The sequence below is a fragment of the Hyperolius riggenbachi genome, chromosome 6, assembly GCF_040937935.1.
Source record: "Hyperolius riggenbachi isolate aHypRig1 chromosome 6, aHypRig1.pri, whole genome shotgun sequence".
Taxonomy (NCBI): Eukaryota; Metazoa; Chordata; class Amphibia; order Anura; family Hyperoliidae; genus Hyperolius; species Hyperolius riggenbachi.
In genome coordinates, this window is record NC_090651.1 from 363,024,758 (window position 1) to 363,167,527 (window position 142,770).

A 142,770-nucleotide genomic window follows, 5' to 3' on the forward strand; every position below is an offset into this window, starting at 1 on the left:
TCCCATTTACTTTAAAATGTCTGTCAATTTTATAGAGATTCTCCCATCCAAAATTGGGCGCCCAAACATCCTCACACCCCCTTTTCATGCACGCCTAGCTGCTGACTTGTGAGCTGGGAGACTACAGAATGGTTAACATTAAGGGCCCGTTTCCACTCGTGCCGCACGCATCAGTGAGACGTGCGCCGGCACTTCCGGGTGTGCGGGATCGCAGGCGAATCCCAGAAGCCTATGGGATTCGGAGCCTCCCGCGCAAAATCTGCGGGCAGTTTGGTCAGAATCACTAGCGCAAGCGATTCGGCCGGCGGCGCCACAGTTTCCTATGGCAGAGTTTCCCGAGTGATTTGCCTGCGGGGAAACTCTGCGGATTCGGAGCGGTTTCCACTCCAGTGGAACCGGGCCCTTATGCTGGGCATACACGGTACGTTTTCACCCGTGTAATCGAGCCGCTGGCTCAATTCCGGCGCGTCCCCGCGGGCACTTCTTATCTTTTCTTTGTTTATTCTTTTGTTCTGCACGCCGGTATCGAGCGTGGAATCGATCCGGCGGGTCATCGGACACGTCGGAAATTATCAATCGAGCCATTAGCGGCTCGATTACACGGGTGGAAACGTACCGTGTATGCCATCGAAAAAGGTTGTTCTGAGGCCCTTCCTGCTGGTCATCCCAGCCAGAAACTGACAAGCACCCTGTGTGGCCCTCATTAGATAAACTGTTATCCTAATTCAATAATCTATTCTCCCATTCAACCATCTTATCTACACACCATCTTCTCTGATCTGATTTAATCTGATCGGCAAGTGAAAAAAGTTAACACTAATAAAAGGTAGATAAGAGAAGTTAACGTGATGCTGGGTACACACGATGCCTTTTTTCGGTCGATTTTCCATTCGATTGATTTTCGATTCGATTTTCCGGTCGATTTCCCGCTCTATTCTCGTATCTTTTCTTATCAATTTCCATTCACTTCTATGAGATATCGACCAGAAAAACTATCAAAAATAATATCGGACATGATGGAAATCTATTGAACTATCTAATCGAACACAAAATTGTATGGTGTGTACCTAGCATAACTTCAGGACAATTTGTATTGGGTGCTTTATTGGGGGGCCAAAAACGAGTTTTATTGATAAGGTGTGAAAACATCTTCTGTTTCCTTCCGAGGAATCCCGAGTGCATGACCAATCACCGATGCGACCATTGGCCTGTGGTGTATGGGCAGGCAACAGATCTCTTTTCGATCAGATTCAAACTGATTCAAGAGATGTCTCTTGGTCGATCTGCCCATATATCTTCTGATGTATGGGCACAAAAACATGCCAGGAGCGGTATCCCCGAGCTGAACTCGTGGTAGCCATCTGGGAGGTCTATGCAGAGCAATACGCGCAGCGGGTGTTTTAACTCACCTCCCGAGGAATCCCGACTTTGGCCGCCATTCTTCTTCCGCTCCTCCGAGGCTCTGCTTCCCCCTGGTGAGATTGCTGTCTGTTGTCATGATGACAGCCGGGAATCTCACTATAGGGTTACAGCGCCACCCCGAGGATGGAGGGAAAACTGCAGTGCTGGATCCCAGGGAGGTGAGTGAGTACTGGGCTGCTGCAGAAATCCCTAGCTGCATGATTTTTTTCCAAGTTTTAGGCTGCTTACACACAGGGACGTTACAGGCGCACGTTAGTGCAGCCTGTAACGCTCCCCCAACGCACAGCAATGTAACACAAGTGGGCTGTTCACACTGCCCACGTTGCGTTACATGTAACGATGCACTTTGTAGTGAAAGTGCAGCATGCTACGGCGTTAGAGCGGCTTAAGCCGCGTTAGACTGTTTGCACATGCTCAGTCATATTGGGGAGGAGCGGAGAGTGGCCGGGCACATGGCTAATTAATATTCACTGCACGTTGTGACGTGCAGTGTTTACTTCCAGGTGCGGCCGCTCTGTGCGGTGATTGGCCGGCGGGACCACGTGATGCCGCATGCGTCCAAGAGTACGCATCACGGCATCACGGACGCCAGAGTGAGCTGCACAATGCGGCTCACTCTGACGTCCACATCGAAGAGCACCAGGCCTTCTGTTAGGTGCACGTTATGCGACCTTAAAGGGATACTGTAGGGGGGGTCGGGGGAAAATGAGTTGAACTTACCCGGGGCTTCTAATGGTTCCCCGCAGACATCCTGTGCCCGCGCAGTCACTCACCGATGCTCAGGCCCCGCCTCTAGTTCACTTCTGGAATTTCAGACTTTAAAGTCTGAAAACCACTGCGTCGGCATTGCCATGTCCTCAATCCCGCTGATGTCACCAGGAGCGTACTGCGCAGACACAGACCATACTGGGCCTGCGCAGTATGCTCCTGGTGACATCAGCTGGATCGAGGACACAGCAACGCAGGGGCAGTGGTTTCAGACTTTAAAGTCTGAAATTCCAGAAGTGGACCGGAGGCGGGGACAGAGCATCGGTGAGTGGCTGCGCGGGCACAGAATGTCTGCAGGGGACCATTGGAAGCCCCGGGTAAGTTCAACTCATTTTCCCCCAACCCCCCTACAGTGTCCCTTTAACGTAGCACCTAACTAAAGTAGCCTTAGGATCCAAAAGTATGCAAAAAAAAAAAAGTTTTTTGAGGAAGTGTATTTTAAAAATTCAAAAGAAAAGTGGTTTTTAAACTTGGTAAAAATTATTTTGCTGTGTTTAAAAAATATTTTTCCTTTTAAATTTTTAAAATCGACTTTCTCAAACACTATGAGGTCTTTTTGAAAAAAACACATTTTAATTTGTTCCATTATTCACTTTAACATATACTGCAATCATTTTCTTTTTCAAAAACTACAAGGTCTTTTTGATTTTTTTTACTTTTTCCCACTATTCCCCTTAACTTCCCTGGCATTATGATTATTTCCAGATTTTAGAGTTTGAAAGCGGTGCAATGTTTTTTTAAAAAAAGCTTTTAGACCCTAAAGATCATACCCTGAGCCAGTTTTAGACTTTTTGCTGCCTGAGGCAAACTTGTGTGCTCCCACCCCCCGATTTGAAATGATCGCACAGAACCCAACAATTTACTCTGCTTCATTTAATGTTCTCACATGACATGCTGCAGCTCAACACAATAGCACTCTGGCTGGCTGTGAGTCTGTGACAAACAAACTGCTCACCCTCAGCCAATCCATTCCTCCTAAGAAGTGTCACCTCCTCCCTAAAGGCCCATAGACACGTTGGATTTTTTAAACGACGGGTCGTTTGGATGTCCCGTCGTTCAGTCGTCTGGACGTCAAATCGGGCGTGTGTACAGTCTGTCGTTCAGCCCGATTTGACGTCCAGACGACTGAAGGACGGGACGTCCAAACGACCCGTCGTTTAAAAAAATCCGACGTGTGTATGGGCCTTTATGCTGTGCAAGTCAAATGAAACACTGCTGCTCTCCTGCCTCCCCCCTCCTCGCTCACTGTCAGACTCCTCACACAGCACAACAAGCTGCTTTTCCCCAATGATGACCTCCTGCCTCCCCCCTCCTCACTCACTGTCAGACTCCTCACACAGCACAACAGGCTGCTATTCCCCAATGATGACCTCCTGCCTCCCCCCTCCTCACTCACTGTCAGACTCCTCACACAGCACAACAAGCTGCTTTTCCTCAATGATGCTCTCCTGCCTCCCCCCCCCTCACTCACTGTCAGACTCCTCACACAGCACAAGCAGCTGATTTTCCCCAATGATGACCTGTTCACCTCCCTCTCCTCTTGCTTCTCCTCCTGCTCTGACTGCATGCTGTAAGGCCTTGTTCACATTTAAAGTCGAAATCGCTGACGCCAGCATTTCAAATCTTTGTGCGCGTCCTGCCGCTTACCTGCGCGCTGCAATTTTTTAGACAGATCTGCGTCAGCCCTGCACATTACACACCTCACTGGATCCAGCTCGGGGTTACCGTTCTGAGCTGCGGATTTCCAGCCCGAGCCTGACTCGGGATTACCGCTAAGGAGGTTACTATAACTAGCAATTTTGGTGATGATAGCATGTATGGGGCTTTGCTGTTAACCACTAAAGTTGTCATGAAATTATATAAAATTACACATAATTATGCAAAATTACGAATGGATTATGTGAAATCATTTGAATTCGCAAATCGTAATTACATATGGCTGTAATCGTGAAATTTTATGTGCAATTTCATGGAATCGTAATGAGCAGATAACGATCCTCACTAGTGTACATTTTAATGTGCACAGCGTGCGTTATAATATTATGCAACACACGCAGTGTGAACTATGACCAGTACACACACTTGAAGGAAAGATCAGATGTCATCCAAAAAGACATCATGTCATTTAAAGTGGACCTGAACTCGGAACTGCTCTCTCCTCTCTACTCTACAAGATAAGCAAAAGCATAATAACCTTTAAAGAAAAACATTTCTTTGTTACAGCTAACAATGCTTCTGAAATAAATCTGCAATGTACCTACTTCCTGCTTTCATGGAAGCAGAAAAAGGGTTAACATCCTGTGTTTATATATTAGCTGTCTGCTGAGACTGACAAATGTCTGTGTTGCCTCATTACAGATGAGGGGGAATTAGACAGGCTCTTCAATCTAAAAGCACACAGGGAGCATTTCTCTGTTTTCCTTGTGTCCTGAGCAAGAGTCCACTTTAATAAGCCTTTCATAAATCAGCTTGTGGTCCAGCATGCAAGCTCTGAGGCCAGGTGCACACATAACATAACGTGAAAAGCTGCGTTTTATGTCATGTTTTATGTTAATGTTGTGTGCGGTTTTCGTACGTTTTTGGTGTGTTTGCTTTAGTGTTTTATTACCGCAGATGCGTTTTTCATGCGTTTTCATTTTGCATTTTATGTAAATCACCAGGAAGACAACAGGAAGCAGAAATACATCACCCAAATTTTTTTTTAAGCTAAAACGCATCGAAAAACGCATGAAGAACGCATAGCATTGCGTTTCCATTGACTTTCATTATGTGCGTTTTTCAAGCATTTTTGAAGACAATGCAACAAAACCAGCGTTTTTCAAACCACACACATTAAAAACGCATATGTGTTTTTGAGATGCGTTTATTCCTGCTGTGCATAGACTTCCATTAGCAGCAAAAACGCAGCATTTTCTGCAACGCTAGCGTTCCTGCTAAGTGTGCACCTACAAAGCCTCTTGCCCGCAGGAAATACTGGTGCTGTAGAGACTTAACAGTGGACACACTCATTATTTCGATGTACAGATGACCACTCCACCCCAGCACAGAAGGGTAAAGGGGCACTGTATAGGCAATTAGGGTGCCATGGACATCTGATAAATATTGGCATTAGGTGGCCAGCTCTCGATAAATATCAGAGGAGAGGGAGTGTTTAGCGGTGAAGGCGGCGCTGATATTGGCAGATATTGTGGCGGGGGAAGGGGGTAGGTTAGTGTTAGGCATCGGTAGAGGGAGGGTTACTGTGAAAATAGGGTTATATTAGCGATAATACAGTATCGGTGAGGGCCCGTTTCCACTATCGCGAATCCGCATGCGTTCTCCGCATGCGGATTCGCATACCCAATACAAGTGGATGGCCTTGTTTCCACTTGTCAGTAATCCTGAGCGTTTTTCTGTGCGGGAGAAATCTGCACGGAAGAGCCGTCAGAATTTGCATCCCGCACACCGCTATGCGGAAATCGCATGCAATTTTGGCATGCGTATTTTACAGCGATTTCGCATAGAAACTAATGTTAAATCACACAGGCAGTGACATGGTTAAAATCGCCGAAATACTAACCTATGCGAAATCGCATGCGAAATCGTAGTAAAATATGCATGCGGAATCGCAGCCGCATGTGATTTCGCCAGCGGGGAATCAGCGGCGATTCCGCACCGCACAAGTGGAAACGGGCCCTGAGAAAATCACCTACATTTTACTATCGGAATTACTACTGCCCAATAGTCGATTATCAGTCATTTTATCGACATTCTACTAGTGGCTATCACTGGCGCCCAGATTACCGCGCAAATCCGCTACTTTTTTGTTTTTGATAAAAAATCCAGTTTGGCGGAAACATTTATTTCTGTGCAAAATCGTCTGACGGAAATCCAATCCCAGTAATATAATAATTGGGAATGTCTTTTTTGTCTATGAAGGAAAAAGACTAAAAAACCATCTGGTCCTTTTTGATGTGATCCACTTCACTTCAAACGACTCACTGTATTCATAGAAAGGACTATAGAGTATATAGCCAATTGATATTCTGCTGAATGCTTTAAGCCCTTACTAATTTTTGATATTTCTGTGATTATATGTGCAGATGAGGAACACCCTTTAGGGCTCGTTTCCACTATAGCGAATCCGCATGCGGGCACTGCATGCGGATTCGCATACTCAATGTTAGTGGATGGGACTGTTTCCACGTGTGCGGCGGCGGCGGCGTTTTTCGGTGCGGGAAAAATCTGCACGACAGGGTCGTCAGATTTCGCGTGCGGCAGGAATGCGGGCGAATCGCTGCTAATGCATTCAATAGGGAAATCGCATGCGGCTTTGTCATGCGGATTTCCCCGCGATTTCGCATGCGATTTCGCATGAAAGGCAATGGAACTTTACACAGGCAGTAACATGGTTAAATTCGCCTGGCTCCTTGCCATGCGAAATCGCATGCGAAATCGCGGGTAAATCCGCATGGGGAAACGCAGCCGCATGCGATTTCTTCAGCGGTGGAATCCAGGCGATTCCGCACCGCTACAGTGGAAACGAGCCCTCAGAGATCTTTTTCTCTTTTTTAACAAAAAGAATTTTGTACTTGTGTCAATAAAGATTTTTGGATATTTTTGTACCAGAAGATTTGTAGCAGTTTATGCTTTACATATACTCTATAGTCCTTTCTATGAATACAGGAAATCCAATCCCACTCCTATTGGGCATCCTGTGACCTCCAGTCCAAGCAGCTTTCTTCTGTTTGTTTATTTGCTGTGGCGGAGAAGGGGTTAAGTCCGCCTCCTGGGCTCCCCTCTGGCTGCAGCTGGATTTGGAGGCTCCTCTCTCTCTCTCCCTATCTCAGGGGTGGAGATATTTGGCTGAGGATCCAGAGAGGCTTGTTCTCACCTGTACAGAGCTGGGCGGGTACAGAGCGCTCTACAGAGCTGGTCTAGGCTGGACTCAGTTCATTCTGCCTCTGTCTCATCCAAACTGTGCAGCCTTCCTCTGCAGCCCTCCTCCTGTGTCTCTCTGCAAGGTAAGTGTCTGCACACTCCAGATCACACTGGAACTGTCCAACTTTCAAACTTTTTACTGATGAGTTTTGCCAGGGCAGGAAGTAATTGTAACTTTGTAACAACTCCCTTGTTGTGCTGCTGCTGTCAGTGTTTGTGGTGTTGGATGGAAGTGTCTGAATGTTGCTGTTATGCAATGTTTGCTATCAGCAATGACAGCAGAGGGCTGGAGGAGATATCATTTTATCAGGGTGGAATAAAAGTGCACATTTCCTGCAGCTGATTCCTCACATGTAGCGGCAGCGGATTTTAGTTTGTATATTTGGGGTAATTTTAGCATGCAAAAGTGCAGCGAGTCATGGGTGGAATTCTGGGTAAATCCTAAGGATGCCCATTTGTACATTACTCAATTTTCCTGTTCAATCGACCATTCAATTTGATCATTTTATTGGATGGGAGGAGGATCGATGATGTTCCATTCTGCTCGATCAATGGAAATTGGCTGATATCTGGTCAAATCGATGAGTTAATTTAATCGGGCAGGATGGAAAATATGGAAAATATCGTTGGATCGTAAAGGAATTGGCTACTGTTTACGATTTTGATCGACGCAAAATCGTTTTTTGATGTCGGAGCATGCAGGAACAACATCGTTCAGCTCGATTAGCGAGAAGAATCTCATAGGATTTTGCTTCTAGTGTGTGTTGTTGATCTCCCAGTAAGGGCCCATCCCACTGGGGATTGCAAAAACACTAACAAGTCAGGATTTTTTTCACGTTTTTGTGTATTTTTCACTGTCTCGCAATTTTTGAGCAATTGTGATATGCGTTTTTTAATATTGCAATCACGATCACTCTAAAATTGTGAAAAAGTGCTGCATGCAGCGTTTTTTCATTTTAAAAATGCATTAAAACGCAACACATTGCAATGCATTAAAACGCATTAAGTGTAAAAGGGCCTTTAGGGTCCTTTTCATACTGCATCTGTTGCATTCCATTGCAATGGACAATATAATTGCATCCCGAGGCACAATCAGCATACAATGCCCAGCCTCTGTGTCCTTATAGTGTGCCCCCCCCCCTGCGTTTTGCTGTCCCCCCCTTAGAAAAACCGCCACACTAGCGACACACAGATTGTCGCTAGCTGGCTGTTTACATTGATGCTGCCACTCATCGCTGCTCCCCACCTGCGTCCCTTCCCTCCCCGCCTCTGTAAGCCGATTGGAGGAAGCTTACAGAGGCGGGGAGGGAAGGGACGCAGGTGGGAAGTGGCGATATACAGGAGGCGGGGGAGAGGCTGTAATGACAGCTTAAATGTAAACAGCCAGCTATCAACAATCTGTGTGTCGCTAGCATGGCGGTTTTTCTAAGGGGGGACAGCAGAGCACGGGGGACACAGAGGTTGGGCATTGTATGCCAAATGTGCCTCTGTGTCCTAATATTAATGTCAGAAACCCACCTCTGGTTCTCTTTAGAGTTAAACCCCTTAGCCCATTTCCATTGGTGGCATAAGCTGGACTAGAAAGAGGGAGGAGGAGCAAGCATGTACTGTGCTATGAAGAGTATGGGGAGATAGTAGCATGTACTATCCTGTGGAGAGGTGATGGGGAGGGTAGCAATCGTAGCAAGTACTCATAGACAGATTTCAGGCAAGGCCACCAAGGCCTTAGCCTAGGGCGCCTGGAAGTGAGGGGCGGGCATCAGGCTGGCACACTAAGGCAGTTAAACTGCAACACATGTAAACTGCAGCAGTCACAACCCCAATCTGTAGCTCTCCTGCTTTCAAAGGGGTGAGCAGTGGAGCACTGGTCCTGTGATACCCCCATCCTGTGTTGTGCCCCCCCCAAGGGGCAGGGTTGGGGACAGTGGGCCTTGGGCGGTAAAATGTCCAAATCCGGCCCTGCATGTACTTCCATATGTAATGGGGGAGGGGGAACAGTATATGCTGCTATTCTGTTATCCCCCCTCCACCATCACCTCTACATGTGATGGTGGAGGGGGGATATCAGAATATACAAAAAAAAACAAAGACAAACACTTATATCGCGCTTTTCTCCTGGCGGACTCAAAGCGCCAGAGCTGCAGCCACTAGGACGCTCTCTATAGGCAGTAGCAGTGTTAGGGAGACTTGCCTAAGGCCTCCTACTGAATAGGTGCTGGCTTACTGAACAGGCAGAGCAGAGATTTGAACCCAGGTCTCCTGTGTCAGAGGCAGAGCCCTTAACCATTACACTATCCAGCCTGTGCAATGGAGAGGGAGTAACAGCATCCATCATACTGTGGAGGGAGAGGGGTGAGAGGTTCTCCTCCATGGGGGATTACAGATTGAAATTGGCCCAAAATATGTATTTGGCTGATTGCTGCTCCGTGCAGACAGAGCCGGGCTGGGCTGGCAGAATGGAGGATGATCCTTGTAGAATACAATTATGTAATGTCTGCATGTGGATTAACGTTAATATCCCATAATTTTAAACACGCCAACAGAAAACAATCCCTCTGTCATCACCGCTGCTTAGAGAGAGCTGAGGATTAACCTGCTCTCGTATCACACCGGCCCCGCGCTGCCCTGCTCTCCCCGCGCTGCCCTGCTCTCCCCAGGCGCCGTCCTGCTCCCGTATCTCACCAGCCTGCGCCGTCCTGCTCTCGTATCACACCGGCCCTGCTCTCCCCGCGCTGCCCTGCTCTCCCCAGGCCCGCGCCGTCCTGCTCCCGTATCTCACCAGCCTGCGCCGTCTTGCTCTCGTATCACACCGGCCCCGCGCTGCCCTGCTCTCCCCGCGCTGCCCTGCTCTCCCCAGGCCCGCGCCGTCCTGCTCCCGTATCTCACCAGCCTGCGCCGTCCTGCTCTTGTATCACACCGGCCCTGCTCTCCCCGCGCTGCCCTGCTCTCCCCAGGCCCGCGCCGTCCTGCTCCCGTATCTCACCAGCCTGCGCCGTCCTGCTCTCGTATCACACCGGCCCCGCGCTGCCCTGCTCTCCCCGCGCTGCCCTGCTCTCCCCAGGCCTGCGCCGTCCTGCTCCCGTATCTCACCAGCCTGCGCCGTCCTGCTCTCGTATCACACCGGCCCTGCTCTCCCCGCGCTGCCCTGCTCTCCCCAGGCCCGCGCCGTCCTGCTCCCGTATCTCACCAGCCTGCGCCGTCCTGCTCTCGTATCACACTGGCCCCGCGCTGCCCTGCTCTCCCCAGGCCCGCGCTGTCCTGCTCCCATATCTGACCAGCCCTGCATTGTCCTCCTCTCATATCTCACCAGCCCGCGCTGTTCTGCTCCCATATCTGACCAGCTCGCCACTGACCTGCTCTCCCTGCACCATCCTGCTTTTGTATCACACCGTCCTGCTCCCATATCACACCAGTCATGTACTGTCCTGCTCACCCTGCGCCATCCTGCTCCCGTATCACATCGTCCTGCTCCCATATCACACCAGTCCAGCGCTGTCCTGCTCATCCTGCGCCGTCCTCCTGTATCACACCAGCCTGCGCCATCCTGCTCCTGTATCACACCAGCCTGCGCCATACTGCTCCTGCATCACACCAGCTCGGCACTGACCTGCTCTTCCTGTGTCGTCCTGCTCCCGTATCACACCAGTCCTGCGCTGTCCTGCTCACCCTGCGCCGTCCTCCTCCCGTATCACACCAGCTCGGCACTGACCTGCTCTTCCTGTGTCGTCCTGCTCCCGTATCACACCAGTCCTGCGCTGTCCTGCTCACCCTGCGCCGTCCTCCTCCCGTATCACACCAGCTCGGCGCTGACCTGCTCTTCCTGTGTCGTCCTGCTCCCGTATAACACCAGCCCTGCGTCGTCCTGCTCTCACCAGTCCCCCCAGCTGACAGATCTCTTCCTAAAGGTGGCCAGTAACCGTCCAATCTTTTTCATCCAAACTTACCATTTCTATGTAATATAAGGGGCTGCCTATAGTATCCATTCAATATAGTCACTCAGTTTACTCTTTTACTACATAGATTTAGTAAGATTGGATGAAAAGGATTGGATCATTAGTGGCTCCCTTAATCAGATTCAATCAGAGAGAGTTCTATCTCTTGGTCAAACCTGCCCATTATCACCTCATGTATGGTTTCCTCTACAGGCATAAGGACCGGACCTAGACACAATGGGGCAAAAATTACACTGGGCCCACCTAACCCCCCCCCCCCAACATTAGGTGTCATTCCTTCACCACTCTCCGCCCCCCCCTTTCCTCCTGAACCAAATAGCAGACCCCTTCCCCCGCCCCCCCCACCCCACCCCCCAGCTCTCCCATAGAGAAGAGGTGGCTAGGGGGTGAAGGCAGATGCACACATACTGATGCCGGAGCGCTTTGGCCGGACAGGTGAGTTCACTCTACTTCTAATACTTTGCAGGGGTCCCGGAGTCCTGGGGACCACTATTCACTAGGGGAGGGGGGAAAGAGACCTGAGGGATGTATCGGCTATTTGCATTCTGAATCTGCTCCCTCCCGCTCTACGAATGCTAAATGAGATCTGAAGTCCCCCAAAACAGCCTGAAAGTTTTCTCTACTATAAACAAAGGGCCATAGTAACATTTGGCTGTCTTGGGCACAGCTTGCCCAATAGAATCCTTATTTTTGTTTGTCTCCTGGTCAGAGCCGGGACAAGGCCCTCCAGCACCCAAGGCTGAGACACCAAAGTGCGCCCCTCCATCCCTCCCACCCCAGCCGTCACACACTGATTGCTATTAGACTAATGCTGGGCATACACGGAGCAATAGTTCCTTATCAATCGAGCCGCTGATGGCTCGATTGATAATATCCGACAGGTCCGATGACCGCGTGGATCGATTCCCCACTCGATACCCGCGGGCAGACAATAGCGGGGAATCGAGCAGAAGATAAGGAAGCGCCCGCGGGGACGAGCGGGAATCGATCCGGCGGCTAATCGAGCCGCCGGATCGCTCCGTGTATTCCCAGCATAAGAGGCACCACTGGACCCCAGCATCTTAATCTCTAGTTATCTGACTTGCAGTCACTGCTATGTATCCCCTTTTCCTTTTTTTCTCTGCTTCAAGCCCAATAGGGAATAATAGCTGAAGGAAGTTGTGTGCCCCTCCTACACTGCGCCCTGAGGCTGGAGCCTCTATCGCCTCGGCACGGCCCTTCTCCTGGTGAGCGGTTGGCAGTGTGTACCCAGCCTATACACCCCCTGCCCCCCTTCAGTATGTGCAGACCCTACTGGCAGTGTGTACCCAGCCTATACACCCCCTGCCCCCCTTCAGTATGTGCAGACCCTGCTGGCAGTGTGTACCCAGCCTATACACCCCCTGCCCCCCTTCAGTATGTGCAGACCCTGCTGGCAGTGTGTACCCAGCCCATACACCCCCTGCCCCCTCCAGTATGTGCAGACCCTGCTGGCAGTGTGTACCCAGCCTATACACCCCCCTCCAGTATGAGCAGACCCTGCTGGCAGTGTGTACCCAGCCTATACACCCCCCTCCAGTATGAGCAGACCCGGCTGGCAGTGTGTACCCAACCTATACACCCCCCTCCAGTATGAGCAGACCAGGCTGGCAGTGTGTACCCAACCTATACACCCCTATCCAGTATGAGCAGACCCTGCTGGCAGTGTGTACCCAGCCTATACACCCCCCTCCAGTATGAGCAGACCCGGCTGGCAGTGTGTACCCAGCCTATACACCCCTATCCAGTATGAGCAGACCCTGCTGGCAGTGTGTACCCAGCCTATACACCCCCCTCCAGTATGAGCAGACCCGGCTGGCAATGTGTACCCAACCTATACACCTCCCTCCAGTATGAGCAGACCCGGCTGGCAGTGTGTACCCAGCCTATACACCCCCCTCTTGTATGTGCAGACCCTGCTGGCAGTGTGTACCAAACCTATACACCCCTATCCAGTATGAGCAGACGCTGCTGGCAGTGTGTACCCAGCCTATACACCCCCCTCCAATATGTGCAGACCCTGCTGGCAGTGTGTACCCAACCTATACACCCCTATCCAGTATGAGCAGACGCTGCTGGCAGTGTGTACCCAGCCTATACACCCCCCTCCAGTATGTGCAGACCCTGCTGGCAGTGTGTACCCAACCTATACACCCCTATCCAGTATGAGCAGACCCTGCTGGCAGTGTGTACCCAACCTATACACCCCTATCCAGTATGAGCAGACCCGGCTGGCAGTGTGTACCCAGCCTATACACCCCTATCCAGTATGAGCAGACCCTGCTGGCAGTGTGTACCCAACCTATACACCCCTATCCAGTATGAGCAGACGCTGCTGGCAGTGTGTACCCAGCCTATACACCCCCCTCCAGTATGAGCAGACCCGGCTGGCAATGTGTACCCAGCCTATACACCCCCCTCCAGTATGAGCAGACCCGGCTGGCAATGTGTACCCAGCCTATACACCCCCCTCCAGTATGAGCAGACCCTGCTGGCAGTGTGTACCCAGCCTATACACCCCCCTCCAGTATGAGCAGACCCGGCTGGCAGTGTGTACCCAACCTATACACCCCTATCCAGTATGAGCAGACGCTGCTGGCAGTGTGTACCCAGCCTATACACCCCCCTCCAGTATGAGCAGACCCTGCTGGCAATGTGTACCCAGCCTATACACCTCCCTCCAGTATGAGCAGACCCTGCTTGCAGTGTGTACCCAGCCTATACACCCCTATCCAGTATGAGCAGACCCGGCTGGCAGTGTGTACCCAGCCTATACACCCCCCTCCAGTATGAGCAGACCTGGCTGGCAATGTGTACCCAGCCTATACACCCCCCTCCAGTATGAGCAGACCCGGCTGGCAGTGTGTACCCAACCTATACACCCCTATCCAGTATGAGCAGACCCGGCTGGCAGTGTGTACCCAGCCTATACACCCCCCTCCAGTATGAGCAGACCCGGCTGGCAGTGTGTACCCAGCCTATACACCCCCCCTCCAGTATGAACAGACCCGGCTGGCAGTGTGTACCCAGCCTATACACCCCCCTCCAGTATGAGCAGACGCTGCTGGCAGTGTGTACCCAGCCTATACACCCCCCTCCAGTATGAACAGACCAGGCAGGCAGTGTGTACCCAACCTATACACCCCCCTCCAGTATGAGCAGACCCGGCTGGCAGTGTGTACCCAGCCTATACACCCGCCTCCAGTGTGCACAGACTGATGACTCAGGGATATGTGTGGCTGCTCAGGGAGTGCTCTGTGTCCTCATGACTTGGCCTTTTTATGATTTGTTAGTCTTTTGATAAACTTTAGTAGATTAAACCAGTTACCACAAGTTTATTCAATAGCTATTTGTCCTGCTTGTTCCTGGCCCTGCTTGTTTAGTCTGTTCCCTATCTAAAGGTTTATTATTCCATAATGACACAGTCGTGTGTTGGGGATGTTTTATTGCCATAGGCTCTACTAAAGGCTCATACCCACTACGCAAATTTCCTGGCACTTTTTCTGATGACCAGTGTTTTTGTTGTTTTTTGTTTTGTTTTTTCTTTTTGGCACAACGAGTGACTGTTTCCGTGATTTGGTGATGTGGGTACAGGCATGCAATCTCACAAACGACATTTAGCGACTGCGGCGATATCGACCATCACAGCGGATCTCTAAGATTACTAACAATCCCTAAGCTCCTCTGTGCAAAGTACTTTACTTGCTTGACTTCCCGTTCACACCCATCGTAGAAAGTCACACATAACTGCCGGCAGGAAAATGGTTCAGGGAATGCTTGTCGTTGAGGGACATCACTAGATCCATCTTCCGCCATCGCTACAGTGAGCATTCAGCTTAACCTTTTCCGGGCCGCTGTAGGTAAATCCTGCGCCGCCTCTGTGCCAAGCATGTATTGGACCCATAGCTGTGTGATACTCCGATTGTCTAATGCCTGATGAAGCGGGGTTGTGCCCGTGAAACACGTTGCAGTTTTATCTTGGAGTATGTGAATAAATTATCTTTACCTAAAGTGACAGCTGCATCGTGTCTATTTTGGAGAGGCTGGTCCCCCACTGCCACCCGAATATTTTAAACCTTTTAGCATATTTATCCTTCTGGCGCCTCTGTACATCTAAATTATTCCTGATCTCTGCGCTCCCAATATATTACAGTGCACTGTGAACAGATGATGATTGATACCTGCAGGGGGGCTGGCAGAGTCTGGGGATGGCCTGTGTGCTGTGCAGATCCTGTGTGTTCTTCAGGGACTGTCCAGAATGTCTGTTCTGTGAAACCGATCCGGTCCTAAGAATGCAAAGCTATGCGAACTCTCCGGCCTTCATCTACTCGTCAAGATACCGCAAATACTTCTCATTACTCACTCCGGTGTCGTCTGCCCTGATCCAGTCTGCCGGCCGGCGCTGCAGGTGTCCCACCCGACCCGCTCAGTGCTGGAGGAAGAGAGAATTCTACAGAGGACCCAGATATGGGGCAAAGCAGAACCACCACCACAGGGGACTTCAAAGAAGTAAACCATGATGCCTTCACTGTGGTTTCTTGTTTATAACAGAATTTTGACATATTTGTCCCTGTGCCTCTATAGCAACAAGATGTGTTCCCCAATCCTGTCCTCAAGGCCCACCAACAGAGCATGTTTTGTATAAATCCACAGAGGATCCGAGGTGAAATTTTGCTCATTGCATAATTGTGTTCCTTTCCTATTGTTTATAGGGCATTCCTCAAGTCAAATACTTTTTTTGTTTTAATACTCTGATTCCCTATAAACTAAATAAGCCACGCCCACATGTTTTCAGAGAGCCTTGGCAGTTGCAAGAGCTCATGGGAGCTCAGTCTGGGCAGGGGGAGGTTTTACTAGCCAGAGATTTCAGAGGCAGAGGGGAGGAGGGGGGGTTAGGTTTTTTTGCTCAGGATGCAGATAAGCCTGCCTCTGTGTAATGTTTACAAACAACATGGCTGCTGTCATTGTATCACAGGAAGAAATAATCATATTCTACTAAAGCTGTTTGCAGCTAGATTTGCTGTGTAAACTGCGTAAATCTAAACTTTAGATAAGCTATATAGACAAGTTACTTGTTAGTTCGTTTTTCATCTCCGATCCGCTTTAATCAGCTCTACTGATACACTAATTACCTCACTTGTGCATGTTTGTGGTTTCCTGCAAAACATGCACTATTGGTGGGCCTTGAGGACAGGGTTGGGGAACTCTGCTCTAGCCCACGGGCTAGCGATTTGTTTGTAATGGTTTAGCCCTGCATCGCTGCCCGTAGGATAAAGTCCCTGCCAGGCAACAGTCCTTGCATGTGTGTATGAGGCTTAAGGCTAGGGCCACACTAGCTCCGGGTGCAGGACGCATCCGCAGTCCGGGCTCCGATTTTCAAAAACCGGAACGCAACCGGATTCGTGCTGCCTTTTTTGGAGCACACGTTCTGGATCCGTTTGCGTGTTTTTTTGTTTTGTTTTTTTGCTAGAGGGGGTAGCAGCCAGGACGGGGGGGCTGCGGGGAAAGCGGCGGCCAGGGGGGTCACACCCCCCCCCCCCTTGCTCACCTGGGTGCCCCCCGTCCCCCTCCAGCTCGCACATAATGTAATAAATTGTACCTGAAGTTCGGCGAGCCGGGCACTTCCGCCCACACCGCTCGAGTCACTTCCTGCAATGCCGCCCTCTGTATTTCAGTGGGCGGCATCGCAGGAAGTGACTCGAGCGGTGTGGGCGGAAGTGCCCGACTCGCCGAACTTCCTCCTTACTAGGTACAATTTATTACATTATGGGCGAGGGGGAGCGGGGACGGGGGGCACCCAGGTCGCATCCTTCGCCAAGGGACACTGGAAACTGATCCGTTTCCAGTGTCCCAAAATGTCAGTGAAGAGGGAGGCCCGTTTCTCCATTGATTTTCACTACCCGTACGTGTATACGGGTCCGTGAAAAATGCTGCAAGTCCGGACTCTGCGTTCCGGGTTTAAAAACGTATTCCGCGGATCGCACACGCATACGTTTTTAAATTGAGTGTGTACTGTTCCTATTTTTAACATTGGTATCCGTGGCTCAGTTTTTTGTCCGGGACAAAAAACGTAGCTACGGATACGTTTTTAAAGCAAGTGTGAACTAGCCCTAACCCAAACTGCTCTCGCTGTGGCACACACGAATGATTGACACAATCTGTGGTAACTTTCCTTTATGGGACTGTTTTGATATTGTCCCGAGGTGAGCTATGCAAATGAGCTCTGCTTATCTCCTGACTTGTTCAAACAGTGAGTCAGCCTGAGAGAGTGTCCTAATAACTTCTACAGCTGATAACGTCTACATAAAGCGGACCAGAACTCAGAACTTCCTCTCTGCTCTAAAAGCTAAGCAACAGCATAATAACCTTTAAAGAAAAACATTTCTTTGTTACAGCTGACACAAATCCTGCCATAAATCTGCAGTGTGTCAACTTCCTGCTTTCATGGTGGCAGACATAGTTTAACACACTCCAGTGAAGAAACGACACTTGGCACACAGCTGGTTACGTGGGGGGTACAGCTAGCTCCAATATACCTGCATTAAGCATCACCCATTCAGCAGCACCCAACAGTTAGCTCACAGTCCAAACATTGGGAAGTGCAGCAAGCTTTGGGGTAGTGCAGAGCACAAATTCAAATGCAAAGTACACACAGAGAACGCTGTGCACCTTCCTTCAGTATGTTTATTATTTCCGTTTCACAGCCAACAGCCAGCATGGATGACATTTGGAAAAAAGGAATTGCCAAACCTGGATCGATGAGGGTGCCGGGGTGAGCAGGGAAGAGGTGACCGGGGGATGTGTGGACGGCACTACAGCCGTTTCACGCCGTCTGGCGCTTGTTCACGTGCGTGTGTCCGATAATGGGGCAGAGCTGAACGGCTTCCTACATACTGTCATCAAGCCGCGCCCCCAGCGCTGCCCCATTGGTGTGAGTTGCGTGATGGTGGGGGTCGGAGGTGAGGGGGCGGAGACTCTCCGCTCTGCGGAGAGATTTGGCCATGCGTCATGCGTGATCGTGCTGGGCTGCGTTATGCAGCCAATAGAAAAGTGACCTATGTAAACAAACCATATACGTGCAATACATTTAGTGCATTATTAAACAGGAATTGTTGTAAACATCACTCATCTCTGTGCTTCACATAACATTTAAAGTGCATGAAACTAAAAGTGCATTAGTGCATTGTTGGAGGCATACATTAACGCCAGCATGATGGCTTGACCATCCGGAATCCTACAGTTTTGTATGTTTAAAACTCACCCTTTATTAATACAAGCTAAAAAGGGGTGATAAATACCCCATCCGACCTACCCCAAAGGGGAGTCCCACTAAAACAGATCAGGGGGTGAAGCGCACTAGAAAGAGACCTAAAGGGGCGCATTCACCTTTGGGAATACACCCATACTCCTATTTGGTTTAATTCCATCCTCTGGGAGTAAGAGTATACGGAGGACTGCCCACCCCATACCTGGATGCCCCGAGGGCATCCCACCTGTATGCTCAAGAACAGGTGCTGGTCATTTCTACAATGAAAATGCTTGGGGGTACCAGAACTCCGGACCTCCAGGCCAGGTAGACACCAGGTCAGGTGCCTGTTGCTAACAGGTGTATGTTTGAGCACGGGGAAAAGGGGGAGAAAAAGAGAAAGGAGAGGGATCTATGGGGAGGGGAGCACCACGTGGGGACAGACCTGGATCATTCCAGGCAGGCTGGGATAGTGGGGCCCAGAGGAAAGCCAAGGCGTCATAGAGCCCATCACCCAGAAAATGCCCAGAGACCGGGCCGAATGTCAGGCCCAACCCCTCTAGACCGAGGTACAAAACCCCCAAAACCCCTCTCCCAGGGGGGAGAGGAGGAAGGGGAAGAGGGTCGGGTCCCGGACGCTGGGTCACAGAACCGGCTCAATCTTCTATTTTTTGGCCGCAAACTACAATTGTTCTCGGTCAAAACGGTGGGGAGCCTGGTCTCTTATTGAGAACCTGGCAGTGCAGTCTGCACCTCCCCAGCCCGACACTACATCGTGGTTGGGCAATTGGTCCGTCTTGGGTGCGCCTCACATGCCGGCAAGAAAGACTCCAAAAAAGGGGGAGTGCTCAGGGTAATCCCAGAGGGGCAGAGATGAATTGATTGGTCCCAAATACCAGGAGGTGGGAGGCCAGACATGGGAAGAAGTGCACTGTAAGTGAGAAAAGCACCATGAATGAGGGGGTAGGAACCAGCCAGGGGGAAGAAGGGAAAAGGGAAGGAAAGAAACAAGAGTCCTTAGGGGTCCAAGAAGCATGATAGCTCCAACCTATCATTCAAGCCCAAAGGGCCCATGGCCTCTGCACGTAAGATGACTCGCGATTCTCGTCTGGTCAATTCCCGATCGCGGTCGCCCCCTCTACCCGAAGGGGAAACGTGCAGAAGGCCTGCGAATCTCAGACACCTGGCCCTACCCCCATGAGCCTCCCTCACATGTTCAATCAACCTCGGGCTGCCCTTCCCCGATTTGATCGACTTAAAATGTTCCCCTATTCTTTCTTTTAGGGGGCGGGTAGTTTTGCCCACATAGTAAAAGAGGCAGGGGCAGAAGATCACATACGAAACAAATTTGGTCTGGCATGTGATGAAGGCTCTCACTTCCCACTGTAGGCCACCTAACCGGTAATTCGTGCCCTCCCACATGTTCCTGCAAAAGCCACAGTTACCACACCTATAATTCCCCTTGGGGCGTCTACTGGAAAGCCAGTTCTGAATAGGGGGTGAGCGATATTCACTCCGAGTCAAAGTGTCCCCCAAGGTCGGTGCTCTCCTGTATGCTACTCTGGGGGGATCCGGAAAAATCTTACAAAGGGTAGGGTCTCTCACTATTATTCCCCAGTTCTTCTTGATAATTTGTGTCAATTTTTTGGACATTGGGGTGTAATCGAAAGTGAACGTGAAGGTTCCTCTCTCTTGGTTTTTGGGGTCCCTAGTGCAGTGTTGCCAACTCATCCCTTTAATTACTGACACATCTAAGTTATACAGGTTCTGGGGCTTCTTATACATAATCAGTGCCTTAACTGCATCTACCTGGCCACGAAACCTGTATAATTCATATGTGTCAGTAATTAAAGGGATGAGTTGGCAACACTGCCCTAGTGAGGAGGGAGTTCCTATCCGCTTTTCTTGCTCTATCATGAGCTACCTCAAGGGAGCGCCTGTCATACCCTCTTGCCTCCAGTCGCCCAGTCAGTTCCTGTGCCTGCTGTTCAAAAGTATCTAAACTTGAATTGTTGCGTCTTATTCGCAAGTACTGGCCGTAAGGCAGGGAGGCTGTGACATGCTTAGGATGGAAACTATTCCTGTGTAGCAGGGAGTTAACAGCTGTGGTCTTCCTGAAGCCCTCACATACCAATTTCGTGCCATGTGGCTTTATCTTAAGGTCTAGGAAACTGGTGGAAACATCATTTATTTCTGACGTGAAACGCATATTCACGCGATTATCGTTAAGATAATCCATGAAGGCCTCGAAAGCTTCTGTACCTCCCTGCCACACGACCAGCACATCGTCCACATATCGGGCCCATTTCTTGATGTTATACCTATAAGGGTTGTTGGGGCCCCACACGCAATCCTCCTCCCACGCCCCCAGGAAGAGGCCAGCATAGGTACATGCCACAGAGGTCCCCATGGCCGTCCCGGATGTCTGGTGGTACCACCTTCCATCAAACATAAAGGCATTGTGTGTTAGGATAAACCTCAAACAATCACAGATGAAGTCTTTGTACCCTTCATCTTTATTCGTCCTGTCCAGGAACCTCCGAACCGCTCCCAGTCCCTCCTCGTGGGGTATCCTGCTATACAGACTCTCCACGTCAATGGTGGCCAGTCTGTAACCAGGTTCCCATATGATATTTTCGACCATATTGATCGTATCAAGTGTGTCGGCCAAATAGGCCGGAACCCCCACGAGTAAGGGACGCAGCAGGTGATCAAGGAACCTGGACAGGCGCTCCGTCAGAGAGCCACACCCTGAGACAATCGGTCTTCCCGGGGGGCTCTCCGCGGACTTATGCAGTTTGGGAAGGTGATACCACACAGGGTACCGGGGGGACACGGGGAGTAGATCAACCGCCAGCCTCTGCGACATGTACCCATTTTCAACTCCCCGCCTTAGCAAAGTGCGGAGAGTTGACTGGTACCTGCATGTTGGATTACTCCCCAACCTCTGGTAAAATTCAGTATTATTCAGTTGCCTGTAGGCCTCCTTTGTATAGAACTCGCTCGACATGATCACCACATTCCCCCCTTTGTCCGCCTGCTTGATCACCAGGTCACGATGCCGCTCGAACCATTTGATGGCGACTTTGTCGGTTTTGGACAAATTGTCCGGGACCCGGTTGTAGCATATTGCTTTCATGTCCATAGCGACCTGGTGAAGAAACTGGTCAATCGGGGAACCGGGGGGAATGGGTATGGGTCGGGTCGACCTACAGGCCCGAAAAGCCCCGGGGTCACCCAAGGATAGGGCCTGCGGGGATGCGTGGACCTCCTCCATATCACAAGAACCTCCCTCCTCCCACAGCTCCTCCAGCATCCGGAGTGCCTCCATTTCGGCGTCGTCCCAATTCACTCCAGGACTAAAGCCCAGGGTAGAAAAGGGATCCACAGCCGAGGTTGGGCCTCCATCATTCCATCCTTGGAGCCCCATCCTTGGAGTCCACACATCCCCCGGTCACCTCTTCCCTGCTCACCCCGGCACCCTCATCGATCCAGGTTTGGCAATTCCTTTTTTCCAAATGTCATCCATGCTGGCTGTTGGCTGTGAAACGGAAATAATAAACATACTGAAGGAAGGTGCACAGCGTTCTCTGTGTGTACTAGACATAGTTTAACGTCCTGTGTTTGCAAATTAGCTGCTCTGCTGAGGCAGCAGAGATTCCTGGGCTGACACAGCTAGGAGATCAAATTACAACTTGTGATTAGTCACAGATGAGGGGGAATTAGACAGGCTGAGGCTAGTCTCTCTAAATACATACAGGGTGCATTCCTCTGTTTTCCTTCTGTCCTGTGTAAGAGTTCAGGTCCACTTTAAAGAGGCACTGTAGTGTATCATAATAGAATGCAGTAATAATTATTCAGGATACTATTATGGTAATTCAGCATCGAAGACACTTCCTCTATCTATATATAGATGTATATTGCTATGCAGTCCCGCCCTCCCTGTGATGCTTAGCCTAGGCTGATTAGCTATGTGGAATTATAAAGCAGTCTAGGAGACCAGGTATATATTGGTATATTTTGTACTGGCTTCCAAACAAACATTCCACAGAGATGACTTGACGGTTGGCGGGAATAAGAATGTTGCCACCTGTGATACTTTTCAGAATGTAAATTGGGGGGGGGGGGGAGACTGTTCTACAATGCGCAAACACTGACTAAATAAAGCAGTTATTTAGTAGTAGTATTATTGTCATTATTATTTAGTACTTATTTAGTGCTGACCTCTTCCGCAGCGCTGTACAGAGTAAATAGTCTTGTCCCTTAAAGGGAACCTAAACTGAGGCCTGGTGCACACCAAAACCCGCTAGCAGATCCGCAAAATGCTAGCAGATTTTGAAACGCTTTTTCTTATTTTTCTGTAGCGTTTCAGCTAGCATTTTGCGGTTTTGGTGTAGTAGATTTCATATATTGTTACAGTAAAGCTGTTACTGAACAGCTTCTGTAACAAAAACGCCTGCAAAACCGCTCTGAAGTGCCGTTTTTCAAAACGGTTTGCATTTTTTCTATACTTTACAATGGAGGCAGAAACGCCTCCGCAATCCAAAAAATGCCTCACCCCTGGAGTATGCGTTTCAGCAAAACGCCTCCCGCTCTGGTGTGCACCAGCCCATTGAGATACATTGACCAAGCGTATCCGCAGCCGCAAGCGGCTGCAAAAACGCCAAAAAACCCGCTCAGTGTGCACCAGCCCTGAGAAGGACATGTATTTTTTCTTTTAAAATAATGCCAGTTGCCTGGCTCTCCTGCTGATTCTGTGTCTCTAATACTTTTAGCCACAGCCCCTGAACAAGCATGCAGATCAGATGCTCTGACTGAAGTCAGACTGGATTAGCTGCATGCCTGTTTCAGGTCTGTGATTCAGCCACTACTGCAGCAAAGAGATCAGCAGGACAGCCAGGCAACTGGTATTGTTTAAAAGGAAACATCCATCTCTCTCTCAGTTAAGGTTTCCTTTAACTGTCTCTCAGAGGAGCTCACAATCTAATCCCTGCCATAGTCATATGTCTGTATGTATCATGTAGTGTATGTATTGTAGTCTTGGGCCAATTTAGGGAGGAGCCAATTAACTTACTTGTATGTTTTTGGGATGTGAGAGGAAACCGGAGTGCCCGAAGGAAACCCACACAGACACGGGGAGAACATACAAACTCCATGAACTTAGTGCCCTGGCTGGGATTCCAACCAGGGCCCCAGCGCTGCAAGCGAGAGCGCTAACCACTACACCACCTTGCTTACTGATTACGTTATTTTCACAGTTCCTCTTTAAAAAGTTATAAATTACAAATATTGTTCCTACTGATCCAATGTGACTTTTGGGATTTTTCCACGCTGTAAGAACGACCGAAAGCGGAAAACAAATAATGCTGTAAGGAAAGTATCTGAAGTCAGCGGTTGGCCGAGGTCACCAAGTCGCTGTTTGTGTAAGCCAGAATACGCAGTCTCTCCTTTGATGGAACATCTGGGAAATGGCCGGCCGCTGTTGGGGGGCTGTTTGTGTTCCCAGCCGCGGTGGGGTTGATGTTCTCTGTTCAGCTGTGTCTGGATGTGAGGCTCACAGTGTGTAGCGGAGGCAGTGAGGTATCCTGTGGCCTCCTGGAGGCACCTGTGCCTGGTGGCCCTTTGGCCTAATGGATCTGCACGCAGGGACGCCTCCGCTATCAGTGCGGCCATGTCTGCTTACTTTGGCTGAGCCAATGTCCTTAGAGTAACATAGATCTCTGCCCTCCCTCTGATCATCAAGGCTGCCAGTGTAACCTCATTGTTATCAAATCTGCCCTCTGATTAATATACAAACATCAACACCAGCCGGCCACAATATTAAAGGGAGCTTGAAGTGAGAGGGATATGGAGGCTGCCATATTTGTTTTTTCTTTTAAACCATGCATATTGCCTGGCTGTCCTCAGGACCGGATTTGAAATTTTTGCCACCCAAGGCCCACTATGAACAGCTGCCCCAGGACCAACATTATCTTACCCCCCCCCCCCCCCCCAACATGGCATTGATCACTTTGTAGGCTCCTCTGAGGACAGTTAGTCACATAACGGCAGAGACTGGATTGTAAACTCCTTGGAGGGTGGCACGTTCGGTGAGTGACAGGCAGCTCAGAGATCACTGTAGTGTCTGTTTGCTGCCCCTTCATCCCCCGAGTGCAAGATCCGGCTGTTGGTAGATGCCCACCGCTGTGTGTAAACTCTGTGTTACAGGAAAAATGCTTGGCAGGCTAACTGCTACTTCCACCCTGCTAACCGTAGCCCGCCCCTTGCTTTCTTGCTGCCCTAGGCCATGGCCTGTGTGGCCTTGCCAGAAATCCAGCCATGGCTGTCCTGCTGAACCTCTGCTTGCAATCACTTTTAGCCATAGACCCTGAACAAGCACCTTTTGTGACAAAACTCTGAAAAAATAGCTGTTTGTTTCAGATCAGGTGTGTGATTCAGACACTGCTGCAGCTAAATAGATCAGCAGGACTGCCAGGCAACTGGTATGGTTTAAAGGACGAATGAAGTGAGAAGTATATGAAGGCTGCCATATGTATTTCCTTTTAAACAATACCAGGTGCCTGGCAATCCGGCTAATCTATTTGGCTGCAGTAGTGTCTGAATCACACCAGAAACAAGCATGCAGCTAATCTTGTCAGATGATCTGCTGCATGCTTGTTCAGGGTCTATGGCTTAAGGCACATGGCGTACAAATGTCTGTACAGACATGTGTCGCGCGACAATTCATTAGTGTGTATGCTGTGAGCGACAACGACAGTCTGCCGACAAGGTCTAGTCAGAGCAATTAAACTGTTCAGTGGTTCACGACTTTTGTGCCACAAACCATCGCGTAGATGTTGTTCTGCTGTGTGTACAAAAATCTTCTACAGACTGCAGAGTCGCTACCAACAGATATCAGAGGTCGTGGAGAGTCGTCTCCACGTAGTCCGTGGCAGACAGGTTCTGCCGTGTCTTCACCTTGTTTGTTGCGTGTGTACAATCTGCGCGAGCTTGAATTGTCGCTTCTAAATGTTCGCTGTTGTCTCTTGTCTGTTGCTGCAGACAAATGTATGCCGTGTGTATTTGCCTTTTAAAGGATATCCAAAGTGACATGATGAGATAGACATTGGTATGTACAGTGCCTAGCACACTAATTACTATGCTGTGTTCCTTTTTTTCTGTCTGTGCCTGAAATAGTTAAATATCAGGTATGTAAGTGGCTGACTCAGTCCTGACTCAAACAGGAAGTGACTACAGCGTGACCCTCCCTGATAAGAAATTCCAACTATAAAACACTCTCCTAGCAGAACATTCCAACTATAAAAACTTTCCTGCTCTGAAGCCATTTTCCTAGCAGATCATAGATTTTGGCTCTGGCATACTTCAATGAGCAAAAACAATAAAACAGTTAAAACTTAAAAAGTAGATTTAAACATAAAATAAAACTGTGGAATATCTTAAAAAGTCATTTTTAGAAGAAGGAAGATAGATACAATCGTTTATTTCATTATTTTAGTTCCGCTTCGGGTGTCCTTTTAAAGGGAAATCCTCCCTCCATACCATTGAGAAGTTGGATGTATTGGGAAACGAGTCATCAGTCAGGTCTTGAAGGTGATGTATTGGAATTAGGAAAAATGGGCGATCGTAAGGCCTGCTGACGAGCCAAATTGTGAATGCTAGATGGCTGGGTCAGAGGTCATGTAGGTCATTCCTGGTCTCCATGGACTCTTCTAGTGGGTGAGGCCATGAGTAAAGGTTGCCCATACATCTAGCAATGTATGGGCAGATCGACCAGGGGACAGATCTCTCTCTGATCAAATCTGATCACATAGGCTCCTCACTGCCACAGCCGGGCCTCAGTGACCTGTGATGATTGAGATTTTGCTGTATGGTATAGGTGGTATTTATGGCGGTTATAAACCGATAGCTGTCATCTCCATCTGTTCCTCAGTAGCAGAGTAGAAACTCAGAACCTGTCAGTGTCTGGATTACGGTAACAACTGTCAAGTAATAAAAAGAAAGTAAAGTAAACAAAATAATTAAACTTGAACACCTAACCTAGAGGTAGATTTAATGTTACTGATAACTGATCTACAGTAACCTACAACCTACGTGATCATTTTTCTCTTCAGCATCACATGATGAACAGTTGACTTCAAAACCAACTATTACGGTAACTTATGCATTTGGTATATGCATGAAATTCCATTGTGTACAGTGATATGTGGAAACCAATTGCCTGACGCACGTTTCGCTGCATGAAAAGTGGCTTCCTCGGAGGCCCATTGGGAAACTCGTGAAAATAAGCTTTACATATAGCAGGGAGTATGCTAGGATCTGCACACTGTTCCCCTGACTGTGCTCTATTCCTGCACACCGTCCCACTGTCTGTGTGCTCTATTCCTGCACACTGTTCCCCTGTCTGTGTGCTCTATTCCTGCACACTGTTCCCCTGTCTGTGCTCTATTCCTGCACACTGTCCCACTGTCTGTGTGCTCTACTACTGCACACTGTCTGTGTGCTCTATTCCTGCACACTGTCCCCCAGTCTGTGGGCTCTATCCCTGCACACTGTCCCCTGTCTGTGTGCTCTATTCCTGCACACCGTTCCCCTGTCTGTGGGCTCTATTCCTGCACACTGTCCCCTGCCTGTGGGCTCTATTCCCGCACACTGTCCCCCTGTCTGTGGGCTCTATTCCCGCACACTGTCCCCTGCCTGTGGGCTCTATTCCCGCACACTGTCCCCTGTCTGTGGGCTCTATTCCTGAACACTGTTCCCGTGTCTGTGTGCTCTAATCCTGCACACTGTCCCCCCTATTTGTGTGCTCTGTCCTTGTATATTGTTCCCAGGCCTGGACAGAAATATTCCATTTCAGGTATGACTATCTGCAGTACATGGTGCCATGTGATATAATCTGTTATATTTGGCGCTATGTAAATACTAAATAATAATGTGACTTGAATTGTGTTTCCCAAGGCTCTGAAATGACTGTGAATCTTATTAAGCCATCTCTGGGCACGTCCCGTCATTGCCAGCGCTGCAGACTTGTCTGTTCTGGTCTGCTAACCAGTCCTGATTATCACACGGTGTTCTGGCGTGATCTGACAATTCCTTTGGAACGCATTGTCTTGCCTATTGCAACATTGTATCAGTCCTTCCTCTGTAAGATTCTATCTGCACAGCACATGGCAACCTGCAAAGCATTCAGTGTGCTCTTTGGCTTCAGGGATCGCCTGTAGCTGAGTTACTGAACTGGCAGGCGCATATCAATAACTTTATTGTGTCCCCAAACCAAACACGTCACACTGAGCAGTATTCCTGCAGAGGCCAGATAGCACATGGCTGCTGCCCAAATGTGAAGCTGCAAAGGCAAGAGGAGGCTGTATATTGAATAGGGAGTACGTGACGGGGCTGCTGTACATAGAGGTTATACATGGAAGAGGAGGCTGCAAATTGAATAGGGGGGGGAGCTGCAGCCCAAGAGAGCTGTACATAACAGGCTGCTGTACATGGATGTTACACATGGAAGAGGGGGATGCACATGGAATGGAAGGGGCTGCTACTACATGGATGTTACACATGGAAGAGGGGGATGCACATGGAATGGAAGGGGCTGCTGTACATGGACGTTACACATGGAAGAGGGGGATGCACATGGAATGGAAGGGGCTGCTGTACATGGATGTAACACATGGAAGAGGGGGCAGCACGTGGAATGGGAGGGGCTGCAGTACATGGATGATACACATGAAAGAGGGGGCTGCACATGGGAGGGGGCTGCTGTACATGGATGTTACACATGGAGGATGGGCTGCACATGGAATGGGAGGGGCTGCTGCCAATGGAGGATATGTATGAATTACTATACATTATGCTGATAGCAGTGTCTTTCTCTGCCATGTGCTAATCAGGTGACATGAGCCTCCTTCAGTGGCCTCCTCAGCTCCCCTCGGCCTGGGCACAGCTTAGCTGTAGGGAACCCCGGTGCAGAAATACTCTGTAAATGGCAGCAGACAGATGGCAGGCAGACCTACTACCCATATTCATGTGTACCAGGCAGCCGTCTAACCCTGGTGGTATCCGGTTACTCTGCAGGGATATAGAGTGTCATTGTACAGGAGACGCCCGGCCCTGCTGGGAACACTTACCATTTGCTAGTACTGGAGAAGGCTGTATATACTGTTTTCTTAAAGCAAATCTGAAAAAAAAGTATATATACGTTTGATACTCACCTACATAGAATGATCTGATAAAGCCTTCTCAGTCTTCCCTCCATCCCCCTGTTCCACCGCTGTCCCCTTTTTAAATTCCGCACCTTTGGGACTTCTTGGAAGGCTTTGGAAGTAGAGATGTCGCGAACATCAAATTTTCTATTCGCGAACAGCAAACACAAACTTCTGTAAATGTTCGCGAACAGGCGAACCACCATAGACTTCAATGGCCAGGTGTATTTTAAAACCTACAAAGCCGGTTTCTGGCAACAAACGTGATGGAAAAGTTGTTTCAAGGGGTCTAACGCCTGGACCGTGGCATGCAGGAGGGGGATCCATGGCAAAATGTCCCACCAAAAATTAGAGTTGACACAGAGTCATGTTTTAGCCCCTAAAGGGCAAAAATCACATTACATGCAGAACACAGCCAAGCACTCCCCAGTACTCCCGTTGCTGTTCAGTTGGGTGCCGGATGAGCCAAAATGCATCTCTCCCTGCTCCCGCTGAAACTCTAGGAAAACGTCAAATACCATTTCCTGTCCACGTTGTAACAGCTGGGGGGAGGCCTGTAATATAGGGTCTGGCTGTTGCCAGTGCAATGACGGCTTTTGCTGCCGTCAGGTTCTGCTGCTACGTCAGCACGTTTTGTTTTATGCGCATGTGCAGCAGGACCCCTTTCTCTCCTCCTGCCTACATCACTGCCCTGTGCGTCGTCACGCGCATGCGCAATGTATTCTCCATTACAGTGCAGCCTAGATTCTTAAAATTGTAGGCCTCTTACACACCCTACAAATCCCCAATCTACCACCGTGGAAATTTGCAGCCCACAAGCCCTGCTGGTACCCGAGATATGGCATACAAACCTATCCTGTGAACCGGCAGGGCTCGGGGGGCTGCAAATTTGCACAGAGGTAGATCAGGAGGTCCCCTCCATAACCTTAAAATGTGTGGTGTGTAGGGAGGCATGCAATTTACAGGCTGGCCGGATAAGCACCGGTTATTGCCTAAGGTTGGGAGCTTTTTCTTAAAGAGAACCCGAGGTGTGTTTAAAGAATGTTATACAGAGGCTGGATCTGCCTATACAGCCCAGCCTCTGTTGCTATCCCAAACCCCACTAAGGTCCCCCTGCACTCTGCAATCCCTCATAAATCACAGCCATGCTGTGAGGCTGTGTTTACATCTGTAGTGTCAGTCTCAGCTGCTCTCCCGCCTCCTGCATAGCTCGGGTCCCTGCCCCCATCCCTTCCCTCCTATCAGCAGGGAGGGAAGGGATGCAGGCGGGGACCGGAGTTCTGCAGGAGGCGGGGAGAGCAGCAGACTGACACTATAGAGATAAACACAGCCAGCTCTGACAAGCTGTTTGTCAGCAGCGTGGCTGTGATTTATGAGGGATTGCAGCGTGCAGGGGGACCTTAGGGGGGTTTGGGATAGCAACAGAGGCTGGGCTGTATAGGCAGATCCAGCCTCTGTATGCAGATAATGTTCTTCAAACCCACCTCGTGTTCTCTTTAATTGGCTGCTATATGAAGTGGGATGGCAAACAGCTGGTTGGGACCTGAGAAAAGCCTCTGGATCTTATGGCCCATACTCACGGGCTACAATTGTCGCCGCAACACGCGGCGCGCGCATGTTGCGGCGACAGGTCGCCCGTGAGTATGAGGCGTTGCACGGGCGCGCACCCTGAACCGTCGCTCGTCGCTGATGTCGCCAGATGATTGGCGCGGTCAATCACCTGGCGACAGTTGCCGCCGCAACTTTGCCGCATCTGTCGCTAGTCCGCGTGAGTATGCGGACTAGCGACAGCAACCTCAATAAAGAACATCGAGCTTCCGGCGGGGGGAGGAGGAACGTCGGCGACAGCTTCCATCACACCGCTGGTCCCTCTTCCGCGTGTGTAGGCGGAGGGACCTGGCGACGAGCTGTCGCCGGCCTGTCGCGCTCACGTGTGCTGGCGACAGGCCACTTTTGTAGCCCGTGAGTATGGGCCATTAGTGAGGAGGTCACAGCACTCAAGAGAGCTGTATGCAGCAACAAACTGTATTGGAGCAAATGGATACACACACTACATGTTTTGGGCGGAGCCCTTCCTCAGGTGTCAGGAACCTAATTTTTTTTTTTTTTTTTAAACACACAAATGACGCATTTCTGAAGCAAAAATTCAAAGGCGAAAACTGCGATCGCAGAGTGACACAAGTGTGCGCCTAAACTGCTAACAAAACGAATCTGACAATCCTCTCCCTCATTCTGTAAAACTTTCTCCAGTATCTCTATATTGTTAGTTATAAAGTTTCCCAGCGCTTCTCTGTGCCGACTTGCCAAATTCCTTCCTCACTATCTGTGCCAGCCGGGTAGGAGGGGCTGTGGTGTTGCAATAAAGATGTGTTTGTGCAGGAGGATGCTATTGTTTGTCAGGTTTCTTCACCTTTGTGTCCTTGCTTGAGATGAAGGTCGCTGATAGACCAACTTCTGTCTCCTTCCCACCCTAACGTGGTGTCAAACGACATGACGGAAATAAACGACCTGATAGTAAATCTTCCAGAAAATCCTAAGTGTGTGCCTAGCATAGCGTTGAGGTGCGTACACACATGCGACTATAGTCGTTTGAAACGATCGTTCCCCGATCGTTTCAAACAACGATCGTTTAAAAAAAAAAGCAACCAACGATCATTAAGTCTAACGACGGACGAGCTAGATCGTTAAAAACGAACGATCTAGCTTGGCGGATTTTTACCAACGACGATCATTTGCAAAAGTAGTACATCGTTGGAAACGGTCGTTCGTACTAGGCTTGACATGCGCATTTCACTATTTCTCCATGAAACTTTTCATTTTTATGCGCAAGCGCAATAGTTGCTTTACGTGATGTAACGTTCGTTCTAACGATCAGATCGTTACACACATTTTAAAACTAACTTTACTCAGGTCGTTCTTTCATCAATTAAAAGTTCGTTCGTCGTTCTCAATGAACGATCGTTGTCACATGTGTGTACGTAGCATTAGGGTGCATACAACTAGTGTTGGGCGAACAGTGTTCGCCACTGTTCGGGTTCTGCAGAACATCACCCTGTTCGGGTGATGTTCGAGTTCGGCCGAACACCTGACGGTGCTCGGCCAAACCGTTCGGCCATATGGCCGAACTAAGAGCGCATGGCCGAACGTTCCCCGAACGTTCGGCTAGCGCTGTGATTGGCCGAACGGGTCACGTGGTTCGGACCCGAACGCGCTCTGATTGGCCGAACTGTCACGTGGTTCGGGTAAATAAATACCCGAACCACGTCATATCTCCGCCATTTGTCTGTGGGTTTAGCTTTGGGTAGGCAGGCAGGGTAGTTCGCGCTCCAGCCACGCTAGCCAGGGTCCCCCCCAGTCATTGTGTGTCGCTGCTGGGAATAGTAGTACACCGCTCGCTCAGCATTCTGTTTACTGCCACTCTGTGTACCTCGCTCAGCCACACTATATAGCATTCTGTTTACTGCCACTCTGTGTCTGCTGGGAATAGTAGTACACCGCTTGCTCAGCCACACTATATAGCATTCTGTTTACTGCCACTCTGTGTACCTCGCTCAGCCACACTATATAGCATTCTGTTTACTGCCACTCTGTGTCTGCTGGGAATAGTGGTACACCGCTCGCTCAGCCACACTATATAGCATTCTGTTCACTGTTCTGTGTCTGCTTGGAATAGTGGTACACCGCTCGTTCAGCCACACTATATAGCATTCTGTGTACTGTTCTGTGTCTGCTGGGAACAGTAGTACACCGCTCGTTCAGCCACACTATATAGCATTCTGTGTACTGTTCTGTGTCTGCTGGGAACAGTAGTACACCGCTCGCTCAGCCACACTATATAGCATTCTGTTCACTGTTCTGTGTCTGCTGGGAATAGTGGTACACCGCTCGCTCAGCCACACTATATAGCATTCTGTTCACTGTTCTGTGTCTGCTGGGAATAGTGGTACACCGCTCGCTCAGCCACACTATATAGCATTCTGTTTACTGTTCTGTGTCTGCTGGGAATAGTGGTACACCGCTCGCTCATCCACACTATATAGCATTCTGTTCACTGTTCTGTGTCTGCTGGGAATAGTGGTACACCGCTCGCTCAGCCACACTATATAGCATTCTGTTCACTGTTCTGTGTCTGCTGGGAATAGTGGTACACCGCTCGCTCAGCCACACTATATAGCATTCTGTTCACTGTTCTGTGTCTGCTGGGAATAGTGGTACACCGCTCGCTCAGCCACACTATATAGCATTCTGTTTACTGTTCTGTGTCTGCTGGGAACAGTAGTACACCGCTCGCTCAGCCAGAGTATATAGCATTGTGTTTACTGCCACTCTGTGTACACCGCTCAGCCAGACTATATACCATTGTTTACTGACACTCTGTGTACACCACTCAGCCACACTATATACCATTGTTTACTGACACTCTGTGTACACCGCTCAGCCAGACTATATACCATTGTTTACTGCCACTCTGATTCTGCTGGGAACAGTAGTACACCGCTCGCTCAGCCAGACTATATACCATTGTTTACTGACACTCTGTGTACACCGCTCAGCCAGACTATATACCATTGTTTACTGACACTCTGTGTACACCACTCAGCCACACTATATACCATTGTTTACTGACACTCTGTGTACACCGCTCAGCCAGACTATATACCATTGTTTACTGCCACTCTGATTCTGCTGGGAACAGTAGTACACCGCTCGCTCAGCCAGACTATATACCATTGTTTACTGACACTCTGTGTACACCGCTCAGCCAGACTATATACCATTGTTTACTGACACTCTGTGTACACCACTCAGCCACACTATATACCATTGTTTACTGACACTCTGTGTACACCGCTCAGCCAGACTATATACCATTGTTTACTGCCACTCTGATTCTGCTGGGAACAGTAGTACACCGCTCGCTCAGCCAGACTATATACCATTGTTTACTGACACTATATAGCAGACTATATAGCATTGTGTGTACACCGCTCAGCCAGACTATATGCCATTGTTTACTGACACTCTGTGTACACCGCTCAGCCAGACTATATACCATTGTTTACTGACACTCTGTGTACACCGCTCAGCCAGACTATATACCATTGTTTACTGCCACTCTGATTCTGCTGGGAACAGTAGTACACCGCTCGCTCAGCCAGACTATATACCATTGTTTACTGACACTCTGTGTACACCGCTCAGCCAGACTATATACCATTGTTTACTGCCACTCTGATTCTGCTGGGAACAGTAGTACACCGCTCGCTCAGCCAGACTATATACCATTGTTTACTGACACTATATAGCAGACTATATAGCATTGTGTGTACACCGCTCAGCCAGACTATATACCATTGTTTACTGACACTCTGTGTACACCGCTCAGCCAGACTATATACCATTGTTTACTGCCACTCTGATTCTGCTGGGAACAGTAGTACACCGCTCGCTCAGCCAGACTATATAGCATTGTGTTTACTGCCACTCTGTGTACACCGCTCAGCCACACTATATAGCATTGCGTACTCTGCCAGTCAGTGTGTATATTGCTGGGATCAGTAATACTCCACTCACCGTCAACCACTATATGAGCTCAACATGAGTTCCCCAGAGACCTCCGCTGTGAGCAGCACTCCCAACAACAGCAACAGCCAACGCCCCACGCAAGCTATAACATCCACCCCAGCAGCCAGTGGTCAGCAGCAGCCCTCCCCGGAGGAGAACGTTGTGTCCATCAGTCCGTCGCCAGAGCGATTAATGAGGGCTGCCATTGAGGAGATGATGGGGCCTGATGTGGAGGAGGAGGTCTGGCTCAGGCCAGCATCCCAAGTTAATGTTGAGGACGATGAGGGGTCTGTGTCTGGGGATGTTGGGGTGGCAGAGGTGGTGGGTGGGTCAGACTCAGGAGAAGAGTTGTATGATGAGGATGATGATCGGGACCATCTGTATGTGCCTCAGAGTCCGACCCCGGAAAACATGTTGTATCGTGTGTTTAGGTACTAAAATCTGCGTTCCCTCCCAGTAGTGTTGGGCGAACAGTGTTTGCCACTGTTTGGGTTCTGCAGAACATCACCCTGTTCGGGGTGACTATATAGCAGACTATATAGCATTGTGTTTAATGCCACTCTGTGTACACGGCTCAGCCACACTATATAGCATTGTGTTTACTTCCACTCTGTGTCTGCTGGGAACAGTAGTACACCGCTCACCCGCCACTGTATAGCATTGTGCTCTGTGTCACTGCTGACAATAGTGGTACACCGCTCACCCACCACTGTATAGCATTTCTGTACTGCCACTGTACTGCTGCCAGTCAGCGTGTACTTTAAGGATAAGTGAAATGAGGAAGAAATCCGGTGAAAGAGGGAGGGGCAAGGGAAGAGGTGTTTCCCCTGACGGTTCACGTACAGGCCACAGGGGAGCACCCAAGAAAACCCACTCAATACTGCCCATGTTGTCCAGGACAACAACCCTCACAGATCCAAAAGAACAGGACCAGATAATTACTTGGATGACCTCTCAAGCGTCCAGCAGTGGGTTAAGCAGCACCAGCACATCACGCACGAGGTCCGAGTCCTCAGCCAGTTAAAGTCTGGGCTTTCTTTGAAGACTGCACTGAGGATGTTACCATGGCGATTTGCAAGGTGTGCAAGACCCGCCTGAGCAGGGGGAAAAGTATTAACAACCTCTCCACCACCAGCATGAGCCGCCACATTCTATCCAAACATCCCACTCTGTGGGCAAACGCGGCAGGACAGGGTACCACCAGCAACACTGCCTCCCTTGGGTTCACCAGACTCACCACCAGACCCGCCTCAGCAGCAGCAGTAGCCCAGCCATTGCGTGGTTCACAACATTCACAAACATCAGACGATGCTGACACTGTCACTTTCCGGACTAGTGCTCTTGAGGTCTCCCAGTGTTCATCAAACACAACAACCAACAGCCCTTCGGTGTGCAGCGCTACGGTTGAGTTGTCTGTTTCTGAGATGTTTGAGCACAAGAGGAAATTGCCAGCAAATGACCCCCGGGCCGTGGCAGTAACAGCCAGCCAGCATAGCCAAGCTTCTGGCCTGCGAAATGCTGCCATATCGAGTGGTGGAGACAAACAGCTTCAAGGGCATGATGTCAGTGGCCATCCCACGTTACGTGGTTCCCAGCCGCTACCACTTTGCGCGCTCTGCAGTGCCTGAGTTGCATGAGCACGTGGTCAGCTAAATAACCCGAAGCTTGAAGAATGCCGTTGCCTGCAAGGTTCACCTCACCACTGACACCTGGACGAGTGCGTTCGGCCAGGGTCGATACATCTCCCTTACCGCGCACTGGGTGAACCTTGTGGAGCCTGGCAGCGATTCCTCACCTGCTACGGCGCGGGTGTTGCCCACGCCGCAAACAGCTGGATAACAACAGCAGCACCTACCTCTCTGACTCCTTCTCCTCCAACGCATCTCAAAGCTGTACCTCATCCGGAAATGCTAACCCAGCACCAGCAGCAGTAGGATCGTGGAAGCAGTGCAGCACAGCTGTTGGCATGCGTCAGCAAGCGTTGCTGAAGCTGATCTGCCTTGGGGATAAGCAGCACACAGGGGAGGAAATTTGGAGGGGAATAAAGGAACAGACGGATTTGTGGCTGGCACCGCTGGACCTGAAACCGGGCATGAAGCTAGACACCTGGCACGAACTGGCAATGTACGCAATAGAGGTGCTGGCTTGCCCGGCAGCCAGCGTTATGTCGGAACGCTGTTTCAGTGCTGCCGGAGGCATCATCACAGATCGGCGTATCCGCCTCTCCACAGAAAATGCAGACCGTCTGACTCAAATTAAAATGAATCAATCCTGGATTGGAAACGACTACGCAACACTCCTGGACCCCAACCAAGTAACATGACCGATGAACATCTGGGATGGTTTAGCGTTTCCGGTCCCTGTTTATTGAACCTCTCATCTGTATTACATTTATGACTGCATGGCGGCAAAAAGCATTGCTGCTATATCCGCACGCTTTTTGTCCTCATGCAAGGCCTGGGTTGTTGTGTCTCACAAAGCGTGGCCTTCTCCTCCTGCGCCTCCTCCTGTTCCATCACGTGTGCTGCTGCTGCTGCTGGGTTACCGTTGCCGCGTGGTCCCTGTTTATTGAACCTCTTATCTTTATTACATTTATGACTACATGGCGGTACAAAGCATGCTATCCGCACGCTTTTTGTCCTCATGCAAGGCCTGGGTTGTTGTGTCTCACAAAGCGTGGCCTTCTCCTCCTGCGCCTCCTCCTGTTCCATCACGTGTGCTGCTGCTGGGTTAGCGTTGCCGCGTGGTCCCTGTTTATTGAACCACTTATCTTTATTACATTTATGACTGCATGGTGGTACAAAGCATGCTATCCGCACGCTTCTTGTCCTCATGCAAGGCCTGGGTTGTTGTGTCTCAAAGCGTGGCCTTCTCCTCCTGCGCCACCCTCCTCCTGTTCCATCACGTGTGCTGCTGCTGGGTTAGCATTACCGGTCCCTTTTCCTGGAACCTCTTATATGTATTACATTTATGACTGCATGCCGACAAAAAGCATGTTACCTGTGCAAAGAAAACAGACATTTCCCGCATTTAAAAGACAGTTTTCCCTTTGAAACTTTAAAATCGATTTTCTCAAAAACTATAAGCTCTTTTTGCTAAATTTTTTTTTCCTCTTGTACCCACTCCCAAGGTGCACATACCCTGTAAATTTGGGGTATGTAGCATATAAGGAGGCTTTACAAAGCACAAAAGTTCGGGTCCCCATTGACTTCCATTATGTTCGGAGTTCGGGTCGAACACCCGAACATCGCGGCCATGTTCGGCCTGTTCGGCCCGAACCCGAACATCTAGATGTTCGCCCAACACTACATACAATGCAATTTTTTTTAATTGGCCAATCACTGACACCATAGCTCCCAACTGTACCTCTTTGGGAGCCCTGTCCCTCTTTCCTCCTAATTTGTCCCTCTTTCAGGACTTTGTCCCTCTTTCTATGTAAATATATCTATTTCTCTACAAAAATCTGTTTGACTCTAAACTTTATTCCCATCCTTTAAATTGATATATTACTCATTTTAAAATGTTAATATGAAGGAAAATGAACCAGGATGGAAAGGACCAGTGTGGTTTGAATAATAAAACCTATTTTTCTTATGAAATCTTTATGGTATGCGTGATTAAAGGTGTGACGGAGGTGTGATCAGCGATGTGGTCGGGGCGTGGCTTAAGTGTCCCTCTTTCTCAGCTCAAAAAATTGGGAGGTATGCTGACACCTCCATGTAGTTTGGGGACCAACGGATGTTGAATACTGTGAACAGATTGAGGTAAGGTCTCTTGGTACATGCCGGTGGTAAAATTGGCCAATCAATGTTGGATCTGTGTATGGTACACTTTAGCTCTAGCTGAAGACAGATCTGAACTCAGAACTTCTTCTCTGCCCTAAAAGACGAGCGACAGCATAACCTTTAAAGAGTAACTGTCGGGCATAAAATCAAAAATCCATTCTTTATTTTTATCTGGTAAACAAGTAATAAGGATGCTAACCAGGCAATCCAAACGTTAAAATCACTATTACTTTTCTTGTATATAAATGATCATTCCCCAGTTTACCTGACTCGTATTTGGTACGTTGCCGCACAAAGGAAGTTGCAGGGCATGCTGGGTTGTCTTTTTTTGCTTCTTTATTTCCCCTCAGACTTAACTAATGTACAGAAGCAAAAAAGGACAACCCAGCATGCACTGCAACTTCCTTTGTGCGGCAACGTACCAAATAAGAGTCAGGTAAACTGGGGAATGATCATTTATAAACAAGACAAGTAATAGTGATTTTAACTTTTGGATAAATAAAGAAGTGATTTTTTATTTTATGCCCGACCGTTACACTTTAAAGAAAAACAATTTCTTTGTTACAGCCGATACAAATCCTGCAATAAATCTACATTGGGTCTACTTCCTGCTTTTCATGGAAGTAGACAAATGGTTAACATCCTGTGCTCACAAATTAGCTGCTCTGCTGAGGCAACCAGCGAACACAGCCGAGAGATCAAATTACAACTTGTCACAGATGAGAGGGAATTAGACATAGACATGCTAAACTCTCTAAATATATACAGGGTGCATTTATCTAGATTGTCCACCTGTCTTCTGCAAGAGTTCAGGTCCACTTTCCTCCAATGCAGACAGTCCCTCTTATTGCCTTGATACTCTCAGAGAATCCCCCCTCCCCTCCCGTGTTGTCGCTGTGTATGAAGTGTCTGCCTAGTTGGAAAAGTGATTAATCTGGATCATTGTGCCCAGTCAGCGATTCTTCCCCACTTCCTATTACCTCTTCCATGTTACATAATCCCGGCCTTGTCCACAGAGCCTCTCTCTGTCCCCGGCCATTGTCACAGCCGCTGGTCATTGTGGGGGACCTTTCCTGAACTTCAGAAAGGTTACCCCGGCAACCCCATCCCCTGCATTCATGGAGCCTTGTTTTCCTATCGCCATGGCGATTTCCCCTTTCTACTGCCAGTTTAGAACATCCTGTCCCCTCAGCCTGATTCAGGGGAACTCCGACAACAGCAGAAGAGAACTCAAAGTTCCCCCTTAACTCTTATTCGCTGCGGCTAAACTTTCTAAGACGGACCGGTTACTCTTCTGTGGTTAAAAGTGAACTAAACCTGCTGGATTTATATCTGTACGCAATCCTTGAAAACAACTTAGTGGCCCTGGGGGGCAGGACTGGTGGGGGGGATAAAAGGTCCTCTGAATTACTGGAATGCGGTTTTTCTGGATGTAATCTAGAAGGAAATGTCTAGTTACAGAATTCCTCTCACTGTAAAGTCGTAGAGCGCGACTGATTACAGATACAGGCATTTTAAAAGTGAACCTCAAAATAAGCAAAAAAGAGATAAAGGCCCCTATCCAAAAAGTTTTTTCTCCTAGGTGACATTTGCACATCTTATCAATAAAATGACTTGGGAAACTCTTGCACAGGACAGAAGGAAAACAGAGAAATGCACCCTGTATGTATTTAGAGAGTTTAGTCCTGTCTTAATTCCCCCTCATCTAATACTAATCACCACTGTAATTTGACCTCTCAGCTGTGTCAGCTGGCTGCCTCGACAGAGCAGCTCATTTGTAAGCACAGGATTTTAACCCTATGCCTGCTTCCATGAAAGCAGGAAGGAGACAGCACCGATTTATTGCAGGATTTGTATCCGCTGTAACGAATAAATGTTTTTTTTCTTTAAAGGTTGTTATGCTGTTGCTTATCTTTTAGAGCATGGAGGAAGTTCTGAGTTCAGGTCCGCTTTAATAAGGGATATTGTATCTAGTAGTATTATTATAAAGGAAGGCCCTGCCCAGTATTAGTATAGTGTTTCAGTTGTAAACATTGCAAGTGTTGAATGAGTGTATAGTGTGTAATATAAACATAGTAAATATTCTTTGTTCCTGGTAATCCTGAGAGTTTAGGAGTTATTAGTCAGTGTATGTTGGCACAGTGGGCAGATCTCCGCCCTCCGCTGTAATATAACCCCATGCCATGACAATAGCGCAGATTATGTGCTGTCATTGCTCTGTACCGCATATTGCACTGCTGCTGTGTTCACACGGGAGTTTCTGCTGGCTCATCTATTGTGCTGATTGTGTGCTGTCACTACACGGTGCCGCGCAGGGGCGTAGCAATAGGGGTTGTAGAGGTAGCGACCGCATCGGGGCCCTTGGGTCAGAGGGGCCCTGAGGGGCCCACCCTCAAGCACAATATTAGTTCTCTATTGGTCTATGCTGGTAATAATCACTTCTATAGATGCTTTAAATAGTGGTAATCATTAACAAACTGTTCCCCACCTCCTTCTTGTACCTCTGACACTGTGGAAATCTCTGGCAGGCTTTGGTGCGCCGTATCAATTGTTATATATAGAGTGCTAGGGGGCCCCCATGTAAAACTTGCACTGGGGCCCATAGCTCCTTAGCTACGCCACTGGTGCCGCGTATTCCCCTGCTCCGCCACTGCTGTGTTCACACGAGTTTCTGCTGGCTTATCTATTGTGCTGATTGTGTGCTGTCACTGCTTGGCGCCGTGTATTCCTCCGCTCCGCCACTGCTGTGTTCACACGAGAGTTTCTGCTGGCTCCTCTATTGTGCTGATGATTGTGTGCTGCCACTACTTGGTGCCGTGTATTCCTCCGCTCCACCACCGCTGCTGTGTTCACACGAGAGCTTCTGCTGGCTCATTTGTTGTGCTCATTATGTGCTGTCACTACTTGGTGCCATGTATTCCTCCATTTCACCGCTGCTGTGTTCACACGAGATTTTCTCATTTGTTGTGCTCATTATGTACTGTCACTGCTTTGTGCTGTGTATTCCTCCGCTCCGCTGCCGCTGCGTTCACACGAGATTTTCTGCTGGCTCATCTGTTGTGCTGATTATGTGCTGTCATTCCTTAGACAATCCGTGCTGTTTATTCCTCCACCCCACCGTGTTCACACGAGAGTTTCTGCTGGCCAGGGGCGTCTGAGTCACTAGGCAACTCTAAATTTTTGCCTATAGCGCCATTGGTGGAAGTGGGCGCCCTCCCGACAAGTCACCGCTCTGTTCGTGTTTATTTTATTTCTTTTTTTCAGCCAGGTCGGCGCCGGCTGTGACAGGCAGCTCAGCCTGTGCCCGGCGCCGCCTACTGGTCCGCCCCCTTCCTCTCCTCTTTTCCGAGCGAGCAGCAGCAGCACGCACATTAGTTTATGTGGGAGTGCTGTGCCGCCGCCTACTGGTTCGCCCCCTCTCCCCGCCCCCTCTCTCCCTCTCTGTTTAGAGCGTGCGGCCGCCGCACGCTAGTTTGTTTACACGCCGCGCCGGCGCCGCCCCTAACTCCGCCCCCCGCCTGTCACACGTGCTTGAAGGCACCGTGTGGCCCGCCATCAGGGGGGGACATCCGTGACTCCCGTCACGGGCCCCGGGCCTGTAGGGGGGCCCCATCCCCGCCGCGGACCTGGCGGGTGCCGCCCGGCCGCCGCTCAACCCCCGCCTGGCCGCTGCTCCTTCCCTCCATCCCTCTAGCCGCTGCCTCCGCCGCTGCCTCCGCCGCGTCAGACCCCGATCAGGCGGCGACAATAGTGCGGGCGCTAGGACCCAGCGCCCGCACTGATATGCGGAAGTGACGTAACTTCCGCATATAGAGCGGGTGCGTCCAGCGCCCGCTCTGGTCGGGTCGCCGCTGATCTTGAGGTCTGACGCTGGCAAGGTAGGGAAAGCGGCGGCGGCTGAGGGGGCGCTCCCTGTCACTCGCTCACTAGCTAAAGGGCCTCCCTGTCACTCACTCACTAAAGGGCCTCCCTGTCACTCACTCACTAAAGGGCCTCCCTGTCACTCACTCACTCACTAAAGGGCCTCCCTGTCACTCACTCACTAGCTAAAGGGGCTCCCTGGCACTCAATCACTCCCTAAAGGGCCTCCCTGTCACTCACTCACTCCCTAAAGGGGCTCCCTGTCACTCACTCACTCCCTAAAGGGCCTCCCTGTCACTCACTCACTCCCTAAAGGGGCTCCCTGTCACTCACTCACTCCCTAAAGGGCCTCCCTGTCACTCACTCACTCCCTAAAGGGGCTCCCTGTCACTCACTCACTCCCTAAAGGGCCTCCCTGTCACTCACTCACTAGCTAAAGGGGCTCCCTGTCACTCACTCACTCACTGCCTAAAGGGGCTCCCTGTCACTCACACACTACCTAAAGGGGCTCCCTGGCACTCGCTCACTACCCAAAGGGGCTCCCTGGCACTCACTCACTACCTAAAGGGCCTCACTGTCACTCACTCACTCCCTAAAGGGGCTCCCTGTCACTCACACACTGCCTAAAGGGGCTCCCTGTCACTCACACACTACCTAAAGGGGCTCACTGGCACTCGCTCACTACCCAAAGGGGCTCCCTGGCACTCACTCACTCCCTAAAGGGCCTCCCTGTCACTCACTCCCTAAAGGGGCTCCCTGTCACTCACTCACTGCCTAAAGGGGCTCCCTGTCACTCACACACTACCTAAAGGGGCTCCCTGGCACTCGCTCACTACCCAAAGGGGCTCCCTGGCACTCACTCACTCCCTAAAGGGCCTCACTGTCACTCACTCACTCCCTAAAGGGGCTCCCTGTCACTCACTCACTGCCTAAAGGGGCTCCCTGTCACTCACACACTACCTAAAGGGGCTCCCTGGCACTCGCTCACTACCCAAAGGGGCTCCCTGGCACTCACTCACTCCCTAAAGGGCCTCCCTGTCACTCACTCCCTAAAGGGGCTCCCTGTCACTCACTCACTGCCTAAAGGGGCTCCCTGTCACTCACACACTACCTAAAGGGGCTCCCTGGCACTCGCTCACTACCCAAAGGGGCTCCCTGGCACTCACTCACTACCTAAAGGGCCTCACTGTCACTCACTCACTCCCTAAAGGGGCTCCCTGTCACTCACTCACTCCCTAAAGGGGCTCCCTGTCACTCACTCACTCCCTAAAGGGGTTCCCTGTCACTTACTCACTACTTAAAGGGCCTCCCTGTCACTCACTCACTAGCTAAAGGGGCTCCCTGTCACTCACTCACTACTTAAAGGGCCTCCCTGTCACTCACTCACTCCCTAAAGGGCCTCCCTGTCACTCAGTCACTCCCTAAAGGGGCTCCCTGTCACTCACTCACTAGCTAAAGGGGCTCCCTGTCACTCACTCACTAGCTAAAGGGGCTCCCTGGCACTCACTCACTGCCTAAAGGGGCTCCCTGTCACTCACACACTACCTAAAGGGGCTCCCTGGCACTCACTCCCTAAAGGGGCTCCCTGTCACTCACTCACTACCTAAAGGGGCTCCCTGTCACTCACTCACTACCTAAAAGGGCTCCATGTCACTCACTACCTAACCTGGGGGTCCCTGTCAGAATCCAGGTGAGAGGTGTCTACCATAATAAGGGGGCATTCTGCCTATTTATGTGAAATGCTGTCTGTCTATGTGCCTCATGACTGCTGAATTTGTCTTGTTGGGGGCCTAATGATTGAATGTTTACTTGTTGGGGGCCTCATGATTTGTTGGGGGCCTCATGATTGCTGAAATTGTCTTGTTGGGGGTCTCACGATTGCTGAATTTGTCTTGTTGGGGGCCTCATGATTGCTGAATTTGTCTGGTTGGGGGCCTCATGATGGCTGAATTTGTCTTGTTGGGGGCCTCATGGTTTGTTGGGGGCCTCATGATTGCTGAATTTGTCTTGTTGGGGGTCACATGATTGCTAACTGCGAGACTATGGGAAAAGCTGAATCATTACCATATGAGACAATAGCATTAAACCTACTTTTTTAGCTTTTTCAAACAGAAAATAAAACTGGGAGGTTCTAAAAAAATGATGGAGCACTTTCTCCTTCCGGCTTGAAGGAGGAAGTGCTCGATATTGAGGCTTGCAACGCGTCCATTCGGACACTTGCACCTCGTTGGGGGGGGCCCGGACTGATGATTTGTGAGGGGCCCCAAAATTTCTGATGGCGGCCCTGTGTGTGACGCCAGACGGAGGGACCAGTGCTACCGCCGGCTGACACCTGACCTGAGTCAGTGTGCACACAGCGCACAAACTAGCAGAGCCTGAGAGACGACACACACACAGACAGTGAGTGCCAATCCTCAGATCTGACTGCTGCTCTTGATAATTTTTTTATATGCATCCTGGCTGGCTGGCCGGCCCTGATTCCGCCCCCCCCCCCCGCTCGCCCATATCCCCCCCGCTCGCCCAGTGGCTCCTGGGAATGAATATTAAACACAGGCATATATAGCATCATGCCTGCTGCTGTGTGGGTCTGGGCAGGACTCGGAGGGAGGGAGACACACTTGCTGCGCAGTGTACAGAGCAGCAGAGGGGACACCCTCATAGTGAGTGGCGTGACCCCTCTTGATATTATATGCCCCACTCTCCCCTGGCTGGCCCTGAGATTTGAGTGGGGGGGGGGGGGGGGCGCCACAGGTTTTCTTGCCTGGAGTGACAAAGTGGCTAGAAACACCCCTGCTGCTGGCTCATCTGTTGTGCTGATTATGTGCAGTCATTCCTCGCTGCTTTCCTCCGCTCCGCCACTGCTGTGTTCACACGAGATTTTCTGCTGGCTCATCTGTTGTGCTGTCATATCTCGCTGCTTTCCTCCGCTCCGCCGCTGCTGTGTTCACACGAGAGTTTCTGCTGGCTCATCTGTTGTGCTCGGGCCAGAGACTTTCAGTGACAGCAGAGATGGTATCGCTGTGTTCCCAGGGGGAGGCGGCCCTGCTGTTGCTACAGCACAGATAGCAAGTCCTACGTCAAATATGTCCCCACACTGAAGCCATCGCTGCGGAACACATCAGGGCTTCTGTGCACTCTAAAGTTATTTATAGCAAGCAGAGGCGATAAGCACCAATTTATCATCATCTTAATTTCACAGCGTAAATCGCAATTACGATCAAAATCGTAATGTGAAATTTTGGGAAAAATCTTCATTTTGTTATTGTAATGAGGAACTGTAATTTTGCAACTTCCTATAATTCTGTGCTGACTTTTTAGTAGTTAATAGCAAAGCCCCCATATATGCTATCATCACCAAAATTACTACATATACAAGAGTTTGAACAAAGGCATGTAGTTTTTTAAGAAAATCTATTTTAAAAAATGCAAAGGAAAATGTTATTTTTTGAATAAAAAAAATGTAAAAATCTTTTTTCCTTTTGCATTTTTAAAATTAATTTTCTCAAACTATAAAGTATTTTTTTTTTTTTTTTTTTTTTTTTACTTCTTCCCACTATTCTCCTTAAAGAGGAGCTGTCAGCCATACTATCTTAGGAAAAAAAAACCAAATATATAAGTAGATAAATACTTGCTCTACTTGCATAACACATGTATTGTACTGTCCATGTTTATAATTCCTGTAAATTTTATAAAGGAAAAGTAGAGATTAGAGAATCCTATTCTAGACAGTTTCCATATTTACTGTGGCTATTTTGAAGCCAGTCGTGATGTAATATCCGCCCTTAGTCTCCTCTGCCTGATTTGCCCGCCCTTTACTATAGAAAGTGCATTGTTTCAGCTTGAGACATTTTGACCAATCAGAGAGGAACAGAGGTGTGGGAGGGGAAAACAGGAGGGAAAGAGGCTTCAGCCAATCAGGCTGCATTAGTTAAGTCTGAGGGGAAGTAGAGGAGCAAAAAAAGTCAACCCAGCATGCCCTGCAACTTCCTTTGTGTACCAAATTTTCTGTGTATCAAATAAGAGTCATGTAAACTGGGGAATGATAATTTATCAACAAGAAAAGTAATAGTGATTTTAACGCTTGGATTGCCTGATTAGCATGCTTATTACTTGTTTACCAGATAAAAATAAAGAATTGACTTTTGATTTTATGCACGACCGTTACACTTTAATGGACTCACAAGGTGAAAAAGGTTAGCGGTTGTTACTTAGGCCCAGGGCACACCAAAACCGCTAGCAGATCGTCAAAACGCTAGTGGTTTTGGGAGCAGAGAGCCGATATTTGCTGAGTGCACATCGAGCGGATTTTGTATGTGATCCGCCGGCCGCATCAGCATCCGCGTGGCTAATGTATCTCTATGGGCTGGTGCACACCGGCGGTTTGAGGTTTTAAGCAAATCGCAAACGTGCAGCATGAGGCACGTTTACAGCTTGCTAAAAACCTCAAACCGCCGGTGTGCACCAGCCCATAGAGATACATTAGCCACGCGGATTTTCAAGCGGATGCGGCCGGCGGATCCGCCCAGTGTGCACTGGGCCTTACCTGGGGTTTCTTCCAGCCCCTAGATGTCTTCTGAGTCCCTCTCCGCAGCTCTGGTGCTCCCCCCTCTGTCCCGCGGGCCGTCCTTGAACCTCGGCTCTCCTGAGCATGCGTGGGCCAGACGTGCGGCCCCATCATCTGGAGCGGCCTGCGCAGTTTGTCTGTGGCTGGCCACATGCGCAGAAGCTTCAAGAACGGCGAGGGGGACAGCGGGGAGCACCGGAGAGGGACTCTGAAGACATCTAGGGCCTGGAAGAAGCCCCAGCTAAGTAACGACAGATAACCTTTTTTCACCTCGAGTCCTGGCTTTAACATACTTAGCTATTAACCCTTTAAAGTGGGGACAACTTGGCAAAAATCACTAATGGAGCCCACAAAATCAATTGAATGTCCCAATCGTAATTACTAATTGCATATGGCTGTAATTGTGAAAATGTATGCAAAATTTTGCGCAATCCTAATTAGCAGATGATGATTATCACTAGTAAGCAGCCCGTGTGTGGTTGTTATTGTAATAACAAGAATTCAAGTGAAGCTAAGGCAAGCCTCGGGCACACAACAAAAATACTTGCCTAAGAGCCTCTGGATCCTATAGAGGCTTCCCACGTTGTCTTCTGGTCTTACTGAGCGTGGACCCTCGAGTCCTGCAGGAACCTCAGGCTCCGCTTCAGGCATGAGAGCGGCCATGCTGCACCTGCAGAATCATAGTGTTACTGCATAGCCACAGCCATGCTCATGCCAGAAGAGGAGTGCGGCCCCGATGTTAAGGAGGGTCCCGGGCAGCGGTGGAGGACATCGAGGGAAGACTCTGGAGGATCCAGAGGCTTTTCTCCTTCTTTTCTTAATTCCTTTTTGCCTTGGGTTTTCTGTTAATGGAAACCTGAGATGGCGAGGGAGAGAAAATGTATACATACCTGGGGCTTCCTCCAGCCCCCTCACCATCCTCCTCCGGGATCTTCTGCAGACTGTTCCGGTAAGTCCGCAGGTCTGGGGCCAACTGCGCATGTGTGGGGTGGCCATGCATGCTCCCCCATCGTGCTCCTGTCACTGGGAGCGCTCGGTGCCTGCGCCGTACTGCTGAGCAGGTGCAGAACGCTCCCGGCTACGGGAGGGCTCAGGGGTACGCACGTGACAGTATTTTGACAGTATGCTTCCGTGCACTTCTGCATACCCCGAAGCAGGAAGTGACCGTAAGCGGGTGTCACTTCCTGCTTGGCTGCTGGCCAGACGGAGCGCAGCCTACTGACGCGGTGTTCCCTGACGACCTGTCTTTGGCGGTGCGGCTTACAGTGTTAAACCGGCCTAATGATGATCATTTTTAAATTCTTCTCAATATAAAAATACTAAATATGTTATCCAGGGGAGGGCCTATCCTCATCGTGAGCTGGATAGGTGGACAGAGAAGGAAATTTGGCAAATATTTGGCCATTGTGGAGTCCTGGGTAGTCCAGGAGTCTCCTCTGTCCTCCACAGGTCCTCTTTTAAGGGGCCCATACACCTAACGATTTTCCCGCCAATATACAGAAGATTCGATCACTTTGATCGAATCTGCTGTGAAATCGTTGCGCAAACGCTTGATTTCCGTCAGAAATCAATCGTTCCCGTCGAGCCGTCTGTGCAGAAGATTTTGCTTGATCGCCGGCGGGTCGGGAGTGCGTCGGTAGCGGCATTCGAATACCCGATGACCGACGCTGGCGGCGATACATTACCTGCTCTGGCCAGCGCAAGTCCCAGCTGTCACCGCTGTCTTTTTCTGGATTCCGGACCGGCTGGCTACTTCCTGTCCCGACAGGAAGTTTAAACAGTAGAGCGCCCTCTACTGTTTAAACTTTCCCGGACAGAAAGAAGTGAAGCCAGCCGGTCCGGAACCCAGCGAAGAAGAAGTCAGCGGAGACCGGGGGACTGTGCCGGCCGGAGCAGGTAATGTATGAGGGAGGGGGGGGGGGGGGGGGGGTAGTGTCAGCGACAGTACCACCACAGATTGTGATGGGTTTCATGCTGAAATCGGTTCACAATCTGTTTGCAGTAAAGGCAGCCATACAGTCCCTCTATGATCAGATTTGATCAGAAAGGGATCTATCTGTTGGTCGAATCTGATGGTAAATCGACCAGTGTATGGCCACCTTTATCCCCACCAAGCAGGTCAGGGAGGAGATGGTGGTCATAGCAGCTCTTCATATCTTCGGGCTTGTTAATCATACACTCCAGATAAAGAGGCACCAGTCTGGTTATTCCAGTTTCCTCCAGATCTGATTGTGTCATTTTTGATAACGTTTATCTTATTAGACCAAATGGGATGGTTTAGACTGGAAGAAACAGGATGGAGTTTTAAAACTGAGCTCCAAGCAAATATTTTTCCAATAAATCACAGTTTACTCTCTGTGAATATACTTGGCATGACTCCCTCCCCCACCTTCTGCTGCTGCCCTGCCAGCCACTTCGATTCTGCTGCCATGGCGCCTTGCTAAAGATACAAAGGCCTATGCCATGTACAGATGTCTTTGGACTGGTTCAGAAGAACGGCTGCCGGCCAGAGATGGATTAAAGGGAACCTGAAGAGAGAAGTATATGGAGGCTGCCATATTTCTTTCCTTATAAACAGTACCAGTTGCCTGGCAGCCCTGCTGATCTATTTGGCTGCAGTAGTGTCTGAATCACACCAGAAACAAGCATGCAGCTAATCTTGTCAGATCTGACAGTAATGTCAGAAACACCTGATCTGCTGCATGCTTGTTCAGGGGCTTTGGCTAAAAGTATATGAGGAAGAGGGTCAGCAGGGCTGCCAGGCAACTGGTATTGCTTAAAAATAAATATGGCCACCAATAAGGACCACTATCTAAAAAATAGGCAGTTAAAATCTGACAGAACCGACAGTCCATCTCCTCATGGGGCATTCTCAGGGTTTTCTTTGTTTTCAACAGCATTTCCAGAACAGAAGTTGCAAAGTCTGACAAAATAGTGTGCAAGTAAGTACGGAGGCTGGCTGGTATCTTACTATTTTGGCAGTTAAACTCCTGTTCAGGAAATGCTGTTGAATACAAAGAAAACCCTGAGAATCCCCCATGAGAAAATGGACTGGCCCAAAACTTGTCGGTTCTGTCATATTTTAACTGCCTACTTTTTTCGCGATAGTGGTCATTTAAGATGTAATGGGGACTAGGCAAGGTAGTAGATTAGGGCCCCCCTTGTGGTACTTTTTGTCAGCTGAAGTGGAGAGAAGTCAGAGAAGGTGGCTGGTGGGCCCCTTGACACCTACTAGGCCCCAAGCACCTGCCTAGGTTGCTTGGTGGATGATCCTGTTCTGCTGTTGGCGTCCGCCATCGTTGTTTATCACCGCCTCACTCACTGTGATGAATGGAAGCCTTAATTTCAATGCGTTTACTATTGATTGCACAAGCGCCGCTGTCAATCCAGTTTTCCGAGGTGCTGCATGTAGTGTCTAGCCATTAGCGGCGTTTGTGGTTCCGTATTTCCCATGGGGCTCAAACATGCAATGTGATGATTATATGATGGAAACCAATGCCAAATGCTTTTATTTTAGCAGAACCCGCTGGCCGTGTGAAGCAGCCCTTTGAAAGTACCAATTGACTCGTGATCACGAATAGAAACTGATATCCGACTCGAGTGCAGTTTTGAGTCGAATAACCGCATGTAATCACGAGTAGTGATTCGTGATTAAAAACTCGCCGACTTTAGCGGTTATTAGCAAAGTCCCCTTACATGCCAGAAACACCAAAGTTGCAGGACATCTTAGGAAGAACAGTGGGAACAAGAGGAAAAAAAAAACCAAAAAGACCTTATAGTTTGTGATAAAATCAATTTTGAAGTTTCAAAGGAAAAAAAGTATACAATTAAATGCGGTAAATGACAGTTAATGTAGCGAACCTAACGGTAGTGAAAATTTGCATATATCAAAAGAAAGAGCAATGACCCCCCCTGGAAACCCCTCCCCACTTAGAGAGCCCGAGGTGGGTTCAAAAAATAATAATAATAATTAAAAAAAAAGTAAGTTACCTGATCTGCAGGGCTGAGTAAACTAGGTAGCCGCAAAAACCACTCCCTGCCACTGCCGAGGGCTGCAATAGCCCACTTTCACTTGCGTGACCCCCTGGGTCACTCTCACACAGTGGAGGAAGGTGGGGAGTGGCAGGAGGTGTAGCCAGAGGAAAGAGCTGCCCAATGGCAGCTCAGGAAACCCTGTAGGAACGCCCCTTACAGGCGTTTTAAACAGGGAATTCCTCTCCCCTGTGTACCTCCAAGTTGGCGACAAATCGCTAAACTCGCTGGGGGCAGAGTGCGGAGGTTGGTGGACACAGAACCATGTCATTAGGCAGAGAACATTGCTCTGTGTACCACCTGCCCCCCATATCCCCACCTCTGGTTCTCTTTAAGATTCACTTTAAGATGTGTACATACGCTTAACGATTGTCACCCACTCTCAGTGGGTGGACAATGGACTCAGTCTCTTGGACGACAGTTTGCAGCTGAGGTCTATACAGACATGTCAATAGGCAACAGTCTAGCGACATGTTCTTTTTACTATGGAAGGAGGAGGGACAATGGGCAGAATCTAGCATGCACATTGCAGCCCCTGATCTAATTCCCCTGAGTTGGCAAGAGATCTGGACTGCTGGATCATCTCATCCGGGCACTGGCTGAGACTTTTCCATAGCATCCGAATGCGTCACTAGCCCGTCTGTACAGAGCTCTGCCCCAAACTGTTGCTTGAGGGATCAAGTCCTGATCACTGTGGATGACAGTAATTGTACGTACACAAACACTTTACTATGACAAGGACATATGACTATAGTAGAGATTAGACTGTGATCTCCTCTGAGGACAGTCAGTGACATGACTATGTACTCTGTAATGTGCTGCAGAAGATGTCAGTACTATATAGATACATAATAATAATATGGTAAGACATAAGACTATGATTATGGCAGGATTAGAGTGTGAGCTCCTCTGAGGACAGTCAGTGACATGACTGTACTCTGTAATGTGCTGCAGAAGATGTCAGTGCTATATAAATACATGATGATGATAATAATAATAATAATAATAATAATATGGTAGGACATTAGACTATGACTATGGTAGGATTAGATTGTGAGCTACTCTGAGGACAGTCTGTGACAAGACTATGTACTCTGTAATGTGCTGCAGAAGATGTCAGTGCTATATAAAAACATAATAATAATACAGTAGGACATTAGACTATGACACTGGTACTTCTTGCTGCCTGAAGCAAATTTGTGAGTATGCGCCACCCCCGATTTGGAATGATCTCACAGCATCTGAAAATTTGCTCTGCTTCATTTAATGTTTTCACATGACATGCTGCAGCTCGACACAATAGTACACTGGCTGGCTGTAAGTCTGTGACAAAAAAAACTACTCAAACAAACTGCCCTTAGCCAGTCGACCATCCTCCCTTCCTCCTCAGTCAGGACAGCAGTGCCACCTCCTCCTTCCTGTTGTGCAAGTCAAATGAAACACTGCTGCTCTCAGTGGCTTGGCAATAGGGGGTGCAGAGGTTGCGACCGCACCAGGGCCCTTGGGCCAGAGGGGCCCCGAGAAGCCATCCCTCAACCACAGTTTTAGCTCTATATTAGTTCTGTGCTGGTAACTAATAATCACTTCTATAGATGCTTAGAATAGTAGTAATCATTAACAAACTGTTCCCCATTCCCTTCTTGCACCTCTGACACTGTGGCTGTCCTTGGCAGGTTTTGAGTGCCTTATCTATTGTTATGTATAGAGGGCTTGCACTGGGGTCCATAGTTCCTTAGCTACGCCACTGGCTGCTCTCCTGCCTCCCCCCTCATCACTCACTGTCAGACTCCTCACACAGCACAAGCAGCTGCTTTTCCCCAATGATGACTTCTTCACCTCGCTCTCCTCTCGCTTCTCCTCCTGCTCTGACTGCATGCTGTTATTGTATACACACAGTACAAACATGCCACCCCTGTGCTCTGTGTGGTTAGTGATGCCGCAGGGATAGCTGTATAGAACCTCTCTCATCACTGTCTCTCCTTTTGGCTCCTGCAGCAAAACAAACCGGTTCTGTGATGGGTTTTGAGTAAGTTGCTGGAGGTAAAATGTGTTGCAACACCTGCAGCTAATATATGGGAACTTCCATGCAGTAGAAACGCCGGCAGTACTGTCTGTCCCTGTCAGGGCGGGCCGGTTCCAGCCAAAATGGGGCCGTGGGCAAAAATGACATGGGGGCCTCTGATCAACACCCTGCCCCACAATGTAATACAGCATTAGGTGCCAAAGCCCCCTCCATACCAAGAAAGCATTAGATAACCCCCCCTCCCCATAATAGTATTAGGCCCCCAGGGTCCCAGAGTTGGCTGATGAACCAGATCTCCCCCAAATTGAATGGTGGTACCCTAGCCCCCCAGTCGGCGGTGGGCCCCTGAACACGAATGCAATTTTGGGCAATCGTGGTCCTCAATTTTTTTTTTTTATTTATTTTTTTTTTTTACTCCAGATTCGCAGAAAAGTGCTGCATGCACCGCATTTCCAATTTCTGCAAATCACACATTTCTTGCTATCACTGCGGTGGGATCACTGCCCTATACAGCACTATACATTATAAGAGCGCTTTTCAAAGCATTAGCGATTGTCAGCGATTCAGATTGCTGCAGAAATTGCTCTGAAAGCTCGCCAGTGTGAATGCGTCCTTACTGGTTACTGCCATTTCGAATACAATAGGAATATTACCTGATTTGTGGATGCTGCCTTTTTTGAATTCCAAGCGACCAATAGGAGTCTGAGGAGGAGTGGCCTATAACAGCCATCTCTAGTTAGTTCCCTATTAGGTCCGCTATTTTACATATCCAGCCATGATTGGCTGGCTAGGTTCCTGGGTGCGCTATATAAGGAACTAAGCGGCATGTAACATTGTGCTGTGTGGGGTGGACAAGAGATAAGGAGGCTCGAAACAGTGACCTGTTGTCACTATGCAGCATTTTTTTTATGTAATCATGATTGCCCATGTGCTTTGATTGCCCGTTTGCATGCGCAATAAATCTGATAAAAGAGCTGTGCTGGGTTTGAAGCAAAAAATATTGACTTGCATGCAAATTGCATACAGCTTGGCCAATCAAAATCTACAGGAAGTTAATTTAATTGGCCCAATTTCACCATGCATAAAATTAACACAGATAAGTGAGTAGAGTTTCTGAAAAAGCAAAACTACCCTTTTATGCTTGAGGAGGAGCAGCCATGGCAGAGAGGGATAAATTACCTCAAGTCAGTGAATAATGGCGCACAGTGCCTATGCATAAAAATGGCGCTGCATTAAAAAGATACGCTTATCGCTATTTATCGTTAGTACTGCATAATAATGGCGCACAGGGAAAAAAGAAGAAAAACAGCACACAGTAATGTTATTTATCAATAGCTAACCTACATAAGCCAAACTGCAGAAGTTATTTAACTGCAAAACGGTGAATGGATTTAATGTAACACTGTCAAGGTTAGGGTTAGGCACCACCAGGGGAGATTTAGGGTTAGGCACCACCAGGGGAGATTTAGGGTTAGGCACCACCAGGGGAGATTTAGGGTTAGGCACCACCAGGGGAGATTTAGGGTTAGGCACCACCAGGGGAGATTTAGGGTTAGGCACCACCAGGGAGGTCTTGGGGATAGGCACCACCAGGGGTGGTTAGGGTTAGGCACCACTGGGGGGGGGTGCTTAGGGTTAGGCACCACCAGGGGGGTGGTTAGGGTTAGGCACCACCAGTGGGGTGGTTAGGGTTAGGCACCACCAGTGGGGTGGTTAGGGTTAGGCACCACCAGTGGGGTGGTTAGGGTTAGGCACCACCAGGGGGGTGGTTAGGGTTAGGCACCACCAGGGGTGGTTAGGGTTAGGCACCACCGGGGGGGGGGGGGGGGTGTTAACCCTAAATAACGATAAAGCTTTAACACTAAATAAGGCTTTAATGTTAAATAGCGATAAGCGACAAACTGATTAGCGGCAACACAGTGTGCCATTATTCGCAGGCGCCATTTTCAGATGGATCCAAATTACCTGGATTACCGCTCCTTGCCACAATGCTTCATCCTCCCGTCACTTCCTGTTTCACAGCCGGAAAGCACGCAGTGAAGAAGGGAGTGTCAGAAGGATGGAGAAGCATCATGGAGCACTGCAGGAATGTAAGTAGCTCAACCCTTTCTGCCATGGCTCCCTCCTGAACAGATAAGGAATAAGAAAAATTGGGGCCTTTTGCAAGATATCAGTTTTTGCCCTCCCCTGATGGTCACCTGGCTTTTTTTTTTAGTTATATTTGGTGGGGGTGGCATCCACCAGGCCCCTTAACTCTCTCTAGGCCCTAGGCATCTGCCTAGAATTGCCTTGATGATCCGGCTTTGCTTCTGAATCGCACACAAGTACAGCTTCGCTTCTCGTAAAACTGCTTGCTTATCCCTATATTAGCATGAAAGTCAAAATGATCAGTATTTCACTGTAGCGTTGTGGGATGATCCTGTGTGTTGTGGCATCACAAGTCTCCAATTCACGCTCTGCTTTTGCCTCCATTAGGTTAGAACTTGCGGCTGATCTCAAGATGCAAGACTTCTTCATCGCCGTGTTCCTCATGCTGGCAGGTACGTGATCATCTCCCACCTTCCCGAAAACATGGCTGACCATTTGGATGCCATGAGTCCACCTCTTCAAACCTCTACGCCCGTAGATTATTCACTGGCCAAAAAGCAGTTACGGTCATTTCAATGGATAGTCTACTGTGTGCAAAGATGTTCCTCCAAAAGTGGATCCAAATCTCTTCTTTCGGTAGACAAATCTTGGCAGGGTTTCTAATCGATGATCTCATTGAAGGAACGTGAAAAGCAGATTATTTGGTTGTGTCCTGTATGTCCAGGGGCTTAGCAATAGGGGGTGCAGAGGTAGCGACCGCATTGGGGCCCTTGGGCCAGAGGGGCCCCGAAGGGCCCTCCCTCAACTACAGTATTAGCTCTCTATTGGTCCTGTGCTCATAACAATAACTTCTATAGATACTTTGAATAGTGGTAATAATTAACAAGCTGGCCCCTGTCCCCTTCTTGGACCTCTGACACTGTATTTGCCATTGACAGGTTTCGGCGCGCTGTATCATTTGTTATTTATACAGTGCTTGGGGGGGCCCCATTGTAAAACTTGCATCGGGGCCCACAGCTCCTTAGCTACGCCACTGTGTATGTCCACCTTAACAAAGAGCTAGAGGTGGCCTTGGATGTGTGTTGTCTATCCTGATGGACAAAACCAAAAAGGAAGGACTTGGGGTGATGCACTGCAGAGTGGTTTTTGGACAGTTTTCATTTTTGAAAACGCGCTCCTATTCAGTTGATTAAAATCCTGGTGAAATTGCAGCCACTGTTACCGGAACTGTAATGCAAGTTAATGAGAGCATGTTTTTAAAACCAAAAACGAATCAAAAAGCGCTCTGCAGTGTGTCTCTGCCCCTAGAGATTAGTTATGGTGGGCGAAGGCCAACTAGAAGTCAACACTTTAGTGCAGGGGTCAGGAACCTTTTTGACTGAGAGAGCCATAAACGCCACATATTTTAAAATGTATTTCCATGAGAGCCATACCATATGATTCAAACTAGGACAGTGCACATGCGCAGCAGAGGGCTCACGTCCCTGTTGCCATGGTGATGTGTACACAGTTGATCCTCTGGGCAGCGGAAGTGTCAGACACGTCTTCAGCTTCTCTTGGGTTTCAGCAACACCAGTAATTTCCCCTTGAGCCACACAGGAGAAATACAGACTAACAGCTTGTACAATTAGCTGACTTGGGGGTTGATTCACTTTGTAGGACGAGATCTCTGCACTTTGGCCCAATAGGTTGCTTGTCAAGTGACAGGCAGCTTATTGGGCCAATCAAAGTGCGGGGATCTCGTCCTACAAAGTCACTGGACCTGACAGGATCCAGAGTGGGACAATTGGAGCAGCCGTTCGTTTTGGGGTAGTGAGAGTAAGTTAGTAGTACATACTACAGCAGTAGCGTACTGCTTACTTTGAAAATGTTACTTGAGCTGCCACACTAAGCTGTGCTGCTTGAGCAGTGTAGCTTAGTGTATCAACACCCACTGATTTGTCTGTGAGCCAGATGTAGCCATTAAAAGAGCCACATCTGGCTCCCAAGCCATAGGTTCCCTACCCCTGCTTTAGTGTAACGATCAGCGCTTGCATATCGAGGAGAGACATCTACTGGCCGACAGCGGAAGTACATGCAATGTCCAGAAGTGCTGCCACCAACAGGAACTCAAAGGCGTAATTGGTGACAGAATAATCCATTGCAGTTGTTGAGGGAGGAGGAAGAGGGTTGGAGGGGAGAAGTTCAGTAGTTGTTACATTGTTGTTATAAGCACAACTCCTCCAGATGGCAGAGAAACATTACTGATGATGATGATGGTGATGATGCAGATGGCTTTCCAGTTGAGGTGGCAATGGGCCCCTCAATCTCCTCCAGGCCCCAGGCACCTGCCTAGTAGTGATAGACAAAGAGATGTTAATATTCCCAGGTTGATGTATTAGACTGTGACATGTCCAAGCATCATAGGTGTGCATACAATATCCCCGAACTTCTGAAATGTTAGCATTGCTAATATGACTATTGCCCTTCCCTACTGCCTAGTTTGCCTAGTAGGTGATACTGCTCAGGACTCGTTCATGGTCAATATCCAGTCCTCACAGCTCCTATGAGGTTGCAGGAGGGTCAGCTCATATAGAACGGTGTTAGAGATTTTCACTAACCTAACAAAGTCTCTCTTCTCTGTTGCAGCCATTCCTTCTCTCCGTGCGGAGACGCCAGGTCAGTATACAGCCCTATCTGTCTGCTCTGGGGTGTGTGTGTGTGTGTGTGTGTACGTGTGTGTCTGTATATAGTGTGTGTGGTGTGTGTGTGTGGTGTGTGTGTGTGGTGTGTGTGTGTGTGGTGTGTGTGTGGTGTGTGTGTGTGTGTGGTGTGTGTGTGTGGTGTGTGTGTGGTGTGTGTGTGTGGTGTGTGTGTGTGTGTGTGTGTGTGTGTACGTGTGTGTCTGTATATAGTGTGTGTGGTGTGTGTGTGTGTGTGTGGTGTGTGTGTGGTGTGTGTGTGTGGTGTGTGTGTGGTGTGTGTGTGTGTGTGGTGTGTGTGTGTGGTGTGTGTGTGTGTGTGTGTGGTGTGTGTGTGGTGTGTGTGTGTGTGTGTGTGTGTGGTGTGTGTGTGTGTGTGTGTGTGGTGTGTGTGTGTGGTGTGTGTGTGTGTGGTGTGTGTGTGTGTGTGTGTGTATGTATGTATGGTGTGTGTGTGTGGTGTGTGTGTGTGTGTGGTGTGGTGTGTGTGTGTGTGTGGTGTGGTGTGTGTGTGTGTGTGGTGTGTGTGGTGTGTGTGGTGTGTGCGTGCGTGCGTGCGTGTGGGGTGTGTGTGTGCGTGCGTGCGTGTGGGGTGTGTGTGTGCGTGTGTGTGTGCGTGTGTGGTGGAGGGTCACTACTGAACTCAGAACTTCCTCTCTGCTCTAAAACATATGCCACAGCATGACAACCTTTAAAGGACAACTGTATATGGAGGCTGCCATATTTATTTCCTTCTAAGCAATACTAGTTGCCTGGTTATCCTGCTGATCCTCTGCCTTTTAATACTTTTAGCCATAGGCCCTGAACAAGCATGCAGCAGATCAGGTGCTTCTGGCATTATTGGCAGGTCTGACAAGATTAGCTGCATGCTTGTTTCTGGTGTGATTCAGACACTACTGCAGCCAAATAGACCAGCAGGACTGCCAGGCAACCGGTACTTTTTACAAGGAAATAAATATGGCAGCCTCCATATTCTGCTTGCTTCAGTTGTCCTTTAACTACTTCCGTACCAGCAGTCTCTGCCCCCTTAAGAACCAGAGCACGGTAAAATAGAGCTTACCGATGAATCGCCGCTATGATCCACCACTCCCGCCTTTCAGCTCTGCTGTCACATAGACGGCATGGCAAGTGATCTGCGCAGGGAGACAGCGACGCGATTGGTGGGACCGCATGGCGATGAGTGTTGAAATCTGCCCTGTCAGAGCCGCGCAGCCACATGCAGGACGTAGATTTCAACTGTGTCGGTCCGGAACCGGTTCAAGAAAAACATTTCTTTGTTGCAGCTGATACCAATCCTGCAATAAATCTGCAGTGTGTCTTTTTCCTGCTTTTATGGAAGCAGACATAGGGCTCGATTCACAAAGCGGTGCTAACCCAGTTAGAGACTTTAGGCGTGATAACCATTTTTATCATGCCTAAACTAAGTTTAGGCATGATAAGTTTAGGCATGCTAAGTTTAGATAAGTTTAGATCGCACGCAAAGCAGCGCCATTAAACTCTATGCAAAGTGCACCAGACTTTGCTAGCGCAAAACTTTTGATCAGCTGTGCACTGCGGTGCTAACCCAGTTGGTGCTTAAACTTATCACGCCTAAAAACTTATCACACCTAAACTTATCATGCCTAAACTTATCACACCTAAACTTATCACACCTAAACTTATCATGCCTAAACAGAGTTTAGGCGTGATAAAGGGTTTTTCACCAGCGTGCTAACACTTTGCACCGCTTTGTGAATCATGCCCTTATTGTTAACATCCTGTGTTTATAGATTAGCTGCTCTGCCGTGGCAGATGAGATTCCTGAGCTGACACCGCTGAGAGATCAAATTACAACTAGTGATTATCATTAGAAACAGATGAGGAGGGATTATACATGCTAAACTCTCTAAATACATACAAGGTGCATTTCTATGTTCTTTCTGTCCTTTGCAAGAGTTCAGGTCCACTTTAAACAGTGAAGTATTGCCGATAGTTGAATATTGGTTGAGCTCACCTGTCCCGCCCAGGGCTGGATTTGTACTCTTCACCGCCCAAGGCCACAATCACCAGCCACCCCCCCCCCCTTCAGTATAGGTAGCCAGAAGACACCCTCCCCCCTTCCCTATAGTATAGGTAGCCTGATACCACCAGTATAGGGAGCTAGATGACTCCTCCCCATTTCTCTCCAGTATAGGTAGCCAGAAGACCCCTCCCCTTCCATCTAGTATATGTAGCCAGATGACCCCTCCCCTTCCATCTAGTATATGTAGCCAGATGACTCCTCCCCCCTTTCCCTCCAGTATAGGTAGCCAGATGACTCCCTTAATCCCTCCTTTTCCCAACCACCTTTCAGTATAGGTAGCCAGCTCGCCTTCACACCGCAGCAGCCATTAGTGTCACTCATTTCTCCACTCGAGACGAGTGGCCAGAGGCTATAGACTTGGGCAGCATTGTAGATGGAAAGAAAGAGGAAGCTTCTACACTGGAGACCAGTACAGAAGCTTCCTCTTTCTTTCCATCTACAATGCTGCCCAAGTCCATAGCTGCCCGCCACAATGCAAACATGTACAGAGAGCAATGTGGCTGCTGCACAGGCGGCTATCAGCAGAGTACCCCGGTCAGGGGCTCGCCTGATCTCCCTGCATTACAGTATTCACAAGCTTGCGCCAGTTTAGCCTGCTGCTTTGTTGCCCTTGCTCCTATGGTGACCTAAGCCATGGCCTGGGCGGCCTTGGCCTAAATCTGGCCCTGGTCCCGCCGCTGCTTAGTCCGTCTATATTCAGCCTGGAGGCCGGTAGCAGCATGGGGCTCTCCAAAGGCCAATTCTCCCTTGCAAAAGGGAGAATTTTCATTGGTCCACCCTGAACCAATGAGAATTCTTCCTGTTACGGAGGATTCTTACTGGTCTTTTGCAGTCCATTGAAGATCCCCCATGCTTCTGCCGGCCACCGGGTTGTGTAAGAGGGACTGAGCAGCGGCGCTCAGCTGCCATGGGAGGCGGGACTTGTGAGTATCACATCATGGTGGCGATAGAAACAGGTGAAGCGAACATGGCAATTAGCTTAGTAAGAATGGACACTGTCCTTTCTCATAGGATTTCATTGCATACATTTTCCAGCCTTGTGGAAAGTTTGGACTCTGCGTCCTGCTTAGCGCAACACAGCAAGTGGATCTGTTGTTTTTTTTTTTTTTAACAGGTGGAGGCGGATCCTATTTTTAACATTAGGATCCTCTTCCTACGCTAGGCGGAGCTTAACCACTTCCCGACCGCCCAACGCACAGAGGCGGCCGGGAAGTGGACCTCGCAAGGACCGCCGCATGCACAGAGGCGGCGGTCCTTTTACAGGCATGGGCGGCGCGATCGCGTCATTCATGACGCGATCAGCCGCCGGGGACTGGCTCCGCCCCCCTCGCGCTGTAACCCGCCGGCCGTTCGGAAGCGCCGGCGGGTTACTAGCACCCGGATCGCCGCATACAAAGTGTATAATACACTTTGTAATGTTTACAAAGTGTATTATACAGGCTGCCTCCTGCCCTGGGGATCCCAGTGTCCGAGGGACCACCAGGGCAGGCTGCAGCCACCCTAGTCTGCACCCAAGCACACTGATTCCCCCCCCTGCCCCCTGATCGCCCACAGCACCCCTCAGACACCCCCCAGACCCCTGTTTGCACCCAATCACCCCCCTAATTACCCATCAATCACTCCCTGTCACTATCTGTCAACGCTATTTTTTTTATTAGGTCCCTAACTGCACCCTGGGGACTCCTGATCACCCCCCCCACCCCTCCGATTCTATCCAGACCCCCCCCCCCCCCCCTGTGTACTGTATGCATCTATCCCCCTGATTACCTGTCAATCACCCATCAATCACCCCCTGTCACTGCCACCCATCAATCACCCCCTGTCACTGTCACCCATCAATCAGCCCCTAACCTGCCCCTTGCGGGCAATCTGATCACCCACCCACACCAATAGATCGCCCGCAGATCCGACGTCAGATCACCTCCCAAGTGCATTGTTTACATGTGTTCTTTACCCTAAACGCTCACTAATTACCCATCAATCACCCCCTGTCACTGCTACCCATCAGATTAGACCCCTATCTGCCCCTAGGGCACTCAATCACCTGCCCACACCCTCAGACCCCAGCCCTGATCACCTCGCCAGTGCATTGCTTGCATCTATTCCCCCCTCTAATCACACCTTGAGACACCCATCAATCACCTCCTGTCACCCCCTAGCACACCTACCCATCAGATCAGGCCCTAATTTGCCCCGTGTGGGCTCCCGATGACTCGGCCAAACCCTCAGATCCCCCTCAGACCCCCTTCTGATCACCTCCCCCTAGCACTCCTATCCATCAGATCATGCCCAATACAACCTGTCATCTAAAAGGCCACCCTGCTTATGACCGGTTCCACAAAATTCGCCCCCTCATAGACCACCTGTCATCAAAATTTTCAGATGCTTATACCCCTGAACAGTCATTTTGAGACATTTGGTTTCCAGACTACTCATGGTTTTGGGCCCGTAAAATGCCAGGGCGGTATAGGAACCCCACAAGTGACCCCATTTTAGAAAAAAGACACCCCAAGGTAGTCTGTTAGGTGTATGACGAGTTCATAGAAGATTTTATTTTTTGTCAAAAGTTAGCGGAAATTGATTTTTATTGTTTTTTTTTTAACAAAGTGTCATTTTTCACTAACTTGTGACTAAAAAAAAAATCTTCTATGAACTCGCCATACACCTAACGGAATACCTTGGGGTGTCTTCTTTCTAAAATGGGGTCACTTGTGGGGTTCCTATACTGACCTGGCATTTTAGGGGCCCTTAACCGTGAGGAGTAGTCTAGAAAACAAATGCCTCAAAATGACCTGTGAATAGGACGTTGGGCCCCTTAGCGCACCTAGGGTGCAAAAAAGTGTCACACATGTGGTACCGCCGTACTCAGGAAAAGTAGTATGATGTGTTTTGGGGTGTATTTTTACACATACCCATGCTGGGTGGGAGAAATCTCTCTGTAAATGGACAATTGTGTGTAAAAAAAATCAAACAATTGTCATTTACAGAGATATTTCTCCCACTCAGCATGGGTATGTGTAAAAATACACCCCAAAACACATTATACTACTTCTCCTGAGTACGGCGGTACCACATGTGTGGCACTTTTTTACACCCCAAGTACGCTAAGGGGCCCAAAGTCCAATGAGTACCTTTAGGATTTCACAGGTCATTTTGCGACATTTGGTTTCAAGACTACTCCTCACGGTTTAGGGCCCCTAAAATGCCAGGGCAGTATAGGAACCCCACAAATGACCCCATTCTAGAAAGAAGACACCCAAAGGTATTCTGTTAGGAGTATGGTGAGTTCATAGAAGATTTTATTTTTTGTCACAAGTTAGCGGAAAATGACACTTTGTGAAAAAAAAACCAATTAAAATCAATTTCCGCTAACTTGTGCCAAAAAAATAAAAACTTCTATGAACTCACCATACTCCTAATGGAATACCTTGGGGTGTCTTCTTTCTAAAATGGGGTCATTAGTGGGGTTCCTATACGGCCCTGGCATTTTAGGGGCCCTAAACCGTGAGGAGTAGTCTTGAAACAAAAATGACCTGTGAAATCCCAAAGGTACTCATTGGACTTTGGGCCCCTTAGCGCAGTTAGGGTGCAAAAAAGTGCCACACATGTGGTATCGCCGTACTCAGGAGAAGTAGTAGAATGTGTTTTGGGGTGTATTTTTACACATACCCATGCTGAGTGGGAGAAATCTCTCTGTAAATGGACAATTGTGTGTAAAAAAAATCAAACAATTGTCATTTACAGAGATATTTCTCCCACCCAGCATGGGTATGTGTAAAAATACACCCCAAAACACATTCTACTACTTCTCCTGAGTACGGCAATACCACATGTGTGGCACTTTTTTGCAGCCTAACTGCGCTAAGGGGCCCAAAGTCCAATGAGCACCTTTAGGCTTTACAGGGGTGCTTACAATTTAGCACCCCCAAAATGTCAGGACAGTAAACACACCCCACAAATGACCCCATTTTGGAAAGTAGACACTTCAAGGTATTCGGAGAGGGGCATGGTGAGTCCGTGGCAGATTTCATTTTTTTTTGTCGCAAGTTAGAAGAAATGGAAACTTTTTTTTTTTTTGTCACAAAGTGTCATTTGCCGCTTACTTGTGACAAAAAATAAAATCTTCTATGAACTCACCATGCCTCTCAGTGAATACTTTGGGATGTCTTCTTTCCAAAATGGGGTCATTTGGGGGGGTATTCATACTATCCTGGAATTTTAGCCCCTCATGAAACATGACAGGGGGTCAGAAAAGTCATAGATGCTTGAAAATGGGAAAATTCACTTTTGGCACCATAGTTTGTAAACGCTATAACTTTTACCCAAACCAATAAATATACACTGAATGGGTTTTTTTTTAATCAAAAACATGTTTGTCCACATTTTTCATGCTGCATGTATACAGAAATTTTACTTTATTTGAAAAATGTCAGCGCAGAAAATAAAAAAAAACATTTTTTTGCCAAAATTCATGTCTTTTTTGATGAATATAATAAAAAGTAAAACTCGCAGCAGCAATCAAATGGCACCAAAAGAAAGCTTTATTAGTGACAAGAAAAGGAGCCAAAATTCCTTTAGGTGGTAGGTTGTATGAGCGAGCAATAAACCGTGAAAGCTGCAGTGGTCTGAATGGAAAAAAAAGTGCCTGGTCCTTAAGGGGGGTAAAGCCCACGGTCCTCAAGTGGTTAAAAAATGTCCCCAGAACTTTTTTCTGTGAGGGGGTAGGGGGTGGGGGTGGAAAACCTGTACTCTATTTTCATAAAATCCACACCTTTTAAAACCTGCTGGGCAGTAGATTTGCACAGACTTGTCACTTTTGACCTGTAGTTGTCTCGTTGCATGAATAACCCATTCTTGTTTATATTTTCTGTTCTTTAGAAAGAAATCCTTTTGTATATGGTGAGTAAGAATTTGATTTCCTCTTCTTTTGTTTCTATACGTTTCTTTTATGTTGTTGTTCCTGATTGTAGATGCATGCAAACCAGACGTGAACATAAACAAATAAGATTAACAGTTCCATGAGATACTTTCCCGTAGTCCCATATTCTTCTTTTGGGTTCAAAGAGTACTTAAAGAGGAACTCCAGTGAAAATAATGTAATAAAAAAGTGCTTCAATTTTACAATAATTATGTATAAATGATTTAGTCAGTGTTTGCCCATTGTAAAATCTTTCCTCTCCCTGATTTACATTCTGACATTTATTACATGGTGACATTTTTACTGTGGGCAGGTGATGTAGCTGCTGCATGCTGTTTTGGCTGTTAGAGACAGCTGTAAACAGCTATTTCCCACACTGCAGCAATGTTCACAGACAGGAAACTGCCAGGAGTACCACGGTCCTCAGAGGTTCTTGTAGGAGGGGTTTCACCACAATATCAGTCATACAGCGCCCCCTGATGGTCTGTTTGTGAAAAGCATTATATTTCTCATGTAAAAGGGGGTATCAGCTACTGATTAGCCCTCCAGGCTGATCGCTCCCTCCTTGTCCTCCGCAATTCGGCCCAGAAAGACCTTCAGTCGGGGGCCAGTTGGCGCAGTCCGGCCGCGTGCACTCCTGGGAGCATTCTTATGCACAGTACACCCCAGACCAGAGGACTCGAAGGGCAGAGGCACAGAGCAGGGAAAGGACATCAAGCAGCATCTGGAGGCTCCGGAGGAGTTCACACCTCCCCCCCCCCCCCCCACACACACACAATTCAGGGGTACTTTAAATAGAGATGGATGTGGGGATCGCTATTATTATTTAGTGTTTATATAGTGCTGACATCTTCTGCAGCGCTGTACGGAGTATATTGTCTTTTCACTTAACTGACCCTCAGAGGGGCTCACAATTTGTCACCTCGGGCTCTCCCCTCTGCCCACCCCTCCAGCGTTGAAAAGTGCGTATGCAGGCGACGGGCAGCGGCAGATCCACATACCTTCCTTGCGTTCCACGGATGTTCCTCTCTCTAGCTTCTGACACGACTTCCTGTATAAACAGGAAGTAGCGTCAGACACTAGAGGGAGAAACATCAGCTCTGGAACGCAAGGAAGGTATGTATCTGCCGCTGCCCCGCCGCCTGCATACGCACTATTCAGTGCTGGAGGGGAGCGCCTGAGGTGCTACCAAGCTCTCCCCTCATGCTGCGACCCCTCCAGCCCCCAAAAACGGCCCTGAGCGCCCCCCCCCCCCCCCCGCGAGAGCAGGGGCTGCATCCCCTATTGTTACGCCCATGCGTCTGGGGTTTGAACCAGGGATCCAGTGTTGCAAGGAGAGAGCGCTAACCACTAGGCCACCGTGCTGTCCATAGCTATCATTAACTACTTAAGTACCGGCGGTCTCTGCCCCCTTAAGGATGAGAGACTGCTGGTACAGAAACCGTGGAAATCCTGATGATCGCCGCACATACCCGCCGCAACTGCCGTCACTTTCGCACGTCAGGAACCTGGGCCACCCACTCTGCCGTCTCTATGACGGCAGAGTTCCTGTGAGCCAATCAGGAGCTGCTTTAATTGGCTCCTGGCCGTGTCTATCAATGTAAGCCAATGGGAGCGGCTCCTAACTGGCTCACAGGGCTCTGCCGTCATAGAGACAGGCAGAGCCAGTGAGCTGCAGCGAGAGTGAGTTAAAATCTACGGCCTGGCTACCAGACAGCTGTCAAAACGGCATAGATTTCAACTACCAAGGTCCTTAAGCAGGGCCGGTTTAAGCAACAATGGGGCCCCAGGGCAAAATAAACCTGGGGGGCCCCCCCAACATATATCCCAGAACAAAAATCGGCATTTGGGGACCTTTTTTGCAGCTGGTATAGTCAGGGTGTGAAGTCCCAATCGGTCAGAGCTCCACATTCTGGCTACCCCAGCCTGCATGGGGGACAAGGGGTTAAAAAGGTTCAGGAGGGGGGACCACACAAATTTTTTTTTTTTTTAAATTCCCACACTCTAAACATAAAAAAAATTTGGGAAAATAGGAAAAAATGCCAGGAATCTTCATACAGCCATATTGCGGCTGTATAGCGATCCCTGGCCAAAGCGCTGCGGCTGCGTATGGGCCCCCTGGAAACCCCGTCAGGAAATTTATTGCTCTTTCGTTTGATGCATGTAAAATTACACTACCGTTAGGTTTGCTACTAAAAGTGACATTTACCGCATTTAAAACTATACTTTTTTCCTTCTAAACTTTAAAATCGATTTTCTCAAAAACTATAAGGTCTTTTTGAAAAATAGTTTTTTCCTCTTATTCCTAATGATCTCCTTAACATATCCTGCAAATTTAGGGTTTCTAGCATTTAAGGTGGATTTGCTATTAACCATTAGAGTCGGCAGGTTTTTAAATGTTTTTTTTTTCCTTTGAAACTTTAAAATCGATTTTCTCAAAAACTATAAGGCCGATTTGAAATTTTTTTTTTCCTCTTGTAGCCACTGGGGGCCCCTACAAGCTCTGGGGCCCTGGGGCAGCTGCCTCCTTTGCCTTAATGGTAGCGCCGGCCCTGTCCTTAAGTAGTTAAAGACGTTATGTCTGAAACACATCAGCTGCCATTTCTGTCTTCTCGAACGGTACAATAAAGAAAGTGTAGATTTTATCGCCTCTCGATGTGCTTCTCTCATGTTCTGGTATTGTGAAGGAATTGCCAAGCATCTGCAGTGTGTGAGGGGGGGGGTTGAAGCGGAAACAGTAAATTCGGGCGCCTGAGGCTAGTGGACAAATCGGGCGCCGCCATTCACTCCTATAATAAATATCGTTTAATGGGCGCCCGATAGGAAAAAAGGGCGCCGGAGAAAACTAACGTTTTAAAAGCGGCGCCCGGAGACTTAATGTTTTATTACTGTTTCTCATGATTACACATTATTTAATGATTTATACATTTTTAAATATTATTTTTAAACGAAAAACAGTACAATATTTTTTTCCAAACATTATTTTTAAACGAAAAACAGTACTTTTTTTTTTTTTTTTTACATTATTTTTAAACGAAAAAACCAACAGGGGGGTCTTAGGTTTAAGCACCAACAGGGGGGTCTTAGGTTTAGGCACCAACAGGGGGGTCTTAGGTTTAGGCACCAACAGGGGGGTCTTAGGTTTAGGCACCAACAGGGGGGTCTTAGGTTTAGGCACCAACAGGGGGGTCTTAGGTTTAGGCACCAACAGGGGGGTCTTAGGTTTAGGCACCAACAGGGGGGTCTTAGGTTTAGGCACCAACAGGGGGGTCTTAGGTTTAGGCACCAACAGGGGGGTCTTAGGTTTAGGCACTAACAGGGGGGTCTAGGGGTTAGGGGTAGGTACAGGGAGGGTTACTTAGGCACCAACAGGGGGGGTCTTAGGTTTAGGCATCAACAGGGGGGTCTAGGGGTTAGGGGTAGGTACAGGGAGGGTTACTTAGTAATTTTTTTTTAAACGTTATTATGCGTTTCATTATTTAAACGAAAGATTAACGTTTTTACAATTGCCGATTTAATGCACATTATTTAATGATTTATAACGTTAAAAAACATTAATTTTAAACGAAATACAGTACAATACATTTTTAAACGTTATCCATGCTTATCGTTAAAAACCCGGCGCCCTTTTTTCCCAGCGCCCCTTTTTAACGTACGCGGTTGAAGCCGTCTGCCTGTTTGCCTACTCTTGAATGTGGGGATAGATGCCCTCCTGTGGCCATATGTGGTAATGCAGCTGTGCATTCATTGCTGTCAAACAGCACAAACAATTCCTATAGGCAATTAACGTGCCGGCTGGCAGCTGCGCTACTTGGCCAGAGTACGGAGCCATCCAGCGGGGAACAGGAGCAGCCTGGGGAGATGGTAAGTGGTCTAGTGGCCTCAAGTGGGTTGGAGGAAGCCCCAGGTAGCTATAAAACTAGAGACTTATTTCATCTCGGGTTTCCTTTAACTGGGGCTTCTTCCAGCCTCTAGAAGTCTCTCTGGTCCCTCGTTGGAGTTCCATCTTCCTCCAGGATCCCACTGTCAGCCCTGGAGGCTTGTGCACATGCACAGGAAGCGTAACTCTGGAGGAAGACTGAACTGCAGCGGGGGGCTAGAGGGACATCTAGGTGGGGCTGGAAGAAACCCCAGGTAAGTATAGCTTTATATGCTTATATCATTACATGTACCCTTTAACCACTTCAGCCTTTAGTGTTTTTTCCTCTTATGCATCCGAGCAATTTTCACCTCCCATTCATTCACCAATAACTTTATCACTAATCATCACAATGAAATAATCTATATCTTGTTTTTTCCGCCATCAATCAGGCTCTCTTTTGGTGGTACATTTTGCTAAGAAATATTTTATTCTAGATGCATTTTAACGGGAATATTAAGAGAAAAATTTAAATTCATGATTTGCCAGTTTTCGGCCGTTATAGCTTTAAAATAATATGTGCTAACATAATTAAAACCCATGCATTTTATTTGCCCATTTGTCCCGATTATTACACAATTTAAATTATGTCCCTATCACATTGTATGGCGCCAATATTTTATTTGGAAATAAAGGTGCATTTTTTCAGTTTTGCATCCATCACTATTTACAAGCTTATAATTAAAAAAATATTAATAATTTAACCTCTTGACATGCATATTAAAAAGGTTCAGACCCTTAGTTAACTATGTATTATTATTTTTTTATTGTAATTTTTTCTAAATCAAATTTTTATTTAAATATTTTTGGGTGTGTGGGAGGTAAACAGTTAATTTTAAATGTAAAAATGTATATTAATTTTGATAAAAATGTATGTAGATATAGTTTTACTATTTGGCCACAAGATGGCCACAGTAAAAAAAAAAAATTTTGGCTTCCTGTAAGCGTACTTACAGGAAATGAAGAGGGGATGTGTAACAGAACATCCGCGGCTTCTCCATCAAAGCCAGCAATCGTTTTAAGGGACTTAGATCAATGAAGGGGAACTGCTTTCCCATTCATTGATCTCCGTGCTAACGGGCAGCCTGCGCACCCCGGCGGTTTCGGCCCTGCGAATCCCAGCGGCTCCGTTTTCTCATGGATAAAGCTTCTACATCCAGCATGCATATTTGGAAGTAGGAGCTACGTCCTGAAGGCTAAAGTGGTTAATAACTCAACCCAATGTGTTGTGTAGTGATGATGTGTTTATTTAATTTTACTAAAGAGGAGTTGCCCCTTAATGGGAAGTGGGTGTGGCATTCCGCATTGCCCCTCCCCCCACTCCTTGTATTCCTAGTATTGGCTGTCACTGCTGATGTCATGTGAGTAATGAGTGTTTTGCTCCTCCCCCTCTGGTTAGATTACGAATCGCTGAAGGTGGCGGGGCTGACGATGGCCGGCATCCTGTGTGCGTTGGGAATCATTATCTTACTGAGTGAGTATCGCCCAGGTGCCTTGTGGGAAAAATATGGCTGCAGCGCGAATATCTGCTTTTATCAAGACCATGGCAAGAATTATCACCAGGCACACTAGGCACGTGCTGAAAGCTACTGAACGCCATCCAACTGCCCCTAAGCGGTCACTTGTACTTTGTATAGAAGTTGACAACTACAGTAGAGTTGGCCAATGATGAGGTGCAATTATTTCTGACTTTTCCAGCAACCCCCCCCCCCCCCCCCCCCTTCCTTCCCCAGCCAACTTCCACATTACCAATAATTGTAGTCTGGGGGCAAGCTCGATATTGTACAATCATACTGCAAATACATTTAAAGTATAAGTGTACTTTTCCCATAAATCCGGCCAATCTCTGATTCCCCTTCTGATCATTGTAATGATAATGCATTAGTGATTTTGTAATGTCTGGGCGGTTTTCTAATTTTTTGTTTATTGAATATTTTACATTATTTCAGGTGGAAAGTGCAGATGCAAATTTAACCAGAAGGAGTAAGTTCCCCAGGACTGTCCGTGTGTCTGTCTGTGTATTTCTGCACGTGTCTCTGTCTGCATGTGTGTGCCTGTCTCTGTCTGCATGTGTCTCTGTCTGCATGTGTGTGCCTGTCTCTGTCTGCATGTGTGTGCCTGTCTCTGTCTGCATGTGTGTGCCTGTCTCTGTCTGCATATGTGTATGTGTTTGCCTGCATGTGTCTCTCTACCTGCCTGCCTACACGTGTGTGTGTGTGTGTGTGTGTGTGTATCTGTCTGCCTAAGTGTTTGTGTATTTATATATGTGTGTGTGTCTTTAGCTGCCTGCCTACATCTTTGTTTGTGTGCCTGCCTACATCTGTGTTTGTCTGTCTGTATCTGCCTGCCTACATCTGTGTGTGTGTGTCTGTCTGTATCTGCCTGCCTACATCTGTGTGTGTGTGTCTGTCTGTATCTGCCTGCCTACATCTGTGTGTGTTTGTATGTGCCGACCTACATCTGTGTTTGTCTGTCTGTATCTGCCTGCCTACATCTGTGTTTGTCTGTCTGTGTATCTGCCTGCTTACATCTGTGTTTGTCTGTCTGTATCTGCCTGCCTACATCTGTGTTTGTCTGTCTGTATCTGCCTGCCTACATCTGTGTTTGTCTGTCTGTGTATCTGCCTGCTTACATCTGTGTTTGTCTGTCTGTATCTGCCTGCCTACATCTGTGTTTGTCTGTCTGTATCTGCCTGCCTACATCTGTGTGTGTGTCTGTCTGTATCTGCCTGCCTACATCTGTGTGTGTTTGTATGTGCCGACCTACATCTGTGTGTGTCTGTCTGTATCTGCCTGCCTACATCTGTGTTTGTCTGTCTGTGTATCTGCCTGCTTACATCTGTCTGCCTGCCTACATCTGTATGTCTTTATCTGCCCGCCTGTGTGTGTGTTTGATTTTCGTTCTGCTAAAAGTCTTTGCATGTGTGTCTATTTTCCTGTCTGTGTTTATCTGTGGGTATGTCTATGTGTGTGGTCACTGTGGTGTCTGTCTGCCTCTCCTCTGCGTATGTGTAGTGCGTGTGAACATATCCCGTATACGGTGGTCACTCCTCTTTTTCTCTCCTCAGCCAAAGACACAGAGCACAGGAGCAGCAGCTCATCACTCCAGGTACCACAGTACTGCCCTTACCTCTTATGTCCCCCGCATGCACTGCCCCGCCCTGCTGGCTACACACAGCCGCCTATATTGCCTATAGACAGAGCCAGACACACCCATGTCAGAGCATGTCAGTCCTCTGCTTACTAGATCCGGCTGTCAGCTGCTGATTTGCAGGCAATAAGCAAGGCGGTTGTAATATGTAGCCTATTTATAATGATGACAATCTGCTTTATCAATCGCCATGTTTATTAGGTGACCACTAACGGTACAATATTTTCTTCAGATGCGATCAATCATTCAGATTTGTGGGATTGTACTAAAAACTGCACTGTCATATCTAGCTAGCTTTGTAAACACATGTGAGCACAAATCGATTTCAGCAGCTTCTCCCTTCTCAACCTCAAGTTACACTCAGTATTGTGTCACACTGAACTGTTGACTCGAACAAGCCTCTTTCTCATTGGCGATGTACCAAATAGAGACAGTCTGACTGAGATAAGATTCATTACAGCAGCTTTCTGATATTGGAATGTTTGCAATGCAGGGTCAGGTTGTAGACTGTATAATAAACAAAAAGCAGTGGGTAAATGGAATTTGATTTTATGGCTGACAATTCAGCTTTAACTATGTGCAGTGAGGAGTCAGAGCTTGCAACCTCTGCCTGAGTCATATTAGAACATAGTGGGGTTACTGAGAGGTTAGTAAACTATCTCCGTGCAGCATCAGCAGTGATGTGTTTTTAATAGTTCTAGGCTTTCTTGGATACGCTATGGATGACCCCTGGCTGTTGCAGTAACATGTAGTACTATAGCAAAAATAACCACACACACACACCATACACACACCACACACACACCACACCACACACCACACCACACACCATACACACACCATACACACACCATACACACCACACACACACCACACACACACCACACCACACCACACACCACACCATACACACACCATACACACACCATACACACACCATACACACACCACACACACACACCACACACACACACCACACACACACACACACACACACCACACACACCACACACACCACACACCACACACACCCTTCTTACCAATCACCACTACTAGAAAATTGTGTCTTAAAGGAGTTATCAGGCTTTTTAAATGAAACTAAGTGCTACTTACCCGGGGCTTCGTCCAGCCCCAATCTCCCAGAATGTCCCTCGCCACAGCTCTGCAGACAGCAGTTCGCCTCCGCTGCCTTCTGGTCGCCGGTGATGGCGTCAGGCCGACCATGACGTCATCGCCGGGGACTGGGAGGCAGCTGCGGCGAACTGCTGTCTGCAGAGCTGTGGCGAGGGACATTCTGGGAGATTGGGGCTGGACGAAGCCCCGGGTAAGTAGCACTTATTTTCATTTATAAAGCCTGATAACTCCTTTAAGTTCCTGCACTGCCAGTCTAGCAGTGATGCTCCTCAGTAGGGATGGTCAGAAATGCAGATTTCCGATTCCGATGGATTTTCGCTTTCCAATAAGTGTCTTTCCAATTTCCGAAGAATTTTTTTTTCGTTTTGATTTTGTTTGTGTTTTTGTTTTTTGTCAAAGATAGTCAAAGGTAAAAATGTAAAAATATATATTTATTTTGCAGAAACTATTTTTTTTGCAGACGTATGCTATTATGCCTTTCGGCACCCGCAGTAAACTAATGCATTCCCTGATCGACCCAATACTTCTGAGTTTTCTGATTGGCCTAAAATTTCTGCGGTAATCCGATTTGCGTGACACACTACTGAGCCTCTGCTAGGTCCAATGCTTCTGAGTCTTGGGATTGGCCCAAAATATTCAAAGTTTTGGTAATGAGGAATTTTGATTCCCACATACCGATTTCTGCTCTGAAAAGCTGATTTCCGTTTGGAAACTTTGAAATTGGAAATCCGCGGAATTCGGAAGCTGCTCCCTATTTCTCACTGGCCCTGCCTTGAGGCCAGGCCAGCCATCTGTACACTCGTCACAGGTGCTCTGTCTGTACAGGAAGTGTGATGTCAGGCCACACCCCCAGGTGCCAGATCTCTGACATGACATATCCTGTGTTCTGGCCCTATATAGGAAGTGTGTACAGGAAGTGTGATGTCGTGCCACACCCCCAGGTGCCCAGATCTGACATGACCTATCCTGTGTCCTGGCTCTATATAGGGAGTGTGTACAGGAAATGTGACATCGTGCCACACCCCCAGGTGCCAGATCTCTGACATGACCTATCCTTTCTGTGTCCTGGCCCTATACAGGAAGTGTGATGTCATGCCACACCTCCAGGTGCCAGATCTCTGACATGACCTATCCTGTGCCCTGGCTCTGTACAAATGAATAAATTGTAGAATATAATTGTGAACGTGAAGATTTTTATTTTATGTCTGTATTGTGTTTTAATATTCTCTCTCTCTCTCTCTTTGTCTCCATTACAGGGACAGCTAGTGGCTGCTGAATTTGTCACCTCTTTAAATATTTTTGTTTTTAAATGTTTTGTTTTTTTATGTTGTATTTTTAATGACGTTACACTTTATAGCCACCTGTGTGCAGCTCCATGACACGCCCTCCTTATCATCCCCCTCCCCCACTTTGTTATATAAACTGGTTTCTGTAACATTTTTGCCCACTAATTCAATAAAAAAAAGTTTTTACACAGTAAGTTTTTTGTGTAGAGCAGTTGGAGTTTTTTCCCTTTACCTTGTAATTTTTTTTTTCACTTTGGTTTGGAGAGGACAGTAGTGTAATAGGAATGTTTGTGGGCAGATTAAGAATTTTTTGTTTTTGCATCTAGAAAATTGTTATAGACAAAGTAAAACTACAAACTTTTTTATTTTTTTATTTACCTTAATGGACTACTGTACATTCATGTTTAAATAAATAAATAAATAGACTATATAAATGAGTATGTCGGTACACACATTAGCCTTTTTAAGCCACCAGCAATGATCGCTTTGGGTGACTGTTTGACATACATAGAATCTGCTGAGGTGGAGCTCTCTTGCACGTCTGTATGTTTGAGGGTCTGTGGAACAATATCTCCTGCAGCAATCCCTAAATATTATTCCAAGCCTCAGAAATCTACAATGTGTACAGGGTTCCTCATGTTACGAACGTATAAAGTCTGGGAATCTGAAAGAAAATAAATCCACCATTAGGTTCCATTGCATTGATTTGTTTTAAAATTGCATGAGTTAAAGTTAAAATTGGGCATAATTTCAGTGTTTGCCATAGGCGCTATATTACTCAGATACGCCCCTGGAGAGATTCACAGAGGTTTGTTGCTGTACAGAGTCACTGAGATTTGGTGTCCTACAGAGAGACACTGAGATTTGGTGCTTTACAGAGGGTCACTGAGATCTGGTACCCTACAGAAATTCCCCAAGATGTGGTGCTCTACAGAGATTCACTGAGCTTTGATGATTTACAGAGGGTCACTGAGATTTGGCACCCTACAGAAATTCGCTGAGATCTGGTGTTTTATGGAGATTCACTAAGATTTTGTGCTCCACAGAAATAAACTTCTATTTGGCCTTCTATGGTGATTTGATGAAATTTGTATCCCTTAAAGAGACTAACAACATTTTCATCCTTTCTTCTATCCTGTAAGTTCCTATACCTGTTCTAATGTGGTCTGGCTTACTGCAGCCTTTCCTATTTGCACAGTGGCTGTGTTATCTCTGTTATATGATCTAATCTTCTCTCCTCTGTCGGCTGTCAGACTCAGGCAGTCTGGCTGGAATGTGCCATGCTGCTTGTGGTTGGATAGAAGCTATACACACCCTCTCCAGGCCCCCTGCAAGCTCTGTGTGACTCGCACACTCTGCTTACTTGAGCCTATCACAAGCTTTTATCAGCCATGTCTTTTGTTTGTAAACACTGCCTAAAATTGATAATTACAAGCAAGGTTTGCAGCAGAGAGTGGCAGAAACAGCACAGAGGGGCCCAGGAGAACATAATGAATAGAATAGTATGCTTTTTATTGTAAGAATTTTAGAGTACAGATTCTCTTTAAGTATTGCTTAAGGTTAGGTCCTATGGAGTAATTCCTTGAGATTTGGTCCTGTACAGAGATTCCTTGAGGTTTGTTGCTCTACAGAGATTCCCTGAGATTTAGCCCTGTACAGAGATTCCTTGAGGTTTGTTGCGCTACAGTGATTCCCTGAGATTTAGTCCTGTACAGAGATTCCTTGATGTTTATTGTCCTACAGAGATTCCCTGAGAATTAGTCCTGTAAAAAGATTCCACGAGGTCTGTTGCTCTAGAGAGATTCCCTGAGATTTAATTCTGTACAGAGATTCCTCAAGGTTTGTTGTCCTACAGAGATTCCCTGAGATTTAGCCCTGTGCAGAGATTCCTTGAGGTTTGTTACTCTACAGAGATTCCCTGAGATTTAGTCCTGTACAGAGATTCCTCGGTTTCTTGCCCTACAGTGATTCACTGAGATTTAGCACACTCCACAGATATGACATATGGTTGGCAGGATCATCACATTGCTTTTCCATATAAGTGACCTGAGCTACTGTAACCACATCTCATCATTCACTTGGATGTAGGATGTGACTGATAACCTTTCATTGGCAATTATAGGAATTTTGTGTTTTATTAGTGCAATATTGACATTTGAAGTTTGTTTTGAGAACATAGACCTGGGTTAATGTGAAAGCAGCCAGAACTGTATTGAAAGCCTCCTCCTTCCAGTTGTCCTGACTAAGATGTTAAAGTGAACCTTAAGCCAGAAAAAAAAATGACTTTTACTCACCTGGGGCTTCTACCAGCCCCCTGCAGCAGTCCTGTGCCTTCGCAGCCACTCACTAATCCTCTGGTTCCCCGCTGCCAGCTAGTTTCGTTTTTGCCGACAGGCCCGTCAGGACTGGCCACGCGTAGCTTTTTCCGCATTCCCGACTGTAATTAGCGCTATTGCGGGCCGCAACGCATACAAAAATAGGCGTTGTCGCGTATCAATGCGTGCGTAATACAACAACGTGTATTTTTGAACGCGTTGCGGCCCGCAATAGCGCTAATTACAGTCGGGATTGCGGAAAAAGCTACGCGTGGCCAGTCCTGTCGGCAAAAACGAAACTAGCTGGCAGCGGGGGACCAGAGGATTAGTGAGTGGCTGCGAGGGCACAGGACTGCTGCAGGGGGCTGGTAGAAGCCCCAGGTGAGTAAAACTCTTTTTTCCTGGCTTAAGTGTCTCTTTAAAAAGGGGAACTGAAGTGAGAATAATATGGAAGCTGCCATATTTATTTCCTTTTAACCAATACCAGTTGCCTGGCAGCCCCGCTGGTCTATTTGGCTACAGTAGTGTCTGAATCACACTAGAAACAAGCATGCAGCTAATCCTGTCAGATCTGACAATAATGTCAGAAACCCCTGATCTGCTGCATGCTTGTTCTGGGGCTGTGGCTAAAAGTATTAGCGGCCGAGGATCAGCAGGCCAGCCAGGCAAGTGGTATAGCTTAAAGAGAACCAGAGATGAAGCACTGTCTTGTATTTTACCTTATAAATCAGTGGGAACATGACAGTAAACACCTAATCTGCTCTTTGTTTCATTGTTCTCTGTTTAATCCTACTGTTATCACCTCTGATAAGAATCCCCGACTGAGCACTCAGTCTAGCTTTGCTACGGAAAGATTATAGCTGAGTCTGTCTTCTCTGGTGTCTTTTCAAGACCAAGCCTGCCCCCTTGTGGCTCTGCTATAATGACTCAGCTATAATTATTCCCGGCAAAGCCAGACTGAATGCTCAGTCCAGGATTCTTATCACAGCTGATAACAGACACTTTTAGCAGTGAGAATGAAACAGAGAGCAGGGTAGGTGTTTTCTCTAATGTTCTTACTGATATATATGGTAAAATACACAAGGGTGCTTCCTCTCTGGTTCCCTTTAAAAGGAAATGGACATGGCAGCCTCCATATCACTCTCACTTCATTTGTCCTTCAAAGGGGGCTCAGCTATGGCAATCATTGGGATGGTCAATGCAGAACCATTGTTTCATTTATGTCAAATCAATATTCTTTCCAATTCTCTTGGACTTGTTTGAAAACCACCTTCCATGTTCTCAGCTTTAAAGTGGACCTGAACTCTGGCACAGGACAGAAGGAAAACATAGAAATGCATCCTGTATGCATTTAGAGAGTTTAGCCTGTCTAATTCCCCCTCATTGGTGAATAATCACAAGTGTAATTTGATCTCTCAGCTGTGTCAGCTGGTTTGGTTACCACCGCAGAGCAGCTGACTGTTAAACACAGGATGCTAACCCTATGTCTATTTCCATGAAAGTAGGAAGTAGACACACTGCAGATTATTACAGTATTTGTTTCAGTTGTCACAAATGTTTTTTTTTCTTTAAAGGTGGTTATGCTGTTGCTAATCTTAGAGCAGAGAGGAGGTTCTGAGTTCAGGTCTGCCTTAAAAATAAGATAAGGTAAATTGTAGTTTGGCATTGTGCCTAAATCGCTTCCTATCAATTTCTGGCTGGTTCAGGTCCAAGTTGTATATAATTTGCATTATATAAGCATGCAAGCCGAAATTGTTAGCTTCTCGCAGACCATCTCTTATTCACAGCCTTTTACTGCCTGATAAGATGCACTTTAATAACTCCGGTCCCGGTAGCAGTGTTCCCAACTCATCCCTTTAATTTCTGACACATCTAAGTTATACAGGTTCTGGGGCTATTTGCACATAATCAGTGCCTTAACTGCATCTACCTAGCCAAAAAGCCTGTATAATTCATATGTGTCGGTAATTAAAGGGATGAGTTGTCAACTCTGCCCGGGAGCTGTCATCAATCGGTGTTCCTGAAAGTCTTGCTTTGGCCAGAAAGCTGAAATAACCTGTTCTGTATGAAAACTTAAGCAAGCAAAATGTATTTTTAACTCTTAATAAAGATCTTACTCCAGAATCCTCTGCTGTATCTTGTCTTCATTACCAGGGATATAAGGAGTTCTGTGGAGGGTTTAACCACCCTGGTATTCTATTAAAATCGCCAGGGTGGCGGCACAGCCTAGCGCTAGCTACACGATAGCTGCTGTGCAGCGGCATCCCCCCACCCCTTCCGATCGCATCTGGCGATCAGAGCAAACAGGAAATCCCGTTCAGAACGAGATTTCCTGTTTGGCTTCCCCCGTCGCCATGCTGACGATCGGGATGACGTCATCCACGTCATGGCGTCGAAGGGAGTCCCGATCCAACCAATAGCGCAGCCTGGTGGTGATTGGCCAGGCTGCGCAAGGGGTCTCGGGGGAGGGGCCTGTAACGCGGCGGGTAGTGGCGCATCGGCGACGATCGATCACAACACGCAGCTAGCAAAGTGCTAGCTTCGTGTTTTTAAAAAAATTGGGAAAATCGTCCCACCAGGGCCTGAGCAATCCACCGCGGCGGTCATGGACGAGCTGAGCTCGTCATTACCGCCAAGGTGGTTAAAGGACCTCTGTCACGAAAATTTTAAAATGTAATATATATGTAAACATATACAATTAAGAAGTATGTTTCTTTAGAGTAAAATGAGCCATAAATTACTTTTCTCCTATGTTGCTGTCACTTACATTAGGTAGTAGAAATCTGACAGAACCGACAGGGTTTGGACTAGCCAATCTCCTCATGGGGGGGTTCACAGGGATTTCTTTATTTTCAAAATGCACTTAGTGAATGGCTGTTGCTCCGTCCAACTGCCAAAAAAAAAAGTGTAAGGTGAGCAGGGAGGCTGGCCAGCATCTTTGTATAAATCTTTTTCAGGGAATGTCTTTATAAAGATTCAAGGCCATGCTGAGAATCCCCTGTGGAGAGATGGACTAACCCAAAACCTGTCGGTAATGTCAGATTTATACTACTTGCTGTAAATGCCAGCAACATAGGAGAAAAGTAAGTTATGGCCCAATTTACTCAGGAAGAAACCTACTTCCTTTTTGTATGGGTTTTAAATTTTAAGATTTTCGTGACAGTTCCTCTTTAAAAAAAAACAAAAAACTGACAGTTACCTGGGGCTTCTATTGTCCCCCTGCAGCTGTCATGTCCCGCGCCGTCCTCCTCCGATCCTCCATTCCCTGCCGCTAATTATTCGTCTTAACTACACGAATAGTGCTCGCTTCTGCTCGCGTCTCTGGGAGCTTACTGCACAGGCGCAGTATGAGAAAACATTGTACAGCGTCTGCGCAGTAAGCTCCCGGAGACGCGAGCACGCGCTCGGCCGTGCAGCCACAGTATTATTAGACGATTAATTAGACCGGGACCGGTGGCGGGGAATGGAGAATCGTAGAGGACGGCACAGGGGACATGACAGCTGGAGGGGGCCGATTGCAGCCCCAGGTAAGTGTCAGTTTTTTTTTTTTTTTTAAACCCTCCACAGAACCCCTTTAAAGTAAACCTGAAAAACAGCGCTCGAAAACTTCTCTCTCTACTACTTCCTCCCTTGCGATGCAGAGCGGGGGCAGGGTAGTGTGGAAGAGGCATTGTATGTCGATGGCAGCCCCTCCAATTGGCTCAACGAAGGAAAGAGGCGCCCTGGCATCTAAAATCAGCTTAAAAACGATAGGTAATATGAGGTAGCTGACCTCAATGACTAAATCTCTGTAATGAATACAAAAGATTTTTTATTATTCGCACAGGCAACGCGTTTCGCAGGTCTCAGCCCGCTTCACCAGGCCAATAGCAGTGCCAAATAGAAAAAATCATCTAGCATAGGGAGGCTCCCTAACAGACCTCGTCCGAGGGGTGGTGACAGACCACTAGTTGAGTCCCCACAGTGGACCCTGTCCACCATTTTCCACTAACAGAGCGACCATCTTTCTGATCCTGGCTAGTACCACCCCGAGTGGAGTCGGGTTTGATGTCTCCACCTGCTTCCTGTGGTTGGTTGCCGTTTCGCGTCTATGTGACGCTTGGTCACGCGAACCACTGTGACAGTGGTTCGCGTGACCAAGCGTCGCATAAACGCGAAACGGCCGTCGCTCCAGCACTCCTTACCAGACACCCACCTCCAGCACCAGCTACCCTGCTATCACTGGTCACGTAAGCCATGTTTGGCCATTTTGCTACTGTACGCATATAAATGTGTGACATGTAACCATTGCTTGCACTGCTATTTAGATTGTCTGTTGTGCCATTAAACCACTACTTTGGACGGAAGGTGCACGCTATCTGCTTCTCTTATGTACTGGACATAGTTACGAATTTCTTCTGTTTTTGCAGTGCACACGCCAGGTTAGCACTCTCGGACATTTGCAAGCTATAATAGCAGGGTACTGTTTGATTTTGCCAAATGTCACTTTTCGGTCACTCAAGCCGCAAATTGTTGGGTTGTGCCACACACTCACATTTTTCTTTTCTTTGAAGTGCCCTCAGCAACCTCCCTTTGTGAGTATTGCCTTTTAATTTATTTTTTCCATTGCGATTGCTGACGTATTGCACTACTGGGCTCCCGTCTTTTGTCTCCTGTGCCTTTTTCTACAGGATGCTAAACCACCCCTACCACAAATGCCTCCAACTGGCTGCCATCTGTGTCTTTGTGTCATCTGTACCTAGGGCCAAGTTTCTGAAAAGGCTCCAAAGGCCCAGGTCTTGGGCGGCTGCAATGCAAGGGGGCACCTGAACATGTTAGAGGGGTTGTTACAGGCTGAAAATGGGGAGCAACACATGAAAAAAAGGGAAATGGATGCCCAAGGGAGCTGTGTTACAGTACATGGATAATGCACATGAAAGATGAGGCTGCATATGAAAGGGGAGCCCCAACATACTTGGCCTAGGGGCACAAAAAGCGGACCTAAGCCCATAACTTCCTCTCTGCTTTAAAAGCTAAGCAACCGCATAATAACCTTTAAAGAAAAACATTTATTTGTTACAGCTTACAGAACTCCTACAATACATCTGCAGTGTCTACTTCCTGGTTTCATGGGAGCACAGAAAGGGTTAACCACCAGTGTTTACATATTAGTATGTAACTCTGCACACCTGCTGCACAGAGCTGACATCTCAATTTTCACTTGTGATTCATTGCTGAGGATGGAGAATTAGACAGGCTGTTCTCTATAAACACACACACGGTGGATTTCACTGTTTTTCTTTCCCCCCTGTCCTGTCTCTAACCCCTCATGCCGCTATACTGTAGATTCCTCCCTTTCTTTACCACCCAGTACAGCTGGTCCAAATAATTCCAGCTTGCATGCAGATTGATTTAATGCAAATTGTGCAGCGTGGAACTGGACGGGCCACTCGAATGGACTTCCTGTTGATTTGATTGGCTCAACTCCCAACTACTTGCAGGCAGAAATTATTAGCATCCTATTGACCATGCCTACTGTCCAACCTGTTATCTGGGCCTGTTATCATGACTACTCGTGGCCAGCATGATCGGAATTCCCCTTTAACACACGGAAGAACAGAGGTAAACCAGTTGTATACACAAGAGCCAGATTATCACAAACAAATTGCACAGCTGGAGTCTGAGCTTCAAAAGATTCACCCAGATGCTCTGACACCTGGAATACTCACCCTAGCTGGAGTTGGAACATCTGTGACTCAGGTGATAACCATTTTTATATATTGTTATTTATGAAGTGTAAAATGAATCAAAATACCGAAGTGTTTAGTTCTAACTAATGCGGGAGATGAACTACTGTATGTCTTCTTATGGGAGTGGAACAAGATATGATATTATTGTTAGGTATCTGCAGGTGCAGAAATGTGAGGAAGACATTATTCTACTCAAATAAAGGTGATAAATCTGCTTCAGTGTGAATGCATATTTCATGAAAATGTCTCTCAATATTGAAGCTTGCAGGTCTCCACCCCAGCTCAAGGGTTGTGACCGACCCCTTCTACTTGGACACTGCAGGAGTCCTAGAAGTGTCATTTACAGTTACAGTAGGACTCCATGTTCCAGCAGACCTTAGTTAAATGGATTCTGTGGAGTCCTTCAATAAACAAAAACAGACACTTACCTGGGGCTTCTATCAGTCCCCTGTAGCTGTCATGTCCTGCACCGTCCTCCTCCGATCACCCGTTCTCCGACCACCGGCACCGGGCAATTATTCGTCTAACAAGACGAATAATGCTCGCTCACGCTCGAGTCTCTAGGAGCTTACTGTGCAGGCGCAGTACCAGGTTTTCTTGTACTGCTCCTGCGCAGTAAGCTCCCGGAGATGCGAGCAGGAGCTAAGGCATACGCGTGACGCGTAATTCGACCGGGACCAGCAGCGGGGAACCGGTGATTGGAGGAGGACGGCGCGGGACATGACAGCTACAGGGGGCTGATACAAGCCCCAGGTAAGTGCCTGTTTTTGTTTTTTAAAGGGCTCCACAGAACCAAAAGCAGTTCCACTGTAAAGCTCGATACACATGATCACCAGCGGTCTTTTATGCAGCACAATTTTTGAACAACTTTTGTTGTGAAACAAGTTGAAACAGCTAAAAAAAAGGCTTTTGCTATTGTTAAAAAAGCTGATAAGACTGATAAGAAGTCAATCCACAAGTTAGATCATCCAGCTCTGAGTAGTGAGACCCACCTCTGAACGTTACCATAGAGATGATTCCGATCACTCTTTCTCCCAGGAGATATTTAATTCATCTTCAAATTAACATAACTTAACAGCACTCTCCAGTTAAAGTACCGAAAAGTAAGTGAAAAGTATTGTTAAAATTATTCTGAGTATTCTCTTGCTTTGTGCTACCTCAAAAAGCATTTTATTAATAGGATGTGAAATTATCACTTAGGAGTCATCAGGGGGATATGAGGACAATAAGTGCTGCTTACCCGGGGCTTCGTTCAGCTCCCAGCATGTCCATCTCTGCAGCTCCGCGGTGGGCCTTTCGCCTGTGAAGTTTCCCGGTACCCGGCAATGACGTCAGGCTGACCTGGAGGTCGGCCTGTACTGCGCCTGCATGTTGTCAATCACCGCCACGTGGACCGGAGCGTACTGCGCAGACGCAGAACTACAGCGACTGTACAGTACGCTCCGAACCACGTGGCGGTGATTGACAGATCGGATAATCCAGAAAAGTGCTGGATTATTTTAAATAGAAGATGAAAAAATTTCTCCTAGGAAACTCAGGAGAAAACGTGAATTCTGTACGGGCCAAATTGTTCTATGGAGAGCAAAGGGCAAAGCAAAGGTTGTTTTGTATAACTGAAGGACTACTCCTGCCCTTGCTGATATTTTCTGCCCCGATGTAAAGAGAAGAGGGATGTACCCCTTCAAGATGGAACCTCTTGAGATGCCACCAAATAATGTTCTGCTAAACTTTCCAGCTCAAACTCCGCATATAGGCCGACAAATCCTGACCAGCCATCATCCCCCATGTTCTGCTGTTGTTCAGTGTCAGATCTCGTCCGGACAGACCCGTAAAAAAGCTGTCGGACCCGTTTAGATGCTTCTGTGCAGCATTCTGGTGTGTTCTTCCAATGATACAATTGCACCATTGTCCCCGAAGGTTCCGCCATTCCCTGTGGCTATTGTTGGTGTGACAGAGGGGACCTTCTCTCTCCTGCCTATCAGACCCGGACTGCTGCCAGTCCCAGCTCACCGATTCTAAGGGTAAATTCCTGCCTTGTTGTCAGTAAATCTTGTTCCATCCTGAATCTGTTTTCAGTCAATACAAGGAAGCCTATATAGGGGGTAGCGGGCAGCATCTCCCTGTACTCTGCGGATGGGCCGGGCTCGCAATGTCCTGTAAGGTACTGATCCGTTCTGCTGCTAAATAGAAACCAGCAAAGGGGTATTTGGAAGATTTTCTTTTAAAAAAAAAAAAACTGTCTGCTTGCCAGGTGATTGTGCTGATCCTCTGTCCAATGCTCAATTCCCTGAGCCAGAGCGAGTCTACACATCAGGTGTTCCAACGCCACTGACCAAAGGTTTGTTCTTGTTGTGACTCCGCTGGCTACATGCTTGTTCCAGGCGGGACTCACTGGCTGCATGCTTGTTCCAGGCGGGACTCACTGGCTGCATGCTTGTTCCAGGCGGGACTTGCTAGCTGCATGCTTGCTCCAGGCGGAAGTCACTGGCTGCATGCTTGTTCCTGGCGGGACTCGCTGGCTGTATGCTTGTTCCAGGTGTGACTCCGCTGGCTGCATGCTTGCTCCAGGTGTGACTCCGCTGGCTGAATTCTTGTTCCAGACGTGTCTCCGCTGGCTCCATGTTTGTACCAGGTGTGGCTCGCTGGATGCATGCTTGTTCCAGGTGTGACTCCGCTGGCTGCATGCTTGTTCTAGATGGAACTCACTGTCTGCATTCTTGTTCCAGGTGTTACTCCGCTGGCTGCATGCTTGTTCCAGGTGTGACTCCACTGGCTGCATGCTTGTTCCAGGTGTGACTCCACTGGCTGCATGCTTGTTCCACGTGTGACTCCACTGGCTGCATGCTTGTTCCAGGTGTGACTCCACTGGCTGCATGCTTGTTCGAGGTGTGACTCTGCTGGCTGCATGTTTGTCTAGGTGTGACACCGCTGGCTGCATGCTTGTTCCAGGTGTGACTCAGCTGGCTGCATGTTTGTTCCAGGTGTGACTCCGCTGGCTGCATGCTTGTTCCAGGTGTGACTCCGCTGGCTGCATGCTTGTTCCATGTGTGACTCCGCTGGCTGCATGCTTGTTCCAGGTGTGACTCCGCTGGCTGCATGCTTGTTTCAGGTGTGACTCCACTGGCTGCATGCTTGTTCCAGGTGTGACTCCGCTGGCAGCATGCTTGTTCCAGGTGTGACTCCATAGGCTGCATACTTGTTCCAGGTGTGACCCCACTGTCTGCATGCTTGTTCCAGGTGTGACTCCACTGTCTGCAGGCTTGTTCCAGGTGTGACTCCACTGGCTGCATGCTTGTTCCAGGTGTGACTCTGCTGGCTGCATGCTTGTTCCAGGTGTGACTCCATAGGCTGCATACTTGTTCCAGGTGTGACCCCACTGTCTGCATGCTTGTTCCAGGTGTGAATCCCCTGGCTGCATGCTTGTTTCAGGTGTGACTCCACTGGCTGCATGCTTGTTCCAGGTGTGACTCCGCTGGCAGCATGCTTGTTCCAGGTGTGACTCCATAGGCTGCATACTTGTTCCAGGTGTGACCCCACTTTCTGCATGCTTGTTCCAGGTGTGAATCCCCTGGCTGCATGCTTGTTCCAGGTGTGACTCCACTGGCTGCATGCTTGTTCCAGGTGTGACTCTGTTGTCTGCATGCTTGTTCCAGGTGTGAATCCGCTGGCTGCATGCTTGTTCCAGGTGTGACTCTGCTGCCTGCATGCTGGTTCCAGGTGTGAATCCCCTGGCTGCATGCTTGTTCCAGGTGTGACTCCACTGGCTGCATGCTTGTTCCAGGTGTTACTCCGCTGGCTGCATGCTTGTTCCAGGTGTGACTCCGCCGGCTGCATGCTTGTTCCAGGTGTGACTCTGCTGGCTGCATGCTTGTTCCAGGTGTGACTCTGCTGCCTGCATGCTTGTTCCAGGTGTGAATCCCCTGGCTGCATGCTTGTTCAAGGTGTGACTCTGCTGGCTGCATGCTTGTTCCAGGTGTGACTCCACTGGCTGCATGCTTGTTCCAGGTGTGACTCCGCTGGCTGCATGCTTGTTCCAGGTGTGACTCCGCTGGCTGCATGCTTGTTCCAGGTGTGACTGCACTGTCTGCATGCTTGTTCCAGGTGTGACTCCACTGGCTGCATGCTTGTTCCAGGTGTGACTCCGCTGGCTGCATGCTTGTTCCAGGTGTGACTCCACTGGCTGCATGCTTGTTCCAGGTGTGACTCCGCTGGCTGCATGCTTGTTCCAGGTGTGACTCTGCTGGCTGCATGCTTGTTCCAGGTGTGACTCCATAGGCTGCATACTTGTTCCAGGTGTGACCCCACTGTCTGCATGCTTGTTCCAGGTGTGACTCCACTGTCTGCAGGCTTGTTCCAGGTGTGACTCCGCTGGCTGCATGCTTGTTCCAGGTGTGACTCTGCTGCCTGCATGTTGTTCCAGGTGTGAATCCCCTGGCTGCATGCTTGTTCCAGGTGTGACCCCACTGTCTGCATGCTTGTTCCAGGTGTGACTCCACTGTCTGCAGGCTTGTTCCAGGTGTGACTCCGCTGGCTGCCTGCTTGTTCCAGGTGTGACTCTGCTGCCTGCATGCTTGTTCCCGGTGTGAATCCCCTGGCTGCATGCTGGTTCCAGGTGTGACTCAACTGGCTGCATGCTGGTTCCAGGTGTGAATCCGCTGGCTGCATGCTTGTTCCAGGTGTGACTCTGCTGCCTGCATGCTTGTTCCAGGTGTGAATCCCCTGGCTGCATGCTGGTTCCAGGTGTGACTCTACTGGCTGCATGCTGGTTCCAGGTGTGACTCCACTGGCTGCATGCTGGTTCCAGGCGTGACTCCACTGGCTGCATGCTTGTCCCAGGTGTGACTCCGCTGGCTGCATTCTTGTTCCAGGTGTGACTCTGCTGCCTGCATGCTTGTTCCAGGTGTGAATCCGCTGGCTGCAAGCTTGTCCCAGGTGTGACTCCGCTGGCTGCATTCTTGTTCCAGCTGTGACTCTGCTGCCTGCATGCTTGTTCCAGGTGTGACTCCACTGGCTGCATGCTTGTTCCAGGTGTGACTCTGCTGCCTGCATGCTTGTTCCAGGTGTGACTCCACTGGCTGCATGCTGGTTCCAGGTGTGACTCCACTGGCTGCATGCTGGTTCCAGGTGTGACTCCACTGGCTGCATGCTTGTCCCAGGTGTGACTCCGCTGGCTGCATTTTTGTTCCAGGTGTGACTCCGCTGGCTGCATTCTTGTTCCAGGTGTGACTCCGCTGGCTGCATCCTTGTTCCAGGTGTGACTCCGCTGTCTGCATGCTTGTTCCAGGTGTGACTCCGCTGGCTGCATGCTTGTTTCAGGTGTGACTCCGCTGGCTGCATGCTGGTTCCAGGTGTGACTCCGCTGGCTGCATGCTTGTTCCAGGTGTGACTCCGCTGGCTGCATGCTTGTTCCAGGTGTGACTCCGCTGTCTGCATGCTTGTTCCAGGTGTGACTCCGCTGGCTGCATTCTTGTTCCAGGTGTGACTCTGCTGGCTGCATGCTTGTTCCAGGTGTGACTCCACTGGCTGCATTCTTGTTCCAGGTGTGACTCCGCTGGCTGCATGCTTGTTCCTGGTATGACTCCGCAGGCTGCATGCTTGTTCCAGGTGTGACTCTGCTGGCTGCATGCTTGTTCCAGGTGTGACTCCGCTGTCTGCATGCTTGTTCCAGGTGTGACTCCGCTGGCTGCATTCTTGTTCCAGGTGTGACTCCGCTGGCTGCATGCTTGTTCCAGGTGTGACTCCACTGGCTGCATTCTTGTTCCAGGTGTGACTCCGCTGGCTGCATGCTTGTTCCTGGTGTGACTCCGCAGGCTGCATGCTTGTTCCAGGTGTGACTCCACTGGCTGCATGCTAGTTCCAGGTGTGACTCCGCTGGCTGCATGCTTGTTCCAGGTGTGACTCCACTGGCTGCATGCTAGTTCCAGGTGTGACTCCACTGGCTGCATGCTAGTTCCAGGTGTGACTCCGCTGTCTGCATGCTTGTTCCAGGTGTGACTCCGCTGGCTGCATTCTTGTTCCAGGTGTGACTCTGCTGGCTGCATGCTTGTTCCAGGTGTGACTCCACTGGCTGCATTCTTGTTCCAGGTGTGACCCCGCTGGCTGCATGCTTGTTCCTGGTGTGACTCTGCAGGCTGCATGCTTGTTCCAGGTGTGACTCTGCTGGCTGCATGCTTGTTCCAGGTGTGACTCCGCTGGCTGCATGCTTGTTCCAGGTGTGACTCTGCTGGCTGCATGCTTGTTCCAGGTGTGACTCCGCTGGCTGCATGCTTGTTCCAGGTGTGACTCCGCTGGCTGCATACTTGTTCCAGGTGTGACTCCACTGGCTGCATGCTTGTTCCAGGTGTGACTCTGCTGCCTGCATGCTTGTTCCAGGTGTGACTCCACTGGCTGCATGCTGGTTCCAGGTGTGACTCCACTGGCTGCATGCTGGTTCCAGGTGTGACTCCACTGGCTGCATGCTTGTCCCAGGTGTGACTCCGCTGGCTGCATGCTTGTTCCAGGTGTGACTCCGCTGGCTGCATGCTTGTTCCAGGTGTGACTCCGCTGGCTGCATGCTTGTTCCAGGTGTGACTCCACTGGCTGCATGCTTGTTCCAGGTGTGACTCCGCTGGCTGCATGCTTGTTCCTGGTGTGACTCCGCAGGCTGCATGCTTGTTCCAGGTGTGACTCCACTGGCTGCATTCTTGTTCCAGGTGTGACTCCGCTGGCTGCATGCTTGTTCCAGGTGTGACTCTGTTGTCTGCATGCTTGTTCCAGGTGTGAATCCCCTGGCTGCATGCTTGTTCCAGGTGTGACTCCACTGGCTGCATGCTTGTTCCAGGTGTGACTCTGTTGTCTGCATGCTTGTTCCAGGTGTGACTCCACTGGCTGCATGCTTGTTCCAGGTGTTACTCCGCTGGCTGCATGCTTGTTCCAGGTGTGACTCCGCCGGCTGCATGCTTGTTCCAGGTGTGACTCTGCTGGCTGCATGCTTGTTCCAGGTGTGACTATGCTGCCTGCATGCTTGTTCCAGGTGTGAATCCCCTGGCTGCATGCTTGTTCCAGGTGTGACTCCGCTGGCTGCATGCTTGTTCCAGGTGTGACTCCACTGGCTGCATGCTTGTTACAGGTGTGACTCTGCTGGCTGCATGCTTGTTCCAGGTGTGACTCCGCTGGCTGCATGTTTGTTCCAGGTGTGACTGCACTGTCTGCATGCTTGTTCCTGGTGTGACTCCGCAGGCTGCATGCTTGTTCCAGGTGTTACTCCGCTGGCTGCATGCTTGTTCCAGGTGTGACTCCGCCGGCTGCATGCTTGTTCCAGGTGTGACTCTGCTGGCTGCATGCTTGTTCCAGGTGTGACTCTGCTGCCTGCATGCTAGTTCCAGGTGTGAATCCCCTGGCTGCATGCTTGTTCCAGGTGTGACTCCGCTGGCTGCATGCTTGTTCCAGGTGTGACTCCACTGGCTGCATGCTTGTTCCAGGTGTGACTCTGCTGGCTGCATGCTTGTTCCAGGTGTGACTCCGCTGGCTGCATTCTTGTTCCAGGTGTGACTCCGCTGGCTGCATGCTTGTTCCTGGTGTGACTCCGCAGGCTGCATGCTTGTTCCAGGTGTGACTCCACTGGCTGCATTCTTGTTCCAGGTGTGACTCCGCTGGCTGCATGCTTGTTCCTGGTGTGACTCCGCAGGCTGCATGCTTGTTCCAGGTGTGACTCTGTTGTCTGCATGCTTGTTCCAGGTGTGAATCCCCTGGCTGCATGCTTGTTCCAGGTGTGACTCCACTGGCTGCATGCTTGTTCCAGGTGTGACTCTGTTGTCTGCATGCTTGTTCCAGGTGTCAATCCGCTGGCTGCATGCTTGTGCCAGATGTGACTCTGCTGCCTGCATGCTTGTTCCAGGTGTGAATCCCCTGGCTGCATGCTTGTTCCAGGTGTGACTCTGCTGTCTGCATGCTTGTTCCAGGTGTGACTCTGCTGTCTGCATGCTTGTTCCAGGTGTGACTCCACTGGCTGCATGCTTGTTCCAGGTGTTACTCCGCTGGCTGCATGCTTGTTCCAGGTTTGACTCCGCCGGCTGCATGCTTGTTCGAGGTGTGACTCTGCTGGCTGCATGCTTGTTCCAGGTGTGACTCTGCTGGCTGCATGCTTGTTCCAGGTGTGAATCCCCTGGCTGCATGCTTGTTCCAGGTGTGACTCCGCTGGCTGCATGCTTGTTCCAGGTGTGACTCCACTGGCTGCATGCTTGTTCCAGGTGTGACTCCGCTGGCTGCATGTTTGTTCCAGGTGTGACTGCACTGTCTGCATGCTTGTTCCAGGTGTGACTCCACTGGCTGCATGCTTGTTCCAGGTGTGACTCCGCTGGCTGCATGCTTGTTCCAGGTGTGACTCCGCTGGCTGCATGCTTGTTCCAGGTGTGACTCCACTGGCTGCATGCTTGTTCCAGGTGTGACTCCGCTGGCTGCATGCTTGTTCCAGGTGTGACTCCGCTGGCTGCATGCTTGTTCCAGGTGTGACTCCATAGGCTGCATACTTGTTCCAGGTGTGACCCCACTGTCTGCATGCTGGTTCCAGGTGTGACTCCACTGGCTGCATGCTTGTCCCAGGTGTGACTCCGCTGGCTGCATGCTTGTTCCAGGTGTGACTCAGCTGGCTGCATGCTTGTTCCAGGTGTGACTCCGCTGGCTGCATGCTTGTTCCAGGTGTGACTCCACTGGCTGCATGCTAGTTCCAGGTGTGACTCCGCTGTCTGCATGCTTGTTCCAGGTGTGACTCCGCTGGCTGCATTCTTGTTCCAGGTGTGACTCTGCTGGCTGCATGCTTGTTCCAGGTGTGACTCCGCTGGCTGCATTCTTGTTCCAGGTGTGACTCCGCTGGCTGCATGCTTGTTCCTGGTGTGACTCCGCAGGCTGCATGCTTGTACCAGGTGTGACTCTGCTGGCTGCATGCTTGTTCCAGGTGTGACTCCGCTGGCTGCATTCTTGTTCCAGGTGTGACTCTGCTGGCTGCATGCTTGTTCCAGGTGTGACTCCGCTGGCTGCATGCTTGTTCCTGGTGTGACTCCGCAGGCTGCATGCTTGTTCCAGGTGTGACTCTGCTGGCTGCATGCTTGTTCCAGGTGTGACTCCGCTGGCTGCATGCTTGTTCCAGGTGTGACTCTGCTGGCTGCATGCTAGTTCCAGGTGTGACTCCACTGGCTGCATGCTAGTTCCAGGTGTGACTCCACTGGCTGCATGCTAGTTCCAGGTGTGACTCCGCTGTTTGCATGCTTGTTCCAGGTGTGACTCCGCTGGCTGCATTCTTGTTCCAGGTGTGACTCTGCTGGCTGCATGCTTGTTCCAGGTGTGACTCCACTGGCTGCATTCTTGTTCCAGGTGTGACTCCGCTGGCTGCATGCTTGTTCCTGGTGTGACTCCGCAGGCTGCATGCTTGTTCCAGGTGTGACTCTGCTGGCTGCATGCTTGTTCCAGGTGTGACTCCGCTGTCTGCATGCTTGTTCCAGGTGTGACTCCGCTGGCTGCATTCTTATTCCAGGTGTGACTCCGCTGGCTGCATGCTTGTTCCTGGTGTGACTCCGCAGGCTGCATGCTTGTTCCTGGTGTGACTCCGCAGGCTGCATGCTTGTTCCAGGTGTGACTCTGTTGTCTGCATGCTTGTTCCAGGTGTCAATCCGCTGGCTGCATGCTTGTTCCAGGTGTGACTCCACTGGCTGCATGCTTGTTCCAGGTGTGACTCTGCTGTCTGCATGCTTGTTCCAGGTGTGACTCCACTGGCTGCATGCTTGTTCCAGGTGTTACTCCGCTGGCTGCATGCTTGTTCCAGGTGTGACTCCACTGGCTGCATTCTTGTTCCAAGTGTGACTCCGCTGGCTGCATGCTTGTTCCTGGTGTGACTCCGCAGGCTGCATGCTTGTTCCAGGTGTGACTCTGTTGTCTGCATGCTTGTTCCAGGTGTGAATCCCCTGGCTGCATGCTTGTTCCAGGTGTGACTCCACTGGCTGCATGCTTGTTCCAGATGTGACTCTGCTGCCTGCATGCTTGTTCCAGGTGTGAATCCCCTGGCTGCATGCTTGTTCCAGGTGTGACTCCACTGGCTGCATGCTTGTTCCAGGTGTGACTCTGCTGTCTGCATGCTTGTTCCAGGTGTGACTCCACTGGCTGCATGCTTGTTCCAGGTGTTACTCCGCTGGCTGCATGCTTGTTCCAGGTGTGACTCCACCGGCTGCATGCTTGTTCCAGGTGTGACTCTGCTGGCTGCATGCTTGTTCCAGGTGTGACTCTGCTGCCTGCATGCTTGTTCCAGGTGTGAATCCCCTGGCTGCATGCTTGTTCCAGGTGTGACTCCGCTGGCTGCATGCTTGTTCCAGGTGTGACTCCACTGGCTGCATGCTTGTTACAGGTGTGACTCCGCTGGCTGCATGCTTGTTCCAAGTGTGACTCCGCTGGCTGCATGTTTGTTCCAGGGTGTGACTGCACTGTCTGCATGCTTGTTCCTGGTGTGACTCCGCAGGCTGCATGCTTGTTCCAGGTGTTACTCCGCTGGCTGCATGCTTGTTCCAGGTGTGACTCCGCCGGCTGCATGCTTGTTCCAGGTGTGACTCTGCTGGCTGCTTGCTTGTTCCAGGTGTGACTCTGCTGCCTGCATGCTTGTTCCAGGTGTGAATCCCCTGGCTGCATGCTTGTTCCAGGTGTGACTCTGCTGGCTGCATGCTTGTTCCAGGTGTGACTCCACTGGCTGCCTGCTTGTTCCAGGTGTGACTGCTGGCTGCATGCTTGTTCCAGGTGTGACTCCACTGGCTGCATTCTTGTTCCAGGTGTGACTCCGCTGGCTGCATGCTTGTTCCTGGTGTGACTCCGCAGGCTGCATGCTTGTTCCAGGTGTGACTCTGCTGGCTGCATGCTTGTTCCAGGTGTGACTCCGCTGTCTGCATGCTTGTTCCAGGTGTGACTCCGCTGGCTGCATTCTTGTTCCAGGTGTGACTCCGCTGGCTGCATGCTTGTTCCTGGTGTGACTCCGCAGGCTGCATGCTTGTTCCAGGTGTGACTCCACTGGCTGCATTCTTGTTCCAGGTGTGACTCCGCAGGCTGCATGCTTGTTCCAGGTGTGACTCTGTTGTCTGCATGCTTGTTCCAGGTGTGAATCCCCTGGCTGCATGCTTGTTCCAGGTGTGACTCCACTGGCTGCATGCTTGTACCAGGTGTGACTCTGTTGTCTGCATGCTTGTTCCAGGTGTCAATCCGCTGGCTGCATGCTTGTTCCAGATGTGACTCTGCTGCCTGCATGCTTGTTCCAGGTGTGAATCCCCTGGCTGCATGCTTGTTCCAGGTGTGACTCCACTGGCTGCATGCTTGTTCCAGGTGTGACTCCACTGGCTGCATGCTTGTTCCAGGTGTGACTCTGCTGTCTGCATGCTTGTTCCAGGTGTGACTCCACTGGCTGCATGCTTGTTCCAGGTGTTACTCCGCTGGCTGCATGCTTGTTCCAGGTTTGACTCCGCCGGCTGCATGTTTGTTCCAGGTGTGACTCTGCTGGCTGCATGCTTGTTCCAGGTGTGACTCTGCTGCCTGCATGCTTGTTCCAGGTGTGAACCCCCTGGCTGCATGCTTGTTCCAGGTGTGACTCCGCTGGCTGCATGCTTGTTTCAGGTGTGACTCCACTGGCTGCATGCTTTTTCCAGGTGTGACTCCGCTGGCTGCATGTTTGTTCCAGGTGTGACTGCACTGTCTGCATGCTTGTTCCAGGTGTGACTCCACTGGCTGCATGCTTGTTCCAGGTGTGACTCCGCTGGCTGCATGCTTGTTCCAGGTGTGACTCCACTAGCTGCATGCTTGTTCCAGGTGTGACTCCGCTGGCTGCATGCTTGTTCCAGGTGTGACTCCGCTGGCTGCATGCTTGTTCCAGGTGTGACTCCATAGGCTGCATACTTGTTCCAGGTGTGACCCCACTGTCTGCATGCTTGTTCCAGGTGTGACTTCGCTGGCTGCATGCTTGTTCCAGGTGTGAATTCGCTGGCTGCATGCTTGTTCCAGGTGTGAATCCGCTGGCTGCATGCTTGTTCCAGGTGTGACTCCGCTGGCTGCATGCTTGTTCCAGGTGTGACTCTGCTGCCTGCATGCTTGTTCCAGGTGTGAATCCCCTGGCTGCATGCTTGTTCCAGGTGTGACTCCACTGGCTGCATGCTTGTTCCAGATGTGACTCTGTTGTCTGCATGCTTGTTCCAGGTGTGAATCTGCTGGCTGCATGCTTGTTCCAGGTGTGAATCCCCTGGCTGCATGCTTGTTCCAGGTGTGACTCCACTGGCTGCATGCTTGTTCCAGGTGTGACTCTGCTGTCTGCATACTTGTTCCAGGTGTGACTCCACTGGCTGCATGCTTGTTCCAGGTGTTACTCCGCTGGCTGCATGCTTGTTCCAGGTGTGACTCCGCCGGCTGCATGCTTGTTCCAGGTGTGACTCTGCTGCCTGCATGCTTGTTTCAGGTGTGAATCCCCTGGCTGCATGCTTGTTCTAGGTGTGACTCCGCTGGCTGCATGCTTGTTCCAGGTGTGACTCCACTGGCTGCATGCTTGTTCCAGGTGTGACTCCGCTGGCTGCATGCTTGTTCCAGGTGTGACTCCGCTGGCTGCATACTTGTTCCAGGTGTGACTCCACTGGCTGCATGCTTGTTCCAGGTGTGACTCTGCTGCCTGCATGCTTGTTCCAGGTGTGACTCCACTGGCTGCATGCTGGTTCCAGGTGTGACTCCACTGGCTGCATGCTGGTTCCAGGTGTGACTCCACTGGCTGCATGCTTGTCCCAGGTGTGACTCCGCTGGCTGCATGCTTGTTCCAGGTGTGACTCCGCTGGCTGCATGCTTGTTCCAGGTGTGACTCCGCTGGCTGCATGCTTGTTCCAGGTGTGACTCCACTGGCTGCATGCTTGTTCCAGGTGTGACTCCGCTGGCTGCATGCTTGTTCCTGGTGTGACTCCGCAGGCTGCATGCTTGTTCCAGGTGTGACTCCACTGGCTGCATTCTTGTTCCAGGTGTGACTCCGCTGGCTGCATGCTTGTTCCAGGTGTGACTCTGTTGTCTGCATGCTTGTTCCAGGTGTGAATCCCCTGGCTGCATGCTTGTTCCAGGTGTGACTCCACTGGCTGCATGCTTGTTCCAGGTGTGACTCTGTTGTCTGCATGCTTGTTCCAGGTGTGACTCCACTGGCTGCATGCTTGTTCCAGGTGTTACTCCGCTGGCTGCATGCTTGTTCCAGGTGTGACTCCGCCGGCTGCATGCTTGTTCCAGGTGTGACTCTGCTGGCTGCATGCTTGTTCCAGGTGTGACTCTGCTGCCTGCATGCTAGTTCCAGGTGTGAATCCCCTGGCTGCATGCTTGTTCCAGGTGTGACTCCGCTGGCTGCATGCTTGTTCCAGGTGTGACTCCACTGGCTGCATGCTTGTTCCAGGTGTGACTCTGCTGGCTGCATGCTTGTTCCAGGTGTGACTCCGCTGGCTGCATTCTTGTTCCAGGTGTGACTCCGCTGGCTGCATGCTTGTTCCTGGTGTGACTCCGCAGGCTGCATGCTTGTTCCAGGTGTGACTCCACTGGCTGCATTCTTGTTCCAGGTGTGACTCCGCTGGCTGCATGCTTGTTCCTGGTGTGACTCCGCAGGCTGCATGCTTGTTCCAGGTGTGACTCTGTTGTCTGCATGCTTGTTCCAGGTGTGAATCCCCTGGCTGCATGCTTGTTCCAGGTGTGACTCCACTGGCTGCATGCTTGTTCCAGGTGTGACTCTGTTGTCTGCATGCTTGTTCCAGGTGTCAATCCGCTGGCTGCATGCTTGTGCCAGATGTGACTCTGCTGCCTGCATGCTTGTTCCAGGTGTGAATCCCCTGGCTGCATGCTTGTTCCAGGTGTGACTCTGCTGTCTGCATGCTTGTTCCAGGTGTGACTCTGCTGTCTGCATGCTTGTTCCAGGTGTGACTCCACTGGCTGCATGCTTGTTCCAGGTGTTACTCCGCTGGCTGCATGCTTGTTCCAGGTTTGACTCCGCCGGCTGCATGCTTGTTCGAGGTGTGACTCTGCTGGCTGCATGCTTGTTCCAGGTGTGACTCTGCTGGCTGCATGCTTGTTCCAGGTGTGAATCCCCTGGCTGCATGCTTGTTCCAGGTGTGACTCCGCTGGCTGCATGCTTGTTCCAGGTGTGACTCCACTGGCTGCATGCTTGTTCCAGGTGTGACTCCGCTGGCTGCATGTTTGTTCCAGGTGTGACTGCACTGTCTGCATGCTTGTTCCAGGTGTGACTCCACTGGCTGCATGCTTGTTCCAGGTGTGACTCCGCTGGCTGCATGCTTGTTCCAGGTGTGACTCCGCTGGCTGCATGCTTGTTCCAGGTGTGACTCCACTGGCTGCATGCTTGTTCCAGGTGTGACTCCGCTGGCTGCATGCTTGTTCCAGGTGTGACTCCGCTGGCTGCATGCTTGTTCCAGGTGTGACTCCATAGGCTGCATACTTGTTCCAGGTGTGACCCCACTGTCTGCATGCTGGTTCCAGGTGTGACTCCACTGGCTGCATGCTTGTCCCAGGTGTGACTCCGCTGGCTGCATGCTTGTTCCAGGTGTGACTCAGCTGGCTGCATGCTTGTTCCAGGTGTGACTCCGCTGGCTGCATGCTTGTTCCAGGTGTGACTCCACTGGCTGCATGCTAGTTCCAGGTGTGACTCCGCTGTCTGCATGCTTGTTCCAGGTGTGACTCCGCTGGCTGCATTCTTGTTCCAGGTGTGACTCTGCTGGCTGCATGCTTGTTCCAGGTGTGACTCCGCTGGCTGCATTCTTGTTCCAGGTGTGACTCCGCTGGCTGCATGCTTGTTCCTGGTGTGACTCCGCAGGCTGCATGCTTGTACCAGGTGTGACTCTGCTGGCTGCATGCTTGTTCCAGGTGTGACTCCGCTGGCTGCATTCTTGTTCCAGGTGTGACTCTGCTGGCTGCATGCTTGTTCCAGGTGTGACTCCGCTGGCTGCATGCTTGTTCCTGGTGTGACTCCGCAGGCTGCATGCTTGTTCCAGGTGTGACTCTGCTGGCTGCATGCTTGTTCCAGGTGTGACTCCGCTGGCTGCATGCTTGTTCCAGGTGTGACTCTGCTGGCTGCATGCTAGTTCCAGGTGTGACTCCACTGGCTGCATGCTAGTTCCAGGTGTGACTCCACTGGCTGCATGCTAGTTCCAGGTGTGACTCCGCTGTTTGCATGCTTGTTCCAGGTGTGACTCCGCTGGCTGCATTCTTGTTCCAGGTGTGACTCTGCTGGCTGCATGCTTGTTCCAGGTGTGACTCCACTGGCTGCATTCTTGTTCCAGGTGTGACTCCGCTGGCTGCATGCTTGTTCCTGGTGTGACTCCGCAGGCTGCATGCTTGTTCCAGGTGTGACTCTGCTGGCTGCATGCTTGTTCCAGGTGTGACTCCGCTGTCTGCATGCTTGTTCCAGGTGTGACTCCGCTGGCTGCATTCTTATTCCAGGTGTGACTCCGCTGGCTGCATGCTTGTTCCTGGTGTGACTCCGCAGGCTGCATGCTTGTTCCTGGTGTGACTCCGCAGGCTGCATGCTTGTTCCAGGTGTGACTCTGTTGTCTGCATGCTTGTTCCAGGTGTCAATCCGCTGGCTGCATGCTTGTTCCAGGTGTGACTCCACTGGCTGCATGCTTGTTCCAGGTGTGACTCTGCTGTCTGCATGCTTGTTCCAGGTGTGACTCCACTGGCTGCATGCTTGTTCCAGGTGTTACTCCGCTGGCTGCATGCTTGTTCCAGGTGTGACTCCACTGGCTGCATTCTTGTTCCAAGTGTGACTCCGCTGGCTGCATGCTTGTTCCTGGTGTGACTCCGCAGGCTGCATGCTTGTTCCAGGTGTGACTCTGTTGTCTGCATGCTTGTTCCAGGTGTGAATCCCCTGGCTGCATGCTTGTTCCAGGTGTGACTCCACTGGCTGCATGCTTGTTCCAGATGTGACTCTGCTGCCTGCATGCTTGTTCCAGGTGTGAATCCCCTGGCTGCATGCTTGTTCCAGGTGTGACTCCACTGGCTGCATGCTTGTTCCAGGTGTGACTCTGCTGTCTGCATGCTTGTTCCAGGTGTGACTCCACTGGCTGCATGCTTGTTCCAGGTGTTACTCCGCTGGCTGCATGCTTGTTCCAGGTGTGACTCCACCGGCTGCATGCTTGTTCCAGGTGTGACTCTGCTGGCTGCATGCTTGTTCCAGGTGTGACTCTGCTGCCTGCATGCTTGTTCCAGGTGTGAATCCCCTGGCTGCATGCTTGTTCCAGGTGTGACTCCGCTGGCTGCATGCTTGTTCCAGGTGTGACTCCACTGGCTGCATGCTTGTTACAGGTGTGACTCCGCTGGCTGCATGCTTGTTCCAAGTGTGACTCCGCTGGCTGCATGTTTGTTCCAGGGTGTGACTGCACTGTCTGCATGCTTGTTCCTGGTGTGACTCCGCAGGCTGCATGCTTGTTCCAGGTGTTACTCCGCTGGCTGCATGCTTGTTCCAGGTGTGACTCCGCCGGCTGCATGCTTGTTCCAGGTGTGACTCTGCTGGCTGCTTGCTTGTTCCAGGTGTGACTCTGCTGCCTGCATGCTTGTTCCAGGTGTGAATCCCCTGGCTGCATGCTTGTTCCAGGTGTGACTCTGCTGGCTGCATGCTTGTTCCAGGTGTGACTCCACTGGCTGCCTGCTTGTTCCAGGTGTGACTGCTGGCTGCATGCTTGTTCCAGGTGTGACTCCACTGGCTGCATTCTTGTTCCAGGTGTGACTCCGCTGGCTGCATGCTTGTTCCTGGTGTGACTCCGCAGGCTGCATGCTTGTTCCAGGTGTGACTCTGCTGGCTGCATGCTTGTTCCAGGTGTGACTCCGCTGTCTGCATGCTTGTTCCAGGTGTGACTCCGCTGGCTGCATTCTTGTTCCAGGTGTGACTCCGCTGGCTGCATGCTTGTTCCTGGTGTGACTCCGCAGGCTGCATGCTTGTTCCAGGTGTGACTCCACTGGCTGCATTCTTGTTCCAGGTGTGACTCCGCAGGCTGCATGCTTGTTCCAGGTGTGACTCTGTTGTCTGCATGCTTGTTCCAGGTGTGAATCCCCTGGCTGCATGCTTGTTCCAGGTGTGACTCCACTGGCTGCATGCTTGTACCAGGTGTGACTCTGTTGTCTGCATGCTTGTTCCAGGTGTCAATCCGCTGGCTGCATGCTTGTTCCAGATGTGACTCTGCTGCCTGCATGCTTGTTCCAGGTGTGAATCCCCTGGCTGCATGCTTGTTCCAGGTGTGACTCCACTGGCTGCATGCTTGTTCCAGGTGTGACTCCACTGGCTGCATGCTTGTTCCAGGTGTGACTCTGCTGTCTGCATGCTTGTTCCAGGTGTGACTCCACTGGCTGCATGCTTGTTCCAGGTGTTACTCCGCTGGCTGCATGCTTGTTCCAGGTTTGACTCCGCCGGCTGCATGTTTGTTCCAGGTGTGACTCTGCTGGCTGCATGCTTGTTCCAGGTGTGACTCTGCTGCCTGCATGCTTGTTCCAGGTGTGAACCCCCTGGCTGCATGCTTGTTCCAGGTGTGACTCCGCTGGCTGCATGCTTGTTTCAGGTGTGACTCCACTGGCTGCATGCTTTTTCCAGGTGTGACTCCGCTGGCTGCATGTTTGTTCCAGGTGTGACTGCACTGTCTGCATGCTTGTTCCAGGTGTGACTCCACTGGCTGCATGCTTGTTCCAGGTGTGACTCCGCTGGCTGCATGCTTGTTCCAGGTGTGACTCCACTAGCTGCATGCTTGTTCCAGGTGTGACTCCGCTGGCTGCATGCTTGTTCCAGGTGTGACTCCGCTGGCTGCATGCTTGTTCCAGGTGTGACTCCATAGGCTGCATACTTGTTCCAGGTGTGACCCCACTGTCTGCATGCTTGTTCCAGGTGTGACTTCGCTGGCTGCATGCTTGTTCCAGGTGTGAATTCGCTGGCTGCATGCTTGTTCCAGGTGTGAATCCGCTGGCTGCATGCTTGTTCCAGGTGTGACTCCGCTGGCTGCATGCTTGTTCCAGGTGTGACTCTGCTGCCTGCATGCTTGTTCCAGGTGTGAATCCCCTGGCTGCATGCTTGTTCCAGGTGTGACTCCACTGGCTGCATGCTTGTTCCAGATGTGACTCTGTTGTCTGCATGCTTGTTCCAGGTGTGAATCTGCTGGCTGCATGCTTGTTCCAGGTGTGAATCCCCTGGCTGCATGCTTGTTCCAGGTGTGACTCCACTGGCTGCATGCTTGTTCCAGGTGTGACTCTGCTGTCTGCATACTTGTTCCAGGTGTGACTCCACTGGCTGCATGCTTGTTCCAGGTGTTACTCCGCTGGCTGCATGCTTGTTCCAGGTGTGACTCCGCCGGCTGCATGCTTGTTCCAGGTGTGACTCTGCTGCCTGCATGCTTGTTTCAGGTGTGAATCCCCTGGCTGCATGCTTGTTCTAGGTGTGACTCCGCTGGCTGCATGCTTGTTCCAGGTGTGACTCCACTGGCTGCATGCTTGTTCCAGGTGTGACTCCGCTGGCTGCATGCTTGTTCCAGGTGTGACTCCGCTGGCTGCATGCTTGTTCCAGGTGTGACTGCACTGTCTGCATGCTTGTTCCAGGTGTGACTTCACTGGCTGCATGCTTGTTCCAGGTGTGACTCCGCTGGCTGCATGCTTGTTCCAGGTGTGACTCCACTGGCTGCATGCTTGTTCCAGGTGTGACTCCGCTGGCTGCATGCTTGTTCCAGGTGTGACTCCGCTGGCTGCATGCTTGTTCCAGGTGTGACTCCATAGGCTGCATACTTGTTCCAGGTGTGACCCCACTGTCTGCATGCTTGTTCCAGGTGTGACTCCACTGTCTGCAGGCTTGTTCCAGGTGTGACTCCGCTGGCTGCATGCTTGTTCCAGGTTTGACTCTGCTGCCTGCATGCTTGTTCCAGGTGTGAATCCCCTGGCTGCATGCTTGTTCCAGGTGTGACCCCACTGTCTGCATGCTTGTTCCAGGTGTGACTCCACTGTCTGCAGGCTTGTTCCAGGTGTGACTCCGCTGGCTGCATGCTTGTTCCAGGTGTGACTCTGCTGCCTGCATGCTTGTTCCAGGTGTGAATCCCCTGGCTGCATGCTTGTTCCAGGTGTGACTCCACTGGCTGCATGCTTGTTCCAGGTGTGACTCTGCTGTCTGCATGCTTGTTCCAGGTGTGAATCCCCTGGCTGCATGCTGGTTCCAGGTGTGACTCCACTGGCTGCATGCTGGTTCCAGGTGTGAATCCCCTGGCTGCATGCTTGTTCCAGGTGTGACTCTGCTGTCTGCATGCTTGTTCCAGATGTGACTCTGCTGCCTGCATGCTTGTTCCAGGTGTGAATCCCCTGGCTGCATGCTGGTTCCAGGTGTGACTCCACTGGCTGCATGCTGGTTCCAGGTGTGACTCCACTGGCTGCATGCTGGTTCCAGGCGTGACTCCACTGGCTGCATGCTTGTCCCAGGTGTGACTCTGCTGGCTGCATTCTTGTTCCAGGTGTGACTCTGCTGCCTGCATGCTTGTTCCAGGTGTGAATCCGCTGGCTGCGTGCTTGTCCCAGGTGTGACTCCGCTGGCTGCATTCTTGTTCCAGGTGTGACCCTGCTGCCTGCATGCTTGTTCCAGGTGTGACTCCACTGGCTGCATGCTGGTTCCAGGTGTGACTCCACTGGCTGCATGCTTGTCCCAGGTGTGACTCCGCTGGCTGCATTCTTGTTCCAGGTGTGACTCCGCTGGCTGCATTCTTGTTCCAGGTGTGACTCCGCTGGCTGCATGCTTGTTCCAGGTGTGACTCCGCTGGCTGCATGCTTGTTCCAGTTGTGACTCCGCTGGCTGCATGCTGGTTCCAGGTGTGACTCCGCTGGCTGCATGCTTGTTGCAGCTGTGACTCCGCTGGCTGCATGCTTGTTCCAGGTGTGACTCCACTGGCTGCATGCTAGTTCCAGGTGTGACTCCGCTGTCTGCATGCTTGTTCCAGGTGTGACTCCGCTGGCTGCATACTTGTTCCTGGTGTGACTCCGCAGGCTGCATGCTTGTTCCAGGTGTGACTGTGCTGGCTGCATGCTTGTTCCAGGTGTGACTCCGCTGTCTGCATGCTTGTTCCAGGTGTGACTCCGCTGGCTGCATGCTTGTTCCTGGTGTGACTCCACTGGCTGCATTCTTGTTCCAGGTGTGACTCCGCTGGCTGCATGCTTGTTCCTGGTGTGACTCCGCAGGCTGCATGCTTGTTCCAGGTGTGACTCTGCTGGCTGCATGCTTGTTCCAGGTGTGACTTCGCTGGCTGCATGCTTGTTCCAGGTGTGACTCCGCTGGCTACATGCTTGTTCCAGGTGTGACTCCACTGGCTACATGCTTGTTCCAGGTGTGACTCCGCTGGCTACATGCTTGTTCCAGGTGTGACTCCACTGGCTACATGCTTGTTCCCGGTGTGACTCCACTGGCTGCATGCTTGTTCCAGGTGTGACCCCGCTGGCTGCATGCTTGTTCCAGGTGTGACTCCACTGGCTACATGCTTGTTCCCGGTGTGACTCCACTGGCTGCATGCTTGTTCCAGGTGTGACCCCGCTGGCTGCATGCTTGTTCCAGGTGTGACTCTGCTGCCTGCATGCTTGTTCCAGGTGTGAATCCCCTGGCTGCATGCTTGTTTCAGGTGTGACTCCACTGGCTGCATGCTTGTTCCAGGTGTGACTCTGTTGTCTGCATGCTTGTTCCTGGTGTGAATCCGCTGGCTGCATGCTTGTTCCAGGTGTGACTCTGCTGCCTGCATGCTTGTTCCAGGTGTGAATCCCCTGGCTGCATGCTTGTTCCAGGTGTGACTCCACTGGCTGCATGCTTGTTCCAGGTGTGACTCTGCTGTCTGCATGCTTGTTCAAGGTGTGACTCCACTGGCTGCATGCTTGTTCCAGGTGTTACACCGCTGGCTGCATGCTTGTTCCAGGTGTGACTCCGCCGGCTGCATGCTTGTGCCAGGTGTGACTCTGCTGGCTGCATGCTTGTTCCAGGTGTGACTCTGCTGCCTGCATGCTTGTTCCAGGTGTGAATCCCCTGGCTGCATGCTTGTTCCAGGTGTGACTCCGCTGGCTGCATGCTTGTTCCAGGTGTGACTCCACTGGCTGCATGCTTGTTCCAGGTGTGACTCCGCTGGCTGCATGCTTGTTCCAGGTGTGACTCCGCTGGCTGCATGCTTGTTCCAGGTGTGACTCCGCTGGCTGCATGCTTGTTCCAGGTTTGACTCTGCTGCCTGCATGCTTGTTCCAGGTGTGAATCCCCTGGCTGCATGCTTGTTCCAGGTGTGACCCCACTGTCTGCATGCTTGTTCCAGGTGTGACTCCACTGTCTGCAGGCTTGTTCCAGGTGTGACTCCGCTGGCTGCATGCTTGTTCCAGGTGTGACTCTGCTGCCTGCATGCTTGTTCCAGGTGTGAATCCCCTGGCTGCATGCTTGTTCCAGGTGTGACTCCACTGGCTGCATGCTTGTTCCAGGTGTGACTCTGCTGTCTGCATGCTTGTTCCAGGTGTGAATCCCCTGGCTGCATGCTGGTTCCAGGTGTGACTCCACTGGCTGCATGCTGGTTCCAGGTGTGAATCCCCTGGCTGCATGCTTGTTCCAGGTGTGACTCTGCTGTCTGCATGCTTGTTCCAGATGTGACTCTGCTGCCTGCATGCTTGTTCCAGGTGTGAATCCCCTGGCTGCATGCTGGTTCCAGGTGTGACTCCACTGGCTGCATGCTGGTTCCAGGTGTGACTCCACTGGCTGCATGCTGGTTCCAGGCGTGACTCCACTGGCTGCATGCTTGTCCCAGGTGTGACTCTGCTGGCTGCATTCTTGTTCCAGGTGTGACTCTGCAGGCTGCATGCTTGTTCCAGGTGTGAATCCGCTGGCTGCGTGCTTGTCCCAGGTGTGACTCCGCTGGCTGCATTCTTGTTCCAGGTGTGACCCTGCTGCCTGCATGCTTGTTCCAGGTGTGACTCCACTGGCTGCATGCTGGTTCCAGGTGTGACTCCACTGGCTGCATGCTTGTCCCAGGTGTGACTCCGCTGGCTGCATTCTTGTTCCAGGTGTGACTCCGCTGGCTGCATTCTTGTTCCAGGTGTGACTCCGCTGGCTGCATCCTTGTTCCAGGTGTGACTCCGCTGTCTGCATGCTTGTTCCAGGTGTGACTCCGCTGGCTGCATGCTTGTTCCAGTTGTGACTCCGCTGGCTGCATGCTGGTTCCAGGTGTGACTCCGCTGGCTGCATGCTTGTTCCAGCTGTGACTCCGCTGGCTGCATGCTTGTTCCAGGTGTGACTCCACTGGCTGCATGCTAGTTCCAGGTGTGACTCCGCTGTCTGCATGCTTGTTCCAGGTGTGACTGTGCTGGCTGCATGCTTGTTCCAGGTGTGACTCCGCTGTCTGCATGCTTGTTCCAGGTGTGACTCCGCTGGCTGCATTCTTGTTCCAGGTGTGACTCCGCTGGCTGCATGCTTGTTCCTGGTGTGACTCCACTGGCTGCATTCTTGTTCCAGGTGTGACTCCGCTGGCTGCATGCTTGTTCCTGGTGTGACTCCGCAGGCTGCATGCTTGTTCCAGGTGTGACTCTGCTGGCTGCATGCTTGTTCCAGGTGTGACTTCGCTGGCTGCATGCTTGTTCCAGGTGTGACTCCGCTGGCTACATGCTTGTTCCAGGTGTGACTCCACTGGCTACATGCTTGTTCCCGGTGTGACTCCACTGGCTGCATGCTTGTTCTAGGTGTGACCCCGCTGGCTGCATGCTTGTTCCAGGTGTGACTCCACTGGCTGCATGCTTGTTCCAGGTGTGACTCCGCTGGCTGCATGCTTGTTCCAGGTGTGACTCCGCTGGCTGCATGCTTGTTCCAGGTGTGACTTCGCTGGCTGCATGCTTGTTCCAGGTGTGAATTCGCTGGCTGCATGCTTGTTCCAGGTGTGAATCCGCTGGCTGCATGCTTGTTCCAGGTGTGACTCCACTGGCTGCATGCTTGTTCCAGGTGTGACTCCACTGTCTGCAGGCTTGTTCCAGGTGTGACTCCGCTGGCTGCATGCTTGTTCCAGGTGTGATTTCGCTGGCTGCATGCTTGTTCCAGGTGTGACTCTGCTGCCTGCATGCTTGTTCCAGGTGTGAATCCCCTGGCGGCATGCTTCTTCCAGGTGTGACTCCACTGGCTGCATGCTTGTTCCAGGTGTGACTCTGTTGTCTGCATGCTTGTTCCTGGTGTGAATCCGCTGGCTGCATGCTTGTTCCAGGTGTGACTCTGCTGCCTGCATGCTTGTTCCAGGTGTGAATCCCCTGGCTGCATGCTTGTTCCAGGTGTGACTCCACTGGCTGCATGCTTGTTCCAGGTGTGACTCTGCTGTCTGCATGCTTGTTCAAGGTGTGACTCCACTGGCTGCATGCTTGTTCCAGGTGTTACACCGCTGGCTGCATGCTTGTTCCAGGTGTGACTCCGCCGGCTGCATGCTTGTGCCAGGTGTGACTCTGCTGGCTGCATGCTTGTTCCAGGTGTGACTCTGCTGCCTGCATGCTTGTTCCAGGTGTGAATCCCCTGGCTGCATGCTTGTTCCAGGTGTGACTCCGCTGGCTGCATGCTTGTTCCAGGTGTGACTCCACTGGCTGCATGCTTGTTCCAGGTGTGACTCCGCTGGCTGCATGCTTGTTCCAGGTGTGACTCCACTGGCTGCATGCTTGTTCCAGGTGTGACTCCGCTGGCTGCATGCTTGTTCCAGGTGTGACTCCACTGGCTGCATTCTTGTTCCAGGTGTGACTCTGCTGGCTGCATGCTTGTTCCAGGTGTGACTCCGCTGGCTGCATGCTTGTTCCTGGTGTGACTCCGCAGGCTGCATGCTTGTTCCAGGTGTGACTCCGCCGGCTGCATGCTTGTTCCAGGTGTGACTCCGCTGGCTGCATGCTTGTTCCAGGTGTGACTCCGCTGGCTGCATGCTAGTTCCAGGTGTGACTCCACTGGCTGCATGCTAGTTCCAGGTGTGACTCCGCTGTCTGCATGCTTGTTCCAGGTGTGACTCCGCTGGCTGCATTCTTGTTCCAGGTGTGACTCTGCTGGCTGCATGCTTGTTCCAGGTGTGACTCCACTGGCTGCATTCTTGTTTTAGGTGTGACTCCGCTGGCTGCTTGCTTGTTCCTGGTGTGACTCCGCAGGCTGCATGCTTGTTCCAGGTGTGACTCTGCTGGCTGCATGCTTGTTCTAGGTGTGACTCCGCTGTCTGCATGCTTGTTCCAGGTGTGACTCCGCTGGCTGCATTCTTGTTCCAGGTGTGACTCCGCTGGCTGCATGCTTGTTCCTGGTGTGACTCCGCAGGCTGCATGCTTGTTCCAGGTGTGACTCCACTGGCTGCATTCTTGTTCCAGGTGTTACTCCGCTGGCTGCATGCTTGTTCCAGGTGTGACTCTGCTGCCTGCATGCTTGTTCCAGGTGTGAATCCCCTGGCTGCATGCTTGTTCTAGGTGTGACTCCGCTGGCTGCATGCTTGTTCCAGGTGTGACTCCACTGGCTGCATGCTTGTTCCAGGTGTGACTCCGCTGGCTGCATGCTTGTTCCAGGTGTGACTCCGCTGGCTGCATGCTTGTTCCAGGTGTGACTGCACTGTCTGCATGCTTGTTCCAGGTGTGACTCCGCTGGCTGCATGCTTGTTCCAGGTGTGACTCTGCTGCCTGCATGCTTGTTCCAGGTGTGAATCCCCTGGCTGCATGCTTGTTCCAGGTGTGACTCCACTGGCTGCATGCTTGTTCCAGATGTGACTCTGTTGTCTGCATGCTTGTTCCAGGTGTGAATCTGCTGGCTGCATGCTTGTTCCAGGTGTGAATCCCCTGGCTGCATGCTTGTTCCAGGTGTGACTCCACTGGCTGCATGCTTGTTCCAGGTGTGACTCTGCTGTCTGCATACTTGTTCCAGGTGTGACTCCACTGGCTGCATGCTTGTTCCAGGTGTTACTCCGCTGGCTGCATGCTTGTTCCAGGTGTGACTCCGCCGGCTGCATGCTTGTTCCAGGTGTGACTCTGCTGCCTGCATGCTTGTTCCAGGTGTGAATCCCCTGGCTGCATGCTTGTTCTAGGTGTGACTCCGCTGGCTGCATGCTTGTTCCAGGTGTGACTCCACTGGCTGCATGCTTGTTCCAGGTGTGACTCCGCTGGCTGCATGCTTGTTCCAGGTGTGACTCCGCTGGCTGCATGCTTGTTCCAGGTGTGACTGCACTGTCTGCATGCTTGTTCCAGGTGTGACTCCACTGGCTGCATGCTTGTTCCAGGTGTGACTCCGCTGGCTGCATGCTTGTTCCAGGTGTGACTCCACTGGCTGCATGCTTGTTCCAGGTGTGACTCCGCTGGCTGCATGCTTGTTCCAGGTGTGACTCCACTGGCTGCATGCTTGTTCCAGGTGTGACTCCGCTGGCTGCATGCTTGTTCCAGGTGTGACTCCGCTGGCTGCATGCTTGTTCCAGGTGTGACTCCATAGGCTGCATACTTGTTCCAGGTGTGACCCCACTGTCTGCATGCTTGTTCCAGGTGTGACTCCACTGTCTGCAGGCTTGTTCCAGGTGTGACTCCGCTGGCTGCATGCTTGTTCCAGGTTTGACTCTGCTGCCTGCATGCTTGTTCCAGGTGTGAATCCCCTGGCTGCATGCTTGTTCCAGGTGTGACCCCACTGTCTGCATGCTTGTTCCAGGTGTGACTCCACTGTCTGCAGGCTTGTTCCAGGTGTGACTCCGCTGGCTGCATGCTTGTTCCAGGTGTGACTCTGCTGCCTGCATGCTTGTTCCAGGTGTGAATCCCCTGGCTGCATGCTTGTTCCAGGTGTGACTCCACTGGCTGCATGCTTGTTCCAGGTGTGACTCTGCTGTCTGCATGCTTGTTCCAGGTGTGAATCCCCTGGCTGCATGCTGGTTCCAGGTGTGACTCCACTGGCTGCATGCTGGTTCCAGGTGTGAATCCCCTGGCTGCATGCTTGTTCCAGGTGTGACTCTGCTGTCTGCATGCTTGTTCCAGATGTGACTCTGCTGCCTGCATGCTTGTTCCAGGTGTGAATCCCCTGGCTGCATGCTGGTTCCAGGTGTGACTCCACTGGCTGCATGCTGGTTCCAGGTGTGACTCCACTGGCTGCATGCTGGTTCCAGGCGTGACTCCACTGGCTGCATGCTTGTCCCAGGTGTGACTCTGCTGGCTGCATTCTTGTTCCAGGTGTGACTCTGCAGGCTGCATGCTTGTTCCAGGTGTGAATCCGCTGGCTGCGTGCTTGTCCCAGGTGTGACTCCGCTGGCTGCATTCTTGTTCCAGGTGTGACCCTGCTGCCTGCATGCTTGTTCCAGGTGTGACTCCACTGGCTGCATGCTGGTTCCAGGTGTGACTCCACTGGCTGCATGCTTGTCCCAGGTGTGACTCCGCTGGCTGCATTCTTGTTCCAGGTGTGACTCCGCTGGCTGCATTCTTGTTCCAGGTGTGACTCCGCTGGCTGCATCCTTGTTCCAGGTGTGACTCCGCTGTCTGCATGCTTGTTCCAGGTGTGACTCCGCTGGCTGCATGCTTGTTCCAGTTGTGACTCCGCTGGCTGCATGCTGGTTCCAGGTGTGACTCCGCTGGCTGCATGCTTGTTGCAGCTGTGACTCCGCTGGCTGCATGCTTGTTCCAGGTGTGACTCCACTGGCTGCATGCTAGTTCCAGGTGTGACTCCGCTGTCTGCATGCTTGTTCCAGGTGTGACTCCGCTGGCTGCATACTTGTTCCTGGTGTGACTCCGCAGGCTGCATGCTTGTTCCAGGTGTGACTGTGCTGGCTGCATGCTTGTTCCAGGTGTGACTCCGCTGTCTGCATGCTTGTTCCAGGTGTGACTCCGCTGGCTGCATTCTTGTTCCAGGTGTGACTCCGCTGGCTGCATGCTTGTTCCTGGTGTGACTCCACTGGCTGCATTCTTGTTCCAGGTGTGACTCCGCTGGCTGCATGCTTGTTCCTGGTGTGACTCCGCAGGCTGCATGCTTGTTCCAGGTGTGACTCTGCTGGCTGCATGCTTGTTCCAGGTGTGCCTTCGCTGGCTGCATGCTTGTTCCAGGTGTGACTCCGCTGGCTACATGCTTGTTCCAGGTGTGACTCCACTGGCTACATGCTTGTTCCAGGTGTGACTCCGCTGGCTACATGCTTGTTCCAGGTGTGACTCCACTGGCTACATGCTTGTTCCCGGTGTGACTCCACTGGCTGCATGCTTGTTCTAGGTGTGACCCCGCTGGCTGCATGCTTGTTCCAGGTGTGACTCCACTGGCTGCATGCTTGTTCCAGGTGTGACTCCGCTGGCTGCATGCTTGTTCCAGGTGTGACTCCGCTGGCTGCATGCTTGTTCCAGGTGTGACTTCGCTGGCTGCATGCTTGTTCCAGGTGTGAATTCGCTGGCTGCATGCTTGTTCCAGGTGTGAATCCGCTGGCTGCATGCTTGTTCCAGGTGTGACTCCACTGGCTGCATGCTTGTTCCAGGTGTGACTCCACTGTCTGCAGGCTTGTTCCAGGTGTGACTCCGCTGGCTGCATGCTTGTTCCAGGTGTGATTTCGCTGGCTGCATGCTTGTTCCAGGTGTGACTCTGCTGCCTGCATGCTTGTTCCAGGTGTGAATCCCCTGGCTGCATGCTTGTTCCAGGTGTGACTCCACTGGCTGCATGCTTGTTCCAGGTGTGACTCTGTTGTCTGCATGCTTGTTCCTGGTGTGAATCCGCTGGCTGCATGCTTGTTCCAGGTGTGACTCTGCTGCCTGCATGCTTGTTCCAGGTGTGAATCCCCTGGCTGCATGCTTGTTCCAGGTGTGACTCCACTGGCTGCATGCTTGTTCCAGGTGTGACTCTGCTGTCTGCATGCTTGTTCAAGGTGTGACTCCACTGGCTGCATGCTTGTTCCAGGTGTTACACCGCTGGCTGCATGCTTGTTCCAGGTGTGACTCCGCCGGCTGCATGCTTGTGCCAGGTGTGACTCTGCTGGCTGCATGCTTGTTCCAGGTGTGACTCTGCTGCCTGCATGCTTGTTCCAGGTGTGAATCCCCTGGCTGCATGCTTGTTCCAGGTGTGACTCCGCTGGCTGCATGCTTGTTCCAGGTGTGACTCCACTGGCTGCATGCTTGTTCCAGGTGTGACTCCGCTGGCTGCATGCTTGTTCCAGGTGTGACTCCGCTGGCTGCATGCTTGTTCCAGGTGTGACTCCGCTGGCTGCATGCTTGTTCCAGGTTTGACTCTGCTGCCTGCATGCTTGTTCCAGGTGTGAATCCCCTGGCTGCATGCTTGTTCCAGGTGTGACCCCACTGTCTGCATGCTTGTTCCAGGTGTGACTCCACTGTCTGCAGGCTTGTTCCAGGTGTGACTCCGCTGGCTGCATGCTTGTTCCAGGTGTGACTCTGCTGCCTGCATGCTTGTTCCAGGTGTGAATCCCCTGGCTGCATGCTTGTTCCAGGTGTGACTCCACTGGCTGCATGCTTGTTCCAGGTGTGACTCTGCTGTCTGCATGCTTGTTCCAGGTGTGAATCCCCTGGCTGCATGCTGGTTCCAGGTGTGACTCCACTGGCTGCATGCTGGTTCCAGGTGTGAATCCCCTGGCTGCATGCTTGTTCCAGGTGTGACTCTGCTGTCTGCATGCTTGTTCCAGATGTGACTCTGCTGCCTGCATGCTTGTTCCAGGTGTGAATCCCCTGGCTGCATGCTGGTTCCAGGTGTGACTCCACTGGCTGCATGCTGGTTCCAGGTGTGACTCCACTGGCTGCATGCTGGTTCCAGGCGTGACTCCACTGGCTGCATGCTTGTCCCAGGTGTGACTCTGCTGGCTGCATTCTTGTTCCAGGTGTGACTCTGCAGGCTGCATGCTTGTTCCAGGTGTGAATCCGCTGGCTGCGTGCTTGTCCCAGGTGTGACTCCGCTGGCTGCATTCTTGTTCCAGGTGTGACCCTGCTGCCTGCATGCTTGTTCCAGGTGTGACTCCACTGGCTGCATGCTGGTTCCAGGTGTGACTCCACTGGCTGCATGCTTGTCCCAGGTGTGACTCCGCTGGCTGCATTCTTGTTCCAGGTGTGACTCCGCTGGCTGCATTCTTGTTCCAGGTGTGACTCCGCTGGCTGCATCCTTGTTCCAGGTGTGACTCCGCTGTCTGCATGCTTGTTCCAGGTGTGACTCCGCTGGCTGCATGCTTGTTCCAGTTGTGACTCCGCTGGCTGCATGCTGGTTCCAGGTGTGACTCCGCTGGCTGCATGCTTGTTCCAGCTGTGACTCCGCTGGCTGCATGCTTGTTCCAGGTGTGACTCCACTGGCTGCATGCTAGTTCCAGGTGTGACTCCGCTGTCTGCATGCTTGTTCCAGGTGTGACTGTGCTGGCTGCATGCTTGTTCCAGGTGTGACTCCGCTGTCTGCATGCTTGTTCCAGGTGTGACTCCGCTGGCTGCATTCTTGTTCCAGGTGTGACTCCGCTGGCTGCATGCTTGTTCCTGGTGTGACTCCACTGGCTGCATTCTTGTTCCAGGTGTGACTCCGCTGGCTGCATGCTTGTTCCTGGTGTGACTCCGCAGGCTGCATGCTTGTTCCAGGTGTGACTCTGCTGGCTGCATGCTTGTTCCAGGTGTGACTTCGCTGGCTGCATGCTTGTTCCAGGTGTGACTCCGCTGGCTACATGCTTGTTCCAGGTGTGACTCCACTGGCTACATGCTTGTTCCCGGTGTGACTCCACTGGCTGCATGCTTGTTCTAGGTGTGACCCCGCTGGCTGCATGCTTGTTCCAGGTGTGACCCCGCTGGCTGCATGCTTGTTCCAGGTGTGACTCCGCTGGCTGCATGCTTGTTCCAGGTGTGACTCCGCTGGCTGCATGCTTGTTCCAGGTGTGACTTCGCTGGCTGCATGCTTGTTCCAGGTGTGAATTCGCTGGCTGCATGCTTGTTCCAGGTGTGAATCCGCTGGCTGCATGCTTGTTCCAGGTGTGACTCCACTGGCTGCATGCTTGTTCCAGGTGTGACTCCACTGTCTGCAGGCTTGTTCCAGGTGTGACTCCGCTGGCTGCATGCTTGTTCCAGGTGTGATTTCGCTGGCTGCATGCTTGTTCCAGGTGTGACTCTGCTGCCTGCATGCTTGTTCCAGGTGTGAATCCCCTGGCGGCATGCTTGTTCCAGGTGTGACTCCACTGGCTGCATGCTTGTTCCAGGTGTGACTCTGTTGTCTGCATGCTTGTTCCTGGTGTGAATCCGCTGGCTGCATGCTTGTTCCAGGTGTGACTCTGCTGCCTGCATGCTTGTTCCAGGTGTGAATCCCCTGGCTGCATGCTTGTTCCAGGTGTGACTCCACTGGCTGCATGCTTGTTCCAGGTGTGACTCTGCTGTCTGCATGCTTGTTCAAGGTGTGACTCCACTGGCTGCATGCTTGTTCCAGGTGTTACACCGCTGGCTGCATGCTTGTTCCAGGTGTGACTCCGCCGGCTGCATGCTTGTGCCAGGTGTGACTCTGCTGGCTGCATGCTTGTTCCAGGTGTGACTCTGCTGCCTGCATGCTTGTTCCAGGTGTGAATCCCCTGGCTGCATGCTTGTTCCAGGTGTGACTCCGCTGGCTGCATGCTTGTTCCAGGTGTGACTCCACTGGCTGCATGCTTGTTCCAGGTGTGACTCCGCTGGCTGCATGCTTGTTCCAGGTGTGACTCCACTGGCTGCATGCTTGTTCCAGGTGTGACTCCGCTGGCTGCATGCTTGTTCCAGGTGTGACTCCACTGGCTGCATTCTTGTTCCAGGTGTGACTCTGCTGGCTGCATGCTTGTTCCAGGTGTGACTCCGCTGGCTGCATGCTAGTTCCAGGTGTGACTCCGCTGGCTGCATGCTTGTTCCAGGTGTGACTCCGCAGGCTGCATGCTTGTTCCAGGTGTGACTCCGCTGGCTGCATGCTTGTTCCAGGTGTGACTCCGCTGGCTGCATGCTTGTTCCAGGTGTGACTCCGCTGGCTGCATGCTAGTTCCAGGTGTGACTCCACTGGCTGCATGCTAGTTCCAGGTGTGACTCCGCTGTCTGCATGCTTGTTCCAGGTGTGACTCCGCTGGCTGCATTCTTGTTCCAGGTGTGACTCTGCTGGCTGCATGCTTGTTCCAGGTGTGACTCCACTGGCTGCATTCTTGTTTTAGGTGTGACTCCGCTGGCTGCTTGCTTGTTCCTGGTGTGACTCCGCAGGCTGCATGCTTGTTCCAGGTGTGACTCTGCTGGCTGCATGCTTGTTCTAGGTGTGACTCCGCTGTCTGCATGCTTGTTCCAGGTGTGACTCCGCTGGCTGCATTCTTGTTCCAGGTGTGACTCCGCTGGCTGCATGCTTGTTCCTGGTGTGACTCCGCAGGCTGCATGCTTGTTCCAGGTGTGACTCCACTGGCTGCATTCTTGTTCCAGGTGTGACTCCGCTGGCTGCATGCTTGTTCCTGGTGTGACTCCGCCGGCTGCATGCTTGTTCCAGGTGTGACTCTGTTGTCTGCATGCTTGTTCCAGGTGTGAATCCCCTGGCTGCATGCTTGTTCCAGGTGTGACTCCACTGGCAGCATGCTTGTTCCAGGTGTGACTCTGTTGTCTGCATGCTTGTTCCAGGTGTCAATCCGCTGGCTGCATGCTTGTTCCAGGTGTGACTCTGCTGTCTGCATGCTTGTTCCAGGTGTGACTCCACTGGCTGCATGCTTGTTCCAGGTGTTACTCCGCTGGCTGCATTCTTGTTCCAGGTGTGACTCCGCTGGCTGCATGCTTGTTCCTGGTGTGACTCCGCAGGCTGCATGCTTGTTCCAGGTGTGACTCTGTTGTCTGCATGCTTGTTCCAGGTGTGAATCCCCTGGCTGCATGCTTGTTCCAGGTGTGACTCCACTGGCTGCATGCTTGTTCCAGATGTGACTCTGCTGCCTGCATGCTTGTTCCAGGTGTGAATCCCCTGGCTGCATGCTTGTTCCAGGTGTGACTCCACTGGCTGCATGCTTGTTCCAGGTGTGACTCTGCTGTCTGCATGCTTGTTCCAGGTGTGACTCCACTGGCTGCATGCTTGTTCCAGGTGTGACTCCGCTGGCTGCATGCTTGTTCCAGGTGTGACTCCGCTGGCTGCATGCTTGTTCCAGGTGTGACTCCATAGGCTGCATACTTGTTCCAGGTGTGACCCCACTGTCTGCATGCTGGTTCCAGGTGTGACTCCACTGGCTGCATGCTTGTCCCAGGTGTGACTCCGCTGGCTGCATGCTTGTTCCAGGTGTGACTCCGCTGGCTGCATGCTTGTTCCAGGTGTGACTCCGCTGGCTGCATGCTTGTTCCAGGTGTGACTCCACTGGCTGCATGCTAGTTCCAGGTGTGACTCCGCTGTCTGCATGCTTGTTCCAGGTGTGACTCCGCTGGCTGCATTCTTGTTCCAGGTGTGACTCTGCTGGCTGCATGCTTGTTCCAGGTGTGACTCCGCTGGCTGCATTCTTGTTCCAGGTGTGACTCCGCTGGCTGCATGCTTGTTCCTGGTGTGACTCCGCAGGCTGCATGCTTGTACCAGGTGTGACTCTGCTGGCTGCATGCTTGTTCCAGGTGTGACTCCGCTGTCTGCATGCTTGTTCCAGGTGTGACTCCGCTGGCTGCATTCTTGTTCCAGGTGTGACTCTGCTGGCTGCATGCTTGTTCCAGGTGTGACTCCGCTGGCTGCATGCTTGTTCCTGGTGTGACTCCGCAGGCTGCATGCTTGTTCCAGGTGTGACTCTGCTGGCTGCATGCTTGTTCCAGGTGTGACTCCGCTGGCTGCATGCTTGTTCCAGGTGTGACTCCGCTGGCTGCATGCTTGTTCCTGGTGTGACTCCGCAGGCTGCATGCTTGTTCCAGGTGTGACTCTGCTGGCTGCATGCTTGTTCCAGGTGTGACTCCACTGGCTGCATTCTTGTTCCAGGTGTGACTCCGCTGGCTGCATGCTTGTTCCTGGTGTGACTCCGCAGGCTGCATGCTTGTTCCAGGTGTGACTCTGCTGGCTGCATGCTTGTTCCAGGTGTGACTCCGCTGTCTGCATGCTTGTTCCAGGTGTGACTCCGCTGGCTGCATTCTTATTCCAGGTGTGACTCCGCTGGCTGCATGCTTGTTCCTGGTGTGACTCCGCAGGCTGCATGCTTGTTCCAGGTGTGACTCCACTGGCTGCATTCTTGTTCCAGGTGTGACTCCGCTGGCTGCATGCTTGTTCCTGGTGTGACTCCGCAGGCTGCATGCTTGTTCCAGGTGTGACTCTGTTGTCTGCATGCTTGTTCCAGGTGTCAATCCGCTGGCTGCATGCTTGTTCCAGGTGTGACTCCACTGGCTGCATGCTTGTTCCAGGTGTGACTCTGCTGTCTGCATGCTTGTTCCAGGTGTGACTCCACTGGCTGCATGCTTGTTCCAGGTGTTACTCCGCTGGCTGCATGCTTGTTCCAGGTGTGACTCCACTGGCTGCATTCTTGTTCCAAGTGTGACTCCGCTGGCTGCATGCTTGTTCCTGGTGTGACTCCGCAGGCTGCATGCTTGTTCCAGGTGTGACTCTGTTGTCTGCATGCTTGTTCCAGGTGTGAATCCCCTGGCTGCATGCTTGTTCCAGGTGTGACTCCACTGGCTGCATGCTTGTTCCAGATGTGACTCTGCTGCCTGCATGCTTGTTCCAGGTGTGAATCCCCTGGCTGCATGCTTGTTCCAGGTGTGACTCCACTGGCTGCATGCTTGTTCCAGGTGTGACTCTGCTGTCTGCATGCTTGTTCCAGGTGTGACTCCACTGGCTGCATGCTTGTTCCAGGTGTTACTCCGCTGGCTGCATGCTTGTTCCAGGTGTGACTCCGCCGGCTGCATGCTTGTTCCAGGTGTGACTCTGCTGGCTGCATGCTTGTTCCAGGTGTGACTCTGCTGCCTGCATGCTTGTTCCAGGTGTGAATCCCCTGGCTGCATGCTTGTTCCAGGTGTGACTCCGCTGGCTGCATGCTTGTTCCAGGTGTGACTCCACTGGCTGCATGCTTGTTACAGGTGTGACTCCGCTGGCTGCATGCTTGTTCCAAGTGTGACTCCGCTGGCTGCATGTTTGTTCCAGGGTGTGACTGCACTGTCTGCATGCTTGTTCCTGGTGTGACTCCGCAGGCTGCATGCTTGTTCCAGGTGTTACTCCGCTGGCTGCATGCTTGTTCCAGGTGTGACTCCGCCGGCTGCATGCTTGTTCCAGGTGTGACTCTGCTGGCTGCTTGCTTGTTCCAGGTGTGACTCTGCTGCCTGCATGCTTGTTCCAGGTGTGAATCCCCTGGCTGCATGCTTGTTCCAGGTGTGACTCTGCTGGCTGCATGCTTGTTCCAGGTGTGACTCCACTGGCTGCATGCTTGTTCCAGGTGTGACTCTGCTGGCTGCATGCTTGTTCCAGGTGTGACTCCACTGGCTGCATTCTTGTTCCAGGTGTGACTCCGCTGGCTGCATGCTTGTTCCTGGTGTGACTCCGCAGGCTGCATGCTTGTTCCAGGTGTGACTCTGCTGCCTTCATGCTTGTTCCAGGTGTGAATCCCCTGGCTGCATGCTTGTTCCAGGTGTGACTCCACTGGCTGCATGCTTGTTCCAGATGTGACTCTGTTGTCTGCATGCTTGTTCCAGGTGTGAATCCGCTGGCTGCATGCTTGTTCCAGTTGTGAATCCCCTGGCTGCATGCTTGTTCCAGGTGTGACTCCACTGGCTGCATGCTTGTTCCAGGTGTGACTCTGCTGTCTGCATACTTGTTCCAGGTGTGACTCCACTGGCTGCATGCTTGTTCCAGGTGTTACTCCGCTGGCTGCATGCTTGTTCCAGGTGTGACTCCGCCGGCTGCATGCTTGTTCCAGGTGTGACTCTGCTGCCTGCATGCTTGTTCCAGGTGTGAATCCCCTGGCTGCATGCTTGTTCTAGGTGTGACTCCGCTGGCTGCATGCTTGTTCCAGGTGTGACTCCACTGGCTGCATGCTTGTTCCAGGTGTGACTCCGCTGGCTGCATGCTTGTTCCAGGTGTGACTCCGCTGGCTGCATGCTTGTTCCAGGTGTGACTGCACTGTCTGCATGCTTGTTCCAGGTGTGACTCCACTGGCTGCATGCTTGTTCCAGGTGTGACTCCGCTGGCTGCATGCTTGTTCCAGGTGTGACTCCACTGGCTGCATGCTTGTTCCAGGTGTGACTCCGCTGGCTGCATGCTTGTTCCAGGTGTGACTCCACTGGCTGCATGCTTGTTCCAGGTGTGACTCCGCTGGCTGCATGCTTGTTCCAGGTGTGACTCCGCTGGCTGCATGCTTGTTCCAGGTGTGACTCCATAGGCTGCATACTTGTTCCAGGTGTGACCCCACTGTCTGCATGCTTGTTCCAGGTGTGACTCCACTGTCTGCAGGCTTGTTCCAGGTGTGACTCCGCTGGCTGCATGCTTGTTCCAGGTGTGACTCTGCTGCCTGCATGCTTGTTCCAGGTGTGAATCCCCTGGCTGCATGATTGTTCCAGGTGTGACCCCACTGTCTGCATGCTTGTTCCAGGTGTGACTCCACTGTCTGCAGGCTTGTTCCAGGTGTGACTCCGCTGGCTGCATGCTTGTTCCAGGTGTGACTCTGCTGCCTGCATGCTTGTTCCAGGTGTGAATCCCCTGGCTGCATGCTTGTTCCAGGTGTGACTCCACTGGCTGCATGCTTGTTCCAGGTGTGACTCTGCTGTCTGCATGCTTGTTCCAGGTGTGAATCCCCTGGCTGCATGCTGGTTCCAGGTGTGACTCCACTGGCTGCATGCTGGTTCCAGGTGTGAATCCCCTGGCTGCATGCTTGTTCCAGGTGTGACTCTGCTGTCTGCATGCTTGTTCCAGATGTGACTCTGCTGCCTGCATGCTTGTTCCAGGTGTGAATCCCCTGGCTGCATGCTGGTTCCAGGTGTGACTCCACTGGCTGCATGCTGGTTCCAGGTGTGACTCCACTGGCTGCATGCTAGTTCCAGGCGTGACTCCACTGACTGCATGCTTGTCCCAGGTGTGACTCCGCTGGCTGCATTCTTGTTCCAGGTGTGACTCTGCTGCCTGCATGCTTGTTCCAGGTGTGAATCCGCTGGCTGCGTGCTTGTCCCAGGTGTGACTCCGCTGGCTGCATTCTTGTTCCAGGTGTGACTCTGCTGCCTGCATGCTTGTTCCAGGTGTGACTCCACTGGCTGCATGCTTGTTCCAGGTGTGACTCTGCTGCCTGCATGCTTGTTCCAGGTGTGACTCCACTGGCTGCATGCTGGTTCCAGGTGTGACTCCACTGGCTGCATGCTTGTCCCAGGTGTGACTCCGCTGGCTGCATTCTTGTTCCAGGTGTGACTCCGCTGGCTACATTCTTGTTCCAGGTGTGACTCCGCTGGCTGCATGCTTGTTCCAGGTGTGACTCTGCTGTCTGCATGCTTGTTCCAGTTGTGACTCCGCTGGCTGCATGCTTGTTCCAGTTGTGACTCCGCTGGCTGCATGCTGGTTCCAGGTGTGACTCCGCTGGCTGCATGCTTGTTCCAGCTGTGACTCCGCTGGCTGCATGCTTGTTCCAGGTGTGACTCCACTGGCTGCATGCTAGTTCCAGGTGTGACTCCGCTGTCTGCATGCTTGTTCCAGGTGTGACTCCGCTGGCTGCATTCTTGTTCCAGGCGTGACTCTGCTGGCTGCATGCTTGTTCCAGGTGTGACTCCGCTGGCTGCATTCTTGTTCCAGGTGTGACTCCGCTGGCTGCATACTTGTTCCTGGTGTGACTCCGCAGGCTGCATGCTTGTTCCAGGTGTGACTGTGCTGGCTGCATGCTTGTTCCAGGTGTGACTCCGCTGTCTGCATGCTTGTTCCAGGTGTGACTCCGCTGGCTGCATTCTTGTTCCAGGTGTGACTCCGCTGGCTGCATGCTTGTTCCTGGTGTGACTCCGCTGGCTGCATTCTTGTTCCAGGTGTGACTCCGCTGGCTGCATGCTTGTTCCTGGTGTGACTCCGCAGGCTGCATGCTTGTTCCAGGTGTGACTCTGCTGGCTGCATGCTTGTTCCAGGTGTGACTTCGCTGGCTGCATGCTTGTTCCAGGTGTGACTCCGCTGGCTACATGCTTGTTCCAGGTGTGACTCCACTGGCTACATGCTTGTTCCCGGTGTGACTCCACTGGCTGCATGCTTGTTCTAGGTGTGACCCCGCTGGCTGCATGCTTGTTCCAGGTGTGACTCCACTGGCTGCATGCTTGTTCCAGGTGTGACTCCGCTGGCTGCATGCTTGTTCCAGGTGTGACTCCGCTGGCTGCATGCTTGTTCCAGGTGTGACTTCGCTGGCTGCATGCTTGTTCCAGGTGTGAATTCGCTGGCTGCATGCTTGTTCCAGGTGTGAATCCGCTGGCTGCATGCTTGTTCCAGGTGTGACTCCACTGGCTGCATGCTTGTTCCAGGTGTGACTCCACTGTCTGCAGGCTTGTTCCAGGTGTGACTCCGCTGGCTGCATGCTTGTTCCAGGTGTGATTTCGCTGGCTGCATGCTTGTTCCAGGTGTGACTCTGCTGCCTGCATGCTTGTTCCAGGTGTGAATCCCCTGGCTGCATGCTTGTTCCAGGTGTGACTCCACTGGCTGCATGCTTGTTCCAGGTGTGACTCTGTTGTCTGCATGCTTGTTCCTGGTGTGACTCCGCAGGCTGCATGCTTGTTCCAGGTGTGACTCTGCTGGCTGCATGCTTGTTCCAGGTGTGACTCCACTGGCTGCATTCTTGTTCCAGGTGTGACTCCGCTGGCTGCATGCTTGTTCCTGGTGTGACTCTGCAGGCTGCATGCTTGTTCCAGGTGTGACTCTGCTGGCTGCATGCTTGTTCCAGGTGTGACTCCGCTGTCTGCATGCTTGTTCCAGGTGTGACTCCGCTGGCTGCATTCTTATTCCAGGTGTGACTCCGCTGGCTGCATGCTTGTTCCTGGTGTGACTCCGCAGGCTGCATGCTTGTTCCAGGTGTGACTCCACTGGCTGCATTCTTGTTCCAGGTGTGACTCCGCTGGCTGCATGCTTGTTCCTGGTGTGACTCCGCAGGCTGCATGCTTGTTCCAGGTGTGACTCTGTTGTCTGCATGCTTGTTCCAGGTGTCAATCCGCTGGCTGCATGCTTGTTCCAGGTGTGACTCCACTGGCTGCATGCTTGTTCCAGGTGTTACTCCGCTGGCTGCATGCTTGTTCCAGGTGTGACTCCACTGGCTGCATTCTTGTTCCAAGTGTGACTCCGCTGGCTGCATGCTTTTTCCTGGTGTGACTCCGCAGGCTGCATGCTTGTTCCAGGTGTGACTCTGTTGTCTGCATGCTTGTTCCAGGTGTGAATCCCCTGGCTGCATGCTTGTTCCAGGTGTGACTCCACTGGCTGCATGCTTGTTCCAGATGTGACTCTGCTGCCTGCATGCTTGTTCCAGGTGTGAATCCCCTGGCTGCATGCTTGTTCCAGGTGTGACTCCACTGGCTGCATGCTTGTTCCAGGTGTGACTCTGCTGTCTGCATGCTTGTTCCAGGTGTGACTCCACTGGCTGCATGCTTGTTCCAGGTGTTACTCCGCTGGCTGCATGCTTGTTCCAGGTGTGACTCCGCCGGCTGCATGCTTGTTCCAGGTGTGACTCTGCTGGCTGCATGCTTGTTCCAGGTGTGACTCTGCTGCCTGCATGCTTGTTCCAGGTGTGAATCCCCTGGCTGCATGCTTGTTCCAGGTGTGACTCCGCTGGCTGCATGCTTGTTCCAGGTGTGACTCCACTGGCTGCATGCTTGTTACAGGTGTGACTCCGCTGGCTGCATGCTTGTTCCAAGTGTGACTCCGCTGGCTGCATGTTTGTTCCAGGGTGTGACTGCACTGTCTGCATGCTTGTTCCTGGTGTGACTCCGCAGGCTTCATGCTTGTTCCAGGTGTTACTCTGCTGGCTGCATGCTTGTTCCAGGTGTGACTCCGCCGGCTGCATGCTTGTTCCAGGTGTGACTCTGCTGGCTGCTTGCTTGTTCCAGGTGTGACTCTGCTGCCTGCATGCTTGTTCCAGGTGTGAATCCCCTGGCTGCATGCTTGTTCCAGGTGTGACTCTGCTGGCTGCATGCTTGTTCCAGGTGTGACTCCACTGGCTGCATGCTTGTTCCAGGCGTGACTCTGCTGGCTGCATGCTTGTTCCAGGTGTGACTCCACTGGCTGCATTCTTGTTCCAGGTGTGACTCCGCTGGCTGCATGCTTGTTCCTGGTGTGACTCCGCAGGCTGCATGCTTGTTCCAGGTGTGACTCTGCTGGCGGCATGCTTGTTCCAGGTGTGACTCCGCTGTCTGCATGCTTGTTCCAGGTGTGACTCCGCTGGCTGCATTCTTGTTCCAGGTGTGACTCCGCTGGCTGCATGCTTGTTCCTGGTGTGACTCTGTTGTCTGCATGCTTGTTCCAGGTGTGAATCCCCTGGCTGCATGCTTGTTCCAGGTGTGACTCCACTGGCTGCATGCTTGTTCCAGGTGTGACTCCACTGGCTGCATGCTTGTTCCAGGTGTGACTCCGCTGGCTGCATGCTTGTTCCAGGTGTGACTCCACTGGCTGCATGCTTGTTCCAGGTGTGACTCCGCTGGCTGCATGCTTGTTCCAGGTGTGACTCCACTGGCTGCATGCTTGTTCCAGGTGTGACTCCGCTGGCTGCATGCTTGTTCCAGGTGTGACTCCACTGGCTGCATTCTTGTTCCAGGTGTGACTCTGCTGGCTGCATGCTTGTTCCAGGTGTGACTCCGCTGGCTGCATGCTAGTTCCAGGTGTGACTCCGCTGGCTGCATGCTTGTTCCAGGTGTGACTCCGCAGGCTGCATGCTTGTTCCAGGTGTGACTCCGCTGGCTGCATGCTTGTTCCAGGTGTGACTCCGCTGGCTGCATGCTTGTTCCAGGTGTGACTCCGCTGGCTGCATGCTAGTTCCAGGTGTGACTCCACTGGCTGCATGCTAGTTCCAGGTGTGACTCCGCTGTCTGCATGCTTGTTCCAGGTGTGACTCCGCTGGCTGCATTCTTGTTCCAGGTGTGACTCTGCTGGCTGCATGCTTGTTCCAGGTGTGACTCCACTGGCTGCATTCTTGTTTTAGGTGTGACTCCGCTGGCTGCTTGCTTGTTCCTGGTGTGACTCCGCAGGCTGCATGCTTGTTCCAGGTGTGACTCTGCTGGCTGCATGCTTGTTCTAGGTGTGACTCCGCTGTCTGCATGCTTGTTCCAGGTGTGACTCCGCTGGCTGCATTCTTGTTCCAGGTGTGACTCCGCTGGCTGCATGCTTGTTCCTGGTGTGACTCCGCAGGCTGCATGCTTGTTCCAGGTGTGACTCCACTGGCTGCATTCTTGTTCCAGGTGTGACTCCGCTGGCTGCATGCTTGTTCCTGGTGTGACTCCGCCGGCTGCATGCTTGTTCCAGGTGTGACTCTGTTGTCTGCATGCTTGTTCCAGGTGTGAATCCCCTGGCTGCATGCTTGTTCCAGGTGTGACTCCACTGGCAGCATGCTTGTTCCAGGTGTGACTCTGTTGTCTGCATGCTTGTTCCAGGTGTCAATCCGCTGGCTGCATGCTTGTTCCAGGTGTGACTCTGCTGTCTGCATGCTTGTTCCAGGTGTGACTCCACTGGCTGCATGCTTGTTCCAGGTGTTACTCCGCTGGCTGCATTCTTGTTCCAGGTGTGACTCCGCTGGCTGCATGCTTGTTCCTGGTGTGACTCCGCAGGCTGCATGCTTGTTCCAGGTGTGACTCTGTTGTCTGCATGCTTGTTCCAGGTGTGAATCCCCTGGCTGCATGCTTGTTCCAGGTGTGACTCCACTGGCTGCATGCTTGTTCCAGATGTGACTCTGCTGCCTGCATGCTTGTTCCAGGTGTGAATCCCCTGGCTGCATGCTTGTTCCAGGTGTGACTCCACTGGCTGCATGCTTGTTCCAGGTGTGACTCTGCTGTCTGCATGCTTGTTCCAGGTGTGACTCCACTGGCTGCATGCTTGTTCCAGGTGTGACTCCGCTGGCTGCATGCTTGTTCCAGGTGTGACTCCGCTGGCTGCATGCTTGTTCCAGGTGTGACTCCATAGGCTGCATACTTGTTCCAGGTGTGACCCCACTGTCTGCATGCTGGTTCCAGGTGTGACTCCACTGGCTGCATGCTTGTCCCAGGTGTGACTCCGCTGGCTGCATGCTTGTTCCAGGTGTGACTCCGCTGGCTGCATGCTTGTTCCAGGTGTGACTCCGCTGGCTGCATGCTTGTTCCAGGTGTGACTCCACTGGCTGCATGCTAGTTCCAGGTGTGACTCCGCTGTCTGCATGCTTGTTCCAGGTGTGACTCCGCTGGCTGCATTCTTGTTCCAGGTGTGACTCTGCTGGCTGCATGCTTGTTCCAGGTGTGACTCCGCTGGCTGCATTCTTGTTCCAGGTGTGACTCCGCTGGCTGCATGCTTGTTCCTGGTGTGACTCCGCAGGCTGCATGCTTGTACCAGGTGTGACTCTGCTGGCTGCATGCTTGTTCCAGGTGTGACTCCGCTGTCTGCATGCTTGTTCCAGGTGTGACTCCGCTGGCTGCATTCTTGTTCCAGGTGTGACTCTGCTGGCTGCATGCTTGTTCCAGGTGTGACTCCGCTGGCTGCATGCTTGTTCCTGGTGTGACTCCGCAGGCTGCATGCTTGTTCCAGGTGTGACTCTGCTGGCTGCATGCTTGTTCCAGGTGTGACTCCGCTGGCTGCATGCTTGTTCCAGGTGTGACTCCGCTGGCTGCATGCTTGTTCCTGGTGTGACTCCGCAGGCTGCATGCTTGTTCCAGGTGTGACTCTGCTGGCTGCATGCTTGTTCCAGGTGTGACTCCACTGGCTGCATTCTTGTTCCAGGTGTGACTCCGCTGGCTGCATGCTTGTTCCTGGTGTGACTCCGCAGGCTGCATGCTTGTTCCAGGTGTGACTCTGCTGGCTGCATGCTTGTTCCAGGTGTGACTCCGCTGTCTGCATGCTTGTTCCAGGTGTGACTCCGCTGGCTGCATTCTTATTCCAGGTGTGACTCCGCTGGCTGCATGCTTGTTCCTGGTGTGACTCCGCAGGCTGCATGCTTGTTCCAGGTGTGACTCCACTGGCTGCATTCTTGTTCCAGGTGTGACTCCGCTGGCTGCATGCTTGTTCCTGGTGTGACTCCGCAGGCTGCATGCTTGTTCCAGGTGTGACTCTGTTGTCTGCATGCTTGTTCCAGGTGTCAATCCGCTGGCTGCATGCTTGTTCCAGGTGTGACTCCACTGGCTGCATGCTTGTTCCAGGTGTGACTCTGCTGTCTGCATGCTTGTTCCAGGTGTGACTCCACTGGCTGCATGCTTGTTCCAGGTGTTACTCCGCTGGCTGCATGCTTGTTCCAGGTGTGACTCCACTGGCTGCATTCTTGTTCCAAGTGTGACTCCGCTGGCTGCATGCTTGTTCCTGGTGTGACTCCGCAGGCTGCATGCTTGTTCCAGGTGTGACTCTGTTGTCTGCATGCTTGTTCCAGGTGTGAATCCCCTGGCTGCATGCTTGTTCCAGGTGTGACTCCACTGGCTGCATGCTTGTTCCAGATGTGACTCTGCTGCCTGCATGCTTGTTCCAGGTGTGAATCCCCTGGCTGCATGCTTGTTCCAGGTGTGACTCCACTGGCTGCATGCTTGTTCCAGGTGTGACTCTGCTGTCTGCATGCTTGTTCCAGGTGTGACTCCACTGGCTGCATGCTTGTTCCAGGTGTTACTCCGCTGGCTGCATGCTTGTTCCAGGTGTGACTCCGCCGGCTGCATGCTTGTTCCAGGTGTGACTCTGCTGGCTGCATGCTTGTTCCAGGTGTGACTCTGCTGCCTGCATGCTTGTTCCAGGTGTGAATCCCCTGGCTGCATGCTTGTTCCAGGTGTGACTCCGCTGGCTGCATGCTTGTTCCAGGTGTGACTCCACTGGCTGCATGCTTGTTACAGGTGTGACTCCGCTGGCTGCATGCTTGTTCCAAGTGTGACTCCGCTGGCTGCATGTTTGTTCCAGGGTGTGACTGCACTGTCTGCATGCTTGTTCCTGGTGTGACTCCGCAGGCTGCATGCTTGTTCCAGGTGTTACTCCGCTGGCTGCATGCTTGTTCCAGGTGTGACTCCGCCGGCTGCATGCTTGTTCCAGGTGTGACTCTGCTGGCTGCTTGCTTGTTCCAGGTGTGACTCTGCTGCCTGCATGCTTGTTCCAGGTGTGAATCCCCTGGCTGCATGCTTGTTCCAGGTGTGACTCTGCTGGCTGCATGCTTGTTCCAGGTGTGACTCCACTGGCTGCATGCTTGTTCCAGGTGTGACTCTGCTGGCTGCATGCTTGTTCCAGGTGTGACTCCACTGGCTGCATTCTTGTTCCAGGTGTGACTCCGCTGGCTGCATGCTTGTTCCTGGTGTGACTCCGCAGGCTGCATGCTTGTTCCAGGTGTGACTCTGCTGCCTTCATGCTTGTTCCAGGTGTGAATCCCCTGGCTGCATGCTTGTTCCAGGTGTGACTCCACTGGCTGCATGCTTGTTCCAGATGTGACTCTGTTGTCTGCATGCTTGTTCCAGGTGTGAATCCGCTGGCTGCATGCTTGTTCCAGTTGTGAATCCCCTGGCTGCATGCTTGTTCCAGGTGTGACTCCACTGGCTGCATGCTTGTTCCAGGTGTGACTCTGCTGTCTGCATACTTGTTCCAGGTGTGACTCCACTGGCTGCATGCTTGTTCCAGGTGTTACTCCGCTGGCTGCATGCTTGTTCCAGGTGTGACTCCGCCGGCTGCATGCTTGTTCCAGGTGTGACTCTGCTGCCTGCATGCTTGTTCCAGGTGTGAATCCCCTGGCTGCATGCTTGTTCTAGGTGTGACTCCGCTGGCTGCATGCTTGTTCCAGGTGTGACTCCACTGGCTGCATGCTTGTTCCAGGTGTGACTCCGCTGGCTGCATGCTTGTTCCAGGTGTGACTCCGCTGGCTGCATGCTTGTTCCAGGTGTGACTGCACTGTCTGCATGCTTGTTCCAGGTGTGACTCCACTGGCTGCATGCTTGTTCCAGGTGTGACTCCGCTGGCTGCATGCTTGTTCCAGGTGTGACTCCACTGGCTGCATGCTTGTTCCAGGTGTGACTCCGCTGGCTGCATGCTTGTTCCAGGTGTGACTCCACTGGCTGCATGCTTGTTCCAGGTGTGACTCCGCTGGCTGCATGCTTGTTCCAGGTGTGACTCCGCTGGCTGCATGCTTGTTCCAGGTGTGACTCCATAGGCTGCATACTTGTTCCAGGTGTGACCCCACTGTCTGCATGCTTGTTCCAGGTGTGACTCCACTGTCTGCAGGCTTGTTCCAGGTGTGACTCCGCTGGCTGCATGCTTGTTCCAGGTGTGACTCTGCTGCCTGCATGCTTGTTCCAGGTGTGAATCCCCTGGCTGCATGATTGTTCCAGGTGTGACCCCACTGTCTGCATGCTTGTTCCAGGTGTGACTCCACTGTCTGCAGGCTTGTTCCAGGTGTGACTCCGCTGGCTGCATGCTTGTTCCAGGTGTGACTCTGCTGCCTGCATGCTTGTTCCAGGTGTGAATCCCCTGGCTGCATGCTTGTTCCAGGTGTGACTCCACTGGCTGCATGCTTGTTCCAGGTGTGACTCTGCTGTCTGCATGCTTGTTCCAGGTGTGAATCCCCTGGCTGCATGCTGGTTCCAGGTGTGACTCCACTGGCTGCATGCTGGTTCCAGGTGTGAATCCCCTGGCTGCATGCTTGTTCCAGGTGTGACTCTGCTGTCTGCATGCTTGTTCCAGATGTGACTCTGCTGCCTGCATGCTTGTTCCAGGTGTGAATCCCCTGGCTGCATGCTGGTTCCAGGTGTGACTCCACTGGCTGCATGCTGGTTCCAGGTGTGACTCCACTGGCTGCATGCTAGTTCCAGGCGTGACTCCACTGACTGCATGCTTGTCCCAGGTGTGACTCCGCTGGCTGCATTCTTGTTCCAGGTGTGACTCTGCTGCCTGCATGCTTGTTCCAGGTGTGAATCCGCTGGCTGCGTGCTTGTCCCAGGTGTGACTCCGCTGGCTGCATTCTTGTTCCAGGTGTGACTCTGCTGCCTGCATGCTTGTTCCAGGTGTGACTCCACTGGCTGCATGCTTGTTCCAGGTGTGACTCTGCTGCCTGCATGCTTGTTCCAGGTGTGACTCCACTGGCTGCATGCTGGTTCCAGGTGTGACTCCACTGGCTGCATGCTTGTCCCAGGTGTGACTCCGCTGGCTGCATTCTTGTTCCAGGTGTGACTCCGCTGGCTACATTCTTGTTCCAGGTGTGACTCCGCTGGCTGCATGCTTGTTCCAGGTGTGACTCTGCTGTCTGCATGCTTGTTCCAGTTGTGACTCCGCTGGCTGCATGCTTGTTCCAGTTGTGACTCCGCTGGCTGCATGCTGGTTCCAGGTGTGACTCCGCTGGCTGCATGCTTGTTCCAGCTGTGACTCCGCTGGCTGCATGCTTGTTCCAGGTGTGACTCCACTGGCTGCATGCTAGTTCCAGGTGTGACTCCGCTGTCTGCATGCTTGTTCCAGGTGTGACTCCGCTGGCTGCATTCTTGTTCCAGGCGTGACTCTGCTGGCTGCATGCTTGTTCCAGGTGTGACTCCGCTGGCTGCATTCTTGTTCCAGGTGTGACTCCGCTGGCTGCATACTTGTTCCTGGTGTGACTCCGCAGGCTGCATGCTTGTTCCAGGTGTGACTGTGCTGGCTGCATGCTTGTTCCAGGTGTGACTCCGCTGTCTGCATGCTTGTTCCAGGTGTGACTCCGCTGGCTGCATTCTTGTTCCAGGTGTGACTCCGCTGGCTGCATGCTTGTTCCTGGTGTGACTCCGCTGGCTGCATTCTTGTTCCAGGTGTGACTCCGCTGGCTGCATGCTTGTTCCTGGTGTGACTCCGCAGGCTGCATGCTTGTTCCAGGTGTGACTCTGCTGGCTGCATGCTTGTTCCAGGTGTGACTTCGCTGGCTGCATGCTTGTTCCAGGTGTGACTCCGCTGGCTACATGCTTGTTCCAGGTGTGACTCCACTGGCTACATGCTTGTTCCCGGTGTGACTCCACTGGCTGCATGCTTGTTCTAGGTGTGACCCCGCTGGCTGCATGCTTGTTCCAGGTGTGACTCCACTGGCTGCATGCTTGTTCCAGGTGTGACTCCGCTGGCTGCATGCTTGTTCCAGGTGTGACTCCGCTGGCTGCATGCTTGTTCCAGGTGTGACTTCGCTGGCTGCATGCTTGTTCCAGGTGTGAATTCGCTGGCTGCATGCTTGTTCCAGGTGTGAATCCGCTGGCTGCATGCTTGTTCCAGGTGTGACTCCACTGGCTGCATGCTTGTTCCAGGTGTGACTCCACTGTCTGCAGGCTTGTTCCAGGTGTGACTCCGCTGGCTGCATGCTTGTTCCAGGTGTGATTTCGCTGGCTGCATGCTTGTTCCAGGTGTGACTCTGCTGCCTGCATGCTTGTTCCAGGTGTGAATCCCCTGGCTGCATGCTTGTTCCAGGTGTGACTCCACTGGCTGCATGCTTGTTCCAGGTGTGACTCTGTTGTCTGCATGCTTGTTCCTGGTGTGACTCCGCAGGCTGCATGCTTGTTCCAGGTGTGACTCTGCTGGCTGCATGCTTGTTCCAGGTGTGACTCCACTGGCTGCATTCTTGTTCCAGGTGTGACTCCGCTGGCTGCATGCTTGTTCCTGGTGTGACTCTGCAGGCTGCATGCTTGTTCCAGGTGTGACTCTGCTGGCTGCATGCTTGTTCCAGGTGTGACTCCGCTGTCTGCATGCTTGTTCCAGGTGTGACTCCGCTGGCTGCATTCTTATTCCAGGTGTGACTCCGCTGGCTGCATGCTTGTTCCTGGTGTGACTCCGCAGGCTGCATGCTTGTTCCAGGTGTGACTCCACTGGCTGCATTCTTGTTCCAGGTGTGACTCCGCTGGCTGCATGCTTGTTCCTGGTGTGACTCCGCAGGCTGCATGCTTGTTCCAGGTGTGACTCTGTTGTCTGCATGCTTGTTCCAGGTGTCAATCCGCTGGCTGCATGCTTGTTCCAGGTGTGACTCCACTGGCTGCATGCTTGTTCCAGGTGTTACTCCGCTGGCTGCATGCTTGTTCCAGGTGTGACTCCACTGGCTGCATTCTTGTTCCAAGTGTGACTCCGCTGGCTGCATGCTTTTTCCTGGTGTGACTCCGCAGGCTGCATGCTTGTTCCAGGTGTGACTCTGTTGTCTGCATGCTTGTTCCAGGTGTGAATCCCCTGGCTGCATGCTTGTTCCAGGTGTGACTCCACTGGCTGCATGCTTGTTCCAGATGTGACTCTGCTGCCTGCATGCTTGTTCCAGGTGTGAATCCCCTGGCTGCATGCTTGTTCCAGGTGTGACTCCACTGGCTGCATGCTTGTTCCAGGTGTGACTCTGCTGTCTGCATGCTTGTTCCAGGTGTGACTCCACTGGCTGCATGCTTGTTCCAGGTGTTACTCCGCTGGCTGCATGCTTGTTCCAGGTGTGACTCCGCCGGCTGCATGCTTGTTCCAGGTGTGACTCTGCTGGCTGCATGCTTGTTCCAGGTGTGACTCTGCTGCCTGCATGCTTGTTCCAGGTGTGAATCCCCTGGCTGCATGCTTGTTCCAGGTGTGACTCCGCTGGCTGCATGCTTGTTCCAGGTGTGACTCCACTGGCTGCATGCTTGTTACAGGTGTGACTCCGCTGGCTGCATGCTTGTTCCAAGTGTGACTCCGCTGGCTGCATGTTTGTTCCAGGGTGTGACTGCACTGTCTGCATGCTTGTTCCTGGTGTGACTCCGCAGGCTTCATGCTTGTTCCAGGTGTTACTCTGCTGGCTGCATGCTTGTTCCAGGTGTGACTCCGCCGGCTGCATGCTTGTTCCAGGTGTGACTCTGCTGGCTGCTTGCTTGTTCCAGGTGTGACTCTGCTGCCTGCATGCTTGTTCCAGGTGTGAATCCCCTGGCTGCATGCTTGTTCCAGGTGTGACTCTGCTGGCTGCATGCTTGTTCCAGGTGTGACTCCACTGGCTGCATGCTTGTTCCAGGCGTGACTCTGCTGGCTGCATGCTTGTTCCAGGTGTGACTCCACTGGCTGCATTCTTGTTCCAGGTGTGACTCCGCTGGCTGCATGCTTGTTCCTGGTGTGACTCCGCAGGCTGCATGCTTGTTCCAGGTGTGACTCTGCTGGCGGCATGCTTGTTCCAGGTGTGACTCCGCTGTCTGCATGCTTGTTCCAGGTGTGACTCCGCTGGCTGCATTCTTGTTCCAGGTGTGACTCCGCTGGCTGCATGCTTGTTCCTGGTGTGACTCTGTTGTCTGCATGCTTGTTCCAGGTGTGAATCCCCTGGCTGCATGCTTGTTCCAGGTGTGACTCCACTGGCTGCATGCTTGTTCCAGGTGTGACTCTGTTGTCTGCATGCTTGTTCCAGGTGTCAATCCGCTGGCTGCATGCTTGTTCCAGATGTGACTCTGCTGCCTGCATGCTTGTTCCAGGTGTGAATCCCCTGGCTGCATGCTTGTTCCAGGTGTGACTCCACTGGCTGCATGCTTGTTCCAGGTGTGACTCCACTTGCTGCATGCTTGTTCCAGGTGTGACTCTGCTGTCTGCATGCTTGTTCCAGGTGTGACTCCACTGGCTGCATGCTTGTTCCAGATGTTACTCCGCTGGCTGCATGCTTGTTCCAGGTTTGACTCCGCCGGCTGCATGCTTGTTCCAGGTGTGACTCTGCTGGCTGCATGCTTGTTCCAGGTGTGACTCTGCTGCCTGCATGCTTGTTCCAGGTGTGAATCCCCTGGCTGCATGCTTGTTCCAGGTGTGACTCCGCTGGCTGCATGTTTGTTCCAGGTGTGACTGCACTGTCTGCATGCTTGTTCCAGGTGTGACTCCACTGGCTGCATGCTTGTTCCAGGTGTGACTCCGCTGGCTGCATGCTTGTTCCAGGTGTGACTCCGCTGGCTGCATGCTTGTTCCAGGTGTGACTCCACTAGCTGCATGCTTGTTCCAGGTGTGACTCCGCTGGCTGCATGCTTGTTCCAGGTGTGACTCCGCTGGCTGCATGCTTGTTCCAGGTGTGACTCCATAGGCTGCATACTTGTTCCAGGTGTGACCCCACTGTCTGCATGCTTGTTCCAGGTGTGACTTCGCTGGCTGCATGCTTGTTCCAGGTGTGAATTCGCTGGCTGCATGCTTGTTCCAGGTGTGAATCCGCTGGCTGCATGCTTGTTCCAGGTGTGACTCCGCTGGCTGCATGCTTGTTCCAGGTGTGACTCTGCTGCCTGCATGCTTGTTCCAGGTGTGAATCCCCTGGCTGCATGCTTGTTCCAGGTGTGACTCCGCTGGCTGCATGCTTGTTCCAGGTGTGACTCCGCTGGCTGCATGCTTGTTCCAGGTGTGACTCCATAGGCTGCATACTTGTTCCAGGTGTGACCCCACTGTCTGCATGCTTGTTCCAGGTGTGACTCCGCTGGCTGCATGCTTGTTCCAGGTGTGACTCCGCTGGCTGCATGCTTGTTCCAGGTGTGACTCCATAGGCTGCATACTTGTTCCAGGTGTGACCCCACTGTCTGCATGCTTGTTCCAGGTGTGACTCCACTGTCTGCAGGCTTGTTCCAGGTGTGACTCCGCTGGCTGCATGCTTGTTCCAGGTGTGACTCTGCTGCCTGCATGCTTGTTCCAGGTGTGAATCCCCTGGCTGCATGATTGTTCCAGGTGTGACCCCACTGTCTGCATGCTTGTTCCAGGTGTGACTCCACTGTCTGCAGGCTTGTTCCAGGTGTGACTCCGCTGGCTGCATGCTTGTTCCAGGTGTGACTCTGCTGCCTGCATGCTTGTTCCAGGTGTGAATCCCCTGGCTGCATGCTTGTTCCAGGTGTGACTCCACTGGCTGCATGCTTGTTCCAGGTGTGACTCTGCTGTCTGCATGCTTGTTCCAGGTGTGAATCCCCTGGCTGCATGCTGGTTCCAGGTGTGACTCCACTGGCTGCATGCTGGTTCCAGGTGTGAATCCCCTGGCTGCATGCTTGTTCCAGGTGTGACTCTGCTGTCTGCATGCTTGTTCCAGATGTGACTCTGCTGCCTGCATGCTTGTTCCAGGTGTGAATCCCCTGGCTGCATGCTGGTTCCAGGTGTGACTCCACTGGCTGCATGCTGGTTCCAGGTGTGACTCCACTGGCTGCATGCTAGTTCCAGGCGTGACTCCACTGACTGCATGCTTGTCCCAGGTGTGACTCCGCTGGCTGCATTCTTGTTCCAGGTGTGACTCTGCTGCCTGCATGCTTGTTCCAGGTGTGAATCCGCTGGCTGCGTGCTTGTCCCAGGTGTGACTCCGCTGGCTGCATTCTTGTTCCAGGTGTGACTCTGCTGCCTGCATGCTTGTTCCAGGTGTGACTCCACTGGCTGCATGCTGGTTCCAGGTGTGACTCCACTGGCTGCATGCTTGTCCCAGGTGTGACTCCGCTGGCTGCATTCTTGTTCCAGGTGTGACTCCGCTGGCTACATTCTTGTTCCAGGTGTGACTCCGCTGGCTGCATGCTTGTTCCAGGTGTGACTCTGCTGTCTGCATGCTTGTTCCAGTTGTGACTCCGCTGGCTGCATGCTTGTTCCAGTTGTGACTCCGCTGGCTGCATGCTGGTTCCAGGTGTGACTCCGCTGGCTGCATGCTTGTTCCAGCTGTGACTCCGCTGGCTGCATGCTTGTTCCAGGTGTGACTCCACTGGCTGCATGCTAGTTCCAGGTGTGACTCCGCTGTCTGCATGCTTGTTCCAGGTGTGACTCCGCTGGCTGCATTCTTGTTCCAGGCGTGACTCTGCTGGCTGCATGCTTGTTCCAGGTGTGACTCCGCTGGCTGCATTCTTGTTCCAGGTGTGACTCCGCTGGCTGCATACTTGTTCCTGGTGTGACTCCGCAGGCTGCATGCTTGTTCCAGGTGTGACTGTGCTGGCTGCATGCTTGTTCCAGGTGTGACTCCGCTGTCTGCATGCTTGTTCCAGGTGTGACTCCGCTGGCTGCATTCTTGTTCCAGGTGTGACTCCGCTGGCTGCATGCTTGTTCCTGGTGTGACTCCGCAGGCTGCATGCTTGTTCCAGGTGTGACTCTGCTGGCTGCATGCTTGTTCCAGGTGTGACTTCGCTGGCTGCATGCTTGTTCCAGGTGTGACTCCGCTGGCTACATGCTTGTTCCAGGTGTGACTCCACTGGCTACATGCTTGTTCCCGGTGTGACTCCACTGGCTGCATGCTTGTTCTAGGTGTGACCCCGCTGGCTGCATGCTTGTTCCAGGTGTGACTCCACTGGCTGCATGCTTGTTCCAGGTGTGACTCCGCTGGCTGCATGCTTGTTCCAGGTGTGACTCCGCTGGCTGCATGCTTGTTCCAGGTGTGACTTCGCTGGCTGCATGCTTGTTCCAGGTGTGAATTCGCTGGCTGCATGCTTGTTCCAGGTGTGAATCCGCTGGCTGCATGCTTGTTCCAGGTGTGACTCCACTGGCTGCATGCTTGTTCCAGGTGTGACTCCACTGTCTGCAGGCTTGTTCCAGGTGTGACTCCGCTGGCTGCATGCTTGTTCCAGGTGTGATTTCGCTGGCTGCATGCTTGTTCCAGGTGTGACTCTGCTGCCTGCATGCTTGTTCCAGGTGTGAATCCCCTGGCTGCATGCTTGTTCCAGGTGTGACTCCACTGGCTGCATGCTTGTTCCAGGTGTGACTCTGTTGTCTGCATGCTTGTTCCTGGTGTGACTCCGCAGGCTGCATGCTTGTTCCAGGTGTGACTCTGCTGGCTGCATGCTTGTTCCAGGTGTGACTCCACTGGCTGCATTCTTGTTCCAGGTGTGACTCCGCTGGCTGCATGCTTGTTCCTGGTGTGACTCCGCAGGCTGCATGCTTGTTCCAGGTGTGACTCTGCTGGCTGCATGCTTGTTCCAGGTGTGACTCCGCTGTCTGCATGCTTGTTCCAGGTGTGACTCCGCTGGCTGCATTCTTGTTCCAGGTGTGACTCCGCTGGCTGCATGCTTGTTCCTGGTGTGACTCCGCTGGCTGCATTCTTGTTCCAGGTGTGACTCCGCTGGCTGCATGCTTGTTCCTGGTGTGACTCCGCAGGCTGCATGCTTGTTCCAGGTGTGACTCTGCTGGCTGCATGCTTGTTCCAGGTGTGACTTCGCTGGCTGCATGCTTGTTCCAGGTGTGACTCCGCTGGCTACATGCTTGTTCCAGGTGTGACTCCACTGGCTACATGCTTGTTCCCGGTGTGACTCCACTGGCTGCATGCTTGTTCTAGGTGTGACCCCGCTGGCTGCATGCTTGTTCCAGGTGTGACTCCACTGGCTGCATGCTTGTTCCAGGTGTGACTCCGCTGGCTGCATGCTTGTTCCAGGTGTGACTCCGCTGGCTGCATGCTTGTTCCAGGTGTGACTTCGCTGGCTGCATGCTTGTTCCAGGTGTGAATTCGCTGGCTGCATGCTTGTTCCAGGTGTGAATCCGCTGGCTGCATGCTTGTTCCAGGTGTGACTCCACTGGCTGCATGCTTGTTCCAGGTGTGACTCCACTGTCTGCAGGCTTGTTCCAGGTGTGACTCCGCTGGCTGCATGCTTGTTCCAGGTGTGATTTCGCTGGCTGCATGCTTGTTCCAGGTGTGACTCTGCTGCCTGCATGCTTGTTCCAGGTGTGAATCCCCTGGCTGCATGCTTGTTCCAGGTGTGACTCCACTGGCTGCATGCTTGTTCCAGGTGTGACTCTGTTGTCTGCATGCTTGTTCCTGGTGTGACTCCGCAGGCTGCATGCTTGTTCCAGGTGTGACTCTGCTGGCTGCATGCTTGTTCCAGGTGTGACTCCACTGGCTGCATTCTTGTTCCAGGTGTGACTCCGCTGGCTGCATGCTTGTTCCTGGTGTGACTCCGCAGGCTGCATGCTTGTTCCAGGTGTGACTCTGCTGGCTGCATGCTTGTTCCAGGTGTGAATCCCCTGGCTGCATGCTTGTTCCAGGTGTGACTCCGCTGGCTGCATGCTTGTTCCAGGTGTGACTCCGCTGGCTGCATGCTTGTTCCAGGTGTGACTCCATAGGCTGCATACTTGTTCCAGGTGTGACCCCACTGTCTGCATGCTTGTTCCAGGTGTGACTCCGCTGGCTGCATGCTTGTTCCAGGTGTGACTCCGCTGGCTGCATGCTTGTTCCAGGTGTGACTCCATAGGCTGCATACTTGTTCCAGGTGTGACCCCACTGTCTGCATGCTTGTTCCAGGTGTGACTCCACTGTCTGCAGGCTTGTTCCAGGTGTGACTCCGCTGGCTGCATGCTTGTTCCAGGTGTGACTCTGCTGCCTGCATGCTTGTTCCAGGTGTGAATCCCCTGGCTGCATGATTGTTCCAGGTGTGACCCCACTGTCTGCATGCTTGTTCCAGGTGTGACTCCACTGTCTGCAGGCTTGTTCCAGGTGTGACTCCGCTGGCTGCATGCTTGTTCCAGGTGTGACTCTGCTGCCTGCATGCTTGTTCCAGGTGTGAATCCCCTGGCTGCATGCTTGTTCCAGGTGTGACTCCACTGGCTGCATGCTTGTTCCAGGTGTGACTCTGCTGTCTGCATGCTTGTTCCAGGTGTGAATCCCCTGGCTGCATGCTGGTTCCAGGTGTGACTCCACTGGCTGCATGCTGGTTCCAGGTGTGAATCCCCTGGCTGCATGCTTGTTCCAGGTGTGACTCTGCTGTCTGCATGCTTGTTCCAGATGTGACTCTGCTGCCTGCATGCTTGTTCCAGGTGTGAATCCCCTGGCTGCATGCTGGTTCCAGGTGTGACTCCACTGGCTGCATGCTGGTTCCAGGTGTGACTCCACTGGCTGCATGCTAGTTCCAGGCGTGACTCCACTGACTGCATGCTTGTCCCAGGTGTGACTCCGCTGGCTGCATTCTTGTTCCAGGTGTGACTCTGCTGCCTGCATGCTTGTTCCAGGTGTGAATCCGCTGGCTGCGTGCTTGTCCCAGGTGTGACTCCGCTGGCTGCATTCTTGTTCCAGGTGTGACTCTGCTGCCTGCATGCTTGTTCCAGGTGTGACTCCACTGGCTGCATGCTTGTTCCAGGTGTGACTCTGCTGCCTGCATGCTTGTTCCAGGTGTGACTCCACTGGCTGCATGCTGGTTCCAGGTGTGACTCCACTGGCTGCATGCTTGTCCCAGGTGTGACTCCGCTGGCTGCATTCTTGTTCCAGGTGTGACTCCGCTGGCTACATTCTTGTTCCAGGTGTGACTCCGCTGGCTGCATGCTTGTTCCAGGTGTGACTCTGCTGTCTGCATGCTTGTTCCAGTTGTGACTCCGCTGGCTGCATGCTTGTTCCAGTTGTGACTCCGCTGGCTGCATGCTGGTTCCAGGTGTGACTCCGCTGGCTGCATGCTTGTTCCAGCTGTGACTCCGCTGGCTGCATGCTTGTTCCAGGTGTGACTCCACTGGCTGCATGCTAGTTCCAGGTGTGACTCCGCTGTCTGCATGCTTGTTCCAGGTGTGACTCCGCTGGCTGCATTCTTGTTCCAGGCGTGACTCTGCTGGCTGCATGCTTGTTCCAGGTGTGACTCCGCTGGCTACATTCTTGTTCCAGGTGTGACTCCGCTGGCTGCATGCTTGTTCCAGGTGTGACTCTGCTGTCTGCATGCTTGTTCCAGTTGTGACTCCGCTGGCTGCATGCTTGTTCCAGTTGTGACTCCGCTGGCTGCATGCTGGTTCCAGGTGTGACTCCGCTGGCTGCATGCTTGTTCCAGCTGTGACTCCGCTGGCTGCATGCTTGTTCCAGGTGTGACTCCACTGGCTGCATGCTAGTTCCAGGTGTGACTCTGCTGGCTGCATGCTTGTTCCAGGTGTGACTCCACTGGCTGCATGCTTGTTCCAGGCGTGACTCTGCTGGCTGCATGCTTGTTCCAGGTGTGACTCCACTGGCTGCATTCTTGTTCCAGGTGTGACTCCGCTGGCTGCATGCTTGTTCCTGGTGTGACTCCGCAGGCTGCATGCTTGTTCCAGGTGTGACTCTGCTGGCGGCATGCTTGTTCCAGGTGTGACTCCGCTGTCTGCATGCTTGTTCCAGGTGTGACTCCGCTGGCTGCATTCTTGTTCCAGGTGTGACTCCGCTGGCTGCATGCTTGTTCCTGGTGTGACTCTGTTGTCTGCATGCTTGTTCCAGGTGTGAATCCCCTGGCTGCATGCTTGTTCCAGGTGTGACTCCACTGGCTGCATGCTTGTTCCAGGTGTGACTCTGTTGTCTGCATGCTTGTTCCAGGTGTCAATCCGCTGGCTGCATGCTTGTTCCAGATGTGACTCTGCTGCCTGCATGCTTGTTCCAGGTGTGAATCCCCTGGCTGCATGCTTGTTCCAGGTGTGACTCCACTGGCTGCATGCTTGTTCCAGGTGTGACTCCACTTGCTGCATGCTTGTTCCAGGTGTGACTCTGCTGTCTGCATGCTTGTTCCAGGTGTGACTCCACTGGCTGCATGCTTGTTCCAGATGTTACTCCGCTGGCTGCATGCTTGTTCCAGGTTTGACTCCGCCGGCTGCATGCTTGTTCCAGGTGTGACTCTGCTGGCTGCATGCTTGTTCCAGGTGTGACTCTGCTGCCTGCATGCTTGTTCCAGGTGTGAATCCCCTGGCTGCATGCTTGTTCCAGGTGTGACTCCGCTGGCTGCATGTTTGTTCCAGGTGTGACTGCACTGTCTGCATGCTTGTTCCAGGTGTGACTCCACTGGCTGCATGCTTGTTCCAGGTGTGACTCCGCTGGCTGCATGCTTGTTCCAGGTGTGACTCCGCTGGCTGCATGCTTGTTCCAGGTGTGACTCCACTAGCTGCATGCTTGTTCCAGGTGTGACTCCGCTGGCTGCATGCTTGTTCCAGGTGTGACTCCGCTGGCTGCATGCTTGTTCCAGGTGTGACTCCATAGGCTGCATACTTGTTCCAGGTGTGACCCCACTGTCTGCATGCTTGTTCCAGGTGTGACTTCGCTGGCTGCATGCTTGTTCCAGGTGTGAATTCGCTGGCTGCATGCTTGTTCCAGGTGTGAATCCGCTGGCTGCATGCTTGTTCCAGGTGTGACTCCGCTGGCTGCATGCTTGTTCCAGGTGTGACTCTGCTGCCTGCATGCTTGTTCCAGGTGTGAATCCCCTGGCTGCATGCTTGTTCCAGGTGTGACTCCGCTGGCTGCATGCTTGTTCCAGGTGTGACTCCGCTGGCTGCATGCTTGTTCCAGGTGTGACTCCATAGGCTGCATACTTGTTCCAGGTGTGACCCCACTGTCTGCATGCTTGTTCCAGGTGTGACTCCGCTGGCTGCATGCTTGTTCCAGGTGTGACTCCGCTGGCTGCATGCTTGTTCCAGGTGTGACTCCATAGGCTGCATACTTGTTCCAGGTGTGACCCCACTGTCTGCATGCTTGTTCCAGGTGTGACTCCACTGTCTGCAGGCTTGTTCCAGGTGTGACTCCGCTGGCTGCATGCTTGTTCCAGGTGTGACTCTGCTGCCTGCATGCTTGTTCCAGGTGTGAATCCCCTGGCTGCATGATTGTTCCAGGTGTGACCCCACTGTCTGCATGCTTGTTCCAGGTGTGACTCCACTGTCTGCAGGCTTGTTCCAGGTGTGACTCCGCTGGCTGCATGCTTGTTCCAGGTGTGACTCTGCTGCCTGCATGCTTGTTCCAGGTGTGAATCCCCTGGCTGCATGCTTGTTCCAGGTGTGACTCCACTGGCTGCATGCTTGTTCCAGGTGTGACTCTGCTGTCTGCATGCTTGTTCCAGGTGTGAATCCCCTGGCTGCATGCTGGTTCCAGGTGTGACTCCACTGGCTGCATGCTGGTTCCAGGTGTGAATCCCCTGGCTGCATGCTTGTTCCAGGTGTGACTCTGCTGTCTGCATGCTTGTTCCAGATGTGACTCTGCTGCCTGCATGCTTGTTCCAGGTGTGAATCCCCTGGCTGCATGCTGGTTCCAGGTGTGACTCCACTGGCTGCATGCTGGTTCCAGGTGTGACTCCACTGGCTGCATGCTAGTTCCAGGCGTGACTCCACTGACTGCATGCTTGTCCCAGGTGTGACTCCGCTGGCTGCATTCTTGTTCCAGGTGTGACTCTGCTGCCTGCATGCTTGTTCCAGGTGTGAATCCGCTGGCTGCGTGCTTGTCCCAGGTGTGACTCCGCTGGCTGCATTCTTGTTCCAGGTGTGACTCTGCTGCCTGCATGCTTGTTCCAGGTGTGACTCCACTGGCTGCATGCTTGTTCCAGGTGTGACTCTGCTGCCTGCATGCTTGTTCCAGGTGTGACTCCACTGGCTGCATGCTGGTTCCAGGTGTGACTCCACTGGCTGCATGCTTGTCCCAGGTGTGACTCCGCTGGCTGCATTCTTGTTCCAGGTGTGACTCCGCTGGCTACATTCTTGTTCCAGGTGTGACTCCGCTGGCTGCATGCTTGTTCCAGGTGTGACTCTGCTGTCTGCATGCTTGTTCCAGTTGTGACTCCGCTGGCTGCATGCTTGTTCCAGTTGTGACTCCGCTGGCTGCATGCTGGTTCCAGGTGTGACTCCGCTGGCTGCATGCTTGTTCCAGCTGTGACTCCGCTGGCTGCATGCTTGTTCCAGGTGTGACTCCACTGGCTGCATGCTAGTTCCAGGTGTGACTCCGCTGTCTGCATGCTTGTTCCAGGTGTGACTCCGCTGGCTGCATTCTTGTTCCAGGCGTGACTCTGCTGGCTGCATGCTTGTTCCAGGTGTGACTCCGCTGGCTGCATTCTTGTTCCAGGTGTGACTCCGCTGGCTGCATACTTGTTCCTGGTGTGACTCCGCAGGCTGCATGCTTGTTCCAGGTGTGACTGTGCTGGCTGCATGCTTGTTCCAGGTGTGACTCCGCTGTCTGCATGCTTGTTCCAGGTGTGACTCCGCTGGCTGCATTCTTGTTCCAGGTGTGACTCCGCTGGCTGCATGCTTGTTCCTGGTGTGACTCCGCAGGCTGCATGCTTGTTCCAGGTGTGACTCTGCTGGCTGCATGCTTGTTCCAGGTGTGACTTCGCTGGCTGCATGCTTGTTCCAGGTGTGACTCCGCTGGCTACATGCTTGTTCCAGGTGTGACTCCACTGGCTACATGCTTGTTCCCGGTGTGACTCCACTGGCTGCATGCTTGTTCTAGGTGTGACCCCGCTGGCTGCATGCTTGTTCCAGGTGTGACTCCACTGGCTGCATGCTTGTTCCAGGTGTGACTTCGCTGGCTGCATGCTTGTTCCAGGTGTGAATTCGCTGGCTGCATGCTTGTTCCAGGTGTGAATCCGCTGGCTGCATGCTTGTTCCAGGTGTGACTCCACTGGCTGCATGCTTGTTCCAGGTGTGACTCCACTGTCTGCAGGCTTGTTCCAGGTGTGACTCCGCTGGCTGCATGCTTGTTCCAGGTGTGATTTCGCTGGCTGCATGCTTGTTCCAGGTGTGACTCTGCTGCCTGCATGCTTGTTCCAGGTGTGAATCCCCTGGCTGCATGCTTGTTCCAGGTGTGACTCCACTGGCTGCATGCTTGTTCCAGGTGTGACTCTGTTGTCTGCATGCTTGTTCCTGGTGTGACTCCGCAGGCTGCATGCTTGTTCCAGGTGTGACTCTGCTGGCTGCATGCTTGTTCCAGGTGTGACTCCACTGGCTGCATTCTTGTTCCAGGTGTGACTCCGCTGGCTGCATGCTTGTTCCTGGTGTGACTCCGCAGGCTGCATGCTTGTTCCAGGTGTGACTCTGCTGGCTGCATGCTTGTTCCAGGTGTGACTCCGCTGTCTGCATGCTTGTTCCAGGTGTGACTCCGCTGGCTGCATTCTTGTTCCAGGTGTGACTCCGCTGGCTGCATGCTTGTTCCTGGTGTGACTCCGCTGGCTGCATTCTTGTTCCAGGTGTGACTCCGCTGGCTGCATGCTTGTTCCTGGTGTGACTCCGCAGGCTGCATGCTTGTTCCAGGTGTGACTCTGCTGGCTGCATGCTTGTTCCAGGTGTGACTTCGCTGGCTGCATGCTTGTTCCAGGTGTGACTCCGCTGGCTACATGCTTGTTCCAGGTGTGACTCCACTGGCTACATGCTTGTTCCCGGTGTGACTCCACTGGCTGCATGCTTGTTCTAGGTGTGACCCCGCTGGCTGCATGCTTGTTCCAGGTGTGACTCCACTGGCTGCATGCTTGTTCCAGGTGTGACTCCGCTGGCTGCATGCTTGTTCCAGGTGTGACTCCGCTGGCTGCATGCTTGTTCCAGGTGTGACTTCGCTGGCTGCATGCTTGTTCCAGGTGTGAATTCGCTGGCTGCATGCTTGTTCCAGGTGTGAATCCGCTGGCTGCATGCTTGTTCCAGGTGTGACTCCACTGGCTGCATGCTTGTTCCAGGTGTGACTCCACTGTCTGCAGGCTTGTTCCAGGTGTGACTCCGCTGGCTGCATGCTTGTTCCAGGTGTGATTTCGCTGGCTGCATGCTTGTTCCAGGTGTGACTCTGCTGCCTGCATGCTTGTTCCAGGTGTGAATCCCCTGGCTGCATGCTTGTTCCAGGTGTGACTCCACTGGCTGCATGCTTGTTCCAGGTGTGACTCTGTTGTCTGCATGCTTGTTCCTGGTGTGACTCCGCAGGCTGCATGCTTGTTCCAGGTGTGACTCTGCTGGCTGCATGCTTGTTCCAGGTGTGACTCCACTGGCTGCATTCTTGTTCCAGGTGTGACTCCGCTGGCTGCATGCTTGTTCCTGGTGTGACTCCGCAGGCTGCATGCTTGTTCCAGGTGTGACTCTGCTGGCTGCATGCTTGTTCCAGGTGTGAATCCCCTGGCTGCATGCTTGTTCCAGGTGTGACTCCGCTGGCTGCATGCTTGTTCCAGGTGTGACTCCGCTGGCTGCATGCTTGTTCCAGGTGTGACTCCATAGGCTGCATACTTGTTCCAGGTGTGACCCCACTGTCTGCATGCTTGTTCCAGGTGTGACTCCGCTGGCTGCATGCTTGTTCCAGGTGTGACTCCGCTGGCTGCATGCTTGTTCCAGGTGTGACTCCATAGGCTGCATACTTGTTCCAGGTGTGACCCCACTGTCTGCATGCTTGTTCCAGGTGTGACTCCACTGTCTGCAGGCTTGTTCCAGGTGTGACTCCGCTGGCTGCATGCTTGTTCCAGGTGTGACTCTGCTGCCTGCATGCTTGTTCCAGGTGTGAATCCCCTGGCTGCATGATTGTTCCAGGTGTGACCCCACTGTCTGCATGCTTGTTCCAGGTGTGACTCCACTGTCTGCAGGCTTGTTCCAGGTGTGACTCCGCTGGCTGCATGCTTGTTCCAGGTGTGACTCTGCTGCCTGCATGCTTGTTCCAGGTGTGAATCCCCTGGCTGCATGCTTGTTCCAGGTGTGACTCCACTGGCTGCATGCTTGTTCCAGGTGTGACTCTGCTGTCTGCATGCTTGTTCCAGGTGTGAATCCCCTGGCTGCATGCTGGTTCCAGGTGTGACTCCACTGGCTGCATGCTGGTTCCAGGTGTGAATCCCCTGGCTGCATGCTTGTTCCAGGTGTGACTCTGCTGTCTGCATGCTTGTTCCAGATGTGACTCTGCTGCCTGCATGCTTGTTCCAGGTGTGAATCCCCTGGCTGCATGCTGGTTCCAGGTGTGACTCCACTGGCTGCATGCTGGTTCCAGGTGTGACTCCACTGGCTGCATGCTAGTTCCAGGCGTGACTCCACTGACTGCATGCTTGTCCCAGGTGTGACTCCGCTGGCTGCATTCTTGTTCCAGGTGTGACTCTGCTGCCTGCATGCTTGTTCCAGGTGTGAATCCGCTGGCTGCGTGCTTGTCCCAGGTGTGACTCCGCTGGCTGCATTCTTGTTCCAGGTGTGACTCTGCTGCCTGCATGCTTGTTCCAGGTGTGACTCCACTGGCTGCATGCTTGTTCCAGGTGTGACTCTGCTGCCTGCATGCTTGTTCCAGGTGTGACTCCACTGGCTGCATGCTGGTTCCAGGTGTGACTCCACTGGCTGCATGCTTGTCCCAGGTGTGACTCCGCTGGCTGCATTCTTGTTCCAGGTGTGACTCCGCTGGCTACATTCTTGTTCCAGGTGTGACTCCGCTGGCTGCATGCTTGTTCCAGGTGTGACTCTGCTGTCTGCATGCTTGTTCCAGTTGTGACTCCGCTGGCTGCATGCTTGTTCCAGTTGTGACTCCGCTGGCTGCATGCTGGTTCCAGGTGTGACTCCGCTGGCTGCATGCTTGTTCCAGCTGTGACTCCGCTGGCTGCATGCTTGTTCCAGGTG

General features: G+C 51.6%; 1 protein-coding gene across 1 annotated transcript; it reads left to right on the forward strand.

Annotated features, from left to right (window-relative positions):
• Positions 1 to 7,076: 7,076 nt before the first annotated feature.
• On the forward strand, positions 7,077 to 73,791 carry LOC137521907 (FXYD domain-containing ion transport regulator 3-like). Its single transcript, XM_068241783.1, has 8 exons — positions 7,077 to 7,193; positions 54,835 to 54,899; positions 57,076 to 57,105; positions 64,069 to 64,089; positions 69,427 to 69,501; positions 69,977 to 70,010; positions 71,095 to 71,135; positions 73,568 to 73,791. The coding sequence occupies exons 2-8, from the start codon at positions 54,860 to 54,862 to the stop codon at positions 73,585 to 73,587; spliced, it is 261 nt and encodes an 86-aa protein (XP_068097884.1). The 5' UTR covers positions 7,077 to 7,193; positions 54,835 to 54,859; the 3' UTR covers positions 73,588 to 73,791.
• Positions 73,792 to 142,770: the final 68,979 nt, after the last annotated feature.

What these genes read in the sequence shown, in the direction of transcription:
- LOC137521907 (XM_068241783.1), top strand. Translation starts at nt 54,860, where the DNA reads ATGCAAGACTTCTTCATCGCCGTGTTCCTCATGCTGGCAG. An exon ending in TCTCCGTGCGGAGACGCCAG is followed by an intron (nt 57,106 to 64,068) that starts GTCAGTATACAG and finishes TCTGTTCTTTAG; the next exon opens with AAAGAAATCCTTTTGTATAT. An exon ending in GCAGCAGCTCATCACTCCAG is followed by an intron (nt 71,136 to 73,567) that starts GTACCACAGTAC and finishes TCTCCATTACAG; the next exon opens with GGACAGCTAGTGGCTGCTGA.